The 143,854-nt window shown below is 51.5% G+C and overlaps 1 protein-coding gene across 2 annotated transcripts; it reads right to left on the bottom strand.

Annotated features, from left to right (window-relative positions):
• Nucleotides 1-27,636: 27,636 nt before the first annotated feature.
• On the bottom strand, nt 27,637-115,337 carry Adgrd1 (adhesion G protein-coupled receptor D1). Of its 2 annotated transcripts, XM_048343158.1 has the most exons (26): nt 115,102-115,337; nt 114,966-115,002; nt 108,979-109,062; nt 106,934-107,029; nt 105,126-105,248; nt 98,835-99,014; nt 95,276-95,530; nt 91,839-91,900; nt 90,652-90,807; nt 90,040-90,099; nt 87,690-87,807; nt 86,703-86,813; nt 85,090-85,165; nt 83,502-83,643; nt 61,479-61,552; nt 55,933-56,056; nt 52,030-52,133; nt 51,019-51,130; nt 50,491-50,644; nt 43,878-43,944; nt 42,623-42,689; nt 35,956-36,047; nt 31,610-31,736; nt 30,198-30,239; nt 29,857-29,949; nt 27,637-29,070 (listed from the first exon to the last, which is right to left on the bottom strand). In XM_048343158.1, exons 1-26 carry the CDS (start codon nt 115,165-115,167, stop codon nt 28,969-28,971), a joined length of 2,724 nt encoding a protein of 907 aa, XP_048199115.1. In that variant the 5' UTR covers nt 115,168-115,337; the 3' UTR covers nt 27,637-28,968. The 2 variants fall into 2 exon arrangements, with proteins under 2 accessions (XP_048199115.1, XP_048199114.1); XM_048343157.1 differs by lacking the exon at nt 106,934-107,029.
• Nucleotides 115,338-143,854: the final 28,517 nt, after the last annotated feature.

The following is a 143,854-nucleotide window of genomic DNA, read 5'->3' as shown; positions in this document are numbered from 1 at the left end:
CAGGCAGTTTGGCTTTTGCCGAGCTGTACTTGCTTTACGATTTTCATCTCCTTCCACGGAGAGCCTGCTGTTGTCTGCTTTTCTCACTTTTGCATCCGTGACATCCAATTACTTCTAGGAAAACAAGTCTCATGAATGTACAACTCCTGCTCATTTGAAATCGATTGTCTGCCTTTCCTCTTGGGTTGTCAGTGACCACCCATGTCTAGCTGCCATCCCTATTGAGTTTGCCTCCCTCTTTGGGTGATTTTCAGTGATGACCAGGGGGCCCTCTACACAGCCCTGGGCCTGCCCATGGAGCAGGACGGCTGCTCTCAATGCCCACCCTCTCCTGTGTCTGCAGAGCCTCCTGAACTTGGCTGGACACATACTCCACTAGAATACAGACACAGCCCCAGGCTCCTTTGTAGCAAGGCATAGCACATGACCACATTCTGGCAGTAGAAGGGAGGTGGCAGAGCACTGTCAGGTCCTGTCCTTGAGTCTGCATGCCCTTCCTCTCCCTCTCCTGGGGGTGAGTGGACACCTGCACCATGCTAGGCCAGGAGGAGGATGGAGGATCTGCTTGTGCTGGTGGAGCAATGATGGAAAAAAAGCCCTGGATCTGGACATGCTGGGGTTATCACATGCCCAGCCAACTCAGGCCTATAGAGTGGACAACAAGGAGATTTCTGTTCTGTGTAAGGCCCTTACAGCGGGGGATGGGGGGTGAGTGTCCCTGCTGAACTCATCTCCTAATGGTGCCCCTGCTCATATTCATGTGACCACAGATTCACTGTCTCAGGTTCCCCCTGCCCAGGTTTCTATGCCTCACATTGTCAGCCAGCTTCCTGTCATGGACAAAGCACCTGGGAACATCCAGGGGAAGGTTGAGTCTCAGCTCAGAGCCCCTGTCCATGGTCCCTTGGCCCTATGGCTACTTGGGCCTGTGACACATGGTGAGTCATGGCGGGAGCACATGTAATTGGAAGCGGCTTGCCTCATGATGACCATGAAGCAGAAGGAGGAAAGGCCAGGACTCCAACATTCCGTTCAAGTGAGTTACTCTTAGCAGCTGAATTTCCTTTCCTGGGTTTCCATCTTCAGCTGTGCCAAGCTGAGAGTCCACCCATCAGCACATGGCCTCTCCTGCATGTGGGAGTCTCCAGCCTTCCAGGCCTCCGGCCCCTGGGCGTCTTGGAGCTCGGCTCTGGAGGGGGCACAGCTGCTCCTTCCTAGAACTTCCTCTCCACGGCTGCCTCTGCTGTGCTGTCACTGCTCAGGGAGCACTGGGGGAGAGAGTCCCACCCAGACTCCTGCCCAGGGTTTATGGAGTTTACAGAGTTCAGAGTGGGTGGACTGGCCACAGCCGCATCTCTGTCCCAATGATGCGAATACCATGGAACTGCAAGCCTAATTTGCACACGAGAGGATTTCTCCTGAACCTGTCTTTCTTCCCCAGGCAAAAATTATGCTGTTAATCGGATTTTTTTTTATCCATTTCAGATGTCTTTTTACAAAATATTTTTAAATCATCCCCACTGAGAACTTTCCATCGGCTAAGATGAAACAAGACAAGTGGAGCCCCTCCACCGTCATCCGCAGGGGTCCTGCGTGAATGCACAGTGAATAATCAATCAGCCGCAGTCAGTGTTGAAGGCATGGTGACTAACCCCAGTGAGTGCTGAAATGTGGAGGTAAAGACTTGGAAACAGGAGGGAAGAGCCCCAGGATACCAGGCTGGGTGGTAATGCCCCTGCCTGCATTGGCTTCTCTGGCCTTTCTGGTCATCAGTGGCACCAGGGCTCCTTCACGCACACTGTCACATTCACTCACAAGCGCAGCACAGAGTGGGGTGTAATGCTGGCATGGACACATTTTTCTTTTCTCAGGACACTCTGGTCCATGATGGTCTTCGATGCCCCTGGTCATATGACTTTGCAAAGATGCCTCTCAGGGGTCTGTTCCTGACCTGGTTTGACAGCTCGGGCCTCAGAGCAGATTGTAAAAGAAAGTGCCCCTCCTGTAATAGAAATCAGACAAAGGCTTCTAAGAGGGCACACGGCCAAGCTAAAGTGAGCCCCAAGTGTCTCCTTTCTACTTGCTAGAGTTCAAGTCCAGATTTTATGTTCTCAAATACTGTGTGAAAGTTGGATGTCCTAGGCCAAACTGCTAACATTTCTCTGACCTTCAAAAACCTGATGAGTCAAAATTATAGAAAAGGAGGATTTTGTGTTCACTTGATCAGATACTTTTCCTAACAAATATGAAATCTAGGGGGTGGTTAATTGTAGCAATCAACTAACTAAATCATCACAGTCCCCAGGAAAATAAATATTTATGGAGGCTGTACAAATAAATCCAGTTTAAAATCCCAGCGGGAATGAATGATTGGCTGCTAATGGTCGTGGGCCCAAACTAATGGTTGTGGGCCCAACTATTAATAGTGTCACCTCTGCTCCAGTCCCAGAAAACAAATCAGGTCTGCGTAGGACTAACGAACACAAACCAGCAAAGCCTGGGTGCTGGTGGTGTTTCTCATGGATGCTCTCGAGGGCATGGACCTCAGGCGCAGCTGCTGGGGAGCCCGATCCTGAGTGAGGAGGAAGGCAGTGCACCCAGGTTTCTCAGGACGATGAGGGTGGCCTCTGCCTTCTGTCCCTGGGCACTGCTGGTCTAGAGAGGAGCATGGGAGGTGCCAGGCCCAGGTGTGTCCCCATGCCAGTCACTTCCAGTGGTGAGGACAGCTTGTCTATACTATCCTGCCTGACACCTCGCGCCCACCCCAGGCCCCATCTGAAGGCCAGGGGCTCAGAGACCTCTACCAGTGGGGAGGTGTGGAGCCCTGGGGTAGAAAGATGAAGGAAAATGCCATTTATCTTCACTCTTCTGTTCCTGGGCTTCTTTGGCTGAGACAAGACGGCCGAGCCAGCCTCAGTTCCCTCCTGCAAGGCCCAGCAGTGGGGACTTGGTGTGAAAAAATCCTTTCCTTCCTCCCATAACAGAATTACTTTTTAATGTTGTGCTTTGAAGCATGGCCTCTGCTTGAAATATCAGTCTAATTAGTTCGCTGCAGTAACGTATTCTGAGCCATAATCTTGATACCGCTATTCTGAATTTCTCTTCTATTCCAATGTAAATAAGCCCACGCCTTTCATAATTCATCAGGGAACACTGTTTGGGGCAGGGGAGTGAGGGGCTGGTGGCCATGTCTGCCAGGCCTGAGTCAGGGTTCCTGGGGCTCTGTGAAGAGCAGGGAATTCAGGAAGCATCACCTTTGGAGGCCAGGACAGCAGGGAGAGCTTTGCCAGTATCTGAGACTTCATGAGATCAGCTTGGACAGGCCGCTGTCTGAACAGGACTGTGGTTCAGGGAAGGTTCAGGGTGGACATAGGTCAGGGAAGGATGGGGATGGTGAGGTTCCTAAGAGCTGAGCAGAATTTCTGGCCATCCGCAGAGCTGAGGAGAGAGGGGAGATAGGTGGGGCTGGGAGCTTTCTCCACCGGGAGTCAGGAGGGACTCTGAAGAGTGGAAGAGGGGAGAGGAGCTGGAGACTCTGGGTTGACTGGTCACTCAGCTGTGGCCCTAGCTGCTGTGGGCCCCTGGTCTGCAGGCGTCCGTGTCCCTGGGAGGCGATGGGGCTCTTCAAGGCCTCAAAGAGCTCTCTGCACAGGAGGTCCCGCTATGCTCAGCGAGTCTTGAAGACAACAGTATTTCTCCCTGGGGTCAGCCAGGCGGGGGTGGGGGGGCAGGGTGCTGTATCCTTTGAGGTATGTAGCTGGGACTCCAGTGCAGTCCTTTTCCATGACTTCTCACCTCTGTCCATTGGCAGGGAGCTGATCCCAGCAGTCATGCCCAGGTCTGGTTGGTTGGGGCCTTGCTGTATAGGAGGCAGTAATGCTGTAGACGGGTGCTTCTCACTCCAACCGAAGTGCTCCTGAGGCCACCTTCATGCTACTCCAGGCCTGTGTCCCTGATGCCCTCAAATCCTGGCTCTGCCTGCACTGATGGCTCTAGGATCATGAGGCAGAGGAGCCCAGACTAGGTCTCCTGGACTGGGCTTGCAGGCCCCAGGCTGGATAGAAAGAGCTCTGAGGAGATAAGTACTATCTACCCCCCTCCCCGCCCCCCAGTGTCCTACCAGTCCTGGAGCAGGGCCAGAGGCCCACCTGGCCCCTAGCCCTGGGCTCAGGCCTCCTTCTGTCCTGCAGGGGAGATGGCATGTGTGATTCCTTGGCAAGGACAGAACCCCTCCTGTTCCATCTGCAAATCCTCTGCGCCTGCACCTGCCACCTTATTACACTGAACTGAACCTGAGTGAGTTTCTCTGGAATTAACTGAATTATGTTTCCCACAGGAGCCAGATATTGGGGCAGGATGGGGAATAAGTCGGGTTCTATGAAAGTAATCATGCCTGGCACACCTGATTTATGAAGTCTGAAATGAGAGCCTCTGCGGCCAGCCCTGGAGGCTGGGGGGTGGCGTGGTGACAGCAACACAATCTGTCTTTATCCCCAGATAACAGGAGAGCCTCTCCCAGGAGGAAGCCTGCTCCCAGAGCAGAGCTGAGGAGAGCATCCTGGCTGGGCCCCAGGCAAGGGGGGCTCTCTGCCTGACCCCTGCTTGGGGACAGCAATTTGAAGACAGCTTTGCAATCTTCTGTTCACCTGCAGCTTCTCCCCAGGCTGCCTCTCAGCCACATCGCTGCCCAATCCCCCTGCTCTAGTGGTAACAGCAGCTTTGTCATGGCTGCTCCCACCATGGCTCAGGGGAGGGGGGTGGGCAGAGTGCAGAGTGGCACAGGGCAGAAGGGCCTGCAGTTGCTTCTCAGCCCAAGAGCCTCAGGGGAGGAAGGCACAGGCAAGCCTGCCAATCACATCTGAGCTCAGGGATTAGTGAGATGCAAAGGAGGCTGGAAAAGGGAGACCGACCTTGTGCCCCAGAAGAATGATGGACACAGGGGCCACCTGGCCTCCACCACAGCTGCTCAAGCCCCATCAAGTGTCCCTGGACAGAGAACACCTGGCCTGCCAGTCTCCTGCTGGGTTCCATGGAAGCAGGTCTGTCCCTAGGTCTGTACCCTGCAAATGGCATTCAGCTGGCCCTCTCACCCCTACCTCAGTTTCTGCAGGACGAGCTCTTCCAGGTCCAGCCACTGGCTCTTGTCCAGTGCTGTCTGGACCAAGACACAGGAGCTCTGGACCTGAAATGTCTTCAGGACAGGACAGGAAAGGCCTGTGTGGGAGGATGGGAAATGGGAATGGCCAGGTGTGCCCAAGAGCAATAACTTGAAGGAAGAAAGGCCCATCTGGCCTCCATGACAGAGGATTTGGTTCATGTTGGCTGTAGGCAGGAGGGTGGGCACAGTGGGGGACATGGGGCACAGAGGAGGTTGCTCCTTCACAGCAGCCAGGAAGCAGGGAGACAGGAAGGAACCAGGGACAAGACATTCCCTTCAAAGACACCCAGTGACCTGAGGCCTCCACCAGCCCCCCCACCCCTTATAGCTCCACCACCTCCCAAATGCCACAGAACTCTGAACCCAGTAACAGACCAATCCACTGAGCAGGCCAGAGCCCCCTGATCCAGGCATTCCACATGGCGATGCACAGACAGAGCCCCAGCCTTTACCACTTGAGGCTCGCAGGAGCCTGGAATCAGAACGTTAATGTCAGTCACACCCCACGTGGGCTCCCATAGAAGCCAGGAAGGCAGGTGTCCCCAAAGAGAGGGACAGGTAGGTGTCCCCAGAGAGAGGGACAGGGCAGGTTTCCCTGAAGAGAGGGGTGGGACAGGTGTCCCTGAAGAGAGGAATGGGGGAGGGATGGGACAGGTGTCCCCAGAGAGAGGGATGGGGCAGGTGGCCCTGAAGAGAGGGACGGGGCAGGAGTCTCTAGAGAGAGGGACAGGGAAGATGTCCCTGAACCAAGGAGCAGGGGAGGCTGACAGAGAGGTGATGACAACGACAAAGCAATACTTTTAGACAGTCCTGGTCACTGTTGTCATCCTCAGCCACCCCTGGTGTTTCTAGACAGTTGGTATATTATGACAAATCCCTGGATAGAAGTGAGGATCTGAACAGGCTTAACTTTCTGCTTCACACTTTTCTTCCTGTCCACGAAGCCATGAGTGCTCGGTCCCTCCCCAAAGCCTGCCAGCCTCGTCCTGAAGTGGGGAGGGAGGGGGGTACAGGTGGCCACGTTCAGTCCATGAGACTCAGGACACTCTCTGGTGACGAGGCCCCCCTCTAGCTGAGGGCACTCACACAGGGTCACGTGTCACGTGGGACAAGGGTGACTATGGGACCAGGGGAGGGGTGCTGCTCTAGAGAGGCTGTATCTGGATGTGCTGTAATTCAGACATGCACAAGTGCTAAACCAGAGCCCAGTGTTTCTGGCTGGGGAACATCCTGGAAGGCTGTGCACTCATGTTCCTGAATGTGGAGGAAAATAGAACTTGACCAGCAGTCAAAGACATTTGTTCTCTCTCTGTGCTGCCTCAGGCAGCTCTGCTCTCCAGCTATTTCATCCAGGGACACTCATCATGCCCCGGCCCAGCAGACTGAGAGCATCGATCCACACCAGACTCATTTCCACCCAGAGCCTGAGGGGAACTGGCACCGACCTCAGCCAGCTGCTGGTTCCTCCTGAGTGCCCATGGTGGAGGGAACCAGCCAGACTCCACAGGCTTTATGAGAAAGGGTGCCCCCAGGGCCAGGTATGAAGGTAACAGGTCGAGGTGCCCTCTGGTCTGCAATCCTGGGGTGGTGGCTCCCCAAGGACACAGATATACAGGTAAGATTAAATAGATTAAAAGATTGACTAGACAGACATAGATTAAGTCCTGGCCCAGGCAGACATTGCTGTTTCTGTGAATGGCAGCAGTCAGGGAGGATTCCCTGAGCTGTGCTCCCTCACACACAGGCGCAGACCTTGCTGGTCAGCAGAATGAAGGCCGATGCCGGCCTCCAGGCTTCTGTCTACTCATCTTCTCATGCCTTCTCATCTTCTCATGCTGCCTACCATGACAGATGTGCCAAAAGATACCGAGTCCTCAGACACTCTTTCTTCTCTTCTTTCTCTGAGTGAGGGAGTTTTCATGGCCCATACCAGCATCCATGTGAAGCGGGGGGCAGTATGTGTTGTGTGAACACTTCCCACCGCACTTAGTATCGCCCCTGCTCGTCCAGCTAAGCCAGGCCCGCTTCACTCCTGGTAGAGTTGACACCCATGTTTTACAAGAGGCTCTCACTTTCCAGGCACAATCCTTGTGAGGCCCTTGGGCCCAGGCCAATTGGGCATGCCCTTCTCAACCACCCTGGGCACCGTGACTGGTTCAGGATGGACGCACAGCCCAATCAGACCCTGCTAAGGCTGGTCTTTGTGCTCATAATAATGGTGGCAGAGTGCTCTGTGTGCATTATCCTATGTGTTAGGAAAACCGTACAGTTTTACATAAAAATAAGCCTTTCAGGAGCTGTCAAAATATTACTAGTGAGAAAATGACCAGACTTTCATTCTCCTATTCTACAGCTATTTCATTTTAAGTTCACAATGCCTAACACACTGTCTTTGTGACTATCTCAAAAATGCATGAATGTTTTTGATTTTTATAGATAAGTAAGTTAAGCAAAACTCAAATAAATGTGACTTTACTTTCTCCACATGACATGTAAAAGAACAGATGTTCACGTAAGTAGTAAGGGAGGAAGGGGTGGTTGTGATGATGGCAGGTCATGGAGAGGGTGATAAAGATGGTCATAGAGATGGAGAGTGACTGAGAAGATGATAATGATAGTTAACGGTGATGGTGGTGGTGAAATGGGTGTGTTTTTGGTGGTGATGGCTGTGATTTTGATAACAGTGGTGATCATAGCAGCAATAGGGCGGGCTGATGGTGCAAATGGTAATGATTATGAAGTAGAGAAGAAAATAATAATTGTTAACATGCCCTCTACCTCAGGTCCTCGGTCATTTGATCTGGCTAGGCCTGCCTGCAGCTGGCCTTCAGTCCTGGCCATTCCTCCCACTCCCCTCCCCAGAGTCATGTTTTACCCCTAGCCCCCCAGCCGTACCAGGGAATGCTGCTTGATTGTAACTGTTACAATCAGGAAACCCTGCCCAGCTGTGTGCCATCTTTAGCTCAGCTGCACATGAGTGCAGAGGACTTCCCTTACTTCCCGCCCCAGCCCCTGACTATAACTTTAGCCCTTGAACAAAGGACAGGTGCCATTTCTCCCTTTCCCATGGCGAGGGTGGTGGCTTGTCATCCTTGGCTGGCAATAAATGTTTTCTCTTGTACGTAGGTGTGTTCGTGTGGTTTCCTGGGATGGGGCTTACAGTAATGAGGATAATTGGGCCCATCATTCACTGGCTTGTGCTGTGTACAAGGGAATGAGCCTCTCATGACTCCATTTCTTCATGGAGCATAAGGCCTTAGGGAGAGGCTGAGTGAGCAGATCCCATGACTAAGCTCACAATTGTGGTCAGCTCAGCGCGAGCATTGCTCATACCGTTTCTCTCGTGTAGACAGGGAAGGCCCAGGGCCTAGAAGACTCCAGTCAGGATGCCCAGGGAGGCTCCTGCACCTGGTTCCGCTTCTCTAGCTGTCCCTGCGGCCCTGTGAGGCCCTGACTGCCTCATACTGTTCTGACTCCCTGTGCTCATCTCGCCTCAGTAGCAACAGTGAAGGGCCTCTCTATGAGGAAAGACAAAGTGTCTCCAGCAGGGAGATCAAATCAGGACAGAGTCCTTTGTTATCAGGTGTCAACCCTGTCGTGGAGGAAGACAGCTGTCTCTGCTTCAATCTTGTTTCCTTCAAAGTCAATGTCCCTCAGTCACTGTGTGTCACACGCTCAGACTCAGAGCTGTGAACTCCCAGTGTGAAGAAGTGGCAGAGGCATGGTGCAGCCAGGACAGCTTCACAGTTGTGAGGTGAGGCGAGGACCCTTCTCCACCCCAGCCCTGTCCATGTCATGTGCAATTAAAGCAACAGCCACTCTGACAGCAAGGTAGCCCCCTATGGAGAGGACCAGCTCCCTTGGAGAAGCAGCAGAGTGGCTGGCCAATAGGAGAAGGGCCTCCCAGACTATCCAGAACAGTGGACAGGATTGAAGTGGCCAGGAGAGGGCACCGTGCAGGGGTGGACCTGAGCTTGGCTGGAAGACAGACATGTCTGGAGCAGGCCTGCAGAGGGGCCATGACATTCAAATAGCAGAGGTGAGGAGCAGAGCCTACAAGGGCTTGAGACCACAGACTGTGGGACCAGCCTGTAGAGTCACAGCCCTGCACAGCCCGAGGGAGTCTCTTGATCTCTCTGTGCCCCAGTTTTTCTTCATCATTAATGTGGTGGTGCCAATGGCACCTACCGCTCTTATAGACTTAGGATGACAATAGAGAAGTGGCAGATAAAAAGAACTTAAAGCAGGTACAGGAACATTGCAAGCACCATGTTCAGAGACAGCAGTGCTGGAGGGATGATCATAATGGCTTTGGAAACAGTGATATGAAGGGGATGCTGATGATATGGGGGATGTTGAGGAATGTGATAGCAATGGTGTGGCAACGCCGAGGGTTTAGGTAATGCAGATGGTAGTGACAATCCTGAAGGTGACAACACTGATGGTGATAGTGTTGGTGAGGACAGTGATGGTCATGTTGCTAACGCCACAATGGTGAGGGTGATGGTGATAAGAACACAGTGATAAAGGTGCTGACAAGCTATGGCCATGACAAGAATCGAGGTGAAGATGGTGACCCTGGTTATAACGCTGCTGCCACTGACATTGAAGATAGATGGAAAGGAAGATGATGGCCAGCATGGCGGCAATGATGATGATGTGATGATGATGATGTCCAGGGTGGTGGTGGTGATGAGGGTGATGATAGTGGCTGACCAGAGTGTTAGAGGGAAGCGACTGGACTTCTTTCTCCATCTCCTGCTCCATCCCCACCTCACTGGCATGCATACTCTTTCATTTCTCTGAGACATCAAAGATGGGCAGGTGCTTATGTGACTGCACCCTGTCTATCACTTCTGGACACTGAGGTATTGAGGTGCTGTATGGCATGTGTTTAGTTTGAACACTGGCTAGGGTTTAACCCATCCTCAGTGGCTGAGCCAATTCCACCTCTGTAGATCAGGGGTGGCCACTACACCTGGGCTGTGGGAGCGTCATGTGACTCTTGTGTCAATGCAGCGCAGACATTGGCCTGGGCACACAGAGGCAGTACCCATCTGGCCACCCTTCCCTCTGCCTCCTCTATCATGGATGCATTGGTAGGGATGCATCGGTAGGTAGCCAGGGCCTTGCATGGGGCACGAAGCCCCTGCACAGCCTTTCTTGGCCCTATACTGGGGGTCCTGGAATGCTAATACCTTCATTCCAGGATCATGGGAGAGTGTCACCCTCTGGGGACAAGGACATGTCCCCAGTCACAGGAAGAGCTTGCTCTGCCACAGGCAGGGAGAAGGACTATTTATAGACAGTACATGCTGGTTTATACCGTCAATAAAATGCTTCAATTATGCAGAGCTGAATAATAAACAGGCTCTCGACCTCATTGGGTTGGAACATTTCCAGTGATCTGCTGAAGATGTGAATTAAAGTTATATAACAAACATCACACTACAGAAGAGGCATTGTTCCTCTACATAAAAGGATGCTATTTTCTTTATGTTATGTCCACTTATAATTTATGTTTAATTGCACAGCAACACAGGGATACAGGCCATCATGGGGTAGACTAGTGGTATCTCTTTGTGAAGATGTCTTCTCTCAGAGCAGAGTGTGACTACAGGCTTTGCCACCGTCCTGTCCAAGTGCAAATCCTGTGACCACTGTCTCTGGTGGTGTTGTGGCAAGTCCTGGCTGGTTCACCTCCGTCTCAGTCCTGGGCTGCACCACAGACCCAAGGCGCCCGCTGGAGCGCATGGAGACCCTCCTGTTGGCTGCTGCCATGGGCCCCTTGCAAGCTCCAGTGCCAGCTCACTGGCTTTGATGCTGGGCCTTGGTTTTGCCAGCTCAGTTTTCCCACACTGGGAACTGGATCAAGGGGCATAAGGTCTCTGAGTAACTTCCTCCAGCAGCGCAGGACACCTAGCATTCTGCTCATACCTAATGTATGTGGGATCTTCCTTGTACACAGGCTCGCCCCAGGCACACACCCCGCTCATCAGGCCAGTGACTCAGCCACAGACACACACTGCATTCCTGTGGGTAACTGCAGGCCAGAGATGACCCTGGGACCCAGGGCCACCAGGAGACAAGGACACTCAATTTTGGCTCTGCAGTTTGGACCAATGGGAAGTCAGACATATCCCCTTCCAGGCCAGCTCCTGAGCACTGAATGGCAGGAATTGTGGTTGTAGCTGTCTGGGCACCAGAGAGGGAGGTGTGTCTGCAGATGTGGCTGTTACAGAGAAAGGAGGGGGAAAGTCTGGGGCTTCCCCACTGACCTAATACAGACCCCTCATGGAAGAGTCGGAGCAGGAAAGGCTCTGGGATCCAGAGCTGTCAGTCCTCGGTCAGCACACTCCCTTCTGTGGGCCTGTGGGGAGGACCAGCGTCATGCCAAGAAGCACACAGGAGGATCTGCTCCATGGTGCACAGGGAGCACGTGGGAGGACCTGCTCCATGGTGCACAGGGAGCACGGGGGAGGATCTGCTCCATGGTGCACAGGGAGCTCACAGGAGGATCTGCTCACCTCACAGTGCACAGGAGCAGAAGGGCAGGAACCGCACAAGACAAGACCCCCCAGGACCCCGCACATGACCCACTTCCTCCAGCCATGCTCCATCTCCTAGTGCTGCCACACCACCTGCAGAACCATCCACACATGAGCCAGAGGTGACACTTCATACTCAAACCACAACAGGATGCACATTGAAGATGTTCGCCTCAGCAAACTCTTGTGTCGACACCAATCCTTGTCAGGATTTCTGTCACTTACAGCTGGGAGTGAATTCCCACTGCACTCCAGCTCTGTGCCCATGGGGAGGGAGAAGGGCCACAAGGGAAGAGGCTGTGTGCATGTGGCTTCAGTGGCTCTTGGACTCAGCCAGGCCTGAAGCTGATGTAACTGGGGACTCTTAAACTTGAGTCACCCAGTTTTCCTTCTTTCTCATGCCTCTTTGAGCTGGGGTTTCTGTCACCTGCAGATGGAACAGCCTGACAGCCATGCTGGGTCACAGTGGTTAACTAACTCCTAGTTAGTGATGGCAAGCTTGTTAGCTCCTGGTGAACAGAAGGATGAGCACAGTGAACTCAAACAACCTGGGTTTTGCTTGTGCTGAGCTTCTGATGGGGACAGACCTGGGCTTTGGGGTATCTGCTGGGTCACATTTGTGGTTGGTGAACAGACCAGGGCTCTGGGGGATCTTCTGGGTCCCTTCCATCTGTGGTGGGGACCTGTGATGTCTAGGGCCACACAGGGCATGGACTTCCCTGGTTCTGCAGATCGAGGCAGAAGAGCAGAGGCAACAGGGCGGGTGTGGCGGCAGGGACTCTGGTGCCTGACTAACACTGCGTGGGGAGCAGAGAACAGGGGTCAGCATGCGGGGGGGTGGGGGTCCAGCACCAGGCTCCTCCCTGCCCTCCCCACACCAGCAGAGCACCAGGCAGACACCGGAGGTATCAGATCCCCGCTATGCAGCCCATCATGGGCTCAGCCTGGGGCAGGGAAAAGAGGCCAAAGTCTTCCTCCCTGCCCAGCCACAGGGCCGCATGGGGTCCTGGGATGTCTGGTAGCTCCAGGCTGGGTGTGCTGCTGGAGAAGCTGTTCTGCCTTCCTCCTAAAACAAGGAGCGGCAGACCCGCCTCCACACCAATAATGGGATTTTAGCAAATTACAACTCCAAGCCAATTACTGTACTATTATCCTCTCACAAACAGGGTGTTCTTCCCTTGAAATGGATTAATGGAACTGACTTAGGCTGGGCATGAAGCTGTTCCAGGTGGATCAAAGACACCAGTGTCCCTGCTGCCTGTCCCAGTCCCCCTGCTGGGCACAAATGCAGACATCACATGGTCCCAAGCCAGGGTGACAGTGCAAGGCCTGCCCTCTTTGTCCCATTGCCAGGGACAGATTCCCCAGGGGTTCTTGCTGGTCCCGCCGCCCTCTTATAGCCATCAGCAGTTGATGCATGTTGATCTGCAGCTGAGCCCTGGGTGCCCACAGCTCTCAGTCCTGTGGGGCAGAAACTTGAGCCCATATACAACAGGGTTCCAGAAAGCCACTCAGCTGGACTCCAAGCTCTTCTTGTTGGCCCTGGGAACTGGGCATCATCATCCTTCACCACTCCCCAGACACCCAGAGGGGTCCTACCCAGCACCATTTTCCCCCAAGCCCCTTCCTCATCAGAGATTCTGAGCAGCTTCTGACCGATGGAGCTCATGTCACATGGCCAAGCCTGCGTCCCATGACAGTGCACAGGGCACACAAGAGGCCTGTCTGAAAGCCACGGTGGGAAACCGAGGTCAGCTTTCTCCCTGGACCAGCGAGATGCATGGTGAGGGGGTCTGTGTAGAGCAGGCATCTGCAAGAGCTGTCGTAGGCTGAACGTGGCAGACATGGCCACAGGACCATTATGTGCCAGTCATTCCTTCCTGCCCCAGCCACAGCTGCCTCTGTCCTTTCACACCGCCACTGCGGCCTGTTCAGAACAGTTTCTTCTGCATCTCCACCAGGCCTCATGCCAATACTGCCTCCTGGGGGTGGGGGGAGCTGTCTCTGACTGCCTTGTGCGGCCCCTCCCTTGCCTGTTGTGGCAGAGCAGACCCCAAATTCGAAGCCCTGACAGAAACTACAGAAGCCCCACCAGCAAGATCCTCCAGGTCTTCTGGCTCAGCCTTCCAAACACGGGGCCCAGGCCCCCAGCCCCCAGCCCCCGATGGTCCTAAACATCTTCCATATAGACACTGGGTTCCCCGGAGGCTTACCTGGGTCACAGGCGGTGTCACCGCCTTAGGTGCGGGTCCTTCAGCAGACCTGGCAGAGCCACAGTGGATGCCGGGGAAGAGCCCAACCCCAGGGACCTCCTAGGTCCTGCTCCACCAGCCCCTGGCACGCCAAGGGCCTCTTGCGTCCTCTAGCCCCCGGCACGCCATCCTGCACCCTGTCATGTCATCCTTCACCAGCCATTGGCTAGGACTGGGAAGTGCAGGGCGGGGAGGGGGGCATTCTCACTGACTTGTAAAGGAACTGGATTAAAAACCTTAAACCCGGGGCTGGGGATATAGCCTAGCGGCAAGAGTGCCTGCCTCGGATACACGAGGCCCTAGGTTCGATTCCCCAGCACCACATATACAGAAAACGGCCAGAAGCGGCGCTGTGGCTCAAGTGGCAGAGTGCTAGCCTTGAGCGGGAAGAAGCCAGGGACAGTGCTCAGGCCCTGAGTGCAAGTCCCAGGACTGGCAAAAAACAAAAACAAAAACAAAACAAAAAAAAACCTTAAACCCTGTGCCATATTGCTCTTAATTTTTCTGCCCACTCTTTACTGTGCCTTAGAACAGTATGTTGTGTCCCAGGTGTTGAAACCCAGCCTGGGGCTGGAACTGACTTTTGTCAGACCCCTGAATCCACACTCGCTGGACATGTGGCCACCTCTCAGCCTCACTAAAATCCTCACTAAAATGCACACAGGAGAACCACCTCAATGAGTGACTATAAAATAAGGAATCCATCGAAGTCCTTATCACATGCCTACACACAGTAGGCATGCAGGAAACATTGCTGCTATTTTCTTACACAGAATAATAGGTGCTCAGTGAGAACCCCTGGCTATTTTCCTACACACAGTAGGCACTCAGCAAGTGCTCATGAATGACCTCCCAGATGCAGAACTTTGCATTGAAGCATGCAGAGTGGAAGTGGAAATCCACAGAGTATGTCTTCAGCCTGGGTGGCGGGGCGGGGAGGGGCACGGGCAATGGAGCCCTGGGTTTAAAGGCTTTTTATATTGAATTCTTGCCCATCTCTCATAAACATGGCCCTGGACTCCAATCGTTATTTATGCTGATGTGAATTTTTGTTTCTAAACTCCCATTTCTTACTGGTTTGGTCCTAATGTTTAAACCCCCATTTTATTAGAATCATAGGAGCTGGAGCTCCTATTTATTATTTTTCACCCTGGAATTGATATTCTGGTTTTGTCAGTCCTGCTTTCACGCGCTGCCTGCGGGTTATTAACTCCCCGTCAGAGCGTCCCTAGCCTCTTCATGTCTCATTTCTCCAGCTCACCTTCAGAAGGGGAGAGGCTCTGAGCGGGTAGTTGACTCATTTGGGGTTATTTTTAATTCCTACCTGACAGAAAACTAAAATTGCTCATACTTAAACCTTCCTGTTTTCCCTTGGGCTTCTTTGTCAGGCACTTTCATTCCCTTTCCTCTATTTTCTTTTTAAAGGCAAAACTCATAGAAAGTAAGTGATTTTGAAGTTACTTCAGTGGCATTTTGTGTGTTCACATGTGTTTTAGCAACTTCCCTAGTGCTCAGTGTTGGACTCCCCCACAGTGGTCGTGTTCATTCCGAATCGTCTTCTTTGCTCATGGTTTCCCCATTCCTCGCTGGTTTGCTCCTGGTGGCTGTGGGTTCCACCCCGCCCCCCACCGGGCTTGGTGTGGAGCTTGTTCTTTGTAGCTTTGCAGACTTGATTAGTGCCTGTGAGTTTTTTTGTTTTTTTTTTTTTTTTGGCCAGTCCTGGGCCTTGGACTCAGGGCCTGAGCACTGTCCCTGGCTTCTTCCCGCTCAAGGCTAGCACTCTGCCACTTGAGCCACAGCGCCGCTTCTGGCCGTTTTCTGTATATGTGGTGCTGGGGAATCGAACCTAGGGCCTCGTGTATCCGAGGCAGGCACTCTTGCCGCTAGGCTATATCCCCAGCCCCTGTGAGTTTTAACTATACAACACCATGTTGGGTAAGACTTGGGCTGCGTCTGCTTCTTTTTTCCTCAGCGATTTTTTTTTTTTTTTTTTTTTTTTTACCAGAACTTCCAGGCATGGAAATACAGTGAAGAAAGTGAGTGGATCTGTTTTGTTCCCTGCTCAGGGGGAAGCAAGCATTTGCTCAGTGTGGTGTTCATAATGCCTGCATTGTGCAGGGCCAGTCCCTTCTCTCCCAATGTCTGGAATGTTTTGATCCTGTTAGATTGTGCCCCATACATTCCCTGCATCTGTGGAGACAATTACTCTGTTTCCAGCCTTGTTCCACAAATGCGGCGCCTCATCCACAGACTGGACGGCGAGGTTCCTGGTGTTCTTGGCACAGCCCACACCCCGTCACTGTGCACAGTCTCTGCACTATGCTTATTTCCTCCTGGGCTTTTGCATGTGTGTTCACAAGGGATATTGGCAGTTTCCTTTTCCTCTAGTGGATTGCATCGAGATTTGGTATCTCAGTCAGTAGTGATGTACTCAAAATACATTTGGAAGTGCCCCAGCTTTTCTGGGAACATTGGAGAAGATGTGGTGTTAATTCCTTAACTCTTCAGGATAGCCTCCCCCATGTAAGAGGAATGAGTGTGCTCTGGGGGCGTGGGCAGCCTATATGAGGAACATGTGTGCTCTGTGGGCATGGGCAGGATGTAAGAGGAACGCGTGTGCTCTGCAGGTGTGGGCAGTGATGTCTCGCTGACCACCAGGTCTCTGTGGCTTACTGTGCTGTCCAGGTCTTTGACTCCCTTCTTTGTCATATCTCTCCAGACTCCCTTTCTGGTGAGGCCTGGCCTCAGTGCACTCAACAGAGATCTGAGGCCACAATGAACATCCACATGGATGTGGACACTGGTCAGCATTATCACAGAATTCAACATGGGCTCCACAGAGGACGCCAGATCCTGTCACAGGCCACAAACGATGCTCCAGGACTTGTGCCTGAGCCAGCATGCTGGCCATGGTGGGAAGAAATTCTCCAACCACTCCATAAAGAGTGGTGTGTGGCTCCAACATGCCAGCCAGAGGAGAAAGGACCCCCACCCCCACAGAGCCAGTGTGAAAGGCTCAGTCCATAAAGAGCAGTTTTCCTAACAAAACCAATCTTTAGATGTGTCATTTTCACAGCCAGGACACAAAAGGCACAAATGTGATGATCTTAATGGAGATGAACACACTGGCAGCTCTCATCTCCCCAGTGGGGGAGGTCTACCGCTGGTCCTCTGCCACATGTGCTGGGCAGAGGGCAGCGCTGCCTCCAAGGGGTGGGCATGAGCTCGCAGGGCTGAGGTCTCTGCTGAGGGTCCTGGGCTGCCCACCTGCCCCACCTGCCCAGACACTGAGGACCCTGTGCCAAGCTCCACGGGCAGCTCACCACCTCTGCCTCCTTTCCATCCCAGATCAGACAACACCATCGCCTTTCCTCACAGTCCCGTGGGTCGGAAGTGGGACCCAGACATCACCTGGCTGAAGTCACCTGGCTGGTGTCAGCAGGCTGTGCTTCCGTCTGGAGGGGCAAGGGGAGGGCTCGCTTCCTGCTCACTGGACATGTTGAGGTTCAGGACTGGGGTCCCACTTCCCTACTGACTCTCAGCTGGGGCCTTTCTGACTTCCAGGGACCGCATGCACACCTTGCCCGTGCCTGCTCCTCTGTCCTCTCAAAGGCCCACTCTCTCCTAGTGGAGGGCTCATCTCTGGGCCAGCTGGGACTGGCTGTCATACTTGAAGGACTCATGTGATGGCACTGGGCTGCCTGAGCCCCAGCTCTCTCCCTCTCTAAGTTCACAGCACTGACCACAATGCCCCCACCTCAGGTAAGGTGACAGGGTCACAGGTTCCAGGAATAGGACTCTGTGGTGGACACCTGTAGGGTATTATTTTATTGACCACACTGTCAGACTTGAGGTTTTCTCCATTCCATTTCCCCAGGAGACACGGTCCTGTGGCTGGTTCAGCTGCTGGTCAGTCCCCTCATCCGACCTGAGAGCAGGCCTTGCCAAGGCCCAGAGTGGACTCTGCCTCCAAAGGTTCAGTCCTTCAACATGAGTCAGTCCACACTGGGGCTGGGGGTATTGGGATGACAGAGCAGGGGCTGAGCTGCTGCCCTTGAGAGCAGTCCTCTGCCTGATTTGGGGTAACACGGTCCACGTGGAATGGGGTGAGGTTATAGAGCCCAAGGTCCAAGAGAATTGAAATCTGAATTCCCAGGCCCAGCCTGTGCACTGGCTGTTTCTAAGCATTTGAACAATGTGGGGTTTACTCTACCTGAGTGAACAGTGAGGAGCCTCCCGCGTGGGAACTTACACACAGGCTGTGTCCTGGGAAATCTCACTAACCAGCCCAGCCCAGTGCCTCCGGCACCAGCCTCCAGATCAAACCTAATCCCGCTCCCCAGTTGCCCTGTGTGAGGTAGCGGCTCACTCGGGGCTCCCCTCAGCCTTCTGCTGCTCAAGGTCCTTGGGCAGGGGGTTGAAGGTCACAGCTGGTCTTGCACAGCAGCAGAACCAATGTCCTAAGTGGGGAGACTAACTTCAGGATGAGTTCCCTGGTCAAAATGACTGCAGGGGTGGGGGCATCAGGGGCTGCGATATGAGGAGCTGGGGAGGGAAAAGCACCCACGGGAAGGCCAGGACCTGGCTGGGCCCGGAGCCTGAGCACTGTGCAGGCTTATCCTTTGCTTTTGCTGCCTGACTGGAGATAGAGATGCTCTCCGAGCCCCAGAGCAGCCACAGAGCCGTGAAGTCTGGGCTCTTGCTCCGCTGGGTGAGGGCTCCTCCTACTGCAGTGTGCCGTGATAAACCCACTTGCATCTGGGGGGATTTCCACACAGAAAACCTATCGTTTTCTGCAGATGTTCCAAGGCTTTGAATGTCATTAGGCTGTGTTTCTGGTTCCCAGATGAAGCGGAAAATCTGAGGACTGCAGTTTCCCAGCAACGCGGAGGCACACTGTCTGCAGTTCTCTGATACTCCGGAGTCTGTGGATGATATGTCAGCTTCCAGGATCACATACTAAGTATTTAGGAAACAAATCCAATTTCTCCCTGAGCCCGAAGGCCTTTCAAATGACAGTACATCCATCCCATGCTTCGTGGGCACCGACAGCCCATCCTCAGGCACGAGCACCTGGGAATTACCTTTGCCTTGTTGCCCAGGTGGGTCCAGGAGGCTGTGGGCATGGGCAAAGGGGCTGGGCAGGAAGTTGGAGGGAGTGTGGAGGGAGGCTAGCAAGGGTCCATAGGCCAGACTCTGGCTGGGACAGTGTCGGTGGTCTGGAAGCACATGAAGCCTGTCTAATCAGAATGTTCATGGTCACTACTTTCCACTGGCAGTGTCCCCGCTTCACTTACTGGCTCAGAGTGGGTCACATGCCCTCAGCCTGTCCAATCAGAATGTGGTGGTCAGTGTTTTCCACTGGCAGTGTCCCCGCTTCAATTACTGGCTCAGAGAGGGTAATTTGCCCTCAGCCTATCCAGTCAGAAGGAAGGTCAGGACCTGCCCCAGGGCTGACAAGAAAGCATTCATTGTATGACAGGAAGAGAGGACAGCTAACCTTAGCATAACTAACCATAGCAGGAAGCCTCGAATTGGAGCCCAATAATGAAGACATACCAGCTGCCAAGTGAAGATCTGAGAACAAAAGCCAAATACTTGGTTTTAATGACATCAATGGAGTTCTGAAGCAGGATCTGCACTGCAGTTTTCGGGTGCAGGAACCAGGTCCTCCCTGTGTGGTTTTCTTGAGCAGATTTGAGGCCGGCTTCCGCCCCTGCCCCTGTGAGTTCTGCTGAGGTCAGAGTCAGATCAGAACCAGTGTAGACTGTGCCACTCCTGGCTCTCCATCTTGAGCCTCAGCCCTTCGGGCCTCAGTTTCTCCACCTGTAAGAGACCTCAGGGAAGTGTGTGTGCATCAGAGAAATGTTCACTTCCTGCTCCCCACACCTTGTTCTTCACCTCTCTTCTCTCCCAAAGAGGAACCATACATGTCACTCCGTTAAGCATGCATAGGTGATATGGCCAACACACAGCCATGAGTATAAGATTACATGGGGGGAGATGCTGCGTTACACATGTGTGGACACACACAGATGACACTGGATTACTCACGTGAACACACACAAGCAGCACTTGGGGAGATGCTGTGTTATACGTGTGGACACACATAGGTGACACGCTGAATTACACACGTGGACATACAAAGGCGACACTCAGGGAGACACTGCATTACCCATGAGGACACACACAATACATGCTGCATTACACATGTGGACACACATGTGACGCACTGCTTTATACATATGGACACACAGGTGGCACACAGGGGAGATACTGCATCACATATGTGGACACATGTGACACGTTGCATCACACATGTGGACACATATGTGGCACATGGGAAGATGCTGCATTACACACGTGGACACACAGGTGGCACACGGGGGAGATGCTGTGATACACGCGTGGACACACAGGCGGCACACTGCCCACAAGTCCTGTCATAGACTGTTCACAGGGGAACCTACCCACAGGATGCCACCCTGCCTGGGTTCTGGACACGGGCAGCATGTGCATCTTTGCACAGCTCACCGTGACCCCAGACACAGCCCTGGGCTGGGGGCGCACCTTCCAGGTTGGCTCCGTAGCTGTCAGAGGACACATGACATTAAAATTATTTTTCCTTTATTGTCAAAGTGAAGTACAGAGGGGTTATAGTTTCATATGTAGGGCAATGAGTACATTTCCTGTTCAGCTTGTTACCTCCTCCCTCATTTATCCCCCGCCTTTCCCTTCCCCCTTCCCCCTCTCCCCGCAATGAGTTGTACAGTTGGTTTACACCAAATGGAATTGTAAGTATTGCTTTTGAATCATTTGTCTTATTATCCTTTGTCTCTCAATTTTGGTATTCCCTTTCCCTTCCGTAGTTCTAATACATGTATATATATTATGCAGGATTCTAAGATCAGATACAATGATAGCGGGGGTAAAACCACAGGAAGGGAATAAAAGAGAACAAAAAAAGGGTACAGTTTCACATGGCAGACACATGACATTTTGTAAGACAACCCCAAGGCGATTTTCCCCCACATCACTGGTGCAGTGAACTTTGCAGTGAAGCCTGTTCTTAGATTTAAAAGGAAAAGAAAAGGCTTACACAGGTGTTTCTCATTGATGGGCTCCATAAATCTTTCCAGTCCTATCCTGCTGCCAAGACCTGCCTCAGTGCCCCTCCCTCGATCAAGATGCAACTTCACTGAAGTTTGTAACTCTGAGTGGAGGCACAGAAATAGCAGGCCCCAGGTTGTGGAGCCCGGGAGCCCCTTAGTGTGGCTGTCCAGGTCCTAGAGCCCAGGAGTCACCAGTGTGGCTGGGCTAGGTTGGGGACACTTGCACTTCCTGCATCTCTGATGTCATGAGACAGTGGAGCGGCGCTGCCCCTGGGCCTCCATCTGGGAGCAGTTTTGGGTCTCATCTGTGAGGTGACTGGCATGTCTTCTCAGCATCAGCTGGGTGTTCACCTGGGGGCGCCAGTGCCAGGGAGGTGGCTGTCCCTGGGAAGGGTGGCAGGTCCCGGGGTGCAGCACCCATCAGGGAGGGGAGGCTGCTGGTCCTGATGGCACCTCCCCTCCTCTCCACTGTATGGTGTGCACAGGCCAGCTCGGAGCAGGGCCAGAGGACTGGCGAGGTCAGGTAGGGTGTGTTTCTCCATGTCTGTATCTGCTCTGGGCTTGCTGTGGTGCAGGCAAACACGGAGTCTTTGGTTTTGTAGGGTTGTAGTCCTGGCCAGACTCCTCACCTCCACTCACCTCTTTGCGAGTCTGTGAGATGAGCAGAGAGAGGATGGGGTCTTCCCAGCAAACTCTTCCTTCCAGAGTCCGAGGGTGCAGCCTGGGCTCAGCAACAAGGACTTGCTCATCCCTGGCAGAGATGGTGGCCTGTGGCTGTGGCACGGCCCGGGTCTCGGGCACGGCCTGGGTCTTGGGCACAGCCTGGGTCTCGGGCACCTGGGAGGTGAGGCCCCCTGCATGCATGGGAAGGGTCCCATGACAGAACTGGCACCCTACTCCAGGGTAGTGGAGTACTCCGGGCTCCTGACACCCCCATTGCTGTTCACTGGGGGGTGGGGTGGGATGGACTCTCCCCATTACTGCCCACTGGGGGTGGGCTAAAGAACTAGACCACCCCCCTGCTGCCCACTGGGGGGTGGAATGGAGAGCTGGATGGTCTCATTGCAGCAGTTTCCCTCCTGGCGTGTAGTCAATCTGTGGAGCCCTCTAGGAGCACAGAAAATGGAGAAGTGGTCTGGGGCCATCCACATGCACCCAAGCCAATAAGAAGAGCAATGTAGCTGGGCTGTGGGCAGACAAGCCCTGCCATGGCCACTGGCAGCGTGCCCCTGCCTGTCCTCCTGGGTGACTGGCTGTGCATGGCCCAATACAGCCAGGGGTCTTTGATGCAGACCCAAGCAGGCTGGACCACAGTGCCTGGTTCCTGCAAGCATCTGTCTACAGCAGCACTTCATGCACTCGCGGTTGGTGGCTATACCCCTCACGGACCACAGGGCGGAAGTTCTCTGCTCCCAGTGCTATGGTCTCAATTAAGAACTCAGGTGTCCCTGAGACTAGACACTGTGCCAGCCCCATGGCAGCTGGGCAGCTGTGTGGGGATGAGGGCCCCTCAGGGTGTACTCGAAGTAGGAGAATGGCTACTGTCAGTAAAAATAAAGCTATGCTCTATTGACATACCAAGATGCTAAGAAAATAAGTCCAACCTTCAGGGCCCTTTCATGCATCACCCCATTTCCCCTCCTTCCCCCAGGGCAACACCATTCTACTCTGCTTTTGTGAGTTCATTCATTTATATTTGAATGAGCATCTGTTTCCATCTCCCTTGTCTAATTCACTCAGCACAATATTGTCCAAGTTCATCCAGGCTGTCACAAATGACAAGATGCCTTTCCTTTTTAGGGCTGGGGGTGTAATAATAATATTCCATTGTGCATCCTCTTAGTCCCTTGGGTGCTGGCAGACCTTGAGATTCTTTTGTGTCTCAGCTGCAGTGAGCAGGTGGGGGAGATGCCTCTCTCCTTTGGACATATACTAGTGGGAGGGGGGGCATGAGACTACACAGTATTTCTAGCCCTTACGTCTACATTCCATCATCCTGGGGAGGAAGACCACCCTCCTCACCAACTCTGCCCTCTGGACCTTCTCCAGCCTCACACAGAGCCATGGCAGCTGTGGCCTGGGCCCTAGCAGGAGCACTGGGAGAGGCCGGCCTGGGGTTGGGGTGGAGGTGGGGCTGTGGGCCCTGGGTGCCACCCCCTCCCTTGTGGAAGGAGCCTGGCTGGGGTCCAGGCTCCCACAGTCATACCACTCAGAATCAATCTGTGGAAACCCAGGAGATCTGCACACACCGCCCCCAGAAGAGCAGAGAGGAGCTGTGGGCCGCAGACGGACACACGCAGCTTGTTAACCTAATAGAAGCAGAGGAGGCTCCAGAGCGGCCAATTATGGGAGCAGCAGAGAAGCAAGTGGGGATGGGGGCAGTCACGGGCTTGATCCCTCGACAGTCTCCATTAGGCCCATCCCTCCTTCCTAATTAGATCTCCTCTACGTGCACTGTCCCAGGAAGAGAAATCACACACTGGAGTGGGGGTGGGGTGGGGTGTGCATCCTCAGAGTCTGCAGCCAGGGGCCAGGGCAGGAGCAGGGGCACATGGCACACAGTGCAGGAGGTGGGTAGACCCTCCCAGACACACAGGCCTCCAGCGGCCTCTGCTGTGAGCCACGGCAGACTCTGCCACCTTCTTCCAGTCAGGCTGTGGGGCACCAAGGACACTCATGCCTGCTGGATGTGGGCTCTGCTCCACACGGCCATGTGGGGACTGTGTTAGGAACCTCAGTATGAAGAGGACAGTCCAGACACCACCCCAGGCAAGAAGGCTGTAATTTCATCACATGACTCAGAGCAACCCAGAACTTCACACTCAACCATATTTACATCTGGAGTTTTCCATATCCTTTTGGAATATGGTTGGTCATAGGTCACAGTGCACGAGGTACAGGTATGATAAGAAAGTTGCTCTTAAACATGAGCAAACGTGACATGAAAATCTTTTCTCTAGATAGGAGATAGAACAAGGTTGTCATGGCCTAGCCTGCGGGGTTGTAATGTGGCACTCATAAAGAAAGAGCTATTGGATCAAATCACTCTGAAACAAATTCCTGTTAAAAACAGAAATCCAGGCGTTAAACAGCAAAGAGAAAAAGAGAGAGAGAGAGAGAGAGAGAGAGAGAGAGAGAGAGAGATCAAAGACAGAAAGTATGGCTAGAAAGAGGAACACCACCTTGCCCCAGAGGCGGGATGGGCCGGCTGCTCTGTGGCTGGGCTTGGGGGCTAGTGTTGGGGGCTGTCCTTTCCCCCAGCCCTGGGACAATGGGAAGGAGCCCCTCCCACCTCAACAGGAAGAGAAAGCCTCCGCCCCTTGGGAGGTGAACACTTGCGTGCCACCATGATGGGGTTGTCCCGCCCACAAAGGAAGTTTTGTGATGTCACTTGATGGACATGGTCCTTAGCCTATGACTGGCCCTTTGGCCAGCCCCCTTTCTTTCCCGCCATTACTTCTATATAAGTGCCCTTCCATATTAAAGTCTTTGAGACGCTTCCCACCACCGCAGCGTGTCCCTGATACCTTCCTTTTCGCCTCCGCCCTTGGTAACATGTGAGGGGACTGGGGGGAGGGGAGGCTTCAGCAACCTTTCCTCAACTTAGCGCTTGCCCATGTGAGCACGCCTTTGGCCTTCCGCTGGCGGAGGGCCAGGCTGAGTGCTCTTTCATAGAGTTTGTGGTTACCATTCTCCCCGTGGGGGGAGAAAGGGGTTGTTCAGACCCCAACAGGCCAGCAGACCCTAGAGCTGGCGGGTGAGGTGGCAGGTCCTTGGGAAGGGAGCCTCCAGCCACAGCCGGACCCCGCACGCTTCTCACTGCTGCAACAAACCACCTGGGCAAATCCACATAAAACAAGGTTTGTTCTGGCTCTGTTTCAGAGGTTTACCTGCCTGGCTGGTTGTACCATGCTTTTAGGCCATGGTGAGGCAGAAGACCATGGTTAGAAGTGGGCGTGGAGTCAGAGACAGCCACACCTGCAGGAACCCCCTTCCTCTCAGCAGACTCTGCCTCTGAACAGCCAGTGTGAACTGGGGTGCACTCAGGGCCTTGTGACCCAGACACTCCCTGTGGAGGAGCCGTGGTCTCTCTCTAGAAAGACACTCCTATCTAAACCATTATGCTGGCTTAAGGCCAACCACGGCGAGTTAAAACAAGCCAAATGTCATTAGCAGAAAGCAGGGATTCAATAAGCCCACCTCCTCCCTGCCATCCCCTCCCAAACATGGTAGGGAATAGTTTTCAGGCTTAGAAGGCTACAGAAAAATGTCAGTGTCCCAATGTGGCTCTAACATCTGAGGACTTGGATGGACAGGCATAAGGAGTGTCAGGCTGGGCCAACAACCAGGTCAAAGCAGAGCTTGGAGCAACCTATCCATCACCCATTCGCCCTCTGTTCATGCCCTCCCCATCCCCACCCCCACCCACGAAGGAAGGCAAGAGGCAGAGGAGGGCACAGGGCCATGGCCCCTCCCCACGCCAACCCAGGAGCACACCACAAGGCAGTGGAAACGGCCCCCAGCCTTCACAGCTCTTAGCTACCTTATAAAAAAATACAGGAAAAAGACACCTGTGAACAGCTTAGGAGTAATCAGAGAAATGCAAACGATGGTCACTTCACACACAGTAAACGGGCAATGAAAGTCCTAGTCACCTTATTGGATGGTAAGATTTTGAGGACTGAGTCTCACTGGGAGTGGGAACCATTTCATCAAATGATTTGGCAAATGTCTCAAGACTGATGGACTTACTCTTCTAGAAGCAAAAACTCAATTTTTATATTCCAACTTGGAAAATAATCTATGTAAGAAAAAATGCCACAAATACAATAACACTGTACATCAAATCTATATTTCAATCTACCTATTCTTTGTTACAGGTAGATATAAGCAATATTGAAATACTTATTGTTAGCATTCTCCCCATCTTGGGTCTTCAGCCCCTCCCACTACATTTCCTAGGGCATCTGTAGCCCCCCAGTTCCACCCAGACCCGAACTCCTCCCTACCCTAGAGTTCCTGCCAAGATAGCTGGGCACCCCCACTCTGTGGCCAGACCTACCTTCACATGCAGAGTACCTCTCTCTCCAGCCCCCGAGGTACACACTTCTACCTGGATAGGGGCAGATGCCATGATACTCCCTCTCCCATGGGAGACATAGTCCCATTAATAAACCTCCTTATAAGCCTCCTTCTCCTGTACGTGACAGTCTCTGCCTGGTCCCCTGGGATGGCTGGGATGTATTCTTACTCTTACATAACATAAACACATCTTATACACAAAAACATATCCATGTGCAAATGAAATAAATGTGTATTATGTGTTACGTGGTCACAGGAATGACCTCCCTGTGGAAGTCATGTGATGAATGTGGGTGTGTGATGACTGCTGTGCACGGACCACAGTGACACAAGACCCAACATGGGAGTACACGGAGCCTAGACGCTGGGTGTGAGGAGGGGCAGGGTAGGTGCCTCGCTGAAGCAACTGTGTGGAGGGCAGGGACTCGTGACCACAGCCTAGTGGAACCAGGCCCAGCTGCCCCCTTCCTCCTCTCGTCTGCCTGCTCTTTTCTCTGCCCTGGCGGTTCAAGCCCAGCCCTTGGGATGCTGTCTCCCGTAGGGGTCACCAGGGCTGGTATGTACAGTGGGCACTGCGTGTCCTGGGGCAGCTGCGTGACCCCCAGGCAGGGTTCACCCCCATGAGCTTCGCTTCAAATTCTGTGTGACTCCCTGCTCACCTCTTACCAGCCACAGGTCAGGAACACCACACTGTACTTAAGAACGTAAGATTTTATTTCATAAAAGGCACAGCACATTTTCACTCCTCAGTGGCATTCATCATCTCTCCTTCACTATACACTACTTTAAACACACCATTCTTTCCAATTTCTTATTTGGAATCAAATTATGTATAGATAATAAATGGTTGCAGAAGCCCAAATCCACAGCCTATAAATAAAGTGCACACTTTCCCGCAGCAAAACAAGGGACCCAGACACATGCAACGCATTTTGGTTGTCAGCAATGCAAGCTGGAAACAAGGACATCCACCCAAAACACAGACCCGAATGTACGGTCTTCCCTCCCATGAGAGCACATCTGAGGTACAGCGTCTCAATTCTGGGTGCTGGGGTGACATGTGCAGGCTCTGTGCCGGTGATGCGGCCTGGGCAACTTGAGAAGCCAAGGCAATGTCCACACACACACAGTGAGTGGGCCATGGGACTGCAGGGAGGGCAGAGGTCACACTCAGGAAATGTCCACGTGCGCACACACACACACACACACACAAACACACACTGAGTGGGCCATGGGGCTGCAGGGAGGACAGAGGGCACACAGGCTGTGGCCAGCATATACACACTGAGTGGGTCACAGGGCTGCAGGGAGGACAGAGGTTGTGCTCACAGGCTGTGGCCACACACACATATGCACACACACACACACACACACTGAGTGGGCCACAGGGCTGCAGGGAGGGCAGAGGTTGTGCTCACAGGTTGTGGCCGCGCGCGCGCATGCACACACACACACACACACACACACACACACACACACACACACACACACACCAAGGAGGTCACAGGGCTGCAGGGAGGGCAGAGAGTGCATTCATAGGCTATGTTGGCCACATTTAGACCACATCTAGGCCCAAGAGAAAAGGTACTTCACAGCCACACTGCTCCTGTGATCTGTGTCCTATGGAGGTGCCTGAGGGGGTTGCACCCCCATGATTAGGAGTCCCGGGCATTGGTGGGCATCAGTGCAGAGTGCTTGCCCAGTAAAAGCCCAGCTGGGTTCCATCCCAGCATGGCAAATAAGAACCAGAAGTGCAGCAGGGTCGGGGACAGGAAGGGCTCAATGGCATCACACGGTCAGTTTATGACTTTCCAGTATCAGAGTGGGGTTTGACTGCCTAGGCATGCACGTCGCAGACATGCGGGCTCCTGTCAACACGAGGGCACTGACTGAGGCCTCCCATCCCACCCTGGTCCACACAGGGGTCCAACCCTAGGGTGAGTCCGAATCATCCTCTGCCCCCTGCCTTCTGTTGAAGGACGTTGTAGCCACCCTCCCTGCCCATCGCCACGTGGCAGGTGGGCAGGCTGCAGGAACGAGTGCCTCGGTGCCACATGGAGCAACGCTGTGCTACCTGGCACTCTCCGTGGGATACGGAGGGACCACACAACTAGGACATGAGGAGGCCCCGTTGGTGTCACCCTATGGAAGCTGTGGCTGCCCGGGGACTTGTTGTTGGGTGAAATCATCGTGCTGAGAATGTCCTCCAGTGACCTCTGGGGGCATGTGGGGACCTTTGGCCTCCCTTCAGGCCCCCTAGGGTGCTGAATCCCTCCATTGAGGCAGAGGCTGTGAGAACAGCTTCCTGGAGTTGTGTCCTGCACCCCCCTATGCGTGGCCTTTCTGCGTTCAGTGCTGTGTACAGGGTGGCAAAGGAGGCTCATGTCTGGCATCACAGGGGGCACTGTGTGTGCCAGTGTCCACAGTGGGCAGTGGCCCCTGGCGCAGGAGATAGAGGCCCACACCACTGCTGACCATGCTGTCCTGTGTGTCAGGCTGAGCAGGGCTTTCTGCCACAGAGCCATGGGTGGGGGCTGTGACCCCATACGCAGATAGCAGGGGGGGGGAAGGAGCTAGGTGGGAGGCTCAGAGTCTGTGTTGTTCCACATGGAGTTGGAGGGAAGGAGCTAGGCGGAAGGCACAGGGTCTGTGTTGTTCCACATGGGGGAGTGGGAGGGGCAGGAGCTAGGCGGGAGGCACAGGGTCTGTGTTGTTCTGCTTGGAAGAGTTGGAGAGGAAGGAGCTAGGCTGGAGGCACAGGGTGGGAGTTGTTCCACGTGGTGGAGTGGCACTTTGGCCTGGCTGACAGCACCTGTTCATATGGCAGACAGAGACAGGTCCACACGTTGGGCAGAATGGCCGCTCTTATCCCAAGGGCAAAGCTTGGTGGAGGCTGTGCCCGGCTGCATCCCATTGATCTGCAAAGCATAGGGAGTGAGGTTGAAGGCTACTCCCAAAAGAATAAGCCTAAACTCTACGTGAGCTCTGAGAGCTGTGTGCAGATCCTACCCAGTGAGACAAAGACTGGGAGGACTTTGTAAGGTTCTACAACCTCCCTGAGCACCAGAGGACACAGAACAGAGAATCTGAGTACCAGAGGACATGGACCAGAGCGTCTATGAGAGCCTGAGCACCAGAGAACAGAGTGTCCTTCAGTTCCCTCCTGGCTCAGTCTGAGTGTGGGTACATTCACTTGAACTTTCTCCATGAGCCCACCTGTGCCAGGTTTATGGGGGTGGGTCAGATGGGTGGACAAAGCCAGCTGAGTTTTTGCTCTCTTGGGTGTGCCTTCCAAGGGGGCAGGCAAAGGCTTTCAGAAAATGGATGACTGGTGGGAACACCTTTGCTTAGTGTCACTGGAGCAAGGACCTAGAAGGCACGTTGAGAGTGCAGGCTAGGTTCTGTCCCATCCTACAGGGGTATGGAGGACAGAAAGCTGTGGGCAGAGCTTAGGGAAGGAGGGGACAGCCTGGGGCCCTTGATGTAGAGGGCAGCCTGAAGCTCCTCGAAGCTCAGGGAAGGAAAGGACAGGCTGAGCCCTGGACGTAGGCACCTCCTGCAGCACCGTGCGGATCAGGGAGGCTGCGGGACTGATGTTCTGACTGATGTTCAGCCCTGAGGTCCACAAGGGGAAGGTTCATGCATTCAGGGCAGACACAACCAAGTGGAAAGAGAGCAGAGATGATGGGGCACATGGTACTTACAACATCTGAGCTGAAGGGCTTTATGTTGCCATTGCGAGCAGAGCTGCTTGTGAGGGACCAGACCTTGGTTTTGTGCTGGAAGGCAGCTCTCACCTTTGGAAGCAGAAGGAGAAAGCTGTTGGAAGGAACTTCAGAGGCTGCAGAGGTCACTACCAGGGTTCAGTGTAAACGACTCTGGGAACTTGCTCTGATGTAATCCCAGGACAGGACAGAGAAACAGGAAATTCCAAGCTGGTGGTTCCCAAGCCCATCAGAGCAACATTCCTAGGGAGACAGCGTCCACTCTCTGTCTTTCAGAAATGAGAATGATGCTTCAGTGTCAGGGGGTAGGGCAGACGTACCTCTGAATTCAGAAGGCAGTGGAAGAGGAAGATGAAGAGGCCCTGGAAGGGAAGAAATGGTGTTAGAGCCACTTGTGTTCAGGCTCACGCTCTTCCAGGGAGTGGCAATGCACGGCTTGCTGGGGAAGGGCAGCTTGCTGCAGTGGGGGTGTTATGGATACCATGCTGAATCCAGCCAGGCTTCAGGACCCTGCTGTGGGTCTGGGGGCACTCAAGGTCCCGCTGGGGGTTCATAGGCGCTCAGGGCCCCACTGGGGGCTCACAGGTGCTCAGGGCCCCACTGGGGATTCACAGGCACTCAGGACCCTGCTGGGGGTTCACAGGCACTCAAGGCCCCATTGTGGGTTCACAGGAGCTTAGGGCCCCACTGGGAGAGGGTCCAGAGGCACTCAGGGCCCCTCTGGGGGTCCATAGGGGCTCAGGGCCTCACTGGTGGGTCACAGACACTCAGGGCCCCACTGGGGTTCAGAGGCACTGTCCTACTTAGGCATGGACAAGGGACAGGTACATGAGCCCAGAGAGGCTGATGGCTCGGTGATGGAGGGCAGACACTCAGGACATCAGAGTTCTGCCTGATGGAGTGGCAGCATCCAGCAATGTCCAATCTACAGGCTGGGGTTATATATAGTAACAACCTAACAGACACAAGGGCCAGGGTGTCCTAATAACTACCGACTGCTAACCAGGCACTGGCTAACCCTTCAGTGAGAAAGCTCACTTAGTACTGAAAGCAGCCCTGCTAGGTACGTCCTGCCAGGGGCCCATGTCATGGAGAAGGAAAATGGAAAGGACAAATGGGGGGCAGGGAGTGGGCCTAGAGTATGTCAGGGCTTAGAGGGCTGGCCTGTCACACTCCACAGCAGACAACCCAAGGAAACGGCACAGTCGCTAACTGCAAACAGAGAGCCAGACACCACTGCCTATGTAGAGACTGCAAGGAGAGCGGAGGGAAGGAGCTGTGCCTTGGGTGTGGCTGGTGGTCTGTGGATAGTGATGGGAATTTACATCACCCTTCGTCTGTGGGCCTGTGGATGTAAGGGCTTAGCTGGTGACACCTCAATTCTCTGTTTTCCAGGCTGGTACCTATCTGCCTCTCTACCCAGGAGAAAACCTGGGTTGGCTATGGCACCTCCTACAAAGGTGGTGGCTGGAAGTTGCTGTGCTCCCCAGAGACACAAGGCAGCTGTAGTGAACAGGTCATCATCCCACAGGGGCTGCTTTCCCAGGGCCCCTAGGAGCACTCCTGCTGGGCAGGTCAGTCTGCAGATCTTGGGGACACACTGCACTGCAGGCTCAGGAGGGGGCAGAGGGAACCAAGGATGGCTTCCCTCCTGCCCCTGGCGTAGGTGCACTTACACTCTCCTAAGAGCTGAGAGCGGTGGCCTGGACTGGTAGTTTCAGCAGGCTCTTACCTGCAGGGAGTTGAGGATGGCAAACATGTACTGGAAAACCAGAGCCCGGTCATTGACAGCAAGGACCCCAAACACCCACGAGGTCCCCAGGATGGGCAGCAGCACAACCACAGCTTTTGCTGTCAACCTGGAAGAGATGGCGAGGGTCACTCGGACAAGTGGGCAAGCAGGGTAGGCAGTGAGAACTGGCCAGAAATCTGGAAATACACACAGGCTCAGAGGATTACCCAGGACACTACAAGAGGTCTGTCCAGTCCCGGCCATGTTGAAACTGTTTGCAAAAGTAGGAGGGGAGAGATTTGGTGGGTACAGAGGCTGTGAAGATCCTTTCAGTACCCATTGCCTAGAACCAAGAGAAAGGCCCCTGGGCTCCCTGGCATAATCTAAGAGAACTCATATCTGCAATGAGACACTGTGGCTGGTCCTATTTCTCCAGGCTTCCCTGGGCTGCAGCCACAACAGGTTCTGAGCACACCAGCACTTCTGAGACAGTAGCAGCAAGCTCTCAGAGGGCAGGGACTGGCAGATCATCTTCATGGCTCTTGGACAGGGCTCAGAGGACACCAGATGAATGCTGAGTGAACCTCTCTACTGGCTGGCTGCCCCACCCTTCCCGCACAATGTCTGCTAGCATGTGTTTCTACCTCCTAGCACTCATGGCCTCTTGACATTGGTGGGGTAAGATATACAGGCAGATGCATGCTCACATCCACCCTCCAATGATGGTCATGATGACCAGAAACACAAAGTATTCAGATATTCCTACCCCAGATCAGTGTCAGTGCCCTTGACCCCAGAGCACCTTCCCAGGCTGCTCTGTTCTATGAATAGAATACCTCCCCTGCCAGGCATCTCCCTTCTTGTGCTCCAGAAAACTAGTAGTCCTGATCTTTTGTCATTGGCTGCAGTCTCACCAGAACAGCCAATCAGGTTGCTACATTGCGGGGTATGGGGAGGCCATGTGACTCAGGTCAGCCAATCAGCAAGCTTCTGAACTAATGGCCCTGGAGCTCCTACTGTGGTGTCTACAAGGTGACAATGCCTTCCTTTTGGTCTCTCCAGCTACCCAGTCTGTGGCTATTTTGCCCCGGGGGTGGGGGGGGGTCCTTCTATTTTAGAAGCTCCATGGCTCTGAGCTACTGGCAATCCCACAGGACAAGGTTTATATTGTAGCCAGAGAGCCAGCAAGGCAGCACCCTCTCCATGAAGTGACTTGGGTCTGGAAGACTACAGAGGCAAAGGCCCAGGCTATCTGTGATGTGTGAGGCACCCTCCCCATTCACAGGCCAGCTCTACATACTGCTCCATGACAGCTGGCCCTGGGGGCCACTCCCACCCAGTTCACTTGCCCATAAGACCAGTGAAGAGCCAGTCCCAGGCACCAGGGAGAAGGGAAGGATCCCAGAGCACTGGGAGACATGTCCAGCTCCTCTGGTGTACCCACAGCATGCAAGTTCCAGAAGTCCAGACGTCTTGGTCCCCACTGTCTGCAGAGTGCAGAACAGAACTCTTGGGACAGCTCTTGGTGAATAGCAGTGAGCAATAAGCAATGCCCAGGCTGTCTGGCTCAGGGCCTTCCTGATATGCCATGAAACTGTGGTGACTAATGTCCAATCTACCCTGACTTCTGAAATAGCTGGGCTTTCTATGATGGAGTTCTTATGCATTTGAGCTTTGGAGAAAAGCCTAAAGAACAATGGGGCCCTGCTGCCCAGCTCAACAACTGCACAGACCTCAGTTTACACCCCCCCCATTGGCACAGGGAGTTTCCCTCTCTAGACTGCAAGGGTGGTAAAGCCTGGACTTGTTCATCTCTGCTGCCTTACAGTGCAGCGGCCCCTGGGAAATGACCACTGAGCAACGAGGAGCAAATGTATGGCTGTGCAGAAGACACAGCACGCAGTATCTCCCTGGGAAAGGTGAGACATAGCCAGTGCCCTTGTCACAAACCCCAAGTCCTGGCACTGACAGCTTCTGGTGCCCATGTCCGCGGCCTCAGAGAAACTGTGGCCCCATTCTCCAAGCCAGTCTGATGGAAATACACCACCTGTCACTGGGAAACAACAATTCCATGCACTATCTAGATCCTAGGAAACCATGTCTGGGTGGAAAGGCCATGGAGAAGTTCCTGGATGTGCTACTTCCACAGCAATGGTTTGGGTTTCTTTTGAAAATGGGATGTAATGGAAGGCCCTGGGGAAGATAGCTAGCTGGAGCTCACAGAGGACTCTTGTTAGCACAGCCAAGGCCAATAGCATCAGCCTGACGAGTGTAGGGGGAGGGCTTGGCCTGGAAGGTTGTGGGCAGCTGGGATGTAGGTTCACTTTCCTCCCAGCACCCTGTGCCTCCCCAGTCTCACATGATGGTTCGGCCCCCAGCCCCTGGCACAGGTACCCCTCCCATGGGGCTCTCAGTCCCCACCTCCAGGGGCCCAAGCCTCATTTCTACACACATAATGCTCCCTCTTCTCTCTCAGGCATGTGGAATGTGGATCAATAAATTGACCTTTTTTAAGTGAAAGCCAGCCTGTTCAGACCCTGAGGAGGCATCTGGGTCCAAGGAGCAGGTCCAGATGATATCAATGATGGAGGATTACAGCAGCCAAGGAGCATCCGTGGGTGCCACAGCTGTTCCCTTCCTGCTGGGCTACTCCACTCCCCCGGCCCTGGGATGTAGGTGGCACACTGAGACCCACTGGTGATACCAGGGGATGTAAGGAAGGGAGTGAAGTCAGTGGGACTAGGCGGGGCTGCACACCAGAGTCAGTGTCTACCTGGATGGCTTCCAAGAGGGCCACCGACACAACGGCACTGCAGCAGTACAAGGGAGCTGTGGAGGTGCAAGGATGTTGTGGTGGGGGCAAGGGCACCATGGCAGTGCCTAGCTCTGCAGAGATAGGGCCTGCTGTCCCAGGGAATACCCCATGGCAGCCCTTCACAGAGCATTTTCCATGGAGGCAGGCAAGGGTGGGAAGGAGGTTTCTTCTTGGGCAGGCTTTGGGGAGGAGCAGGGCAGTGGAGGAATGGGGTGGCAGGTATGTTCTGGGGACTCCTGCAAGTGCTGAACTTGGATAGCATGATAATATCTGCTGCAGACAGACCTTAAGACTGACACTCACTGGCCTTGAATACCCAGGGATCTCAGGGGTTGAGGGTAGAGCTAGGCTGGGCCAGGGACAGAGCCTTCATGCCCAGGCCAAGGTGAGCACCAGGCAGGCTCAGGGCAGAGGGGCTCAGTCTCTCACAGGTGAAGAAAAGAAATGACTCTGGCCCCTCAGTACTTCTCCCCAGGGCTCAGCCTTGGAAGTTCCTGGGTTGAAAACCCAAAGGGCCTCAGCTACTTGTCAGGTTAATTTACAGTGCTTGGATTCCTTACAGAATAATTATCTCATCGATTTGCTGTTGGGTTGTTTATCTCTTTTACTTTCAGATCAGAAAAGATATACTGTAGCTGAAGTCACTTACAGTGTCAGCAGCCCAGTATCTATGCCTTCTGTAGAACAACTTCCACACAGTCCGTGAGGAGTTGTCTTTCCCTGCCAGCCCAGTGTCTATGTCCTCTCTAGAAAACTTCCACACTGCCCATGAGGAGCTGCCTGGCCCTGCCAGCCCTGTGCCTAGGGTGTCCCAGGTTGAGGGAGGACCCTGAAGCTTAGGCTCGGGGTGAAGCCCACAGAGGCTTCACAGCGTTCAAGGAAGGTGCCATCACTTCTGGAGGGCAGGGCTTTCCTGTGCACTGAGTGCCAGGCACAGCTGTCTGGCCACTAGAAGTGCGAGGCACGTCTGTGTGGCTGATGCGGAAGACGAAAGTGGTAAAGGGGAGCACCAGCCTAGAGCCTCAGAGCCAAGTCTAGGCTGGGGAACCAGTTGAGGTGAGGTTTTCTGTAAGCAGCCATCAGCAGGCTCTAATACTACACGCCAAGATGGCGGGGGGTGGCATGCTGTCTGTAGGGTTCTCGCCCTGGAGACAGCTCCTCCTCCAGGCTAGCCTGCTCTTTACAGGCGCTGTGTTCTGTGGAGTTCCCTTCATGTGGCTGCGCCATGATCAGGGTGTTAGTTCCCTTCTGTGGTAAGAACCAAGGTGTGGAGTGCTGGATCTCGGCAAGGTGTGACTATGCTCTGAGTTTCCCTTTCCCTTCTGCTCCCTTCCACAAGGCCATCCCTGGACACCCGCAGAGCCCCTGCTTCACACTGTCAGGGCTTGTCCTGGGTCCCTGGATGAATGAGCAACCACACAAGGCTGAGAAGCCAGGGCTACCTGAGACTTCACAAGGACACTGGGAAGTTGGTTGGGATTGGCCGCAGGAGGCGAGCTGCCCCTCCCGCAGGCAGCTCACATGGACTTACTTGAAGGCACTGGGGTCCCCATGTATCTTGTAGTTGTCAGTGCTGATCTGGGAAATAACTCTGGTGACTGCGATGAGGATGCCCACGTTCACCTGCAGGGGAGGAGCAGCAGAAAAATGAGGTCATGGACATGATCTAGAGGAGCCAGACCCAGGTCCAACGCCCTGCGGGGGCCCACAGCCTCAGTAAGGGCAGAGGCCTCACAAGAAGCTACGGGCTCATGCAGCTGTGCAGGCAGAGGGGCCTGCAAAGACTCCATCCACCCCTGTACCAGCTTCGCTGCCTTAGCTAGAGCTTGGGGTATGTCCCCACCCCCCTCCCCCCGCCCCCTCCCCCCTCCCCCCGCCCAAACACAGTCCTCTGACTCAGGGCCCAGTAATTTTCCACTCTCAACCCTCCTCCTGGCTCCCACAAATCAGCAGGAGCCTTTTGTTGAGGCCTTTCCTAGCAAGACAATTCCCAGGCTGTGCTGAGGCCCTGGCCCTTACTGGCAGTTTCTGGGGAAACGGGACACATGTGAGCCAGCACCTGGTCCTGTCCATCCTCCTGCTTATCCTATGGCAGGAAGTGGAACCATGCTTCTTTGTCACTTCCCCTGCGTGCCTTGTCTTTCCAGGCCAGCTCAGTTCTGCTTAGCTCCCCACAGAGGATAGCCCTGTGAGGGTAACACCAAAGCAGCGTAAGGGCAGGGGGGTACGAGACAGGAATGTGGGAGCAGCCAACGCAGCACTGCAGGGAGATGGGAGGTCCACGCTGACGGTCACAGTGACAGGAAAGCCACATTCATCTGATAGGAGAGGGGGGAGAGGCCACAGCTACCCCACCTCCAGCTCGGGGCAAAGGTGAGGGAAGTGAGGCGTAGTTACTGCTTCGAGGACCACACATCCGTCTACACCCCCAGTGGCCCCTGAAGCCCAGCACAGCTCACATTCTTCAATCAACCTGCTGCTGCTGGCCACAGGACACAGAGGCCTGTGTTACACAGGGCGGGCGGACAGGGAACAGCCCTGGGTCAAATGTCACAGGCCCCGCTGTTCTGAGATTCAGTGGTTTTTCTTGGGAGGAAAAAAGCTTCAGCTTGTATGCCATCGGTTCATTTCCATAAGTGAATAAAAATAGTAATTACAGCTGTCCCTCTGTGGCTTTTCTTGCAGGGGTGGGGGTGGGGCCACATGGGTCCTTACTCTGTGAGTTCTGCCTCGTCACTCCAGAAATCTGTATCCTGGACACCTCCCTGCATATTGACAAGACAAAACAACCTGCTTGTTCACTCACTAAGGGCTGGGGTTGCTGAGCAGACCATGGCACCGTGGGCACCGTCTATGTGATGCAGATGAGATGGCTCTTCGTACACGGTGAACAGGCGCAGATATCACTGCACCCATGAGAGGCCTGGCTTTGACACAGTCTGTGAGGTGTCTGTGGAAACCCCCGGGGACAGAAGAGCCAGACTGGTGGCCCCCCCAGGGAGGGAGTGTGGGAAGCAAGGTGCATTGCCAAATCTTAATTGAAAACTTATAAAGTACAAGGGAGACAGCTTGCCACTCTTGTCCTGTACCTCAGCAGTGTGCTGGGGGGGAGTGGCAGGAAGCCTGGGACTGACTGAGGGTTGGGCGGCCATGAGCTCAAGGTCTCATCATTACATCTGGGCGCCGCAAAGCCAGCTCTGCAGAGGTCACCCCGATGTGAGGAGAACACAGAGCACTCTTCTCAGCCCTCTGAGATGGGGTTGCCAAGAGGTTCCCACAGGAGCCGTGGCATTTCACACACACATTCATTCGAGGCATCAGGACCTCCTCATCTCCCACACTATCTGCGAGCCACACACAGCGCCTAACAAAAGTGCACGGCTGGTGCCAAGCTGGGCTTTCTTCCTCCTCCTCCCAGGTCTGTCTGGTTTTATGTGGAGGCTGACCCGGTCCTATTCGTGGTGCATGGGGGCAGAAGCTGTGGCTCTGGATCACCCTCCAACTCTGCGCAGGTGCCACATTTGGGGGCCAGCAGTGGCTAAGAGGGGCCGTGGGGGATTTCATGGCGACACAGCCAGAGCAGGCCCTGTGTTCCACTCTGGGAACTGCCTGGCACCCAGTGTTCTAGTGGGACTGTATAAGGGCCAGGGTGGGGGTGCTGGGGCTATTTCATGGGTTAGCATCCCCTACCACAACAGCAACACATTCGGATGGCTGATGTCAAAGAAACAATTCACAGGCTGCATATCAGATGGAATGAGACACATGCTCATAGGCAGCCAAACTGTGGAGCAGCACCAGGTGGTGGTGATCAGGGCAAGGCCACGGTGACCCCTGGGGGAGGGAGAGGAATGGCGGACAGGGTCTCGGGTTGGGCCAGGGGCTTTCTCCATCTGGCTCAGGGTCTTCCAGGAGCTTATCGACCAGAATCCCACCAGGAAAAGGACATGTGTGCATACACATGTGTGTGCGTGCACACACAGAGTCCATGACATGTGTGCCTGTGTCAGCATCTCTATTTAAGTCTCTGCATGAAGGAATCTGTGTCTACAATACTACAGTTGTGTCCGGGTGGCTGTTTGCACTCACAGACCTGCATGTCCAGCTGCATCTGTCTTTGTGTCTCTGGCTCTGTGGGTGCCTATACTCCTGCAACTGTCACTGTGTCTGCATCTAGGTGTCTGACTATCTCTGTGTTGTTATCTGTACCTGTAGCTAAGGTCTGCATCTAATTGCAATATTCATCCCTCTCTGTGTGTCCACCCATACTGGAGCTGTGTCTGTGTCTTTCTACATCTATGAATTTGTATATTCATGTCTGCACAACTAAACCTATCTATGAATCTGTATCTACCTATGTATGCATCTGTGCTCAGCTACATACCTGTGTTATCTGTGTCCATCTGTCCTTGTGTCTAGGCATTCCTATCTCAACACAGCCACCTTGGCTTCTCTAAGGAGAAAAGAAATTTTGAGTCATGGAGACCCCTTTCTTCCCTGGCCTGGAGGCACCACTGTTCTACCGGGAACATAGGCCAAAAGGCTTCTGGTCTCCATGAAGCTCCTGCCCTGGGGTGTGGGGAGAGAGAGGGCTGTGCAAGTAGAATTGGATGCTATAGACAGAACTGTGTCCCCCTCAAAATTCCACATTAAAGACCTCCCTCATAATCTCAGAATGTGACTGCACTTGGAGGGGGCTCTTTAGGGAGGTAATCATGTTAAAACGAGATCACTAGGTGGGCCTTAGCCAAACAGGACTAGCGGCCACACACAGAGGAAGACCATGTGAGCACACAGGGAGGTGTCTAGGTGCCTCCCCCACCCCATCCTGGCCACTGACAAGCCAAGGACAGAGGCCCTGGGAGAAAACAACCTGCCCTCACTTGGGACAGTGGACTTCTATCTTCCAAACAGTAAAGGAGTAATTTCCCTAAAATACTTTGTCATGGCAGCCTGGACAGACTCAGAATACTGGGAAATGCTAGTCCTGCTGGGTGGGACTGAGAAGTCAGTGTGTGTGTGTGTGTGTGTGTGTGTGTGTGTGCGCGCGCGCGCGCGCGAGTGCGTGCAGTCAGGTGACTATGGGACTGCTGCTGGAGGGTCTGGTTCTACCCTGTTCTCAGCAGGAGGCTCACAGTAGCCCATTGCTGTTCCCTATATCTTGCTTTTGCAGTACAGACCTCCTTGGGCACAGGAAAGCCAGGTCGCCAAACATGCAGTATTGGCTTCCACTTTCTAAAACTGTTTGAGTTTAAAGCTATGCGAGCAGCATGAGGTGTCTTAAGATGCTCATACTGTGAAGCCACCCTCCCGAAGCCCTCACCTCTCACTAGGGAGCCCCCCAAGGGAGTTCCAGCCCACATTTTCTCGTCCATTACTCACTCAGACGAGAATGTGTGCCCACAGAGAGCTTTTACACAAATGGGGTCAGGCCACGCTTGACATCCCGAGCCTGCTTTCAGCGTGGAGGGAAGGCAGAGATTCCCGGGTAAATGGGGACAGGGCTCCATCCTCTGAAGAGGGGGACAGGGCACCACCGATGAGCCAGCACAAGGCCTGGCAGACTGTAGGACCCTCCACAGCACCCTCAACTTTTTATGCCAAGGGCCAGGTAGTAAACATTGTCAGCTTTGTAGGCCACAGTCACTGCTGCAATGTTCATCCCATGGCTGGCTGACAGCAGCTGCAGCGGGCATGGCCCCCACCCCTCAGGCCTGGTGGTCATTGACTACATGCTCCAAGTGGCCCCTCCACTCCCGGGATCTGAGCAGGGTTCTACAGACTTCACACAGCATGGAATCCCCCAGAACATGGAGAGGTCATGTAGACCTGTGCTGCTACTGGCAATGGCACTCACTGTCTGGGATCCACAGTGCCGGTGGAGTTCCTGCAGCCATGGTCTGGACCCACAGTGCCAGCAGACGATCTGGTCACCAGCAGGTCCCAAGGTCCTCTCCCACACGACCAGCATGTCACCAAGGACATGACCCTTACTGGGACCCTCTGGTGCCCGTAGACCCCTCGAAGCTCCTGTCACCAGTAGGATCCTGTGTGGGGAGCCCAGCAAATACAGGGAGAAGACAGGGGTCACGGGAAGGCTGACACCACCCCAGCCTCCACAGCAGCAAGGACAATGGCAGCCACCACCACGGCCCTCACCCTCAGCGCTGTCCCTTCCTTCAGCCAGGAAGGCTGTGGTGCTCCTGTGGTACCAGGGGCATCTGAGCAGAATCTCAATGAAGGAGGAATAAAGAGCACCTCTCAGCATCTCTCCTGGAGTCACTGCTAATTACCCACAGGCCTGGGCTGGGGCCACCAATCAGGGACAATCACAGGAGCTGGGAACTGATGGGGAGAAAGCAGGCTAGGCAAGAGAAAAATGGGCTGAGTGTGGTATTTATGAAGTGCAGTTTGGAGGGAGGGAAAGGGAAGTGGGCCCTGCATGCCATCCTAGACACACCTCCCCAAATGTCATTTGCCTGAGGTGTGAGGTCAGATGTGCAGTCAGGGCCGGGAGGGCAGTCCCCAGCCACTATCAGGCAGGACCTGGGACAAAGAACAGGATGTGGAAGGCCTGTGTGTTTGGGAGGTACCCATTCAGCATCAATTAGTATTGGTCCCTATGACTGAGTACCTGGCCCTCATCAAAGGTCAAAGGGCAGAATAGGGCATCCAAGACCCCCAGTTGTGCCTCAATTTGGGAAACAAACTCTGTCTTGGTGCTGGTATTCAGGGCATCTTAAGAGTTTACTCTGAGAACTCACACAGCCACAATCAAGAAAACAGTGTGTGGTGGGGATGGGGTGGAGGGCGGAGAGAGCTCTTATTGCAGACCTCTCTGCTTCCTTGAATGTCAGAGCCCCTATGCAGTGGGCCCAACCCCAAAGCATATCATGCAAGGACATGGGTTGTATGGATAGCACAGGCAGAGCCCTGCCTGTCCCTTCTGACATCATGCCAAGCCAGCCTCCGTGCCGAGTGTCTTCCTAGGATGTGAATGAGAAGGAACAAAAGAGGAAGTAGATGCAGACACCAGGTCTGCAATCAGGGAATGCTGGCTATCCTGAGTGCTATAGTCAGAGCATTCCTCTTCTCTGGCCCAGTGAGGGGCCCAGAAAGGGTGACATCTAACCTGGCTCCTTAGGAAGGGTGAAGCTCAATCCTGGGAACATTGTTAGGAATGTTGGTACAGTGACAGCTAATGCAAAGGCAAGTTATCCATGGCTGTGGTCACTAGGATTCCATGGGAGCCATAGCTGCGGTCACTAGGATTCCGTGGGAGCCATGGCTGTGGTCACTAGGATTCCCATGTCTGTGGTCAGTAGGATTCCATGGGAGCCATGGCTGTGGTCACTAGGATTCCCATGGCTGTGGTCAGTAGGATTCCATGGGAGCCATGGCTGTGGTCACTAGGATTCCGTGGGAGCCATGGCTGTGGTCACTAAGATTCCCATGTCTGGGGTCACTAGGATTCCATGGGAGCCATGGCTGTGGTCACTAGGATTCCGTGGGAGCCATGGCTGTGGTCAGTAGGATTCCATGGAGCCATGGCTATGGTCAGTAGGATTCCATGGGAGCCATGGCTGTGGTCACTAGGATTCCGTGGGAGCCATGGCTGTGGTCACTAGGATTCCGTGGGAGCCATGGCTGTGGTCACTAGGATTCCGTGGGAGCCATGGCTGTGGTCAGTAGGATTCCATGGGAGCCATGGCCGTGGTCAGTAGGATTCCATGGGAGCTACCTACTCTCCATCCTGGGGCCACTGCTCCTGGCAGCGATAGGCAACATTGGTGCCACATTGCCCCAGGAATGGAGGTGGGGTGGCATAGGAAAGACATTGCTGGGGAGTGTTTCAGTTCTTATTTTGCTTTCACTTGCAACCAGAGGAATCTTAAGGGTACCACTGCTCACTTCCACAGCCTGGGGAGATGGGGGACTGGAGTTCTTGTAGAAGGGGGAAGCACCCACAATTCTACGCTAGGCTCACACACACTGCAGGCCCTGGTGAGCACACCCTTCCCAGTGGGCAGGCACCAGAATCAGGCCCCTTGCAAGGCTGCAGGAAACCAAGCTCAGAGTCACCCACCCAAGAGGAGCTGTGAAGACAGAAGCTGAGTGACAATACGCTGCTGTGCCCTCAGGATGTCCCAGGAGCCCAGGACCACCTGCACAACCCACTTTTGCCCGTGGAGACCTACCACAATGACCAGCAAGGCAGGGCCCACGAAGGCCCAGATGGCTCCAGTCCCCAGCGACAGCCAGCAACTGTGGAAGGAAGAGAAGAGTTCTGTCAGTGGCCTTACCTGCCATGCTGTGGGCTTTGACCAGGGATCCTGGAGCAGTGGGCCCCAACTGAGAGAACCTTCATCGGGTCAGGCTGTAGCTCCACCACTATTCTCCATAGTCTCACAGACAGGATTTCCCAGAAATGCATGTCAGGTCAGAACCCTTTGGAAGGCTGGTCAACCCCAGAGTGTTTGGAAGGCTGGACAACTCCAGAGTCGGTTTTCCTTGAAGCATCATAAACATAGACTTGCCAGGACCAGAGCCAGCACTACTGCCCTTGATGAGGGCTCAGAGGACAGACTAGCTTCTGTGAGATGAGACCTTAGCTCTGGCCACCCTGGGCAGACATTGACCTATAGGAAAGGTGCAACCCATCTGGCACTTTCTCTAGCATCCTGAGACACAGGGTCCATGATGTGAGATTCTTCTTGGATTTGAAGTGTGTGGCTAGAATTCAAGCTAAACAGCTCCCTTAGATCCTATGTCCTTCTATATCCATGGCACCTTGTAGGATCCTGTGTACTTCCATGCCCAAGGTACCACATGGGATTCTGAGTCCTTCTATGCCCATGGCACTGCCGAGAACACAGGGCCCCTGGGATGTGTCACCTTTCAGACTCCTGAACACCAGTGCCTCCTTCTTCCAACTTCCAGCTACAGTGGCAAGATGGCAGCATGGGCCTTGAACAAGATTCCCTCTTCTGACCAAGCAAAAGCTCTTCAGACCTTCCCACCTGGGGAAAGTGTGTTCACTGCTGTGTTGACTCATATGTAATTTAGTTGGCACTTACTGCACTCCATGCACTTGCTAACTACCCAGGAGAGGCCTCCAGGATCTCAAACTTGGGCTCTCTGGGTGTGCAAACCTGTAAGTCTAGGAAGACCACATGTATGAAAAAGTTCCAGTCAGGAACTCTCACCAGCTCCCTGTGTTCTTGGGACACCAGGACACCTGTGTTGATAGTCCCAAGGGCACAGCTGAAATTGTTTCTTCCTCCCTTTAGCCCAGGTCTTTCTCACTGTCATGGCCCGGGGCTGCCCCCAGGGTGCCCACTCTACACCTAGATGCACATGTGCTGATAAGGGCTATAGGAAGGCCGGCCTCCTGCCACCCTTCCCTCCAAGGTCAGCAAGCACAGAGTGCACAGAGAGCACAGGCTCACTTACTTGTTGCTCCTCCCATAGCTGTCCATGGCCGATGACATGGAGACAATGCAGATGAGAAGAGGGGACCCTGCAGAGAGACAGAGGCCTGAACATTTAATTGGTTCATTTAAGACCTGATGTATATGTGAGAACTATGGATATGGGATAGGACACAAAACATCCTCTACTCTGGAAGAACTTAACAGAGATCTAAACAGAGACCACATCTATTCTCTCACTAGCCTACATTCTCGACAAGGATGTGCAGGAGTCTTTGTCCTGGTGGGCTTGACTGGGCCAAGGTTCTCAGCCAGGCTGAACAGGTCCCCTGGGGACTTGGGCCAATGGCTACAGCCATTCTGTTTGTGATAATGGGTATGTGCTGCAGAAGGCTGGTCAGAAGAGGCCAAGGTTTCTGGTAAACATCCTGAGAAACTGGCTGCTCCACTGCTGAAGAGAACGGTCCTGCAGGCCGCACTGCCCTGCACTGCCCACAGAGAGCCATCTGCCCTGTCATCCCTCCTGGCTTTGAGGCATGTGACCATGCCTGCCTAATTGGATCCTCAATCTCTTTAGCAGCAGTGATTGGCTCTAGGATGGGCATGTGACCTGACTGCACCAGTGAGACTGAGCCAAACATTTCTTTAAGAATGCCAAGAAAGAAGAGCTGTCCCACTGCCTGGCTCCTGGGAAGGTGAGGACGTAAGAGAGATGAGAGGTGTGGAGGGCATCTGTGCAGCCATCTTGGCACCATGGGAGTGGGGATGTGGGAGCTCAAGACACGGAGAGTGAGGAAATAAAGATGGCCACTCTAACCTGCACTGAGCATGCCTCAAGGTCAAGCCATACCTGACCTCCAACACTGGGCCTGTTATGTTGCATGAGTTGTTAAATTCCCTTTTCACCGAGGCCAGTTTGAGCTGGATTTCTGGTACTTCAAACTGAGTGTGACTAATTAAATGTGTTTAACGTTTTATAGAGCCATGTCACACTTCCGGGGAGGCGAAGGCAGAAGGGAGGAGGTTTAACAAGGTAGAAACACATCTAGACCAGCAATTCCCAGAGCTCTCAGTCTTGCTTCAGAGAAAGAATTCTGGGGTCAAACTGCTTTTAGAAACTCCGGCCTGACCCAGAGTGAACTAGTCTTTAATCTCACTTTGAAGCTCAGAGGATTTAGATGTGAATGCAGCTATGAATCTACAAAGGGAAAATATACCGCATGCTCCCCAAGCTGGGCCATCCCTGGCGTTTGTTCTAGAAATGCACTGTCCACTTCCACCCCCACAGCTGAACTCAGAGGCAGATCCCTCGTGAATCTGATCTGCTCCTGCAGACATCTGCTCCTGGCTGCGCGTGAAGCGCAGCACCCTGCATGGGGCGCTCCTCTGGCAGTCCCCCACCCCAGCTCTGCACCCCTCGGGGCTGAAGGAGAGATGGCAAGGCCCAGTTCTCTCCCCAATCCATGCCCGCCCAAAGTGTGTAAGAAAAGCACTTCTAAGAGAAGAGGCACTGCTGGTTTGGGCGATGGCAGGCGGGGTGGAAGGGCTCAGGAACGTGGCTCTTGGCATCTGTGTTGGTGGTCTGGGTCCAGAGAACACAGAGGGCATGTTGTCCCTGCCTGCTTCTCCATGCTGTGACTCCCCAGTGTACCCCGAGAGGGCGGCTACATGTCCCCCTTCTGGGATCAAACCAGGGCCAGGGCTGGCTGAGGGAGGAAGCTTCGTGGTTGAGGGGCTCTGACTGTAGCGTGGTCAGCCTCCAGCTCCTTAATTAATGGCTGAGATTGGGAGTGCTCTGGTGCCTGCAGACTGTCTTTACTTAGGCCCACAGCCAGCCTAGCCCGGTCGGGATGAAGGATGCCTTTTACAGGCTCTTGACGAAATTAATTAAGGGAAAGCTGACGGGATGATGGATGGAGGCTGCGGGCAGGCAGAGCTGCCTGTGCTCTATTTGCGGAGAGCTGTGTCAGGCCGCAGCCTCGAGCCCTGCGGGCACCGCGTGTGTCAGAATTGGTGCCACACGGTGCCAGCTGTGCTGTGAAGGTCAGGGGGCCTGGTTGCTTTTCAAAAGAGCACTGAAATTTTATGTAAAGGCCCTCAATTTTTAAACACTGGCAAATAATTACTTTTTTCCAACATTGTGCAGATCAAATCAAACATCTCTCCAGGAGTAGATCATCACTACCACCATCACCATCATCATAGTCTCTCTCTCTCTCTCTCTCTCTCTCTCTCTCTCTCTCTCTCTCTCTCTCTCTCTCTCTCTCGCTCGCTCGCTCTCTCTCGTATACATGCTGAAACACACAGACACATTCTCACATACTCCTGAACTCACACCCATGGAGAGACTCACAGACAAGCCACAGCTCCTCTCTTGCTAATGACAGCCCCATAAAGCCCTGGACTGTGAAATAGTACTGGAGACACACTGGCAAATCAGGTGGTTGGTATTGTCATCTTCTAAATTGTTCCTACATGCGGTCAGAGGTCACAGGAAGGAGCCAGAGGACTGAAGGGGCTGGTCACATCCAAACTGGGCACAAGGACAGCAGTGGACCACCCAGGCTGGTGTCCAATATGTGCAAATGTACATACATGGAGGCCCAGAAGGAGTAGAGGACAGGCACAGGACCCTGGGATGGAGGGAGCTCCCCAATGCCTCCAGAAGAATCTGGGGATGGGCACAGGACCCTGGGAAAGCAGGAGCTCCCCAATGCTCCCAGCAGGAACAGGGGACGGGCACAGGACCCTGGAATGGCCACAGCAATTGGAGGTGGCTCCCGTGTCCCCTGCTTCAGTCCCCTAGGGCATCCAGGAAGGATGCATAATGTACCTCCACTTCATCATCAAATAAATTATATTTGCCAACTCAAAGTACAAAATAAACATGTTTAATCTTCTGCCTGCATAATGAGGACTGTGGAAATTGCATCTATGTGGAGAAAACCAGAGGCAAGTAGCAGGTCTATAATGCCCAGTTAATGTTTTATAGCAATTACAAGAAGGTCAGTGCTGATGTGCAGCACAGAACTCTGGGAGGAAGCAGGGCTACCTGTGCTGCTGGAACTCCCAGGATGGGCAAGATTAATGCAATCAGTGAACCATGTCCACAAGTGGCTACCTGGAGACCGGGTGCCGTGCAGACCCATGGCTGCGGACCATGCTCCAACTGTGCCAGTGGTTTACACAGCTTTCCTAAAGTTGTGGGAAGTTTACTCAAGAAAACCTTGGTAAGAACGGGAGGACTGGCTACATCTGAGCCAACACCTGCTTCCCTGCCCAGCTCCCCACAAGGGAGGACCCACTCCATGTGGGCTCCTCTGTTGAAGCTCTGGCCCAGAGCTCAGGCTTCTGCTGACCCTTGGTTCACAGAAGCTGCATCCAGGTGACAGCAGCTGACAGGCCAGGTTCCCTTCCTTCAACACTTACTCAGTGTGTGGCCTGTGCAGGGAAGGGCAGCCCACCTCAACAGCTTACAGGGCCCAGATAAACTCTGCAGACCCATGGTGACTGCCCACAGGTACCTCTGTCCTTTGCAGGGAGTGTCAGCTTAAAGTGGCACCCGTTGGGGCAGCAATGGACTCGTTCTGAGGAAAACAGACTTTACCAAGTAGACCAAGTCAGGAAACAGCAAACTAGTAAGCCAGGGGCCATGGAAGAGAAAGTCAGGGCAATTCCAATCACCACAATATCTCATCTAAACAACAAGTTTACAAACAATGTGAGATGCATGAAGAAAGAAGAAAGTGTGGCCTGAACAAAGAGGAAGGCAGGCAGCAGAGGCTGCCTTTGGGGATGGGAGACTTCAAAGAGCCATCACCAGTGCGTGGGGAAGGATGAGCCCGTCTTACAGCACAGAACGGAGGGAGGCATCATGACAGAGCCTTGTCAGCGAGAAAATATCAATCAGGAGGGGAAAAGGTTGTTAAAAGAAACTGCAAGAACCAAGTTGAAAAGTGTAATAACTAAGGAAATAACTCGCTAATGACTATGGCAGCTGGCTTGGAGATGGGCTGCCCTAGGTGAGGGGAGACGAAGACTGGAGAGGAAACTGCAGAGCCCTCAGGAGAGTGAGTGCCACACAAACGTCTCAGAGGCCCAAGGGACGGGACCCCACAAGGACACAAGAGAATGAAATGCTTAAAGATATAGACAGAATCCTGGAAAATCAAGAGACAAATGCAAGTCTTCATGCACAAGAATCCTGATGGGATTAAAAATTGGCATCATGAAAATTCTGGAGCTTGAGTCAGTGAGTGCAAAATACCAAAAGGAGAAAGAATCTTATGTTTAGAAAAACTGCCTTTTAAAAATGAAGGCGAAGTAGAGATGTTTCCCAGCTGCAACTGAGGGATCTGCAGCTAGAAGGCCTGCCCTACAAGAAGTACTAAAAGACCTTCTCTAGGCTGGAAGCACAGGGCCCTAATGGATGTGTGTAATTCTAATACACACATGAACACATACACATGCACAGACACACATGAACAGACAGACAGACAGCACACAGAAATATACTCACACCAATAAAGGAATTATGGCATTATAATAATAGCATAAAACATATTCTTCTTTTCTCTTGATTGAGTTAAACAGTAATAGTGAAAGTGGGATTATATAGTTGTATTAGGCCTGTAACAGAAAGGAAAAAGTCTTCAATAACAGTGCAGAGGAAGCTGAGTAGCAAAGTGTTATCAGAGCGTGGTGATAAAGCCAGATGGTAACTAGAATTCACAGGGCAGAACGAAGGCAGCGGAAATTGTAAACAGGAAGATAATATGACAGATCCAGTAATTCGTGCTCAGACTCCTTTCTTACCTCAGCTCCCTTAGAGGCGTAAGATTCAGTAAAGTAATAGTTATACAACAGACTAGAGTTATACCATGTACAGATGCAGTATGTCATAACAATAATTGTGAAAGAAATGAAATAATAAAGTTATATCAGACCAATGTTTCTAAATCTTGTTGTAATTTAGTGCAAGTCTAAAACAGGTTTTAATAAGCTAAGCTGTATGGAGTAAGCACTGAAGCAATCACTGAGTGGTGGAGGTTCATGAAGGGAATTAGTGTTATAGCAGCTGTCACCTAACTCACATGGCGGCCAAAGAACAGCACAGACCGCCCGCCCGCCCCTCTGCAGATGCCCATCTCTACATACACCCAAGAATTGATGTGCAAAGGTTCAACAATCAAACCAAAAGGCAGAAACAAGCACTGAGATCCAACTGTATCCCACCCACAGCAGATATAGTTCAGCTACAAACATAGTTATTTGGATGTTGAAAGCACAGAAAAGAGTCTGGAGGCATGGCTCAAGTGGTAAAGTACTTGTCTAGCAAGCAAGAGGCCCTGAGTTCAATCCCCAGTCTGCCAAGGTAAGATACAGAATGAAGACAGCAACCATAGGAAAAAAGACTTCAAGATGAAGAACAGTGCTGGAGCTAGATACCTCACAAATACAAAAGGATCCATTTATTAGAAAGACGAACATAAACGTATGTGTAGCCCCCAAACAAGGCCCCCAGAGACATGGAACAAAACTTAACAGCAGAGGGAACACAGTAAGTGGAGACACTGATTCTTGCTTTCAATCATGGCTAGAGAAAGCAGACAAAAAAAATCAGCAAAGAAACACGATTTAAGTCACTATGAACCAACTCCATCCAACATGCACAGAACACGTGACCTTCTCAAGGGCAGACAGAACATTTTCCAAGATCCATCATTTACTGAGCTGTAAAACAAACCCTGATACATTTCAAAGGACTGGAATCATACAATTCATTCTACAACAGAATGGAACTGGAAATCAGTAGAAGGAAAAATGTGAAAAACTCACAAGCATGGAACTTAACACACTCACAAATGATCAACCAATGGGTCAAAAGAGTCAGAAAACAGGGCTGGGAATATGGCCTACTGGCAAGAGTGCTTGCCTCGTATACATGAAGCCCTGGGCTCGATTCCCCAGCACCACATATATAGAAAAGGCCAGAAGTGGTGCTGTGGCTGAAGTGGCAGAGTGCTAGCCTTGCGCAAAAAGAAGCCAGGGACAGTGCTCAGGCCCTGAGTCCAAGGCCCAGGACTGGCAAAAAAAAAAAAAAAAAAAAAAAAAAAGAGTCATAAAACATGTTAGAAAACACATAGAATGAACACAAATAAGGATTTCCCCCCACCCCCAGACCAAAACATATGGATGCAACTAAAGCAGAGGAGAATACATACCTATATATGCCTGTTCTAAAACTTCATGACCTATGCTTCTACCTCAACACACAGGAAAAGAAGAAAGCAGAAGAAAAGCTAAAGGAAGCAAAGGGGAGGAAATAATGAAGGTTAAAGCTGAAATTAATAAAGACATCATTGAAAAGTATAAAGTTGGTAAAACTAAAAGCTGCTTCTCTGATAAATGGCCCAATTGTCCCACCAGGTCAGAGGTTTCGTAAGTGTTCTGGAATGGTGTGATGTCTGGTTCTCCTTCCCATCTGGGCACCAGGAGAACAACAGGAAGATGAAAGCACTTCTGACCTTCCCCCATCCTGCCTACCTCTCCCAGCCCTGTGCCTCCCACCTACCTCAGCCTATCCTGTAGAGTAGAGGTGCCCGCTGTCCTCCCAGCCCCGCCCCTTCACCTACCCCAGCCTATCCCGTAGTAGTAGAGGTGCTTGCTGTCCTCTGACCCGAAGACCTTGATGACCATGCTGTAGAGATGCAGCCCCTCCACCAGCATCCACGCGAAGGTGCTCAGGAAGAAGTAGTGTAGAAGCATGGCAAGAGCCCTGCAGGGCACCTGGGATTAAGCAGAGAGAGATGGGGGTCGGGGTGGGGTGTCAGATCCTTCTGTGCATGCAGGCTGGGCCTCTGTCCCTGTCTCCCTGACTCCTTTCTTCTTGGAGGCTCCGGGCTCCAATTTCTCAGTCCATGTCGCTTACGGAGCCTATGACTGGGGGCCACAGTCTCCATCCTGTGCCCCTCCCAGCACATGCAAACTACCTTCCCCATTCACTCTGCAGAACCACTTCCTGCCTGCTCAGAGGTGGGTCTGAATTCTGAGCTGCAGAGGCCAGCAGAAGGTGTGGCCAGGGACTTTGGAGGATCAGGGAGGGGAGAGAAGCCAGCAGGAGGCAGAGGAAGATGGCAGGACAGGGCGGGGCCCCTCCTCACCGTGTCAGGCTGCACTTGGAAGCTGATGAGCAGCAGGACCTGGGCTGCCAGGACGGAGAAGGACAGGTTGGCATGGATGTGGTAGCGCTGGTTCCTGATTGTGCTGACGGAGCTGAGGAAAGGGAGGCAGAGCCTGAGTGAGGCTCAGGCCAGGCCAGGCTCAGCCTCCATGGCTGGGCCCCAGCTAGGCTCCCTGTCCACAGTCCCCACATGGTCCCCACCCACTCTTTCAAGAGCAATCAGAGTGGTCTTTTCAAAACCCAACCTAAGGCCATTACTCTCCCCGAGTGGCTCCCTATTGCCTTGGGCAGGCTCCAGCTCCTATCACAGCCCCAGTGGCCCTGAATTCTGAGCCTTGCCTGATGCTCAAATGGCTCTTTCTGTTCTTTCTGCTCACTGTACTCTCTTCTTCTCACTTGCTCCAGCCCCGGAACCTTTGCATCCGCCATTCTGCAGCCCTTTCCCCAGCAGAGCTCTGCATGTGGCTCCAATGCTAGCCTTAGAGAGAGCTTCTGCCTGCCTACTCTGAGTAGCTCGCCCCTTAGTGTGCATGATGTGACTGCCATGTGCAAACATTTGCCCGTGCTCTGCTTTCTTTGGTTGTTGTCTGGTCCCCTGCCCCATGCATTCTATTTGCCTCGGCACCATCATTTCTCGAATTCTGGTGCCATGGCTGAGGGGGCAGGATGGTCAGGGATGGCTTTGTCTACCCTTGCTTGAACTGTATCTCACAAGAACTCACATCACATGGCTAGAGGCCTTTCCAGACCTTTTCCAGCCTGGGAGAATCTCGGTCTCTTGTGTGTTTCCAGGTTACCTGGCTGCCCCCATGACCCCTCCTGGTACCTGAGCTCATGGAAGGCACCCAGGAACAGCCCCCGCATCCACAGCACACTAGGTGCAGACACTGGACAGGGCCAGGACGCTCCCTAGGGAGGTGTGTACATTTACAGGAAGCTGCCAGCAGCCCACCCCCACCCCCCAGCACAGGGACGTGGCGAGGTGACTCACGATAGTAAGGCGAAGGTGACCAGCGTGGCGGCCAGGCAGAGCACGGACAGGGAGCAGCCGATGTAACTGATGGACGACAGCGCCACCTGGTGTCCGTGTGTGAGCTGCAGGTTCAGAGAGGGACAGGATGGCCTGAGGCTGGCTAGTCTTGGGGTTTGCCTCCCACCCCCACGTCTACTTCCACCAAGGGCAGAGGGCTGATCCTATGGCTGTGACCTTGGCTTGGCGTTTCACGTGCTCTAAGCTGCCCAAATTTCTCTGGCACCCATCTGCCTCCTTGTGCCTGGGGCTGCCTAGCAGTCCCACAGTGTCCCAGGACTGCTGCTGGTGACCATGCTGGCCCTCGGGTTATGATGATCACTAGTCCCAGCGTCTGCCTCTGGCCAGTCTCAGAACTAAGACATGACATGAGTGCCCTGACATAGGCACCAGCCCCCAGCGTGGGAAGCAGCAGCCACTGCAGTGCCTGTGCTGCCTCAGGCTGGGGGCCCCACCAACCCCAGCTGGAGCAGCTCTAACAGCTTTGAGAGTTTCAGTTACATGCTGCGCCACCAAGCACGCCTGCCTGGTAACGTATCCCTCCGTGCCCTCAGAGGGAGCTGAGGTGTGTGTGTATGGATGTGTGCCGTGTGCTGTAGCCAGACACCACCCTCAACGTGTCCATGGTGGTGCAGAGCCCAGGGGAACACAGCCCTTCTGGTGAGCCAATCAGGTCTGTATGCACCCAGATAGAACAATCTCTCCGATATGTGAACGTGTTTTTAGGAGAGTAATCTTCACCCTTTGTCCAGAGAACAAAGGGGCTGTGAGCTGGGAGACGGGAGTAGGGAGCACAAGTTGGGGTGGGCTGTGAGGGAGACGTGGGAGGAGGAGCTGTGAGGGGAAAAGGAAAGGGAGATCTATGTGCCCCTCCAGCCCCCATGGCCCCCCATCCAACAGGTGCAGACCTTCCTGCCAGCTGGCAGAGATCCCAGGACTCCACCGCCCTTGGTAGGGCCAGGACCACTGTTCAGTATCAGGTATGAAGCTCAGAGCTAGGTACTCAGAACCAGATACCAGGCTGGGGTGCTTGGGATTGAGGAGCTGAGTGCTTTGGCTAGTGGCTTAGAGCTACTAGGCAAGTGTGCTCAGGCTAAGTCCTTGGGCTGGGTGGAACCGACTATTCCCTGATCCCCACCACAGCCCACAAGAAGCAAAGCCCCACCTGCACTGCAGAGGGGAAGCCCTGCACATTGCTGTGGCAGGTGCCACCCCAGGCAGGACAGATTTCACATGCAGGCCCTCACTGGAGGTTATCTGGCTGGTACACACCAGACCTGTGTGACAGCCGGTCCTGCACTTTGTCAGCCCCCCTGAAGAAGCCAGTGCCACCTGCCTGTACCCTGCCCTGAGACTACCCAGGAGGCTCTCCCAGGGCTCTCAGCAGGCTCACCTGTAAGGCCACATGTAGACCACCCTCCTACTCCCCTCCTACCAGCCAACCACAGCCTGCTCAGTGAACACCAAGCCTGGGCTCTGCCACCAGGGGTCTAAGGTAGTGACAGAGCCCTAATTGGAGGGAGACTGTGACACAGTTTACATACTGTTGGCCCCAGAAGGGGTGGCATGTGTCCTGGCTGTGCCCATCCATGCTATCCTTCCCTACCCACAGACAGATTTAGAAAGTTTGCTTCAGGACATGGAAGGCTCTGAGTCAGAGACCACAAACCCAGATGCTTGTGGAGGTTCATGCAGGCCACAGACAGCAGCCACCCTGCTCTGCAAAGCCATGTCCCTTTAGGTGGACATGTCCTTGTCCCAGACAAGAACAAGGGGCAGGCTACTGCCTCCAGTGCAACTGAGATGGGGCCCTGGTGGTGGGGAGTGGCAGGTGCTGAGAACTGGGACCCGCGGCCCACAGATCACTTCAACCATTCCCAACGTGGCCAGACCTGCTTTGTTGAAAACCAGAAAGTCAAACTTTATGATAATACAACTGTGTTTGAAATTCTGGCCGCCCATTTTCCCAAATCGAAACTGTGGCTGTTTCAATTTCAAATGAAACTTGTCTCCAAGCCAAAGTCAGCCTTTAGACCACCGTTTTGGCTGTCCTTTTGCAGGCTCTCTCCTGTGAGGCCAGGCACCAGAAAGGGCTTCCTGAATGGCTCTGCCTGGAACCTGTTCTGGCTCTTGGAGCCTGTCTGGCCCAGGGCCTGTACTTTCTCCAGACCATGGCCAGTGGCCCCAGAACCTGCCAGAAAAGCCTGAGGACACACTGGGAAACAGCCTGGAGAAGCCATGCCCCGGGAAAAAGCCATGCCTGAGGGAAAAGCCATGCACCAGGGAGAAGCCATGCCTGGTGGAAGAAGCCATGCCCCGTGGAGAAGCCATGCTATGGGGAGAAACAGCCGCCCTGTAGCAGCCTCTGGACTGCCAGCACAAGGCCTGGGTGGTCACCACAGCCTTCCTGAGTGCCTCACTTCACACAGGGTGCGTCTCCTGGGACCCTCCAGACACCAGTGAATGTGGGGTGGGGACACAAGACACGAAAGCTGAAGCTTGCTAGTGTGAGCCCAATGGCACCCAAATGTTACCCCTACACCCAGCCTCCTGGTCCTCACTTCCTCCAAATCCCAATGGTCTCCGCTCCGCTTTATCACCTTCCTGCAATTTCTTTTCCAAGTTGGCCTTGTGGTTATATTACTTTCCACCAGCGTGTGGGAGAGAAGACACCTGCCTCTACACCCTGGCAAGGCCGGCCCACGGCAGCTCAGGCTGGTGTTCAGGAGGCCCGACCACTATGTTCCTGCAGCCTGTCCTCAGACAGACAGGGCACAGACTCCAGCTCCCACTGCCTGAGCCCAGGCACTCCTGTGGTCTCCTGGGCCACTGCCCTGAGGGCTGCTCTGGAGCACAGCAGTTCTAGCCACAGCCCACCTATGTGGGGTTAACCTGAGTGAACCCCATTCTTTGCACAGAAAGCAAACAGGAAAGGAAATAGGCCTCTAGAAATCAGCTCCAAGGAGAAAATGGGCATAGAGAAAGCCAGGAAAGAACTTGAGACAGAAGCAATGTGACGGCAGGAGTGCGAAAGGCAGACCCAGACCCCAAGCTCTGCAGGACAAGCTCAGGGCACTGTGAAAAAAGTAGGCCCAGTGCAAGGCACAAGGTCATTTACATGCCTTTTTAATTCCATAAATGTGCCTCAGATTTGCCATCACTTATGGGATCTGACTTAATTTCTTTAACATTCATGAGAAGGTTCAATTTTAGCAGGGATAATTTTAGACCATTTTCAAATCAACCTTTTCTGGAAATGAGTGGATCTGATCTTCTCCCACAAAGACACCCACAGACTGTCTAAACCAGTGTCACCAGTGGGTGGTGACAGATTTATCATCACAAGGGCTTGGGAGTCCTGGTTCTTGTGATTGCATAGTGAATCCCTTTCCTTTCTAACTACAGGTGCACAATGCTCCCCACACTCCTGGTGCTCCTTCTGCTCTGCTCCCACTGTTCTTGGTGCTCCCACACTGCTCCACAAGCTCCTAATGCTCCCACCACTCTGCAGACCCTCCTGGTTCTCACACCCCTCCACAGACCCTTCCGGTTCTTTATGCTGCCCCTGAATGTCTCCCCAAGAGTGGGCAGCTCAGGTACTTCACTGAACCCCCTTCCAGGCAAGAGGCCTCTATGTTTTCCTCACTCCCCCAGCTCCCCTCACCATGGGCTTTCCATGGGCATCAGGTGGTGATCTGGGCCAACTTGTCCTTCTAACTTGGTAACAGTGAGCCCATCCATTTCCCAGGACATAAAAAGAGCACCACACCCTGGCCTGCCAATCTAGGGCCTGCTCGGCAGATGACCAGGCCATGGGAGCACTGGTGTCCTCCACTGACCAGGGCTTCTGGGCCTGGCACTTACCTCCAGAGGGACGACCTGCATCAGGATGGCGAAATTGGTGAGGTGTGTACAGTGGCAGACAGAGTAGCTGAGGTTTCCTTCTGTGAGTGCACAACCCTGGCTCGACCAGATGCCTTCCCCGGAGCTAAGGAGACAGCAGGCATGGTCAGTGGGGCAGTGCCAAACTGGCCAGGGCCAGAGAGAGCAGCATCCCTAGCCCCACCAGGCCACAAACTCATGGGCACTTATCTCGCCACCTAGGGAGGTGCAGCCCAGACCTCCACCATGGTGTTCTCAGAGCCTGCCTGGCAGAGTGGGCTCTGCCGGTATTGGCAATGCCAGAGTGGACAAGGGCTTCTGCTGTGACAGAGGGGATCAAGCCACCTTGTACTGCCACTCTGGAAAACACCCCGACCAGGCCCAGAATGAGACAAAGTATGGCCCAGAGTCCAGCCCAGGAGGTGCTGAATTATACATGCATGCACACATGTGCACATGTGCGTGCATACACACACTCACACAGAGCTGAGGAAATTTAGCAAATCATAAGCAATTTGAGAAACCACCACAGTAGCAAACGTCCATCAAAGGAGCAGAAATGTGGCAAAACAGATAAATAAGATGCAGTCCACAGAAACACAATAAAAACAGGTAAGATACAGTATACAAAAATATACCAAATGGAAGTAAAATTCCCTAAGTGAGGCAGGGGAAAACTACTGCATCTCTAACCAATGTGCATAGCAACAGATTAAAAAAAACCCACAAGTCTGTGCATATCAATGGTGCCTGGACACAGAACAACCCCATGGTGTGTCCTCTGAGTGTCCTTTGGATGCTGTGTAAACTGTATAGGAAGGGCTAGGTGAGCGCACCCCCCCCCCATTGCAGTCCCTCAGGGTGGGAAACAGGAGGATGAGCTGTAAAGGATGCAGGGATGCTTCCTTTATGATGGCCTTGTTTGTCATTGGCAGGTGGCTTGTAGAGTTGCTTAAGGCAGGCGCTTAGACAAGAAAGTGACCTCCACAAACATGCAGATGGCAGGTGGCTAATGAATGCAAGAAGATGGAGGATTTTGAAGTCATGGTCTGCGCTTCTCTATATTTTCAAATTCCCCAAAGGTGTCTGAAGTGGTTCTTCCCAGAGCTGCAGCTTTAAGCAATCAGCAAAGACAAACCTTTGCTTCAAGCAAAGGCAGGAAGGAGCCCTTAGGGAAAGAAATCGATAGAGGTGAGAAGCAGGACTGGTTTGTCTTTGCTTGGTCCTCAGTTGTAACTGTGACACCACCACAGACACGGTCACATGTGGCCATCCACTGCGACAATGGCTGTCCCCAACCTCCCAGCTGATGCCCCAGGCTGAGGAACACACATGAGCAGCACCCCAACATCCCAGCACTTAGCCACTCCCATGTAAAACCCTCCCTAGGGGGATCAGAGGGAGGTGGAAAGGTCAATCTGAGGGGAGTCGGGTGGCACTGAACCTGAGGATGAGAGACAGCAGTTCTTGTGATTGATGAGCTACTTAGGGGAGGCAGGAAGCATCCATAGAGCAAGGCCAGAGTCACTGAATGGCAGAGCCACTCCCCATCAATAGCTTCAGAGTAAGACAGACTGAAAAGGGTGGTGTACCCTGTCTCACCCTACCCCGCCCCTAGGCCTAATTTCCCAGGATACAGAGAGGGGCTGCCATATGAACTGTGATGTCCTACAGCAACTATGTCTGTCTGCTGCACACAGATATGCAACTGTGATTAGAGGTGACCTGAGAATCAGCAAGCACTGAACAAGTAGACATGTCAGGAGGTGGATATAGACATCCTGCTCAGGCAGAGGAAAGATACACTGGATACTCTGAGCAGCACAGAGGAAGGACACACTGGACACTGTGAACATCAGAGAGGAAGGATGCACTGGACACCATGAGCAGCATACTCCAGGCTGAGCCATGAGGTATGACACTGCACAGGTGAGCTGAGGTGCTGATCCCAGAGTAGTGTCACATTGTTGGGTGAAGATTCATTCCCCAAAGAGTTGTGGAAATAAGACAGCTCTCTCGACTGATGGAGCAATCATGCCTATGACCTCTGAAGTCTGCAGCTAGACAACAAGTGGTCACTCAGCTGCATAAAGAAAATATGCAAATACAAAGACCTAGACCTAGCTATTAATAGGGGCAGAACATAAAACTAAGGTGGGGTGGAATGAAAAAAGAAATGTTAAACTAAATAATACCAAGTATTCCCTATGAACATAAACATAGATGATATGTCAATTATTAAGCTAGTTCTCTCTCTCTCTCTCTCTCTCTCTCTCTCTCTCTCTCTCTCTCTCAGTAGTCATTGCTGGGGGAGGGTAGCAGATCAGGATAAGAACAAAGCACATAGGGAATGTATGTTTTTTAAAAATAGTTCAAGGGCTGGAAATGTGGCTTAGTGGTAGAGTGCTTGCCTAGCATGCATGAAGCCCTGGGTTCAATTCCTCAGCACCACATTACACAGAAAAAGCTAGAAGTGGCACTGTGGCTCAAAAGGTAGAGTGCTAGCCTGGAGCAAAAAGAAGCCCTGGGATAGTGTCCAGGCTCTGAGTTCAAGCCCCAGGACTGGCAATAAAATAAAATAAAATAAAATAAAATAAAATAAAATAAAATAAAATAAATAAAAATAGTTCAGCTGGGTACTGGTGGCTCACGCTTATAACCCCAGCTACTCAGGAGGCTCAGATCTCAGGATTATGGTTTGAAGTCCACCTGGGAAGAAAAAGTCTGTGGGACTCTTATCTCCAATTAACCACCCTCAAAAGCTGGAAGCAGAATGTGGCCCAAGTGGTACAGTGCTAGCCTTGAGCAAAAATGCTCAGGAATAACCCAGACCCTGAGTTCAAGTCCCAGGACTGGCACACCACCAACAACAATAATGCTTCATGATGGGCATGGTGCCTGTCTGATATCAAGAGGATAGTTTGAAGCTAGGGCAGGCAGTAAAATCCACAAGATTCTGTCTCTAAAAGGCAGGGTGGAGGAGTGGCTCAAGCGGTAGAGCACCAATTGAGCAAGCAAGCTGAGCAAGGGCAAGGCCCTGAGTGTAAACCCTATACTAGCAAGATAAAATAAAAATAATACTTTAAACCTACTGTAGTGATTCATACTTGTAATCTTGGCTACTTGGGAAGCTCAGGCTCGGAGGATGATGGTTGGAAGCCAGGCCAGGTAAAAATAAATTCTCAAGCCTCCATTTCTAGCAATAAAAAGCATAATGACATGCTTGTACACAGGAAGTAGAAACAGGAGGACTGTAGTTCAGGTCATCTGGTGAGGGGAGGGGGGAAGGAAAGCTACTAGAAAAATAACACAAAAATCAAAAGGGTTAGAGGCATGCCTGAAGTGATAGGCCACCTGCCTAGCCAGCAACAGGCCCTGATTTCAAACCCCAGTCTCATAAAGCTTCACTGTTTAAAAGAATAATATATTGAGATATTAGTTATATGATTTCTTAGTGAACAAATCTAGAAAAATAAAGTGGCCCAGAAGTCTAAGCCTTTCAAAATAAAGGAGACTAATTTTCTTAAAAAAAACAACAACAAACAACAAACAAACCTGAATTTATTTTCAGCAGACTCCTACTACAGTAGAAAGACCAAAGGAATGTAACACCAGGGGCAGGGAGGGGGCACTTTCGGGGGTGGGGGGGCAATGAGGGGGGAGTGGGTCTGCACAAGATGCTGAACAAGGCAGCCCAAGAGGAAGGCATTGGGGCCACAAGTGTATGTCTTTGTCCTAGTCCTAGTCACCCTTCTACGACATGCCCAGTGTGGAGGACATAGGCAGCAGCCATGTCACCTAACAGAGGACATGTCACCTAACCTCCGTGGCACTAGAAGGACACAACTGAGGAGTACAGCCAAGGCTGGGGCAGCAGGAGCTGTGGAAATGCCCCGGAACACTTTTGAATACATGTGAAATGACACTGTATTAACTGAAGGCAAACAATGGTGAACAAAACAAATCTACTACAAATGTAGGGCAACTGCTACAAAAACTTTAAAAGGAGGCATGTATTAGAAGTCACTAGTGAAGTAAAATAGTATCTAAAATAAACTCCCCAAATCAAATGGAGCTAAAGTAAGTAAACAGAACACAAGAAGCAAAGAAAAGATGGGAAAGTCAGAAAACACCTAGCAAATGAGTCCATTTTAATAATCATATTAAGTGCAAGCTATTTAAATACATCAATTAAAAACAAATTGTCAAGACTGGGTAAAATGCCTGCCTGGCAAGAACAAAAGGCCTTGAGCTCAAACTCCAGTAGTGCAAAAAGAAAACAAAAAAAGAAATTGATTTAAAAAACAACAACCAAATAAGAAAAATCAAGAGCTAGTCATATGCAGTCTAAAAAAAAACAACCAAAAAACCACACTTCAAATATAAATGCATAAATCAGATCAGACAAAAATGTGGGTGAAGATATCCACTCACAGGAAGTAAAGATAGGAACACAAATCTAAACCCAAGCAGCTGCCTCTAAATGAAACCAACACAACACCGGGATCAAGGAGGGCATTACATGAAGGTAAGAGGCTGGCCTTCCAAGATCTGAAAACCAAGCACATGTGCTACTAGAAACAGAACTCCAGAAGCCAACACAGAGAACTGGTAAACCTGGAGGGAGGAAGAGGGCCTTGGGCCCCGCCACTCCAGAACGGGAGCCCCCAACACCCCACCGTTTTCTCACTGGGGATCAGCACCTCTTCCTTAGGGGTGGCCCTCCTGCATTCTCACTGGGATCAGCACCTCTGCAGCAGGGGAGCCCCACCCCACCACATTTTCACTGGGGATCAGCACCTCTTCATTAGGGGAGCACCCCACTGTGTTCTCACTGGGGATCAGCACCTCTGCAGAAGGGGAGCCCATGCACCCCAATGCATTCTCACTGGAGATCAACAATGACCACCAATACTGGGCACCTTTCCCCACTGCCACTGTCCATTTGCTTCTGTTCACAAACATCACCTTTAGATCTTTTGCCATTTTTTCCCCAAGTAATTTGTGGTTGTTTTTATTTTTTTTTACAATAGAATTTGTTCCAATTCCTGGATATTGTTCTGGATATCAACTCTAAATGTAAGACCCTAAATTCTGATTTATTACCCAGTAGAGGGATGATCCCCAAACCTGTTCCCAGTCCCACCCTCAGGACCCTCGAATGAGGGACAACTGGGCATCAGGAACCTGTCCACCCAAACAGCATGCTGCATCTTCACCCCCCTATCTGCTCCCCAGGGCTCCTTGCATGAGTTGGTCTCAATGTTGCCCTGGGCTTCCTGAGACTTGTGCTGACACATCTGCACAACAACTGGCTACAAAACATGGCAGGATCTTGCTCCATGCCATGACTGCTCTAGCACCTGTGACTGTGCAACCCTGCTGAATCCTCAACGGGTGACCTGCATCCTACCCTGGACCATGTGACTGGCCAGGGCTGGACACCTATGCCATCTTTCATCACACCTCCACCTCCACTCTCTCCGGCTGCCCTCCCTGCCCCTTAGGGGCTCCAGCACTAGCAATACCTGAAGTCCAGGAAGGCACAGTACAGGAAGAGGCGGCTGCTCTCATTGGCGGCATCAGTGTACTGCTTGTGAGTCTGAAATAAGAAAATGGAGATGCTTCATGAGGTGACCCTAGAGTGGGACACAGCCTCCTCACAGCCGGAGACGCAGGCTGGTGGGAGCAGCCACGCAGCAAGGCCACACACTTTCCACTTTCTAGACTTCTGTCCTGGCCATTAGCACAACCACGTGCTTTCCACCTTGACTCCTGTCATGGTCATCAGCTCCATGTCACATCCCTGTCCTCTGCCCATACCAGCCATAGGCCAGCACTGCCTACCCCAAGGCCTTTGCATCAAATGCTCTTCATTCAAGTCAGCCACAGTGCTCCCTCCCTGTTGTCAGAACTCTAGCCTTTGAGAGATCTTCTGAGACAATTTACAGTAATACCATGGAGTTTATCCCCCCTGACCCCATTCCAACCCCCTCCCCATCCTGTCCCCCTTGACCCCATTCCACCCCCACAACTCCATTCCATCCCCCAATCCCCATTCCAACCTCCGCCCTGTTCCACCCCGTAGCCCCATTCCAACCCCCTCCCCATCCTGTCCCCCTTGACCCCATTCCATCCCCCTCAACCCCATTCCATCCCTGACCCCACACCACCCCCTTGACTCCACTCCATCCCCGTCCCCATTCCATCCTGCCTGACCCCATTCTATCCCCTTGTCCCCATTCCATCCCCCTGACCCCATCCTATCCTCCCTGTCACCATTACACACACACACACACACACACACACACACACACACACACACATTCCTCTCATCTATTTTTCATAGTACTGATGACCACATGGCAAGTTGAACATTTACTTATTTGCTGTTGCCCTCTGTGAGCACACACAGTGCAGACAGAGCCTTTGTGTCCTTAGGCCTGTGTCCCAGTGCCTGAGGGTCTGCATGCAGCAGTGCCTGTCAGGCACGGGTGTAGGAATGAGGAAGTGACAGATGAACCGTCTTGTTTTTGAGCCCTCATCATCTCCCGGACCTCCCTGTTGGCTCAGCTGCTGTCTGCAGCAGTGCCTTTCACTTGACAGGAACTTGACAGGATACTGGCTCCTCCAGGGACTGTGCCAGGAGCCAAGAAGGCCTCCTCCTGTGTGGACACAAGAGTCACTCCCAGGTGGTTTGGCTCTTGGGACACACAGCTAGCTCAGCTGAGTCTGGTACCACTCCCCTAGCTGCATGGCTCCCACTCCATTGTCTGACCATGAATGTTCTGGTTGTGAGCTTTTGCTGCTCACTTCTATGCTCCCTTCATTGCTGTCCAGTGACACTGGGGAACCACACCCATGTGGACAGGACACCAGGCACCCCATGCTGGCCTGCACCATTCTAACCTGGTGGAGGCCACAAGTGCTCACAGTAGGCTCAGCCCCAGGAGGACCCAGGGATGCTCATCCCTGTCCTGCACAACTGGGCTCCGCCCCCAGAGTGGCATCATAGTTGCATTTCCCTGGTCCGCCTCTGAGCTCCTGGCCCTCCGAGACCAGGGATAAATCATCTTCAAAGGCAACCAGACCTTGCCAGCAGGCAATGAGCAGAGCATGTGTGGTCTGGAGAGAGAGCAGACATTCTTCACTCGGGGCCAAGATCACAGCTCAGAAGAGGAACTCCCTGCTTGGGTTCGGCCCTCAGAGATTTCCTCTGGGGCTCAGCTCTGGGGCTTGGAAGAATGAGTCTCCTCCATCAGTGTCTGGAGAAAGGCCTTCAGTGAGTCTCCAAAAAAGGCCTCAAGATTCTCAGGCAGATGGGAAAAGTGTTTTGGTTTTTTTTTTTTTTAAAAAAAAAAACAAATGGGAGTGCATCTGTGCCAGAGGAAGGGAGGTGAGTCATCTCGTGTGGCCCACACTGAATTCCCAAGAGAAACATGGGAGTTGCCAACATTCTATGCACCTCCCTAGGGGGAGGGGGCTCTCCTGGTAAAGTCTTCATCACAGCTGGGGGAGCAACAGGTGTCCAGGCTCCCTCTGAGCTCCATGCCCAGGGACCGTGTTGCTCTGAAACACAGGCATTGGCTCCAGCACAGGCTCTGTCCTAAACAACCTCCAGCTACCAAGGAGTGTGAGCTCCGAAAAGTCACTGCAAGGCCCAGGCCCCTCAGCCACTGGGAACAAGATGAGATTTCTGCCAGCCATTCCCTGATCACTGCTCACAGCAAGGCACACATGAAGGGGGAGAAGATGCAGTGTCTGAGAATTGCCTGAATATTCCTTGTGTAGAAATCAGCTGGCTTATAGTTTTGCCTGTGAAGAAGTTAGAGGGAAGTGTGTTCACCACTGTGCCAAGTGGAAGCCAAATGGCACCATGGTCCTTAACTCTGGCCCCAGTAAAGCCATGTAAGGGGCAAAATGCCTGAGCAGTGGGCCAGGCTCAGATGGACCTCACTGGAGGGTTTGGAGCAGCTCTGGCTGCTTAGCCTACCGCCTCCAGCAACATCAACCTTTAGGAAAAGCAAGCAGTAGTGGGAAGGGACAAGGGAGCCCTGACCCAGCCTCTGTCTCTTAATATTTCCAACATTTCTAAATCTTGGGGAGTCATAAGACAACCATCCTGGTAGAGCACCACAGACCCAAGACAGGACAGTCAAGTCCAAGGTCCAGGATGGGCAGAGAAGGTGGCAGCTGGGCAGGCACCGGTCAAGGAGTCTGAGAAGAGATCCATGAGCTGAGTGGCCCTGAGGGTAGGAGGCTGGGGTTGGACCCCAGGACCAGAATATTTCTGCTTTACCTCTCCTCACCTGTATCAGCTACACATGGACTGTCCACTGTACTTTTCTCCCAATTCTGCTTATTGAGAGGGGCAGGCAGGCCCTGGAGAGCTAAGGGTATCACAGACAACACACACACACACACACACACACACACACACACACACACACACACACACACACGACACCCCACTTAGTCCAGGATGCTTCTGGGACCACAGGCTCCTTCAAGTGTGTAATCACCCAAGAGACCATTCCAGGGCCCCAGAATGTGGTACCCATATCCTCCCACCAACTGCCAGCCTCCAGGGCCAGTGAGCCAGTAGAGGACCTTCTTCCCCCTCATGGGAGAAGGTTAGATTGCAGCGTGCACACACAGCCTGGGCAAAGGAGGTGCATGACACAGCTGGCAGAGGTGAGTTGGGATACTCACTGCTGGTCCCGAAATGCAGTGATTGCACAGTGTGGGGATTGGGGCTCCTGTCTGTTCACTGTAATCCAGGGCTCTCCAGTCTGAGGGCAGATTTGCCCCCCCAAAAAACTAAATCCTACGCTCTGTCCTCTCTATGGTCCCTATCTGTGCCTGCAGACTCCTCGTTCTCACAGGAGTCCATGAACAGCGTGGAAGCCTGCAGCCAGATGACAGAAATGGGGGAAATTGCCCTGGGGTTCCGGCACTAGAACGGCTCCCCTCCAAATGGAACAGAGTGTTTGCGATCTCCCCTTCTGCCCAGTACCACCCAGCTAGAAAGCACTCAAGAGATGGGCAGGGCAGGGGCCCCCTGCATGGCCTCCACCCTACCATGCCTGCAGATCATAAGCACCATGCCCTACCAGCACCAATAGTCTCTGTGTGTGCTGAACCCTGGGCTCCATGGTGACATGGTCCAGAATCACTCCAGAGCAGAAGAAAGCTGTGGGACTGGCTTCTTTGCGAGGTGCCACTTCCGTCCTTCAGAACAGCCCTGAGGCAGATGCCACAGGTCTCCTCTGGTCCTTGCCATGTGGGAATGAGAACACTCCAGTCTCTGGGGGGAAGGAATGCTGCTGGACTGTCTTCTGGCCCATGGATATTGGAAAGTAAGGAATTCTGGTGACAGTTTTGTAACAGCCTCTGCTCACCCACACTAGCCATCCTAACAAGGAGTGTCTGAAATGACGTCCTCTCGTTAGTCTATTCAGATTATTTTCACTGTATTATGAAAATTAGGGCTTGTTTTGGGTCTCATTTCTTTTTGGGTAAATACAAAGATATGATAAATCCTTGGAGAACCTATTTTCTGTCTCATTTCTGCATCCTCACTGTGATTCGTTGGGTTGCCTTATCTATTAGAGAAGGCAGTTTCCACTGAAGTGAATGAGAGTTGGACTCTGAGCCCTGGGTAGAGGCTGCAGCATTGGTGCCGAGCTCCTTGATGGCGATAGTGAACCTTTTCTCACCCTTGCTCTGTACTGCGTGATTTACTTAAATGAATCACTTAGTCCCTGTGGCACGTTTATCGGTGAGGCCCTGCTCTGTTTCAGAGAAGATCACTTTTCAGTCATGGAGGGATGGGATGGGAAGTGCCCACAGAGCCTAAGAACCCAGTTGTCGGGCTGGGAATATGGCCTAGTGGCAAGAGAGCTTCCCTCATATACATGAAGCCCTGGGTTCAATTCCCCAGTACCACATACATGGAAAATGGCCAGAAGTGGCGCTGTGGCTCAAGTGGCAGAGTGCTAGCCTTGAGCAAAAGGAAGCCAGGGGCAGTGCTCAGGCCCTGAGTCCAAGGCCCAGGACTGGCAAAAAAAAAAAAAAAAAAAAAAAAAGAACCCAGCTGTCACCAGACACTGACTGGTCCCTGTCTTGTGCTATGGGTGCATGGACCTCCACTCTGAACAGTCCCTCCCCAGTGGTGGGGTCAGAGATGAGCTGCTCACCAGAGGGCCCACATGCGATCCGAAGCTTCCTAACCTGACAAACAAGGGGTCCAGGCACAACTGAAAACCTTTGCCACAGGCATCAGGAAAATCTCAACTTGAGAAGAATATCAGGAGATGTCAACACTGAATGACATGGCAGAGGAGTTACTTGACAAGGTTTTTCAAAGCATCCATCGTAATGCTTTTACAAGCAACAACACACATACTTGAAACATGAAAATTACAAAGTCTTGGCAAAGAAACACGACATAAAAGAGAACCAAGTGGAAATTTCAGAAAAAATAATAACTGAAATTTAAAACTTCAATGAATGGGATCAATAGCAAGACAGAGTGATCAAAGGACAGGAAATAGTAATTTGAAGAAAAAAATCAACACCTGACACAACTCTAACATGAGAAAGAAAATACATGAAAACCAAGCAGAAACAGAATCTCGGAGGCTTCTGGCACCAAAGCAGATCTCACCTCTGCGCCACTGGAGTCCCAGAAGGCTGGAGAACACTCCAGAAATAATGGTTGAAATTTCTTAAATTTTCCCAAACATGTGAACATACAGATTCAAGAAGCAGAGCAAACCCCAACCAATGCCCCATGCTTCATAATCAAGACTGCTGAATACTAAAGACAAGGAAAAATCATGGGGCGGGTGGTGGGGAATGGAAAAAAAAAATCATGAGCACTACTGCAGGGCCATGGCCTCCAATGCCATCTGGCCCCTTCCAGCCACACGGCCCAGCTCACCCATCAATGTTTCTTCTCAGTGTCGCAGAAGAACCCAGTGATGTTGGTCAGGCCAGCTTCACAGAAGCTTGAAGCCATCAGCAGGAGTTGGTGAGTGGAGAGAGGTGAGGTGTTCAGACCTGTACACGACAGGGGTGCCTGCCCATAAAGAAGAAAATGTGGAAACATATTAAGTGCTTCCTTCACTCCCAGATCTGTGGGAGCCTTTCTGAATTGTCCTCTTACTCCAACCATACAGATAGCACCAACTTAAGTGGAAATCATCCCTCTTCCTTTTCTGTATCTCTAACCCCAGCTCTGTCATGGCAGCATGAGAATCCCAAGCTCAATGGAAAATACCAAACTGGCTGCAGGAACAGCACCGCCGTGTCCTCGGGGGCCATGGCTTCCTTCTGCTTCATCAAAGCTTTGCATTCAACAGACAAAGGCCTAATATCTGTCATCTACAGAGAACTCAAGAAACTAACCTCTTCCAAACCCAGTAAACCAATTATTAAATGTGCAAAGGAGCTAAAGAGAGACTTCACAGGAGGAGAAATAAAAATGGCAAAGAAACATATGAGGAAATGCTCAATATCCCTGTCAGTAAAGGAAATGCAAATAAAAACAACCCTGAGATACCACCTCACTCCAGATTAGAATGGCCTATACTCTGAACTCAGGCAACAAAGAATGCTGGAGGGGATGCAGAGAAAGAAGAACCCTTCTCTACTGTTGGTGGGAGTGTAAACTAGTACAATCATTCTGAAGAACAGTATAGAGGTTCCTCAAAAAACTCAGCATAGACATACCCTATGACCCAGCCATACCATTCCTAAGCATCTATCTAGAACAACAGGATCCAGGATACCACAAAGACATCTGCACATCCATATTTATCACAGCACAATTCATAATAGCCTAAATATGGAAACAGCACAGATGCCCCACTACAGATGAATGGATCCAAAAAATATGGTACCTGTACACAATGGAATACTACATAGTGATTAGAAATTATAAAATAATGGCATTCGCAGGGAAATGGTCAGATCTTGAACAAATAATGTTGAGCAAGACAAGCCTAGAACACAGAGGACAAAGGTGTATGGTCTCCCTGATATATGGTTGTTTGGGGAAGGGGGAGAACAGTAGAGATCATGTCTATAAAACAACAAACTTCTTTTCAAATAGTATTTCTACATGTTTTGGTCAGTGACTTTACAGTATATCTCTAAAACCAAACAATTACTAAATAAACATAAAAATGTCTAGGATAGACCTATCTGAGGATCACAGGAGCTCAACAGCTATGTACATATGATTGTATAAGATGAGGCTAAGCAAAATGAATTCCAAGAGATAGAAACAGGAGGATTTTATCATTGTCATTAGGTTTAATGTACTAGGTGAATTTCCTGTGGCGTACCCCATGTGGTTACTGTATATGATTTTGGTACACTGGATATTGCATATATGCTTATCTAAACTAGGGAAGGGAAAGAAAAATGAGGGAGGTTGTAACAAATAAGACAAGAAATGTACTCACTACTTTATTATGTAACTGTACCCGCTCTGTACATCACCTTGTCAATAAAATTTAATTAAAAATTTTTTTTAAAAGAAGGGAAAAAAAGCTTTGCATTCAATCATTTCTTACGTGGTGTGGGCTAGATCCATGGGGGACAGGGGTGGGAGGGGCTGTGGGGTGGTGCTCCCACCCCACATGCATGCACTCCTATGTGGTCCGGGCCAGATCCATGGGGTGCCATGGTGCTCCTATCCATCTGCAGCCCTGTGTTCTGTCAGATCCACCCCACCTACAGCCCTGGCCCTGTCAGATCCACCCCACCCACATCAGGACTGTCAGCTTTTGCAGTGAGGGCTCTCTTGGGATTGTTTTTCCTCCTAGATACTCCTAAATTGCTTGGGAAATGATGATGCTACTAATTATTTTCCCTAGATACATACCTATCCCAAGATGCCCCACAAACTCATTCTGATGCTACTGTTGCTGTGATAGAAGAAGAGAAGTGGAGGCCCCATCGGTGGCTCTGATGCTGATCTGCTTAGTCTTTCACGAGAGTCCATCATCATCCTCCTGCCCCTGAATTCTGATGAGACTGGGATCCCACGAGGCTGGATCTGGGCCTCATGAAGATAGATGGTCTTTATTACGGTAAGAGGAACAGACTGGTTCCTAAATCCATCATCTGAGTTGTTCTTGTTTCCAATGCCATGAATTTTGTCCTTGAGCCAGAAAACCTTCCTGGGTTATAAATTGCAGTATAATCTAATACATGTCTGAAAAGGGCTAAATTCAGAACAGGTAGCTACCATATCTAGCTATCGATGACCCTTGGGCAAGAGGAATCTTTCTATCATGCCATCTACATACACAACCCTAAGTACCATTTCTCAGGCTGGAGGATTTGTAGATAATCGGGGGATTCCAATTACAGGTATGCCCCCCAGGAGAGGGGTGGGCGGGTTGGCACCAAAATCTCCTGGGAAGTGCAAGACTTCTGTTTCTACAGAAATGGTGGCATGGATTTAAAAGGTTGAGAAATTCTGTTTTGAAGCCTGATTCTGCAGCTGTGTCCCCAAACCTGATAGACCTCACTGAAATGAGGCTCTGTCCACGATAGAGAAGCCTCTTTACTTAGAAAATCAAGTGGGACTTGATGGCTCCCAATTTGCACTCTGGAACCTTCTGAGGAGGGCTGTGTCTGGTGCAGCTCTTAACTGGGGTCTACTTGCCACCTATTTCTGTTCTTATGGCTTGTTTCACATTCTTCCATCTGCTACTCTATTTTATATTCTCATAATGAAAACAGCTTCATCCCAATCTCACTAGGCCCCAAACACATGCATTCAAACCTTAGGTCAATAAAGAAGACATTCAGCTTGCCCTGCAGGCCCTCCCACAAGAAGGGATGACTTCCTGGAGGGCAAGTAATGAGGCTCATGCGTGTGTAAAATGAACACCTATGGAAGACGCTACTTAACTCATTAGTTAACAAGAAAATGGGGAAGCGATTACTGCCCCTTAGAGGAAAAGTTAAGAATTGTGCACAGATGAAGCCATCGTGAATACGGAGGTAAATCTGCCTAATAGATACGAAATTGGAAGATTTGTCAAGGTCCACAGGTGGGAGTCCACCCTATAAAACCCACATTTCAGTAGAGAGAACTGCCTGGACCCTGGCCAGCACCATGTGAGGTGCGGAGCTGAGGCAGCGCAGAGCCCCGAGGAAGATGAGAGCCCAGCTGGAAACACTTGGCACTTCTGGTCTATTTCAGTCTTCCACACTTGTTCCCTCCACAAGTTATTTTTTAAACTAATTTATTCAAACATGGGTTTAAATATTAAATGAAATTTTCGTGCCTCAGAAGTGGGATAGCAACATAGGTAAAAAGGTCAGACGAGGCTCCTGTCCACAACAGGGAAACCAGTTAACTGGCCTACCAGAACTAACTGCCATGTAGGATAGTTTGTAAATTGGTGGCTTCATGAGCTGCGAGATTGGTGGTGGACAAGGGACACTTGAGGGGCGGAAAGCAGATTTCGACGGAGAGAATTTCCAGATGGTGCTGGTGGGTGGCAAAGTCCCCAGTGCCTGGAACTGGATGCAGTTCTAGGAGGAGCAACCCAGGGAAGGAGGGCCCGAAGTGCAGCAGAGGCCCACTGAGGGCTCAGCAGGGTAATAGTCAGAATGCATATGGGGAGACAGCCTGGCAGGGAGCGGATGGAGACCACACTGGAGTGTGCACTCAGCAGGACAGCCTGAGGAACACTGAAGGAACCCTGGCTGGAGCAGAAAGCCCCAGAGAAGGCAGAGATACAGGGACTTCTCCAAAGATCTCGCCTTGCCAGATGGACAAAATGACTTAGCTGCACAGGTAGTAGTTGAATGAAAGAACAGCAATTCTACTTACAGACTAGAAAATTTGCATTGACCTGCAGCAACAAAACAGAGATGACTGGTCACCCTGGCACAAAGGAGAAGAGGTTTAGAGTAGGTATTAATGGGGGATTAGGAAATGGGGAGCATGTGTGCTAGTGATCCTCACTGGAGTGATGCTTGGTGGGTGTGCATGTTATGTACTTTAAGTAGAGACAGTACCCCAATAAATCTGGTTTGGGCTGTGTGTTTGCTTGCTTGTGCAGACTAGCGCTGTGCCAGGGAAGATTCACAGGAGCCAGAAGGAGACGGTGGACAGGGATGAGTGGAACTGTACAAAGAATCAGGGAATGCAAATCAAGTCTTCAATGAGCTGCTAGACCACAATGTCTGTGACGCTAGTCAACAGCTGCTGGTGTTACGCAGAGCGATAGTGGAAATGGGGAAAATTTAAGATTTCCTGCTCTGATCCTCCACTGTGCAAAGTTAAGCAAAATAAGTAACAGGAGCAGGAAGATAGCCAGGCCCATGTTGGTGGGGTCACTGCCATGCTACTCCTACATTGTAGATCCTGCTGTGGTTGACTTCTTTGAAATGTGTCCCTGGTGATAGGTGATGTTCTATTTATTCACTTTAACAGTTGCTACGGAGTCTAAAATTCAAGAAAACAGCCCTATTTACGGGGTTATTGTGGGGTGACAGCCAATTGCTTCTGAGATGATCACCTGTCATTCCCAGACGAAGAAAACCACTTTTCATCTTTCCAAAGCACCAGGCTAGTTCTGTGCAAAGCTTTTACTTAAAAGATATGCATTTCCATTGCTTGGCTGAGCACTTCAGCAGAATTAAGCAGCCCTAAACAAAGACAGACCTCCAAGAAAAAAAATGAAACACATATCCCATGCAGTGGCCTAGATGGAGTGTTGGTGTAGGAGAGAGGAGGGTGTGCAAGACTGAGGGCAGCCCCGGGCTCTGTCAGTAATCACCTCCCGCCTAGCCACAGTGCAGGGATCCCACAGAAGCAGCCAGAGGACAGGAAATGACAGACAGCACTGCCAGGGACTAGCACAGACACGAGAGGACTTGGGAGCTCTGGTGCCAGTGTGAGGTAGTGCCCTGGGCACCCTGCATTGAGGAGGACTGAGACCTCTACACAGTGACAGCATCACTGGGGCCACTGAACCGCAGAGAGGACATGCCGTGCTAACCACAGGACAAGATACCTCAGGACCCGGCTCCTTCCTCTGGACCCACAGCTTCATGGCCACCCTGGACCAAAGGCCTGATGTGTCCACAAAGCCTGGCCCTAAGGCCAGCGCCCCACCATTTTACAAAGCTCATGTTAATCATCTAAGCTACCCAGGAAAGGACAGTGCCTTGGACATTGCTGTTTAGCTGTGGGATCTACTCATACTCTTGTCTGTGAACCTCTATGTAAATTCATGCCAATGGAGTGGGGGCACAGAGTGCCTGCCCGGCAGTGAGGTCTGAGCTGATCAGAGTCCTGTTACTGATTGTCCTCACAAAAGGGAGCCTGGGGCCACCGGCAGGAGGAAACATCCAGCCCCTGACCTCGGAGGGATCATTTCACTCCCCTTGGGCTCAGAAGCAGCCTAAGCTGCCCACCCTGTCCAGCCAAGTGTGCTACCACTGAAGGACTCTCTTGGGGGGGGGGGTGTATAGATGGAGGATTCAGGAAGGACTCTCTTGGGGCAGTGTGAGAACAGGAATGAGATGGCAAACCAAGCACTTGAGGAGACCCAAGGCCTGGAAGCATCCTCTGGAGCAAGCCTGGCTCCTCCCTGTGAGCCACACTATTTCAGGCAGTCATGAACCCTTGGCCTCTGCACTCATTGTACTTGCTAACTCTGTGGCCACCAGGCTACCTGAACCTAGAGCCAAGACAATGGCCCAGGTGATGGTGACTCCATCTGACAGGAAAACCTGCCACGAATGGCCACTGGCCAGCAGCAAGTGAAGTGTTGACTCAGCTGGGTTCACGGAAGTCCATGCTTCCAGCATGAACTTAGATCCTTGGAGACTTCCCAGCTCCATAGACACAGGACCCATAGAGGCAGCAGAGGCAACTTCCTGGACCACCCAATGAGCCTCTTAAGCCCTGAGCAGTTGTCCTACTTGTCCAGATCTCCAGCTGCCTCTTCCTCTCATTTCCTCCAGCCAGGAGGTGGCCCCAAGGGTACGAGGCATGTAGAACTGAGGCAGAAAGTCTATCCACACAAGGGCAAACCAAGCATGGGGTCATGAAGGCATAAGGACCACATGGGCGGGACAAGAATGGAGCTGAGAAATGAATTAGGGCAGCACCAGGTGCTGCTTCCTCAGAAGAGCTGGCATCACCACTGGGGGCTGCCTCAAGGGCTCTGCTTGGCCCCAATGTAGACCTGGGTCCAGATAGCACTTGATAAAGGGGAAATCCAAGATCAGAGACAAGGGGCTGGGGCCACTGCCGGACAATGTGGAGTGTATGAAGTGCGTCCACTTTAATATACCATGTGCCACGTATTCGTACTTATTCATCTCCTCATACCCTTCCCACCCCTCTCCTTTCTTCATGTCCAACACCTCCTTCTCTACATGTCCCCCACCTCGCACTTCCAACACCCACTTCTCTACATGTCTCTCCCCACCTTGCACTTCCAACACCCCTTCTCTACATGTCCCCCACCCATTTAGATCCTCCTGGAGGTTATGATTCAAGCCCAGGTTGTGGGCAAGCACTCCTGCACATCTGGATCACATCATGACTGCAGCATGGGGGGTGCCGGAAGACACAGGAGGACAAGAGGGGGTGTCCCCATCCAGCTGCAGAATGGTCTGGAAGGAAATACACTCCCTGGGGAGGAAGAACACACAGAAAGGACCTGGGTCTCAACGCATGACCCTGTCCACTGCAGACTTGGCCTCCCTCCTCAGTGCCCAGTTCTGGAAACAGAACGCACAAGTCCCACATGCCTGGTGGGGAAGACAGACCTGGGTAAGACAGACCTGGGTCCTCACCTGCTCAAGCACAGCAGGGCCTCTGATGGCCACAGAAGGATCATGTCCCTGAGTATGCAGATCCCCAAGGCCCATCTGGTGGGAGGCCAGCAGACTCACTGTGCAGAAGCCCCAAATGTTTCAACTGCAGTCCCTACTCTGCCTCTTTGGATACCACCCCGCCCAACCCCTTGTGGTAGATACCAGCATATTGGGTAGTGGGTTCCATTTTTGTGCAGCTATTCAAAGAAAGCAACCTCATCTTCCAAGGGAACTGGAGGTCCCTAGCTGCCATCAGGCCTGCCCCCCCATAGCCCTGTTTGTTCTCTGTGTCTGAAACACAAGCGTATCCAGAGGGGTGTTGACTCCTTGAGAACAGAGCTTGTATACCCAGCATGTGAGAGCTCAGGGGCCCTGGGGCAAAAGTCTGCACGCACGCGCGCGCGCACACACACACATGAGATCCCATGCTCACACTTGCACTCTCTGGAGCCTGTGTGGAGAGGTGCGCACACTGCACGTGGTAGTGGGGTGGGGAGGAGGAGTTGCCAGGCATCAAGCCCACAGTGGGGAAGGTGGCACACAGTGGGTGCAACCTATGGCAAGTTCTGGTGCTTTTCCTGCTGCCCAAAGCCTGACTTCTGCTCTCACTTCTTCAGTTCCTGGTCATTATACCCACGGGCTCTAGTTGACCCTATTCATCATCTGCCAGGAGGCCCTGGAAGCCCTCCCCATGCCCCAGAGAGCTGTGGGAAGAGGCAGGACATCCTGATGAGGATGTTCTGCATAGAGTACGAGTGAGCACTACAGGCCTCCAGCTGCTCCCAGACACCAGGATGCACAGTGCCTCTCTCCTTGCCTGCCTATCCTGGTTGGCCCTACCTCTGGCTGCCTCAACCTCTCCCTGGCTGTGGGTTGGTGCACAGGAGACCTGCAAACTCCATCTGAGAACAGCAATGGCCACCTTCCTGCCCTTGGAGACCAGGCAAGTGGTGCTGCAACGTGAACATCACCACTCCCCTCAACTTCTGTGTTCCCAGACCAGATAGCAAAATCACACAGACTACAAACACCACCAGTGGGACCCAGCGGTCAGTCTGCATCCCAAGTCCTGGTGTGGAGGCTGCTCCTGAGGCCCTCAGAAGACACAGCACCATACAAGTGTGCACACTGGGGAAACGGCTCCAGCGCTGTGGGTGCCACTCCTTCTCCTCACCGGCTCCCACCGTGGGGAGCAAGGCACTCAGAGAAGAGCTTCGGAGCACAGCTGCCACTGCCCCTCCTTGGGGACTCACCTGGGGAAGTGGGTCTGGCCCAGCACCACGATTCTGGCCATGTCACCTGAGTCTGGCTACCGCTGCACTTTGTGTCTGTGTTCATTTCAGGCACCGTTTCTCAAGTTTGTCTCAAGAATTTCTTAGAAGCCACAGGGGACCCCCTTCCTAGGGCCAGTCCATGGGCCCTGGCCTCGGCTCGGCTCTCCCTACACACACTTCTGCTTTTTTGAGACAGTGTGTCAGAATATAGCCATGGATCTGGAATTTTTTATCCTCCTGCCTCTACTTCTAGAGCACTGGGATTATAAATATAAGGGCTTGAGCCCTATTTATAATGAATTATAATTTATTATATGTTAATACTATAGTGATTCCTAATCATGTACGTATGTTCCATACATGTGTGCCCAAATGTGTGCATGTGTTTGTACATACAGCCAACAAATATTTAAGCAGGTAAACAAGGAAAATAGTAGTTCCTCAACAGTGGCGTAATATTGCTGTTTTGGTTCTGATGTGAATAAACCTCCAAGTGATCACCTTTCCTTTCAGACACATGGCAAGTAATTGCCTGGGAAAATACAGATTGCACCCCACTGACATCCCTACCATGCGGGATGCTGTGTGTGTGTGTGCAGTCGGCATTACTGGGTCTATATCTAGGGAGGTGTGTGGGTTTCCACCTATTATGTTGGTCTCAATTGCAATGTTACAACATAGTTTCTTCAAGAAATAACAAAATCACACTGCTTAAGTGCTAGTTCCTATAGTGTTTCTATTTCCTTGTCTTAAAACAAGCAGTTGAACACCCTGTCTGAGGCCAGCTATTAACACTGTGCCATTGGCTCTGTGCAGAAGAGCCAAGTCTCAGCTGGGCGAATTTTCATGTCTAGAGGCAGGAAGTGCAGTGTCTGGAGAGGCAAACTGCAGCTGAGTTCACTCTACAGAGCACGGGCAGCAGCTGCAGCTGCGTTTTTCTCAGAGCTACAGGCAGAACTCCCAGCCCCCAGGACACCACCTCATTATAAATCCTACCATGTGCACATGCTGCATGACATGGAGAAATGCCCAGAGCTGGTGTCTGGGAAAAAGACAAACGTGCACCAATGGACACACAGTTTGTGCCTCCAAGGCACAGACATGACACAGTGGGGCACACCTGGTCCACGACGGCCCCAGGAGAGACAGCAGAACTAAGCCACAGGAGGCCCTGGAAGCAGGGGAGAAAACATGCTCCCCAAGTGAGCTATGAACCCACTGCTGTGTGGAACAGACCAATGACACCCCCCCCCCCCGCATGTGAGGAGCCTAGAAGTGCTGCATACTGATCAGGAGGGGTGAAACTGTGTGCTCATCAGGAGGGGTGAAGCTGATAGCAGAGCTCACCTTGAGACTCAGCATTACAGAACTCACAGGGGTGGCCAGGAAAGTCCAACAAAGCCCAGTAGCAGAGGAGATCCTCTGCCCCAGGAGAAGGCTCAGGCTGAGGGCAGCTGAGGACCAGTGCTGAGGCAATGGTAGAGGTTGGTGTCTGCTAACACCCCCAGTTTGGGGGCAAGAACAGATGAACACAGGAGAGTGGATCTGAGGGCTGGGGTGCAGGAATGGGTTATAGGTGTGATTCAATACTTAACATCCCCACAGTGTTCAGTAATCTTACAGCCAGAATCCCTAGGACATACAGCAGCAGAACCTGGCATGGCAAAGGCCACAGTGCAGAGCTATGGCTCCCTGGACTCTCTGCCTGTGCCTATCGGTGGCCTGTCCCCAACACTGGCTGCCACTGGACGTGGCTAGGAAGACATACAGCCCCACTGTGAGCACCACTCTTGGCAGCTGCAGCCCTGTAGCCAAAAGCTTGGGATCAAGGCAGGCCACCATGGTTCCCAGGGGCCAGCTCCTCAGTGAGGGGCCTCCTCACTGGAGGGAGCCTAGCAGTGTGCTGGAGGTGCTCACCATCCTGTGGGAGGCCAGACGGCTGTGGCAAGCTGGGGGGAGCTCTCTGCAGAACATGCTCAGCTTTCAGCTGTACACAATAGGTATATATGTTCTGCAAACCACATGTGCTCAAGTGGCAGACTCCCAGCCTCTCCTTGGTTTCACGGTGACACTGCAGGTGCTAAATACTCACCTGTATGCACGCAGATGGAAAACACCATGCAGCCCCCATTGCTGCCCCACCAAATGGGCTGCTTCTGCTCCTTGGACTGTGGCTTAGCATGCCTCAGCAGTTCCAGTGCTCAGTGGAGGAGAGAGGGGCCGAGGACACGGGGTCTCTACAAGCTAGATTCTCTTCTGGACTTGAGCTCAACAAGACTGACTGCACATGTGGCCTCCAGACTGCTGTTTCCAGTTGGAATTGGAACAGACCTTGTTCAGCAGCCGCAAGAAGCCAGCGCACCCTTGCTCCAGAGGAAACAGTTGATGTTCTGACAGCATCAAGTGTCTTAACTTACACAAGGCAAAAGTAGTCAAAATAAAGACAAGCCTGGTGGCGGTGGCAGCAAAGTGTTGATATCTATGATCTGCAGGGAGCTCTTAGAAGTCAGCAAAGAAACAAACACTCCATCCCCAAACTGAAAAATAGGGTATGCACAGTAAAAGAAATGCAGATGGCCAATCCTCTCAGGGATCAGTGTCCAGTCTACCAACAATCAAAGGAATGCAAATAGAAACTAGTGGGTGCGGCTTTTTATCTATCAGAGTTTGCACAGACAAAAACAGGACTAATGAGCTCCATTGGTGACAACATTGATTGTTACTGCATCAAACTTTTAAAATCTGTATTATTATTTTCTTTTTTGGTGCTGGGAATCAAACCCAGGATGTTGTACTTACTAGGCAAGCACTTTGCCACTGAGCTATACCCCAGCCCTGCATTAAACCCTCAAGCGTGAATTTCAACCCAAACAGCCCCAAACAGCCAGGGTAACTGGAATGTTGGAGCCGCAGAGCTGAGGCCCTCAGGTGACTCTGCTGAGCTCTTGTGTACACAGGCAGGATGTGGAGGACAGCCACTTGATTTATGGCTCAGGGAAGACTACTGTGTAAGAGCAGGGCTTATCTTGCTAACAAGTTGAGCCAGGTAAATTGGATATCCATGGGTGGGAAATAAATCTTGACCCTAGTTCATAGCACACACAGATACAATTAGACAAGCATCGTAGATCTAAATGGAAAAGAGAGCAATAAATGTTTTGGGTAACAGAAGACACTTCATGACCTTCAGGTAGATAAGGTGCCTTGTCCAGGACAGAGGAAGCATGAAACTCAGGAGAAGAGCTTGATGGAGACCGGTTACATTAAAGCTTAAAACTGCCATTCATCAACAGTACCGTAAGAGTGAACAGGCAAGACCTGATCAAGGAAGAAATCTGCCATACATACATCCGATGAAAGACCCACATCCAAGACCTGCAAGAACTCCCCAAATCAGTAAGAAAAATAACAGCAGAAAAATGGGATAGGACAATTTAAAAGAAAAATTATCAGAGGGCTGGGCATGGTGGTGCACATCTGTAATCCCAGCCATGCAAGAGGCAGAGATGGGATGATCGCCATCCAGGCTGGCTGGGGGAGTAATTAAGACCCTCTCCAAAAAAACATCAAACTAAAGCAAAAGTGGTTGGAGATGTGGGCCAAGAGACAGGGTATGTGCCTAGGAAGCACAAGGCCCAGAGATCAAACAACAACAAAGGTGGCGTAAATCATGATGTTGAATAAACACATAAAAAGGGACATCAGCCCCGAAGGGAAAAAGCAAATAAAAACCAGATGTGGGGACACCAGCCACTCTGGTGGCTGACTGGGAAAAAATGTGGGCTCCTAAAATGGCGAGTGTCACTCGGCACCAGCTCTAACCTTCTCAGCCTAGGAGTCTGCAACTCTACTCCCTCCCTCCAGAGGGAAGCACAAACCCTAGACCTCCAAAGCAAACACAAAACCTCCAAAACAAATTTCAAAATGAAAAAAATATGTGGCCTTTGACTCAGGGTAGTATGGGGCCATATTAATCAGGCCATTTAATTAGGATGAAAAGAAAATCGTGTGGGAACAGAGGTTCGTTATGGTGTTTGCGTTGCCAACCACCTGACACAGCCCATGATTGGACAGGTAAGGGGATTAAAACGCAGCCGAGGAAATGACCTCAGAGTTCAAGCTACTGCTCTAGAAATGTGCACTGCTAACCCAGGGCAGGAGCTGTGAAGGGTGTGTTAGTACACAGCCCCGAGGGCTGCCCCACAAACACTCTTGAGAAGGCAACTGAAGCATCAATGCCTGTCTGTCATCTCCAGAAGGCTGATGCTCAGCTGTGTGCACGTCTGTGCACGTATGTGAGCATGCACGCGTGTGTATGTTTGCACTGCCACGTCTGGGCACCACAGTCTGCAGGGCTAGGTCAGCCTACTCCCAAAGAATGCCAAAGAACAACCCCAGCAAGAGAAAGGAACTCTAGTCCCAGCAAGACCTTTTCCCTCATTTGCCACAGATGCTGAAGAAATAACATCTGCTAGAATCCGGATCCAAGAGACATGAAGAGAACAGCCCACGCTCACACTCCCCTCAGTCTGGTTCTGTGCATGACTTAGGAAGCATAAAAACAGGACTGTATTTATTAGCTTCAAATTGGAAATGACTGGACTGAATGGGAGTGGAGTGGGATGCTTAGACAGTGACAACATTCAGCAGTGACAGTGACCAGCCACTCCTTCACGATGACACAGGCCTGTGATTCCACGGGGTTTGGCTGTGCCTGGACCTGTTTGATTGTGACAGCTGGGGAGGGGTGCTCCTGGCACCCACTGGGTGGGGGGGGAGACTATTTCTCAGCAACCTATGGCTCTCTGTGCCCCCACAGCAAGGGCCTAACTGCCCTTGGTCTCCCCAGCTTAGTGTTGAGAATAAGTCAAACTGAGAGAGCAGTACCACCGAAAGACAGGCAAACTACTGCATTGCACCCTGTGCCTGGGGGGGGGGGGGGACCCACAACATGCCCTGCCCTGTGGAGGCACAAATGTAGTGCATGCCAGCCTTGCTGCAAAGCTTCTCGGGTCTGGACTTCTGTCCACTCTGGTGTCCTGGGAGGCTAAGGGATGTGTGCTAGCCTCCCAAGACCATGCAGCACTTGAGGGAGACTCCATTCTGCCCTGAGGGATGAGGGAGGGAGACTCCATCCTGCTTGGGAGGGATTGGACAACAGAGCAGCCAGGGCTTGGGGTGCATGGGGAGACGACTTCCCGCTGCCTGGGTGGCCATGGAGCCACATGTCCCGGGCCACTATGGGCCTGCTGTGGCACGGGCTGGGGAATGCAACATACCCCCTCACATGGGAATCACCAGATGCCCACTTGGGAACCTCCAGCATAGGCCTATGCCCCAGCCCTCAGGAACCTGGAGAGCCCCATCTGCTCTGTGCTGGGAGAAGGAGGTGCTTCAACCTTGGCTGTGACCCTGGCCTATAGGTCATGCCAGAATAAACTGCCATGACCCCTGCTCTGTGTTGCCTTCCTAGTGATGGGCGGGGAAGCCTTCCAAGCACCCCTCTGTGTGTTCCCCTCAACAAGGGTCATGGGAAATGCTCCCATCCAACAGATTAATGCAGCCTAGGGCATGCCTCCAAACACCCCCAGAAACAAAGCGACTTCAAAGAAAACCCACCACAGGGAAGCCACTTGGCCAAGACACACTTTACCCTTCCTTCTGCTATGGTGAAAATTCCTCGCCGCTGTGTGTGTGTGTGTGTGTGTGTGTGTGTGTGTGTGTGTGTGTGTGTGTGTGTGTGTAAGAAAATTGCATGTGGTGAACAAAGGAGTGGCTGACAGATAAAGTGAGGGATGGCCACTGTAGACTTAGGGATTGTTCCAGCCGCTGCAGAGGAGATTTCTAAGACTCACAGACAAATGCAATCCTTAACTGATAGATGTAGCCAAGTAATACAAACCCAGTGGTTTCAGTAACAGAAACTTATTGTCTTGAGTGGTACATGACCTCTGGGAGGGTGCAGGGAAAGTCCTGCTGTAGCCTGACTCTTTGCTTTTTTTACATGGTTGCTGGTAGTCTCCCGTGTTCCTGGACTAGTTGAGACACAGCCAGCCCCGGCCTGCATGTGACATGGCCATTTTCTCCTTGTGTGCTTCTGAGTGCAATTCCCTGTTTTTGTATAACCTGGAGTCCAATTCACCTCGTTCAGTATGACATCGTCTTAACTGATTACACCTGCAGTGTAATTCTAGTTCTAAACAAGGTCACATTGTGAGGCTCAGGGGGTTAGGATTTCAACAAGTATTCCCGGAGAGCTGTGCGAGGAGCCCGGCTTCCCAGGACCTTTTGCCCTAATTGACCTTTAAAAGTCCCTTCTGGGCACAGCACAGACACACGAATTGCGGGGAGCCGGGGGCACCTGGGGCGCTTGACGGCAGCACCCTGGCTGCCCCAGCCCCTCCTTGCTGCTTCTTTTAGACAAGCTCCTTTACAAGACACACTTCAACTACCCCCACCCCCTTCTGCTATGGTAAAAATTCCTCACTGCTTCTTTTAGACAAGATTCCTTATTCAACACTTTCTTTGTCAAAAATAACTACAGTAACCAGCCATTAAACTGGGCTGTGTTTTGTCCACCCTTTCTCTCTGGTTTCCAAATTGGCACCTTCTGTGAGCCTTCTATCAAGAGCCGCGAGGCAGAGGCTGCACTTGGGCTGCACTGGGAGGCAGGAGGCACCGCAGCTCCCTGGGGCTCACTGCCTCTTCTGGTTGTGACCAGCTCAAGACGAGGAGCCAAGTGCCTGGCTGGGGGATACCCTGCAGCCCCCACCTCTCCAGCATCTGTGTGGTGGATGGATAGTGCAACAGTGCCTTTGAGAGAGAAGCGCTATTTCCAGAGCTCAGCAGCACTCCATCCTGCCTGCAGCTCCAGGCCCCACCAGAAACCATCCCGTCCCATCTCCCATGTGCCCAATCTTCCTGCTGTCTCTGCCCAGACGTCCTGAAGGGCCACAGCCACCCATGAACCTGTTTCTCAGCCCTGCTGTGTGGGGGGGGCGGGGGAAGCCACATATTTGGGCAACGACATCCAGGCTTTTCTGCTCCCAGACCACTGCTCAGATCAGAGTCTAAGACAGTCTATGTTCATCCATGCTGGACAACTTGAAATGGCTCATCTTCAGAGATGAGTCTCACATGCACATATATACAGCCCACACACACACACACCAGGTCTTCCTGTGCTCTATTCTGCTCTCTGTCGTGGCACTATGACATGACCAAGGGTCAGAATAAGAGGAGCAGTAAGGATGGGGCCTTCTTGTAGATACATGGAGAGTCTGCAGCACTGGAGTAGAACCCACTGAAGATGAATGGGTGTTCACAACAAGTCATCCTTCCAAATGCAGGAGACAGCTTCAATACAGGAAACAGCCTAAATGCCAGCAGGTAGAAGTGGATTGGCAAACCCCTCATTTACCAAGAGAAAATGTCAATTTCATAGATCAGTATAGACTGCCTGTGTGGTGCTGGGGAGACAGGCTGGAGGTGGGGGGGAGGCTGCAAAGGTTCCTTTACTGCCTGCCCTTCTCAGGAGAAAGAGGGAGAAAAGAAGTGACACAGGAACCAATAACGGGGGCATGGAGATACAAGGTTAAGAAAGGGGAGGAACCTTGGTTTTCCACTTTGCAAATCTCACACTTCTCACCAGCCTGATGGAAATGACGGGTGTGAGAGTGCACATGTGCAGGTGTGACCTCCCAGGTGTGGGCAGCCAAAACCAGCCTCTGAGCCGGGCAGTCTGTCCTCTCCCTTCAGGATCCCATTAGTGACTGATGCTCACCCACAGGCAGCTTCACCTGGGTCCCACAGGGGTGCTGGCCATTGGAGGGCGCTGTGGCCATGCGTGGCGCTGACTGGGACTGCCCTGTGGACAGCTCACTCTGACTCCCTGGGCAGTGGCCTCTCCACTGCTGAGCTGCCCAGGAGCCCGTGTGCGAGCATGAGACCACGGCACGTCAGATGCCCTGCGTAACTGCTGCAATCGCCAGTAGCAGGGCAAATTAAATGAGTTGAGACCACAGTGATGAAGGACTGGAGCATGCAGACGCTCCTAAGGGACAAGGACTGTTTCTCTCACTGGAGCCCCGTTCTCCGGCCTGCTTCCCGCTGTCACACAGGATAAGTAAGAACCAGACAGTCAAAGATCCACACAGGACACCTGTCATAGCCGAGTCTGACCACTGTGGCTGTGCTGCCTCAGCCTCTCAGGCCTCAGAGACCCTGTCATACCAGGACAAGCCATGCCACAACTCCAAACTGCCATGCTGCTGCATCTCAAGGCCCAAGGAAGGGAACACTTCCCATTTACCCAACCCAAACCCATACACACACGTACAGACAAGGATGCCTCTGTGCGCCCTGACCCACAGCCGAAGCGGAAATCACCACTCACCACTCACCACTCACCAGTGTGTGCCTGAGATGGACGGTGACCAGGGGAGAACGGGACAAATTCTGGGAGAGAGTAGGTGGCGGGGACACTTCCAGGGAAATCAGGTGGCTGGCTGCAGAGAGCGGACAGTCTCTGTAAAAAGCTGCTTCTGCAATCCTGTCAAAGAAATGGAAACTGGTTCCAGCTGAAACTCCCTGGGAACCAGCGCTTTTTGAGGCCTGGGTCCTCAGGAGGAGCTCGGCTTTCCATCTTCCAACCCTGTTGCTCTTCGTGGTGGATTTGACTTGGTCACCTGAATTCTACACGTCAGCACCACACCAGAACTAGAAGGTGAGAGGGTGCCTGGGAAGCTCAGATTCGCCACCTCAGGCCCTGGATCTTAGCACTGAGACCTCACTGCTCTGTGACTCTGGACGGCTCACTCACCCTGCTGAATTTTACTTCCCCAGCTACAAAGTGGTAAAAACAGGGGTGGTGACACCTGCTCTTTAGCCTCCCAGTGTCCATTCATCCTTTCCTGATGGAGGTGCCTCCGATTCCTTCCGGGAGGCAACCCTCCCTCACTCCATCTTTGAGCTTGGAGCTGATTCTGTCTGCCTTGAAAGCGAGCCCTTCCTTGAGGTATGAACCCAGCAATACATCACAAGACATTCCTCAAGCTGCCATGCTGCCCAGAGATGAGCACAGGACCCAGCAACACCCAAGAAGATACAAGACCCAGGGCAGAGACACCCCCACACACAAATACAAGGTTTGGGGTGGACTCTAGGACAGAGGCACACATCTCTCCGAAGGACAAGGGCCCCTAGCTTGGAATCTCCTGAGAGGGGAGGGACCAGCTGAAGAGGAAGCTCATCCCAGGGAAGGAACCCAAGATGGAGCCTCACCACAGCTGGATGCTGGATCAAGCTGCTCCTGGGCTTATGTGAGCCAGTAAGCTCTTCTTTTGCTTAACGTAGTCATTTAAACTAGGTTTTCTGTTACAACACAATCTCCAGAAGCCTGCCTAATGTGTGTGGGGCTTGTCTTGCAGAATTAGAGGACAATTCTACTGCCCTGGAAGGTCTTCAGGGCCAGAACCACGGAGCAGGCAGCAAGGTGCCTGAATGAGGGCTCTGAGGAGAGCCGTGCTCAGGGGCTGGGAGGACAGTACTGACTGGCACCTAGGGGGAGAATAAAGGATCCTGCCTGACTCTCTGCACCCGGCCCTGCTAGGTAATAATGACTGAGGCTCTGTCACAGGCATGAACTGCAGGCAGCTATCCCAGCATGGAGAATGGTCACCCAGCCACCTTCCCAGTCTGCAGATGTGAATCTGAGGCTCAGTCAGCTGCCCAAGGTCACACAGTCAGTCGTGGGGTTGCAGGGTCTCGGCCCTGTGCTCCAGAGCCCTGTACCACTTGCCTTGCTCCAGGTTCTGTCAGGTCCCAGTGTAGGGTCCTGAGTCTCCTCAAGGAGGCCACAGCCCATACTCACTCCAAGTGTGAGGTGGTGGACCCCGGTGCCGGAGTTCTCTAACCAAACTGTTGTGCCTGTGCATGGCAGCGTGGGGGCATTACCATGGTCAGCCACCCAGGAAGCCCAGTGCCACCCGAGACTCACCATGTGCTGGCTGGCGGGATGCTGTGCAGACGGTGGTGCACAGAGTGGTACAGGAGGCCCACGATGGTGGTCCAGGCTGCCGGCAAAGCAGAGGTCGCTTCAGGTCCAAGCAGGGGAGCAGCAGAGCCCCCTGCCAGCCGTGCTCAGCACAGCTGAGCCCAGGGCCCCAGGCAGCTCCTCGGCAAGGAAAATGATGGACATTGGGAGCCGCAACTACAGGAGCATGGGTGCCATGGTCGTTCCACGGAGTGCCCAACTGTGCTGCCTCAACCCACACAGACGCGGGCTTTGGGGAGAGCCGGAACTGTCTGAGATGCCAGAGCCTTGAGGGCAGACAGGCACTCCACGGGTTCTGCTGGGAAGTGCTGCGTGCACTCCGTGTGTGGCGAGGAATGCTGCCACCTGCACAGGTTATGGCCTCCCTGATACTGGAGGTGGCAGGCAGAGGCTCTCAGGTCCTGGCAGCCACCTGATGCACACATCCTCCATACTTGGTCCCTCCCCAACCCTGCATTCCAGCTTTAAAAAGGGTAGCACCTGTCCCCGTTTTCTCACTCCACAGGCATATGGCGAACTGTCAGCCAAGCTGCTAAGCATGGTGATACTTCAGACGTAAATCCTGCACGACACCCACGATGCACCAGGCACTGCTACACACATGTTGCTTTTGATCCTATAAACCTTATCAGGAGGGGGACACTCTATTTCCTGGGTACAAAAGGCTCAGTACTTTGCCCAAGGCCACACAGCCAGCAGTGGCTGACCCAGGTTCTAGCCGGAGTCAAAGCTTATTGTAAGTAAGGCTGCTCCCAAGCACGAAAAGTTTCTGCATTGGTAAACATGGGCTGGGTCAGTTTGGCAAATCTGGGCGTCTGACACATCCTGCACCCAGGCATGGAGGACACAGCCCTCAGCGGGGCTGGTGGGGCCTCTCCCTGGGGCAGAGCATGCCTGTGTCCTCACCAGGGGAGCTGGAGGCCAGTAGGGTATCCTCCTGGACACAGGCAGTGAGGGGAAGAGGGAACTGGGCACTCAGGGAGGGGCAGAATGGCCTGGCTGGCCTGGGCACTACCCCTAGGGCAGGGACTGGGTGTCCAGGGTGTTCAGGATGAGGAACCTGTCTCCATTGTTCATGGACCAAGTGGGTGAGGCTTGTGGAGGCAGATCCACCTCCCCAGCGGGGCCCTGGGCCCTGACAGGCTCCTGAGTAGAGTCGCTCATCCCAGGACTTGACTTAGGCCAGCATGGTATTCGCACCTGGATCCTGAACTAACCCTTCACCTAACCACGGCAACTCTGACTGGGGACAGGAAACTGTAGTCTGTTTACTTTTGCCCAGTAGGCACTAAGCAGACCTGGGGACACTCCAGACCCACTTGGATGCAGATTCCCAGTGTTCCACCCCAAATCCCAGTCCAGTCCATGGATGGCATGGAGCTAGCTTCATGAGGGCATCTCAGAGCTTCCAGAGGCACCCACCCCAGCAGGCACTCTGGGAATGGCTGTCCAGCACTCTGGTAGGGCATCATGGGTCTTTAGCTCACCAGTTGCACCCCAGGACCCTTCAGAAAGTCTGTGCACAGCCCCAGGGTTCCGGGCATCCACTCACTCACCTGAGCTGCGAAGGGCCTCACGGGGAATCTCAATGTAGCTCTGCCCATGGGCAGGGAAGCGGTAGTGAGGGGCTCTCAGGGTCTGTGGCAGGACCCTGACCACAGAGAAGTCTAAGGGAGGAACATTAGGGGGACCAGGTCAGCAAGCTCACAGGCTGCAGGAAGCAGGCTAAAAACCACATTGGAATTTGCTTTAACCAAGTAAATTCCCTGTGGAGTACAATCACCTTGAGAAAAAGTGTCGGTGATAAGTACATGCATGTATGTTCACAGGTGTGCACATGCACACATATGCACAGGCATGTACACGTGAGAACCGCACACGAAGAAAGGCTCTGGCTGAAAGAACGTCCTCCCTCCTGCCCTCTGCAGTTCTCAAGGCTCAGCCAAGATGGCAGAGATGAGATGGTCGTGGTGTACATGTAGCCTCACAGGGATGGAGCCACATGCTAGGTGGGAGAGCAAGGTGTAAACATCAGGGCCTCAGCTTTTGGCAGCAGGCAGATCCGCCGTGGCATGGAGGTGGGCCTCCCAGCCGGCAGACTTCCAGAGCTGCCCCTGTGGTGAGCTCCAGGGCCACGTCAGCTCTGTGTGCACCACAGAACTGTAGTGCTCATAGGCAGACTTGGAATACCGGCTGTGCCATCTGCTTGTGTGGCACTGACATGTGCAAAGCAGAGCCACTGACACCGGAATCCGATTTTTCTGTCCACCAGCATCTTTAGTTGTGGCGTCTCTGTTCTATTCTGAACCTTGGCAGCCAGAATGAGACAATCCATCTCCATGAAGCTCACATGTACATATGAACAATACCTCTATCCCAATACGCACGAGCATTCACCTCCAAATAAGACAGTGACCAAGGCAATGCGATTCAGGAAAATGATGAAGTCCACCTCAACTCCTGACTCAAGCAGCAGGAACCACCACAGGCCACACCCTGCCTCCTCCCTGCACAGTCCCCTACCCTCCAGCTGTGACAGCTACCTGCCATGGAGGAGGAGCCTGCAAAGAAGACTTGAGGCTGGGTAGAGTGCAGGTTGGAAGACACATGGCCCATGACGGTGTCAATGGTGTTGATCAGGCCTAGCACCAAAGCATTATCCTGCAAACAACAGACATGAAGGGGCCACGAGGGTCCCCTTGGTTAGCAGAGAGCATCAAATCACATGTCCCATAGCAGCCACAGAAAGTGAAGTCCCCAGCATCCTGCTCTGCAGACTGGGAAGTGGAGGCAGTCCCAGCAGCATCTGAAGACTGGGAGGTGGCCAGGGCCCGAGGAGCTTAGAGCATGGACACAGGTCACACTGACCTCAGAACTGCTCCATCGCTGCCCAGACAGAAAGACATCTGCTCCTTGCCTGCTCTGAGCCCTCTAAGGTACCTCAACAAGTCTTGTCCATTTCATGAGCAGGGCCAATGGCCCTGGGCCTCCCCAGCCTTAGGACACTGGAAATTTTCTGTCAAAGGGTGGCTTGTTCAGAAGTACTAAATACTAGAAGTAGTGTAGACTGCATCCTCTCTGGCCTCCTTGACCCTCTGTCTAAGGCTCTTTCCACCCCTCTGCATCCCAAAGCAGAAAGGACCCCTGACAACGCCCTTGGAGGGCCAGATCTCCCAATTTACATGGCTCCGCCATGTAAGTCTATGTCTATGTCCACCTCAGGCTGGCCCTCTTGGGTCCTTAGGGACAGAACAAGGAAAAGGATCTGTTTTGGGACTCTCCATGCCTGGCCCTTTTCTGCCTTCCCTGCCTTTGGCCTTGCAGCTGACATATTTGTCTCTGAGCCCTCCACATTCCCTCATAACCCATTCTTTGGGAGAATTCAATGATCTGGAAATAGAATGCACAGGCAAATTTTAGGCATTGTCTTAAGGTGAGCAGCCTGATTTCAATCAACCAAGCAGTTCTGCACACAAGGGTCTGTGTCTCCAGCATGCATTCAGTTGGGAGCAGCCGATACTTACTTCTCGCAAATGCACATTAGAGCCTACTGAAGCCCAGAGTTCCATGATTATTCATATTTTGCATAAGATTTGCATTCAAAAAAGTTCATTTAAATGGATGCAGAAACTCATCTGTCTGAGTCCCCCACCTGCTGGCCCCTTGTGATTCCCTAGCTGTAGCCTGGGCGCAACATCCTTTTGAAATTAAAACCTTGAGGGCTTGTGATTTTTTTAAAGAGAGAATCTGTATCTTGGTAATACTGTACTGACTTATATTCTAAATGCTTTCTTCTCCCTTTGCCAATGTTCAACAATCTCATTTCACTTGAAGTTGTTCAAATAAAAAGCTCATAAAATGCAAACACTCAGCCTTATTAATAAGGAGAGAGTGAGATACTGCCTCTTGAGCTGGAATTCAGTCTTGAACACATGTAATGATGAGGGCTCAGGGGGAGGAGTGCTGTAATGTGTACTTCCGGTCCGGACCCTGCAGGGCCTTGGCCTGCGAGTCCTGGCAGCAACCTGAAGCCATGTGTTGCCCTGGCAACAGCACAAGGACAGAGCCAGGGCCTGAGTCACTGCATGGAGCAGAATATCCTCTGACCCACAGCATTCTCAGAGCCAGCCCACTGCAATGTGGGGCTCTGTCATTACTGCAGCAGTTAACCCGTCCTGACTAACACACAGCATGCAGAAGAGTATTCTGCCTATAGGAAACAGGCCCAGTCAGACATACAAGGTGTGCGTAGAATATAGATGCATATGTGAGAACTGAAAACTAAACTATAAGGGGTATGTATATGCAAAATCAACCTGGTCTTTTAACATGTCAGGTGATTTTCATGTTATGTATTTTTTATGATTGTCACTTTCCAACTTCTCCATAGTTATTTATTGATTTATGTTTTAAACAAGTAAAATCAATATGTCTTTTAGAAATAAAAGAAAATCACTCCACCTGCTCCCTGTTATTTTAGTTCCAGAGAACAAGAGCTTCTTGTTTTTACACTTTAATCATAATGCCATGGCGTGCTCTATTTTCACTTCACTCAGAGATCTGTAAATATCCAACATGTTTCTTAGCACTATTCAAGAATGATGCCATGGTTTAAAAGTGCAATATATAAAAGGATGAAGATGAACTCCTTAGAAGAAAGGAGTTGCTTTCCTCCTCACACAGGACTGGGACACATGAATGACTGGTCCTTATGAGGGCCCCATGCTAGGCAGAAGTCAGTTGACACCCTGGCAAAATGAGTTCTTATGTCCCAGAAGGCAGCGACACATGGTTTCCCTGCTAGATCTGGGTTGGGCTGTCATGCTACTTCTAGGAAGACAGAATGGTTCCCTGGCACACACATCTTAAGATCATAATGTTCTTTTCTCTTACCTCTGATACGTGGGTCCAACTGGGCAGTAGAAGAACTTCGCCCACAGTTTTGAGGAAGGTCTACAGGTGGGAAAAGTGATCCTGATTAGTGCACATCCTTAGGCCTCCACTCTGATCCCCGAGGCCCCATATCATCCAACATGCCTCTAGTGGTCGGAGGCCAGGTTTCACATACAGTGGGAAGTATCAGTGGCTCACATTTGCACATTAAAGTATCAGGGTGTATCTTATAGATGCCATCCTGTCTGGTCACTATAAAACCAATGACCAGTGTGTGGATGTCACAGTGAACCCAGCCCACTGTGAGTAAGCAGCTGTGACACATTAACCCATCCATTTCTGAAACTAGTGAGCTCAGCACCCACAAATCAGTGCTTAACACATCGGTGTCCAGTTGGGTCTTTAGCCCACTTCCTCTCTCCTTTCCTGACAACCAGAAGGCCCACCTCTGAGAGGGCAGGGAGCCCGCACAGGGGGAGTGGATGAGTAGTATGCACTGAATGTGCACAAGGCAGCAGCTGTCATTTTTAGGTCAAGGCCCTGGTCCAGTTTTCAACACCAGGCTGTGGTCTAGCTATGCCCAGGCTCTGGGCTGACATCAAAGAGCTTTACCTCTGTGAGGTTGAGTGCCGTTTCTTCAGAGAGGGACTTGTTGGGTAAGCTGCATGACACATTTTGAAGATAACGCAGTACAATTCCAGGTCTTTCAAAGTTTTTCCTCTCCTCTGTCAGGTTAGTTATGATGGGATGGTAGGCATCTGTGGACACCTTAAGGAAATTGGCCACGTGACCACCTGCTGAGAACTAGAGCCAGATATTCTGTACAAGTGCAGTGTCCTACTCTGAGGGCTAAGGCTGGAGATCCCAAGATATTAATGGCGTGGCACCTTTAGGAACAGCCATGCATCCCCACAATTACCTTATGAACTAAGGTGATTCAGTCAATGAACTGAGCTCAGACCAGCTTACACAGACCTGAGAGGACTGGGGAGAGGCTCAGGGGATGGGGGAGGACTAGAGAGAAGTCTCAGGAGATGTGGGAGGATTTTATGCAGACACTGGAGCATACATTCTCCACTGAAGACTTCAGGCAAGGAGAGTTCTTCAACTACACATGCAAGTGTGAGAGGGCAATACATTTTATGTGAATCTCTCCCCTAATTCTCCAAGGAAAGATGGGATGGGGTAGCTGAGCAGTGGCTCTGAGGCTCAGGAAGCAGCCTAGGTGGCCGGTGACTAGAGACAGTAACGAAGTGTATTCTTTCTTCAGTCATCCTTGGCACCTAGAATCAGCCCTGAAGCTGGCTTCCCTCCAGCCATTTGTTATTTCTTCTCAGGCATTACACTGCCTGTCAGAGAGAGCCCATGTTACTTAATGGATTTAGTCTCCTGGCACTCAGGCTAAGCAAAGTCCTCAGGAGGGGATGCTGCGATCTGGATGTGTGTGTTCTCCTGAAGGCTGTGGGGAGGTGACTGGATCTTGAGGCTGCCAGCCTCACCCTGAATGCACTCCTAGCAGAACGATCCTTGGCAGATCACTGGGGGTGTGCTGTGAAGGGCATATCTTGTCTATGTCTATCTTTCTCAGCTGCCAGGAAATGGGCAGCTTTCCTCCACTCCACTCTGATGCTTCAGCCCTTCAGACTCAGGCTCACAGCCAAGGAATTGGCCCACCCTGGACTGAGCCTATGAGACCATGAGCCTAAATAAATGCTTCCCCCCTGGCTGTGTTCCCTGGTATCTGGCCACAGGGGTAGAAAGCTGTGGACACATGAGGACAAGGGAAATCCCCAGCTCACCATGGCATTGGCTGTGGGGGTCATGAAGAAGCTCAGTGGTGTCGAAGACAAAGCATGTTTTCCTGGAACAAACAAACAGTGCTTCAGCAAGTGGAGCAACACGGCTGCCTTTCCTCCCCCTCAGGAAGTTCTGTCCTTATTTAGAATTTGCCAGCTCAAGACATTAATACAGCTCAAAGTGTCTGAAGTAGGAATGTTTCTTGAAAGATAAAATGTTAATATATTGGCTTAATAGGTAGATTATGTAGATTCTTCCAGCTTAAATTGTTTTCCCACTAATGTTCTAAACTGTTTTGAACAGCCTTCATGCAAGTTATCATATAAAAATGATTATTTTATGCAAGGTATCAATCACCAACTTTAAATAAGGATGGGAAAATGGGCTTCAACTGCACAGACTTGCTGGAGCTAAAGTGAAGAGCTTTGCTGTCTCTCAGGGCTGGAACCTTGCCTCTGAGAGAGATGAACGAAGGCTGAACCCCAAAGAGCAGGCAGAGGAGCCCACCCCTTCTGCCCCAGGAGCCTGTGTAGTTGATCTTGCATTTCTACAAAGGTGTCCCGGGACTCAGATGAGGCCACAACGCTGGTCGGTCTCTTCTACTGACTTCCTAGATAGTCCTCTCCATTTTTGGAACCACTCAAGGTTGCTTTAGGCAATCTGAAGACATTATCTCTCTTCCCTTGCTGGCTCGAGTGACCGGGCTTTGGGGCTTGGGCATGGCAGGGTGATGGGAAATGCAGTCCTGTCACTACTGGAAGAACTAGTCAGAGTGACAAAGAGCAACCTCAGCAAACTTACACCGGCTCATGTGAGGCCACTAAATCCAGGGAAATTAAAGTCACCCCTGTCAGTGGTGACCACATGGAACCTGAGAAGTGACACTGGACCATGTCCTCAGCCTGGCTTAGCCCCTACATTGCCCCACTACATAGGCAGCTGGCAGATGCAGTGTGTTCCTGGAATACAGACACTCGCCTTTACATTGAATAACTGAGCAGAGCCCTCAGCTTCCTCCACTTCTCTGCAGAGGAGCTGCTCCTCAGCCCAGAGGCAGGGGCAGGGTGACAGATGGTCAGCACTCTGTCTTTCTATGTAAAGGCCACGCCTATCCATCTGGACAGATCCATCAGGAAATGTACCTGGTCCAGCCAAGGGGCTTAGAAGGAGGTGTCCCGTCGGACAGGACACTCACAGTAATGCTTTCTCTGGGCACCTGCAGTCCCCACACAGCTGTTGAAGAACAGGTCCCACAGGCTGGAGTTCAGCTCCAATGCCAGCCTGTGCATACTGCCTCAGCCCCACCATGGTGAGCTAGCTGAGCCATGGCAAGTCAGGCCCCACACAGGTCCTTCCAGGGGCCACCTGGATCCTTCTTCCCATCCAGCTTTCTTCATAATATACATCTCCAAACCCAGTCATGTGAAAGGGGAGCTGACGGCTGTGGGCACGAGTACAGGAATTATCTCAGGAGCTCTAAGTGTGCATAGAGCCATGTCCCAAGTTCCCCAAGGAATCTAACATTGCCTTCCCTGCATGTGGAGGGTCCAAGAAGGCTGGGCCTAAAAGGCCAGTAAGAAGGACCAGAAACAACAGCAACTCCTCCCAATATCAGTAAGGCAGGCATCTATCTGCCAGAAGGCAAATCTGCTTGTGACACAAACAACTCATTGGAAGTGACAACTCTGAGTCCCAGGCAACAAGTAGAAGGCTGATACCATTTTCCTTCTCCTGGACACTCTGGTCCTATCACTTCTGTGAAAGTAATTGAGTTCCATTTTCCTCAGTGAAAGCTACAAGACAGAAATGCCCAAAGCTGCCCAGGACACTAGCGCTCTGCCTGAGTGGCTCCTGCTCCCTCTTCCTAGGCCCGCACCTCCGATCGTCCTTCGGGGATCTCCCCTCTCCTGCAATGTTTGGACCAGGCTGACCCTAAGGCCATGTCCAAGGGTGAACTAGGACTCAGGAGTAGCTAATCAGAACCATCTCGTCCAACCACAGGAATTAACTGAACAAGCCAACCAGACTCAGGTTCCACCCAGTTGTGGGAAGTGATAGGGAAGGGAGGCTCTATGTTTTCTGCTGAGGTTGCTGAGGGGAGAGGATGTGACCCACGAGGGAATACAGCCATCCTGGCAGCCACAAGACCATTTCACATGGAAAGAAGGCAGGGTCAAGACAGACTCACAGTAGCAGAGATTGGGGCATGAGCTGAACCAGTTCATTGTGTGAGATAGGAAAACAATGAAACAAAACAACAAATGGCCTTCTCGGCTGAAGATGTTCTGAATTGGGTTTTCTCCCACACAATCAACAGTGGCCTAATGAGGCCAGACCTTGACGAAGGGTAAGCCAGGCTCTGGGATCCTGGCTCTCACCACCTGGGCCCTGGCTTTCCTTGGGTGCTAGGGCAGCAGCCCATAAAATCTGTGAGGTGCCTACATGGTAACTCTCATTTCTTGACAGACTCGTCTGTGTATAAGCAGAGATGTGGTGGGCACAATGATCACGGAGTTGTACATACTAATCTTAAAACTATCAAAAGCTCTTTAACAACATGCCATGTTCCTTGTGTGGTGCTAATGGCCTGACACCTTGTCAAGCTTTGTCTTCACAACACCCCCAGGAGAGGGAGCAACAGTACTTTTATGCATTTTAAAGAGGAGAAAGCTATGAGTGGAGAGATAAAGGCATGCAAAGCCCCACATTACACAAGTCCATTTGTATGTCGTCTATAGGATGGGCAGACCACAGAGCAGACAGATCTGTGGCTGCCAGAGGCTGGAAGGAGGGAAATGGTAGAGGATGTCCAAAGGGGCACGGGGTTTCCTTTGGGAGGGTCCAAAGTTCTGAAACTGGCTGAGGGTAGTGGCCACACGCGCGATGGATTTAATTGACTAAATGACACTTTGCTCACTTTTAAATGGTTAAGTTGATGGGCTATACATTTTACCACAAACTTTAAAAAGTCCCATGTTTACCACAGTGAAGGTTTGGACCTCGATCCACCTGTTCACAGCCCCTAATCTGTACCAACCTTGAAGGGGCATCTTTGGGGCTCACAGGGCCCATCAGGGAAAATGGCCCAGGAGAGGTCTGAGGACCAAATGCACTAATGCGCCCTGTGCTTACTACCCAAAGCCTTCTGAAACCATCCATCTCACACACACACACACCTCGAAGTCCTGTAGGGCTCAGGAGAGTATTAATTCCAGTGTGTCTCTGGTGAATTGTTGACTCATTTATCTTAGGGAACAGGTGTTCTGGAGAATGACTGTATTTATCAGGCTCATTAGGATACAGCTCACACCTGCAGCACTGATGGCTGTGACAGGAGGCTGGGAAGGAGGGGTGCTGAGGGGAGGGGCCCCCAGAACCAGCCCTCAGCCCAGCCACTCACTGACCGATAGCCCAGCCCACAGACTGCCCACTCACTGACCAATGGCTGCTGTGAAGTACATCTCAATCTCTTCTGGAGTCAGGGCCCGTTCCCAGATGATGAACTCGTCAAAAGCTCTGTTCTCATAGCGTTTGCTGTGGTCCTGCTCAGACCCAATCACCAGGTTGACGTGGGGCTCACCATAGGTGTGAGACACCTTCCCACTCGGGTCAGAGGTGCTTAGGGTGCCATTGACATAGACTTTCAGGCCCTCCTTGGATTTCCATGTGAACAGGACGTGAGTCCAGTAGGGACCTGGAAAAGAGTGAGACAGCTCTTGTGAAAGTCATCAGAAGGAGCGTTCAAGTGTGCCTCTGGTTCTGAGGACATCCCCCTCTCACAGGGACCTCACAGAGACCCAAATTTTATCAGTTCTGGGAACCCTTTTGTTTCCATCCCTGAATTTTCACATGGAAGTCACAAATTTAAATGCTGACAAGTGAAGGTGATAAAATGCCTATTTTTTAAGGCAAGACAGGAAGCTTCAGCCACTCAGACCAAAAGCTCAGTTGAACAAAAAAGAGAGTATTGCCAGGAACAATGCAAGGGCTTTCTCACAACTTCCTACTGCTAGTCCTGCCTAATGCAGGGTAGCAAAAAAGAGGAAGAAAGTGTACACAGCTTGAGAACAATATAATAAATTACTTTTGTTTGCAGATGATATATGACTATGTAGAAAACCTGAACAAATTGACAACAAAAAAAATGGTTACATGGCCTATACACAAGGCCTCACACACAGGAGTGAACCCTAGGGTGAGCTACAGGCATTGTGTGGCTATGATGCGTTAGTACAGGCCAGCACCACCTGGGGATGCTGACTGTGGGCAGAGACACATGGGGTCTCTCTGTTCTTCACACTCTGTTTGGCTGTGGATCGGAAGGTCTGTTGAGAACTGCAGTAGCACACCATCCAGCTGTGCTGGCCAAGCCAGACAGAAGCCAGACAGCTGCAGCAGTGAGAAGCTCTGAGCAGGTGCCTCCTCCTTGAGGACCAAGTCTGGATGCTGACTGGCAACCTGAGGCTAGTTGCCCCATCTGAGAGGCAGACCTGCACCCACCATTCACACCAGAGTTCACGTCCATGCACTGCCTGTCTCTTTATTTCCAAGCGAAACTGGAAAACCTCCATGTTAAAATGAAATCATAACTAATGGTTGACACTCATCCAAAATACTTTTGATATTGCTTAGGCAATCACAGACCAGGACCATAAAACCATCGGAGGTCCTCACTGGGTCCATGACCTGTGGCATAGGGCCCAGCTATGGCGCAGAATGTATTATAAGAACCATCCAGGCAAGCGCAGTAGGCTAGGCCAGCCTCATCATCAGGAAGCCCCTCCTCCTCCAACCTGAGAACTATGCTCATGTATGAGAGGGTCTGGCACCACTCCGAGGACAGCATGCTGCTGCCCAAAGGGCCCCCTTTGTTTATGAGCTCTGCGTAAGATGTTCGGATAGGCTTGCTGCTAGAGAAACAGGGCAGCCTTTCTAAAACACACACAGCACCTCGCCACCCAGCCATTGAGGGTGACCAGCAATTACATCAGGGTTTCTCGCTCAGAGTTGTGCAACATTCTAAAATAATTTTGAGTCTCTGGAGGATACTTGGATCCTAAACAGACCCACAGTATTATTACTCTGGATTCTGAAAGTGAGAATAACAAATCCCTTCAATGTACAAATGAAGAACATATTTCCCTACAGAGATGTTTACAAAGTCTCTCCATTTCCCTGGATGAAAAAGAGTGGAGTTTATCTTAACACGTGTTAAAAGTTCAAGGAATCTGCCAGGTGCCTCACATGGTTGGTCCCCAGGTGTACAGGGATGAGGCTCTTACACACAAAACTCCGACAGCAGGCAGGGGGTGGTACAGGCCATAGCTGAGGTTCCCAGAGCACTAAGTATGGCAGGAAGGGAAGAGCACAGGTGGCCTTGGGGATCCAAGAGGGCAAATTTGGAGTCTGTGTTGGCAGCAGAAGTACAGGCATGGCCTGAGCACATCCAACACCTCACTACCCTCAACTGCAAATGAGTGGGCCCAGTTCAGGGAGATCAGTGTCTGGGCCCACACACTGCAAGGCACAGAGGTGGGATCGGAGCCTGGGCTGTTTAACAAGTGAGCTCACAACCTCCCTCAAATGAGTCAGAAATACATTTCCCCAAATACTCCAAAGATAGCCCTTTCCTACTGAGGCCTCTACCTTCCACTTCCTCCTGCCCCTCCACCTCTGCCCTGCCCTGTCTGGTCCTCTCCTGGCCTGCCACCTGGAATCCCCAAAGGCCAAATCTCTGCCTTTTCAAAGTCCGCTGGTGGCCCTCCCTGGCCTCTCTTTGTTTCCACCTACACCTCAGCCTCAGGCCCAGTAGAAGACCTGCAGGTCACAGAGACGAAGCCATTAATGAGGACCTGTCAGACTCAGCACCTCAGCGTCTCTGTATCAGAGCCTCTTCCCAGTGCCCCCTGTTGCAACCTCCCTGGTCCTCAGTGCCCCTCCCCCACCACCACCTAGACCACCAGTGCTCAGTGCCCCTCCCCCACCACCACCTAGACCACTGGTCCTCAGTGCCCCTCCTCTACCCCGCAACCTGAGCCTTCTCCTCCACTGCCTTCTCACTCTTCCCTTCCCCAGTGTGCTGTAACCCAAGCTGAGGAATGAAGGGCACAAAAAGAAACAAGAGAGGGCAAAAGGAGGAGGAACTTAACACCACTGCAATAGGTACGGCTTTTAGATGCTTTTTCTGAAAAGCGCTAACTTCTTACTGGGCTCACAAACTAAGTGCAAATAGTATAAAAGCTTAGCATCTCTGTTCCGACTTTGTAACTGTGTCCTTTGTTCTGAGTCTGCCTCCCTTGCAATTACTTAGAATCCAGGAAGTTCCAGGGCTCACGGATAAACATCTTCACAACAAAAAATACCTGCAAGGAAGGAAGGGCAGAGCCTTCCCTAGCAGAGCACCAGCCAGGCAGCAACCACTCATACTGTAACAAGGCCCTTGTAACATGACTCTGCAACAAGGCCCCATGGCCAATACCAAGGAGCAGCCAAAGCCACTTGACCACCTGAGCCCAGGGGCCTAGGACTACTTAATTTGGTACCATGCATACCTCTCTTGCAGACCCAGTTCTTCTATTAAGGCCTAAAGTGCTTGTCTGTACAGAGAAGATGGGCTGAAAGGCATATGCTGCCCCTTCCTGCCCTGCCCATGCTGTATAATGAGCCTCCTATCTCTGCTCTTTACTTGGCATATGAGGGTGGGGCCTGATGCTAGGAACTCCTGGAGTTTGGGCCCAAGGCTAACCTCTGGTTCTCCTATTGCCCCGCATGCAGCTTCCATTCCGTTCCCACCTCCATTCCACAATGCAGGAACTCATGCTCACATATCAGCTTGCAGTGAGCTCACAGTCAGGATTGCTTGGCCCAGCTCTGAAGCTCTGAACCCCTTGTTCAGAGGGCTTCCTGCCCATCTTGCTTGTGTGCCCCCTGTGTCCCACTGTCGCCATGTCCCACTGTCAGGGCAGGAGCAGAAGCTCTGGGCTGGAGACGCCACTCACCTGGTGGGCTGAAGGTAGCCTCCCATGTCATGGAGTTGTCACGTGTGTACAGCTCCACGGAGCCTTTGCCACCACTGGAGCAGACTTTGAAGCCATCAGAGATGACCTGTCCCCCATAGGCAGAGGGGATGGGTCTGGACTGCTCTCCTTGTGTCTTCCAGAAAAAGGAAAACGTGACCCCTGAGGAAAGGAAGGGGCAGGTAAGCTGGTGGAAGCAGAAGGATGGCCAAGCCACTCAGAAGCACAAGTGCACGCAGGGATGTTGGCTCGTGTCTGCAAAGGGCTCTCTCAAGGTCTGACATAGAGAAAAAAAATTGTGGCCAGTCCAGTGACTGACCGAGGTCAGATCCCAAGCAGTCCAAGACCAGGCTTGCAAATGTAAATCTTAGCTGCAGCCTCCTTCCTCCTACTTGTCCAGACCCACCAAAACCTCTCCCGTGAAAACATTTTACAAAGAACCATCTTGTGTATATGGGTTTATAAACATCATTTTAAGAAAACTGTTACTGCCTCATGAACTTCCTTCCCTGTCCATAAATAGGCCTCTACATTGTCATTTTTATGTCCTCACAGTTACATCCTAACAGGGTTCACAGCTTTTTAAAACAACCCCTTACTGCTAAGTTGTAAGGTTTTCTTCAGTTTTTTAAAAGAAATTTTCAAATGGAACTTGAAGCTAATTTTTTTGCACATCTCAATTTACATGTCTTAAACTAAATTCCCAGGAGGAAAGTTCTTTTCACAGGAGAAACACACTTTTAAAGTCTGTGATGCCCTTGGCTCTCACCTCCCGCAGATACCCACACAAGGCTCACAGAGGCTGGCAGCAATCATATTTTTGCAGATACCATCTGCAGGTTCTTCCTAAGTTTGACCCCCAGGCCCATGCTGGGTGAGGTAGTACGCCATATGGACTGAGAAGTCCCTGCAACAAACACCAGTGCAATGAGCTGCATCCTGTGGGCCTCTCCCTCCGCCCCCAGATATGGAGGGGCACAAAGCCAGCCTCCCACAAATCTGGGGCCTAGCCCCTCACTCAGGGTCACAGAGTTCCTGCTTCCCACCTCCAGTAAACCATACCCACCTCCCCTTCCCTGCATGTAAGAAAACAGTGTGTATTGTGTATGTGTACACTTGTGTGTATGAATGTATGTACTACTTGTGTATAGTGGTGTGCTTATACACTTGTGTTTGTGTATATTGTGTCTATGTGTATTACATGTCTGCATACACTTGTATTACATGCATGTATATACTTGTGCGCACTGTATGTGTGTATACACACTGTGTACATGTATACTGTATGCATGTACACACTTGTGAATGTGCTATATATACACTTGTGTATGTGTATTGTGTATGCACACTCATGTATATTGTACGGGTGTATACACATGTGTTACATGTATGCATGCACCTGTGTATCACATGCATGTGTACATGCTTGTATAATGTGCATATTACATGCACGTCTCACTTGTGTGTATTGCATGCATGTGTATGTGTACATTTCTGTAGGTGTCTATTACATGCACGTGTATGCATAGGTTGTGCATTATGCAGCAGCCTGGCCCCAGTTGAGGGGATGTCAGTGACCACATATGACTCCTGGCCAAGAACAGACAGAGCTGGTCAGGATGGAGCAGGGGCGGAGTGGGAAGAGGGAGAGAGGTGAGAGGGAATTGCCCTGGAGCCTAGTTAGAGAAGGTCACTGAATCTGGAGAAGCCATCTGTCACTGGTATATAAACTGGTGTCTCATTGCCAGCCATTATCACTGCAGTGCCTCTGAGCTAACATATTTGTTCCAAGATTTTCCAATGTCCTGTGGCACCTAAGTGGCTTTGCATCTCTGTGTGGTCAAAGCCCTAGCGTAATTAATATAAACACAGAAGCCCAGGCACAACTTTTATAACCCTGACTTGGAACTTCTTGTTCTATTGTCTTTGTATGAGGCACGCACTCTTGCCACTAGGCCATATTCCCAGCCCTTCTATTGTCTTTGTAAAAGGAACCTCACACAGAAATGCAGCGAGGGAGGAATACGGTGACATTGTCCAAAAAGAAATGCACACATTACCTGACTTAACGTAACTGTAAGTCCTCTGTACATCACCTTTACTAACAATTTTAAGAAGAAGAAGAAGAAAAACAGGAACCTCAAGATTGTGAATTTTTGGGCTGGGGATATAGCCTAGTGGCAAGAGTGCCTGCCTCGGATACACGAGGCCCTAGGTTCGATTCCCCAGCACCACATATACAGAAAACGGCCAGAAGTGGCGCTGTGGCTCAAGTGGCAGAGTGCTAGCCTTGAGCGGGAAGAAGCCAGGGACAGTGCTCAGGCCCTGAGTCCAAGGCCCAGGACTGGCCAAAAAAAAAAAAAAAAAGATTGTGAATTTTTCCACCACCACAAAGAAATGGTGGTGGCCTGGGTGACAGATACATCAAGTGAGATTGTCTGGGCCGTCCACAGCACATACAAACACTGGACCCATGATTAGGCACAGTCACTCTGCGTCAACTACAAAGGAAAGCTGATTTTCAAAGTAGGACTAGGAGCGTGGCACAAGGGGCATAGAGGCAAAAGAGGGCAGGAGGCCCTGAGTTCAAACCTTAGTACCACAACCAAAACAACAAAAGGGACACACCATGAATATTCAAGTACTGGGAGGTCCTGGACTCTGGGAGGCTCCAGTGTACTATCCTGGTCCACGGGGCACCATGCCAGTTGCTGAGGAAAACTGAACCCTTGGGAGTGCCACGTAACAGGTACCATCAGAAGAGATGGCAGGGGCAACGCCCTCCTGTAATTGTGGTAGTGTCACACATCCTTTGAACAGGAGGAGAGGCTGGAGGGCAGCGTGCAGGCTGCACTCATCCACTCGCAACAGTGGGAAGAGGGGACGCAGTGCCAGACCTCTCCCTCGTCCTCTGTGTCACGGCGGTCAGAGTGAACCCAGACTACCCGTCTGCCTCTCCATGCTCAGAAACAACTGATTTCATAGGAAGGCGCACATGGTGAGTTGTGAAATTTTTGTTATGAAATGTAATCCCAGTAGGATTCACGGAAGTCAGTTTTTTCCCCAAAAATGTTGCTGCATTTAAATTTTCCTTTTCCTCAACTCAGAATGGCCCTGTTCTGGCCGTACAACTCTCCCCAGGAAAAAAATACAAAATTCAATAGTGTTAGGTAAAGATTAGGTAATAAAAATAAAACTTAAAAACTCAGTGTGGTGTTGGATTGTGGGCATAATAGGCAGGTTGTGGCCCCGTAGCCTGCTTCTTAGCTCACTCTGCCTGCAAAGCTCTGGGCCCCCTGAGGATGGGCTTGAGTTTAAACGCCCATCTGTGTCATCAATCTGAAGAGACTCAGTGTGCTCACAAAAGACAAGTGTTGTCACAATCAGAGACTGACATCAATACAGAGAGAGGGCAGTTAAAGGAAAGAAATAAGCTCAATACTAATTCATCGATTCCATATATTGTTCTTGCTATAAGCAGTGAACCCAAACCCATCCAAAAAGTAAAATAAGGAGAGCTCATCAACCTCAGAAGACAGAAAAACTTCCCACAGGTCCCTGGAAATGAGTGGGAAATAGAAGTTCACAAATATTACTGTGTTGTGCAGGATCACAGAGCTTTCCCACATGACATCAAGAGATGGATGGATAATCTAAGCAGAAAGTCCACCTGAAACCCACTCACTGATATCCACTTATACCAGTTTTGAGGCCCAAGATGAAAGGGCACAGAGAGAGTTCAGAGAGTGTAGATGTCTAAACATTTGGACAAAGAAAGAATGGAAGACACAAGATGGTTTCCCACCGTGGAAGTGAATTCGGCACAGTGCTCATAAATCCCACCATGTTGGGTGAGCTGGGTAAAAGGTGCCCTGCTGGCTCGGCCCATGGCCCATATGGGTGCCGTGGGGGCAGGCTGTTTATCTGGCTGTGTAAGCTTCCTTCCTTTCTTCACAATTGTCATTCGAGGAGAGTCTGCCTTTACTCGTCTCTCACTAGTGCAGGCCACAGTGCCTTTTACACACAAAACAAAACAAGTGAGCAGACGTGGGTGGCTCAGGCCTATACTCCCAGCTCCTTGGGAGGCTAAGATCTGAGGATGGCAGTTCGAAGCCACACCTGATAGGAAAGTCCACGAGGCTCTGGTCCCCGATGAACCACCAACAGCCAGAAGTGGAACCGTGGCTCTGGTGGTAGAGCACAAGCCTCAGCTCAGGGTCAACGCCAAGGCCCCGAATTCAAGCCCCAGACTGGTCTCCTTCCCTGACTCTCCGGGCCCTCCCATCTCAGACGTCCCTGCAAACGTTCCTACAGTTCCAACCGCTTTTAAAAATTAGCAACCTAATGCTTGCTACAGGCAAAGCTGCGTTGAGGGGACTACACCAGAGGTGCCCCAGGCTGGCAGAGGCCCAGGTGAGGGGACTGCGCCAGAGGTGCCCCAGGCTAGAGGAGGCCCGGCAGCAGAGGAAGTCCCAGGGGGCCCACAGGAAGGAAGGAAGGTGGAGGGGAGGCCAACACAGGCCGCTCGCTCTTGACTGAGTGGAGTGAGACGTTGCAGGGGGAAGATGGCTGCAGCAGCTTGCCTTCCTTCCCAGATACTATGGAAGCTGAGATAGGAGGATCATGAGGCTAACTTGGGGAAAAACATCAGACCCTCTCTCAGAAAGGGCTGGGGGAAGCATGACTCAAGTGGTAGAGGACCTGCCTAGCAAGCCCAAGGCCCTCAGTTTAAACCCCAGGGCTGCTCCCCCTCCCCAAAGTAAGTTGTTGACTCTAAGCTCCTCAAGATAAAATTTAGAATGTCAGAAATAACTGTGAAAGTCCAAGGATCCCGCAATGGAAGCAGGCCTTTTCTTGAGAAAAGTGGGAGTACTTAAAGATTTCATTTTTTAAAAAAAAATTTGTGGCAGCTAATTTGAGATTTTTAACTCCAAGGCTACCACGCCAAATACAGTCATAGGCCAGAACCACTCCCAAGCTCCCAACCTTGGGGTACAGGGGAACTTGTCTGGAAGCTTTGAGCTCCAAGGTGTTTCCTTCAGGCCCTGCCGTCATCTGGGAAAACACCAGGCATGGGACTCGCAGGAACTGGGGGAGATGAACTGTCTCTGAGCCACAGAGACATCCCCTTCCCCAGAGAAGCTGCTTTCCAGAGGCCAGAGAAAGCCATGAGAAAATGCCCCACTTCCCAGAGCTCGGTCTCCCCTGTCCCCCCACTTCCCGGAGCTCGGGCTCCCCTGTCCCCCACTTCCCGGAGCTCGGGCTCTCCTGTTGCCAGGCTGCTGCCCCTGAGCCCAGGGTTTTTTGGAGTTGGAGAAATAAGCCTAGTGTGTTCCCAGGGTTCTTTGAACTAGGGGTGAGCTCAAGCTCTGTTTGCCTCATGCCCAACCCAGGTGTTGACTTCAAAGCTGTTCCACACAGTTGGCCTGGCCTGGCAAAGTCTGAAACATAGCCTCCCCAATTGTCTGTTCTCGTTGGAACGGAGTCTTGTCTCTTCTAGAACCATGCACAATTAACCTGTTACCTGGGGCAGTCGGATACTAAGGAGTCTCAGAGCCTTAAGCAGCACTGCATGAAACTTTCCTGCCAACAAACATTTTCATTTTATCTAAAAGGTAAAACTCAAAAGCTCCAGCTGGTGGTGATGGCAGAGGCGACAAAGTCCCAGAAAGTTTCAAACTCAGCCCAGATGTGCCGGTGGCCTCTCAGGAGGAGTAAGGAGAAGAATGGGTCTCTGTTTTCCTGTTCCCACCTGTGTGCCTTGGTCGTGGTATGATTCTAACGACCGGCCTCAGCTGATGGTGGGGACAGATACAGCTGCCCTGCCAGCTGCCCTCGGTGGCCGAGCGCAGCCAGTGCGAGGGTTAACAGGCACACCCTGCAGACCGGTCATCAACATGCCAGAGCCAGAAATAACGTGCAGCAGCCACCACACCATCAATTTGCGTCCCACAAATGCCACAGTCCCATCCCATTCTGGGCGGGTGGCAGCGAGGTGGCTCCTCGAAGGAGGGTCCCCTCCTCCCTGACATGATGAAATACCTCCATCCCACAGCTCAGTACCACGATGATTTATAACTTTCATCTCCAGGATGGCACTCTGGTCAGAGTTCAAGCTGCCTGCGTTGCCTCCCCTCCCTCCCTCCAACTCATATTTGACATTTTCATGCTGTAATTGATGGGAGCTTCGTGTTCACATCTGCCACTGGCCAGAGAAGCGGCCATTACCCGACAATGAAATGCATGGAAGTAGGAGAAGCAGCCGTCGCTTACCCTCCGGGCCACACTGAGCTGGGTTGCTGATGCAGGACGTCTTGTACTTGCCGTAGTACAGGAGTGTTACCCCCTTCTCCTCCTTGAGGTAAATGCCTTTGTTGACCTTCCCTTCCACAATATCTGAGCAAGGGAAGAGACAGCATCATGAGTTAGCAGCCCTACAAGACTGAAAGCCTAAAGACACAAGTCAGATTCACAGCTTCCTTGTCCCCATAATTACACATTCATACTATCACACACCATCTAGAATATTAATGGCATTTGTTAATATTTAACTATTAGTCATTATAAATAATTTATAAGTTTAAATGTTAGGTGGTAAATTATTATAATGTCCTATTGATGTCTCATTAATGTGTCATATGCATTACAGTGGAATGATACAGTAACTGTCCTTTTTGCCAATGGTTGAGCCCACCAGGGTAATACAAATGGCAGTGTCCCACTGCTCTAACCATACCACATGCTGCCAGGATCCTTCCCAGCCCACCCTCATTTCGAATTTCCCTTAGTAGATTGAACACAGAGCATGATGAGCCCCCTGTACTTCTAGCTCTGCTTGGGGTGTTCTAATCCCACCTAGCTGTAGGAGCCCATGGTTCAGACCCAGGAGGATACCACAGTTACATTGGGACAGTCCCATGAGAGCCTGCCAATCACAAGAGCCCACAGCTACAAGTCCTTTCAGAAGTCCTGTTCATCCAGACATCTTGTTTTGTCCTGTCTCCAACTAAAATGTGTCTGATGGTGAGACTGAGGTACCAGGTCAAGGCCTATGAAACCTAATGGTGGCAGCATCTGTTGTTCGCTGTGGTCAGCTTGCTCATCTCCCTCTGCTACTTAGCAGAGACTGGGGAGAGGAAGGTATGGACCTGGTGACTATGGGTATGATGTCCACTCAGGAGCTGCTAGGCCTCCTGACCCGACACCATCCACCTAGGTCAGCTTTATAACTAGATTACCGGCAGGGACCTCTGTTCATCCTCACTGTGTTGAAACTACTATTTTTACTTATTCTATTGCTTGCCAGGGAGACCTATATCTTGTACAACACTAAATGGATAACTAGCAGTTTCATAACTGAGTTAGGCTGTTCACACCCCTAAGTGAGACCATTTGCTTGGCGAAATTAATTGTGGAAGCCAAACCCCTCACAGTTGAAGGAGCAACTGGGTGGTGTGCTAGAAAATGGATCTACTCAATCAGAACCGGCTTCCTACGCCCACCAAATAAATGCCACAATCACCGTCCCTTCCATTTCAGCTGCATGGAGAACACATGACCCTGTAGGCTCTGGTGTTGTTAAAGAAGACAGTAATTTAATCATGACTCTTTTGGGGGTGTGTCTCATAAGACAGCATCTAATGAGTTTTAAAACCCAGCTGCAAAGGAAATGCTGATTTTAATGTTTGGAAAAGATCAAATTTTGGATGAGGCATTTTCAATTCATTTTGATTTTTCTTGAAAAGGGCTTCTTCTCCCCTCTTACTGTGTTTAGAAAAGATCTCATCTTGGGTCAGTTTTGCTCGGGAAATATGCTTTGGTTTCAGAATCTGCTGGGAGTGTGGACAAGTACCCGCTCCTCTGAGCCCGGCCATCCACAGCTCCTCCCTTCATTGAGCCCCAGTAGTTCTTCTTAGCACCTTGGCTCTGTCTGCTTCTACTATGCTACCCATTCATCTGGCATCCTACAGGACATCCTGGCATCTGGCATCTGGCATCCTACAGGACTGGACTGGATGAGCCCTCAAATTCACTGGAGACCCCAATGTGACAGAACATAGAACCAGACATAAGGTGCTCACCTACTGTTGCAGAGAAATTGGAGTAGGCAGAGTCATTGGTAGAAACAAAGGTAGAATTGTGGGAAGGGAGCACAGTGAGGTTGTGGGTTCGCAACGCTGGGTGAGACAACAAAAAAGAAAGCACAACACATGAGTGAGACAATGGTAAACATGAGAAAACAAACGGAACCAGCATATCTCTCAACGTGGCCTGCCTTGGAGGGGACTCCTTTCATCCTTGACCTCCCCTCTTCTTCAGGCCCCCCTCTGCCTCATGCCAGCCAGCTGCAGCACACTGTTAATTCCAATGGTGGGTACCATGGCTATCAGTCCTGGCCACAAGCTCACAGGTGAAGGTTCCAAAGTGGCTCCACTCCCGCACAGATGGTAGTTGAGAGATATGGTACTGAACTTGGCCATTTGTGAAATGGCTACAAAACAGGATTGGTGATTATGACTTGGTGAGAACTGACAAGACACCAACATGGCATGAAAACAACTGTGTGAGATGGTGACACGTGACGAGACAGGGGCTCAGCCACAGAGAGCAGACAGAAGCACATCTATGGCATGGTTCCCAGCCAGCCATCGTCCCCAGCAGCAGATGCCATTTCCTTCTTCCCCTTGAAGACTTCTCACTGAACTAAAACATGCCAGGGCTGCTCTGTGGCAGAGGGTGGCGGCAGGAGAGGAGACTGCTCAACCCTCCACTTCCAGGGTTTCCAGACAAACACTGATCTGTATAGAGTCTGACAAGAGTCAGTACATTCAGTGGGCAGTGGGGAGCCCTTCAGCCATTGTATTTGTGTGATTTGGTGACTTAATGAGAAGCCGGGTTCATGGGTAAAAGTGTTCAAAGCATCAAGAGTTCCTGACTTAATCCATCACAGTTGGCTCAGGTGGGGGTGGGGAGAAGTGCATGGGTAAATAGTTATTCAGGCTCTTTGAAATAACCCCTAACATTTTAGTTGCTGGATCCTGAGCAGTGAGCTATTTATTTTGACAATGCATTTCTACTTGGCAGGGCTATTGCCTCCAAGAGCCTGAAAACAAAGACCCAAGGGGGGGAAAAATGAGTTTTGACAAGGGCAAGTGGTCTCTTTACTCCAAACCAGCCACATCAGAAAACTTGCAGTGTGGTTTTAACCCCTACTGTAGCACGAATTCAGAGAAAATGTCTGCCTTTACGGCTGTGCTCAGGGGCGGCCATCCACGTGTGGCAAGGGGAGGCCAGCAAACCACACTGAAGACAGCACCCTGCCCCCTTCCCAGAATGCCCTCCACCACTGGCACCATGACACTGGCTCTGATGTTTCCCCACTCCAAGAGTGTAAGGAAACATTCTAGAGGGTTCTGTGGATTCCCAGCAGCACACTGAATCACAGCCACAGGACGGTAACAGCCTGCTGGGGCGGGGGAGGTAGAAAGGGCGAAGGACCCTGTGAGGGTTATTTAATGCATTACACACAGAGTGTCGGCATGGCGCAAGTGGTAGAGTGCTTGCCTAGCAAGCATGAGGTCCTGAGTTCAAACCCCAGTACTGCCATATATGTGTATATATGTATGTACACACACACACACACACACACACACACACACACACACACACACACACACACACACTTCACAGGAACCAGAACAGAAATGAATGGAACACAAGCTGGACTCTGTACTATGATACTCTGGTTGGACACATCAGCTACTTAATAGTATCCAGAACAATAGATAAATCATCCAAAACTTCTTAAAAGAAGGATTCTTGCGGGGCTGGGAATGTGTCTTAGTGGTAGAGTGCTTGCCTAGCATACAAGAAGCCCTGGGTTTGATTGCTCAGCACCACATAAACAGAAAAAGCCGTAAGTGGCACTGTGGCTCAGTGGCAGAGTGTTGGCCTTGAGCAAAAAGAAGCCAGGGACAGTGCTCAGGCCCTGATTCCAAGCCCCAGGACTTGCAAACAAAAGAAAAAGAATTTTTGGGCAGAGGCATGGATCAAATGGCTCTCCCGACCCCCTGGCATCCAGATGTCCCCAGCCCCTGGCTGTGGCATTCCTAGTGCCCAGGTCTACCTTCAGTGGTATCCTGAAGTTCATGGATCCCGTCCACATCTTCCAATGGCCAGTAATGGGAAGCAGAGGCCAAGACAGCAAAACCTGCAGGGGAAAAGAGGGAGCTGTTAGATTACCGCTGTGGAGGAAGGAGCCGAGGACAGACTGAGAGCTGGACCTTCAATGAATTTGGGGAGATTAAATGAACCCCACAGTGAGACAATGTCTGCCATCATTGGACAAGGAAAGGAAACAGTTCTGGGAGGGGGACACGGGAGTGCTGTGCCAGGCATTGTTGGAGGTATTTGGAAACACTTTCATTTGTGGTAACAATGACTGACAGGTTAATTGTGTTCTTTGCCTATTTGTAAAGATCAGCAATAAAGTCCTTGTTCAGATTTCTTGGGAGACAGTACATGATGGGCTATTTCCTAGATTCAGCCCTGGTGCCCCTACTATACATGTCAGGTCCTCAGAATCACATGCATTGCAGAACCACAGACACCAAGAACAGAGGCCAGGCCCTCATATCCCCCATGGATCACAGACCCACGGACACCAAGAACAGAGACCAGGCCCTCATATTCCCCGTGGATCACAGACCCATGGACACCAAGAACAGAGGCCAGGCCCTCATATCCCCCGTGGATCACAGACCCACGGACACCAAGAACAGAGGCCAGATCCTCATATCATCTGTGGACCACAGACCCATGGACACCAAGAACAGAGCCCAGATCATCATATCCCCTGTGGATCACAGACCCACGAACACCAAGAACAAAGGCCAGGTCCTCAGATCCCCCGTGGACAGACCCACAGACACCAAGAAAAGCGGGCACAGACCCACAAACACCAAGGACAGAGGCCACAGACCCATAGACACCAAGAACAAAGGCCAGGTCCCCAGACCCACAGACACTAAGAACAGAGGCCAGGTCCTCAGATCTCCCTCAGATCACAGACCCATGAACACCAAGCCCCTCCCACCATCTCCGGTGACTGAGGCCACAGCCAATTCTGGAAGGAATAGCTGAGAAGCAAAGGTGTGGTATCACCCCCAAAGGATCCAGAACCCCAAGAGTTGGCCAGGGAAGAGGGGCTCAGGAGGGGGCTGCTGGGCCGGCTGCCACCACTGCCCTTCAGACAGTGCCTAGCCCCGCATGATGTGTGGAAGAGTGAAGTTTCAGCAGGCAGGGACCCTGGGCTGAAGGCCAGGCCCAGTCTGAGGAGGACAGCTTTGCAGGTTAGTGAGCCAGTGGCAGGCAGCTGACAGGCAGGTGCTGGCGATGAAGGACTAGGCCCTCTGCATGCCGAGTTATGCCATGTTCCAGGGCTGGAGGCCTATGGCAGGGTGAGCCACAGGCACCCAGCTACAGAATACTGTTCATGCCATGTCAGTGCCAGTGCAGGTCAATTGCCTAGAATCACCAGGTCTCTGCTTTTGGAGAAGTTAGAGATCCAGATGTTCTAAGTGTAAAAATTTTCCCCTAATTTAGTGCTGCCAATTGTAAAATTAAAATCAGATGGTGCTTAAATGATAGGCCTGGCTTAGTCCACAGGCCCAGTATAGCCTAAAGGCCTCAGAGAAACCAGAAAGGGCCCTGCTCTGTGACAGCAGCAGGACGTGGCCATCTTCCCATCATCAAGGACAAGAGCTGATCTACTCAACCACACAACTCTTGCAGATTCACCCAAGACAAGGTGTCTTCTGAGATACTGGGGCACATCTGGTAGCCACATTGCCATTAGGGGATGAGTCAGAGAGAGGAGAGGAAAGTAGTTAGGTCAGGAGAAAGAGGAGAAGAAAGAGGAGAGGGGAGAGCAGGAAAGGGTAAGAGAAGACAGAGAAAAGGGGAAGACAGAGGTGGGGAAGATTTTCAGCCTTTGCCATCACAAGTACAAATCAGCTATCTGGAATTAATTTGTATTCATATCTAAAGCTCTATCAATTTAGGTTGGCTGGGGGAAGATGGAGGAAGACAAGAATTTATGCTGAGAACAGTTGATAATTTTCCTAATTATTGCTCTGCCCCTTGCCTTCAGTCATCTGCATCCTCCCTCTTTCCATGACTCCACCCCATTTCTGCCTCAATCAGAGATTCCTACAGGTAACCTGCCTTCAGTCCCCACAGACCTGACTGGACAGTCCTCACGGGCAAGGCCCATCCCTGCCTGCTGGGCTCCATCTGTCTCTGCCTTCAACACTGAAGCTCATTTCCCCGCAAGACTTCTGCAGTTCCAACTGCCTGGAAAATTGTTCCTTGGGTTTTGTGTAGCTGCCTCATTCTAATTCAGGTCTTGGTTCCCCCACCCTGCCTCCCCTCAGGCCTTCCAGGCCCTGTCACCATCCTCTGCTCTCTGCCACCTGTATCAGCTCTCTCCCAGCAGTTCCTTCCACTGGACGTTCTGCGCCTGGGTCTCATGTCTGGCTCCTGAATCAGACTTCTGCTATGTAAAGGATTCTGCCTCGTCTCTGTATTCTGTGTGTGTGTGCACACGCGTATGTGTGCACACGCGTGTGTGTATGTATAACTCAGATGTTCGTATTTTGAAATCTCCCAAGGTCCTAATGTTAGTCATTAAAAACATACTCTAGCTGAGCACTGGTGCTCACACCTGTAATCCTGACTACTCGGGAGGCTGAGATCTGAGGATCATTGTTCAAAGCCAGCCTGGCCAAACAAATCTGTGAGATTCTCTGTCTTCCATTAACCACCAACTAGCCAGAGATGGAGCTGTGTTTCAAGTGGTAGAGCGGCAGCCTCGAGCACAACCGAAATGAAACATTTTGAGTGAGAGTGTGAGGCTCCAGGACAAGCACAAAAATTAATAAATAAAACGTAGCTCCATAGGCGGAATGGAGGATGAAATGCAGCACTGAGTGAAATGAGACTAATTAATCATAAACACAGGGTACACAAAGAGTGCAATTATATCTGTAGCCCTTGTCCTCCAGAAAAATCACTGCCTGGAGAATCCCTGTGTGTCTAACAGGAGAAAGTTTTTCAAAAGGCCAGCATGGGCGTCGTTTTCCACTCTAGGAAGATGAGCATCTATGTTCCCGTGGGCCCAGGTGGGCCATTACAGAACACCCATCACGGGGTCACTGTAGGCAATTAGTAACACTGTGATTACCTGCTGTGGGCTCTCCAGCCACTAACGAGGGCGAGCGGTCCCACGGGCTGCCCAGGCATCCTGGATCCAACTGGGGTCAGAGCCCCATGTCCCCCTGGATAGGAAAGGTCTGTGTGGTAACATGGGCTGCTATTTTTCTCAAGTTCCCTGTTCCTCATTACAACCATTATCTATAAAAGGACATGTTTATAAACTTTTGAGAATGCCCTGCAATCTCCTAGCCAGCACCATTTATGGGTTGGAATTAACCGACAGGCACAGCTTCCTAGGTTGGCATGGGGAACTGGAACCAGGAATCGGGCACCTGTACCAGGGCAGATGTCCCTGCCCTGCTGGTCTCAGTGCTCGCTCTTCAATCTCCTAGCGCTCGTGGCTTCCTTGTGAAATGAGAACGGGGTGCCCTTGCCCCTTTCAACCACAACACTAAACCTGCTAGACCACGACCTACAGAGCGCAGAGGCTCCTGCTAATTGGTGTGATTTGGAATCACGAAGCTAAACACCTTCCTGCCTACCAGCAGAGCAAAGGGTCCAGCTGATACCTAAGCCCGTATAGACAGACATACCCCAGGGATGTGACTCAGGTTTCCGAGAGAGACACCACCTAGCCCAGGTCCTCTCTGCCACTCAGATCGAAGGCAGTAGCTACTGAACATCATCTATGCAGAGGGCACATGGCTGGGTGCCAGGACGAACCAACATGAACAGTGTACCTGTTGGGCCTTTTAACCCAAACTGAAGTTTGGTGTGGTTGCCTTGCCCTAACTCTGCCCCAGTTCCTGAACAGCTGCACACCCACTCACTTGGTCCTATACCACCCACCTGCCTGGCCCAACACCACCATCCTTTCTCAGTTACCTCCTTGGGTGCCATGCCCCTAACTGCCACCCTGGTGCTAGCATCCTGGTCCATCCTTCCATCACTGAAGTGCAGGCCCATGCCTCACAGTACAACCCTGCAGAGGTGCCCGGCATACTGCTGGCCAGTGCTTCTAAGTGACCTTTGCCAGCCCTGTGCCCACCCCTTCCTGGCTTCTCCCTGTCTAACCAGGGCTCTGCTGCACGTGCCATGCCTGTGTCTACCGCCAGGGCTCTGGAGAGGTGGTGGGCAGCCAGGAGGCCCCACGGTGGGTGGGTGAATGCATGGATGTGTGATATGGGTGTGGGTATGGACACTGTGTCCCAAGGGCATGGTCTGGAAGGCCTTTGAAGTGTGTTGGAGGTGATTTTGGAGACCCCCTGATAGCTCTGGCCATGGACCCCTGTTCTGAGGGCGGCCCTCCCTTCTCCCCGTGGCCTGTCGGGGCAGCTCAGCCTCCATAGCATGATGACAAGTATGTTAGCCTGTCCCCAGGGCCCACGCCGCCCTTTGTCCTTCAGCTTGGGGTGGAGGCTGGGAGAGCAGGTGGACCCATGGCTTCCACACTTTTGTGCAGAGGATGTAAGGAGGGAGGGAGGGCCTTGAAGACGGGGGTGAGAGAATCGGCCACCTCTCTACTCGGAAGTGGCTGGGAGGCCTGAAGTACGCCTAGGTAACGTGCCTCTGTGGTTGGGAGAAGGGTCCTGGCGCCCAGGCCATGGCCGCAGGCTGGACCTCAAGCATCATCGTCAGGCTCCCCGGAAGCAGGCGGCCGCTCACAGATGCCAGGTCCCCCTGGAGTCAGAAGCCAGGCTCCCCATCCCGCCATGCTTCCCAGCAGAGGCCAGAGTGAGAGGCAGGTGAGAGCACAGGGCCCAGGGCAGCCATCCCGGCCCCCGGGCCACTGACCCACACCCTCACACACACACCCTCACACACGCACGCCTGCACTCACACACTCGCCCCTACCCTCACACACGCACCCTTACACACTCACCCCACCCTCACACATACCCTCACACACTCACCCTTACCCTCACACATGCACACCTGCACTCATACACTCACCCCCACCCTCACACACTCACCACTGCACTCACAACCACACACTCATATCTACTCGCACACTCACCACTGCACTCAAACCCTCCCTCACACACTCATACACACACATGCACTCACCCTCACACGCCCGTACCCGCACCCTCACACTCACCTCACACACTCACCCCTGCACTCACACCCACCCTACACACTCACCTTCTGCCCCAGCCTGTCCACGCATGTACCCACACTATGGCAAGGCCCTGTCCTCTGACAAAGGCCAAAGGCAACTGGGTACTCCCAGCTCACACCTGTAATCCTAACACTCAGGAAGCCGACACCTGAGGATCACGGTTCAAAGCCAGCGTGGGCAGGAAAGTCCATGACACTCATACCTCCAGTTAACCACCCAAAAGCCAGAAGTAGAGGCTGCAGCTTAAGTGGTGGAACACTAGCCTTGAGCAAAAAAGCTGAAGGACAGCGCCCAGGCACCGAGTTCAAGTCCAATACTTTCATATACTCACACACGCACACACACACACAAACACACATAGGCCAAAAATAAGTGCGGGCTAGGTGAGGTTTCCCCATGGCGAAGCCGGGTACCAGCAGAGGACTAGCTCCTGCTGGATGGCTGCCCACGTGGCTTGTGGCCCCTGAGAGAGCATGCGTGGGCCTCAGCCCTAGTGAGCTCAGGTGAGAGAGGCAGGAAGCACCTTTCCTTAATCACAAGGCTTCATATGTCCCAGGCAGGAGGCGGCCCCCACCGAGAATGGCTTCTGCATCACAGTGTGAAGACATCGGCCAGACACCCCAGCTGGCAACATCAACAGAGGGCAAAACACGCCTTTGGGGGACAGAGGAGTAAAAGGGTGACTCCCGGACAGTTAGGGTGCTGATCAGCTCTTCCTAGGGTGCCAGCTAGGCAAGGAGAGGCCACAGCCAGCCCACCAAGGAGACATCGCTTACCTGGGTGGTCCTGTGCTCTGCGTGGGACCGCACACACCTGCAAGGGAAGGTCACACTGTGAGATGACACCTGAGGTCACACTGTGGGACACCAGGAAAGCCTCTGCAGACAGCCACTCGGCCACTCGGGACCTTACCTGGAAACCGCAGGCACAGAGCAGCAGCCAGGAGCGCCAGAGACCGAGGGACAGCAGCGTCTTCATGGTTCCCAGAGGTCAGAAAAGGTGGGGTGGGGACCCCGCGTGGGGTTCCTGAGTGGGGAGCCCGGCGTCTCTACTTTCCGCTTGTTTGAGACAGGAACATCTCACAGGCCCCAGGATGTGAAAGTCAGCTCAGTGAAGTTTGTGAAACAGAGGCGTTCTCTCTCTCTCTCTCTCTCTCTCTCTCTCTCTCTCTCTCTCTCTCTCTCTCTCTCTCTCTCTCTCTCTCTCTCTCTCTCTCTCTCTCTCTCTCTCTCTTTCTCACCACTTAACAGGCAGTGGAATGCAGGGAGCAAAGGCCCACTCCAGACTGAGAAAGCATCCAAAAGGCTGCACGGCCGCCCGCCTACCCGCCTGTCCCCAAGAGGGACCCGCCTTTAGGGCTGGTTTTCGTCAGTCCAGGTTTGGCAGCCCTTCCTGCCTCTGCCTTGAACGGGAGGGGAACGAGGAGGCTCTGAGCACTGTCCCATGCTCCTGGGCCATCCAGTACTGCAGGCTGCCCCTCTGCCAGTGCCTCAGGCTTTGGGTGGAGAGGGAGTGATGTCAGCTCCACTCAAACTTCATTCTCTTCTTTCTCTATTTATATCCTGTCCCTGCTGTGTTCCTGGGTCCTAACTCCAGCCTGTTAGAACAACCAAAGCAATTCCCCGGGATCAGACAGATGTGTGACACTGTCAGGGAGTGTGAGGGCGTGAGGGTGTGTGTGAGTGCAGGTGTGTGACTGGGTGTGATTGGGTTGTGGGGTGAGCATGGAGGTACACATTACAGATACCTCCTTCGGGGTGCTGGTAGTTCACACTGTAAATCCTAGCTAGCCAAAGGGGCTGAGATCTGAGGATCAAGGTTCAAAGCCAGTCCAGGTAGATAAATCCAAGAGACTCTTCTCTCCAGTTAACAAGCCAAAGAACAGAAGTGCCCAAGTAGTAGAGCACCCGTCTTGAGCAAAAAGCCAAGCCAGAGTGCAAGATCAGCCAGGTACTGGGTGGCTCGTGCCTATAATCCTAGCTACTCAGGAACTGAGGATCTGAGATTGAGCTGAGCTGAGATCTAGGGTTGTGGATTGAAGCCAGCCCAGGCAGAAAAGACCTCATGAGACTCTTATCTCCAAGTAACCACTCAAAAACGGCAAGTGGCACTGTAACTCAAGTGGTAGAGCTCTAGCCTTGAGCAAAAGGAGCTCAGGGACAGCACCCAGGCCCTGTGTTCAAGTCCCGTGACCAACAACAACAGATATCTTTCCAATAGCACCTCAGACTTACCATAATTAACAAATACTAAGTTCGGATCAAACCACAAGCTCTGCTGAGACTCGGGTTTTGCTAGAGCAGAGGAATCAGGTGACATGTGGCAGAAAGGAGCACAGTGTGCGGGGATAGTCACGCTTGCTCTCTATCCCTCAAGCAAATCGAGGGTGACAGACAGGGGCCCTGAGAAATCCCAGCACCCCACCTCGCCACCACCACTCCTAGGTCAGAGTTCTCCTGTGATAACCAAGTCAGACCCCAGCCAGCTGTGCCTCAGTTTACACAGGACAAGGGGTGATCCAACCTACTCCACTGCACACACATACATGCACATGCACACATACACACACACACACACACACACACACACACACACACACACGATGGCCATGATTGTCATCACCACCAGCTCTATCCAGGGATGCAACCACCTAGCACACCCCTCCCCCATACCTCCCCACTCCCACCAGCTGCCCTCTTGGGCAGATCTCACGGGTGAAATTCTTCACCTGCAGAAAGGAGACGGTGTCCACTCTTGACTGTGGTGGTGAGAAAGACTGACATGCAAGGCTCTTTGCGAAGTGCCCGGAAAAAGCACCACACTCAGTAAACGCTAGCATGAGCCTTACTGTCATAGAAAATAACACTCCGTAAACAGTGGATAAAATTATCGTCTCCACTGCCCCGACTTTAAATGGGAATTACGAATCTGAGTCCCATCCACTTCCTAAAGAGGGTAAGAACGTCTGCCGGGGGAAGGGAAAGGGACGTCAAAACCCAAGGTGATTATTTAATGTGTGTCTTTGGCTGACAGCTTCTCTGATTAAATCTGTCCAACCCTGAGCCTCCCTGCCCGGCTGGAGGCTTTGGATGCGCACGCCCCTTCTGCAGCGCCAGGAACCCTGGGACTCCCAATCCCAACAGCTATGATGGGGCCCTCTAGTCTTGTGCCTAGGTGTGATTGACAGGGGAAAGTAATTTACTACCTTCCCTTTGCATCTTGTCGATTTTCCACACACATTCTCAGCGCCCAGCAGCCTCCATGGGTGCAAAGAGAATGGAGGGGCTGGAGGTCAATTGCTCTTAGCTGTCTCCAAACTTAAGCAGACTAAAACAAATGGCTGAACACAGAGACCTTTCCCACTCCCAGGACAGGAAAAACAAACAAACACTGAGGTGGTTATGTTTTGGGGGGAGGGGGTAGCATTAAGGGAGGCTTAATACAGAGTTCATATATCATCCAGGCTGGCCTCAAACTTGTGTTCATCCTGCGTCAGGCGCCTGAGTGCTGGGGGTATAGACAAGTGCAACTACATTTGGCTCTGGGGGAGGGGGAGAGAGAATGAAAGGCATTTCTTATCATCACAAAATTATCCTCAGAAGATGGAAGGTGCTCTGCCCAGGGTTGTGGCCCCTGACTCCCTCCCACAGCTGGTCATGAGTCCTCAGTCCTCCCCTTGCTCAACTTCTCTTGGGCTGCCAAGTCCTCAGAGCGCCATCCCCAGCTGAGAACAGATGCCACGCGGATGATGCCGAGGAGAGCAGCCATGGCACGCTCCAAACAGAAGCACAGCGCAGAGCAGACAAACGGAGGCCCAGGCTCAAGGTCCAGCCTGCGTTTGGCCCTGCCCGTTTCCACAGCAACGTCTACAGTGTCTGCACAACCGTGTCTTCCTCTGTGCAGAAGTAGAACAGGCAAGTGACCAAGAACAAACTGAAATCTTTGCACTGAGAGGGCAATTACTGGAATTTTAAAATGGCGCCACCCTTGGTAGGACCTATTGACAGACGCTAGGCAGCCTGCGCAGCAGAGAATCAAGAGATCAGGCTGTGGAGGATGCAATCCGTGGTCCCAGAGAGGAGAGAGTATGGTGCTGAGAGTGTTGGTGAAGAAATAATGACTGCAATCTACACAGACAGACAGATGATAGACAGAGACACAGACATTCTATTGCTTTGTATTTCTTTTTTGTTTAATTACCCTGACTCCTATGGTAACAGAAGCAAGAGATTAGCAAGGGGTTTCATAGAAATGAAGGCATCACAGGCCATCTGGATGTAATTAACATTTATGGAACGCCCCACCCAACAACAGCAGAACCACAGGAAACCTCCACCAAGATAAACCATATCTTAGGCTATAAAATAAAATCTAATCAATATAAAAGACATGGAACCATATAAACCTTGCCCACCAGACATTATGAAACAGTACCATAAATCAGCAACAGAAGAATGACAAGCAAGCATCCAGTTGTTTCAGAAAAACTACTCTCCCACCTAATCCACAAGCCATTGTTAGGAAACAATAGATAATATATTAAGCTGAATAAAAAATACCAAATTTTGTGAGGTAAGGCTAACACAGTGTTCAGGGGAAAATTCATAGCACTGAACACCTCAATTAGAGGAGAAACATCTTGAATCAATCATTTAAGGTTCTGTGATAAGAGGCTAGAAAAAAACGAGGAAAATAAATCCAAAGCAAGCAGAAGCTGCTTTGATTTCTGGACAGAGAAATGCCTGCCAAAACTGAGGCATTCTGCAACTTCCCTGCCTATGAATCTTTAGTGACACTGAGCTACTCACAGGGGGAGGAGGTCACTCGCTGGTCCCTTCCTGGTACTCTTACACAACTTTCCAGCTTTGCCATCGTTTCCTTCATTTCCTTCGTGTTTCCCAACCAAACTGAGTGTTCCAGCTACCTGCCTGTCATGGTCCTGTCCCTCGTGTGCCCTGCGCTGGCAGGGCTCCGCCCTGGCACCCAGCTTTCCAACCTCGGAGAGCATGCCTCTAGCCTTCACACGGAGCTGTGCCATGGGTCTCGGGTGTTCTGTTTTACTAGAGATTTGGTGGTCTGGTAAGTAGGCTCTGTTGGTTCCATGGCTGGGATTCTGCTTCCCAGCACCAGAGGGTGTGGGAGGAGCCAGCAGGGAGCACCAAGTTCTTCACCATGGGGAAAATCTGCCGCCTCTGCAGGCACGGCAGTCCCCTTTCCTGAGCCCCACAACCTGCGCCCGCGTTTCCCCGTCACTTCACCCACTAAGCCAGTGGCCTGGCTTCCTTCTGTCCCTCAACCGGAATAGTTCAATTAGGACAGAAACAACCTTTTTGTTTGTTTTCTTTGTACCTGTGCTCAGAGTCCATCGCTGCGCTGGGAGAGTGTCAAGCCGGAAGATAAGCGTGACACTACTGTCAGCCTGCGGGAAGAACACGAAACCGCAGAGCAACGAAAGGTGTGCACGTGGTGTTCTGGCTGCAGCTCCTATGCCGCCTTCAGGGTACGGAGAATGACCCGGCCACGCTGAGGAGTGGACATCAAGCTCCGCACTGACACCCTCAGAAAAGCCTTTCCAAAAGGTGGTGGTATCGTGGCATCCTGATGCGCACACAGAGCCCCTCTCCAAAATCATTCCTGCCCGTGCGCGCAGGCCATTGTTGTCCTTTCCAGAAGAAAATGACCTTGAGGCCACGGGACAGCCAGCTGGCTGCCCAGAACCCTGTGTGCCACAGGAGTTCTGGGGAAATCTGAGTTTTAATTTGTTCTGGAGGATGAGAAGTGGCCGGGAGCCATGGCCCTCTGAGAGCAGTCACACAGCATCACCCTGGGTTCCCTCTCAGGCTGAGCTTTTTTTTTTCCCCCCTCCAGAACCTTTGAGTTGCTCTTGGGTGTTTGTACTCGTGAGAAGCCCCTCTGCCAGGCAGAGGAGCGGATAGTACGAAGACTTGATAGAAGAGGATTAGATCATGGCTACCTTCGTGGTCAGAAGCAACACAGGCTGCCTCTCCACCATCCCCTCACCTCTGTCCTCGGTGGCCGAGCCTAGAACAGGTTCTGAGCTCCCCAGGTTGTAAGTCCTGGAACACTCCTGGGAGTGAGATGGGTGCTTGCCACACTTTCTTTAGAGACAGAAGCCTAGAGAGGTGGCCATGGTCCCCAAAGCCAGTCTCGCAGTAGAGTGGTAAGAATCCAAACCCAGAGCACCTGATCCCAAGTTCCTGCCGAAACAAATTACCCATCGGGAGAGCGTGCCATTCCCCTGACTGTCCCTGTGTGCACAAAGCACGGTGACTACCACACACAACACCCCGAGACCACACAACAGTGACCACTGCACGCAACCTGTAACTCCAGTCCCACCCCACCCCACCCCCGGTGTGCACGGCTCACTTCCACAGCCACCATCCACAAAGTCCCTTCATGTTCTTATAGTCATTTCATGTGCAACAATCCGAAGACTTGGGAAACCTTCCCGGGCTGATAGCATCCTCCTGTCTAAGGAATCTTTCTTCATTTAACCTGTGAAAGAAAGAACCCTTCCTGATGAAGTCCTCTCTGCTTGAGCCTTTGCCATAGTCCTTTCTACAGTTGGAGACAGGCTTGATTGGTAGAGACCTTGCCTGGCAAGGCCCTGAATTCAAATCCCAACCAGTAGTTTTTCCTCCTTGGTGACCATCATAAGGCATGGAAGTTGGCAGTTTTAAACCCAGAAGTACCTTCCTCCTTAAGAGAGGACTGGAAGATAAGCAGCAGTGGCTCACACCTATAATCCCAGCTACTCAGGAGGCTGAGATCTGAGGATGGAGGTTCAAAGCCAACCAGGGAAGGAAAATGTGTGACTCTTATTTCCAATTAACCACCAAAAAGCCAAAAGTGGATCTTTGGCTCAAGTGGTAGGCAGAGGGCTAACCTTGAGCAAAAGAGCTCAAGGGCAGAGCACAGACCCTCCCTGAGTTCAAGCTCCAGGAGACACACACACACACACACACACACACACACACACACACACACACGACCAGAAGCCCACATTCGCCCTTAACAAGACTTCTAGGTGCTCTAGGCCCTTTGGAGGGAGGAGAGAAAATCAGTACAAGAGGCCATGTTGTGAGTGTTCCAGGGACCTGAGGTTCAGGCTCACAGAGCAGAGGTGGTGTGAAGTCCCAGCACAGTTTTGAGCATTTGGCAGGAACTCAAAAGACCGTGAACATAGACTGGACAGGCGAAACACCTCCATATGTCACTTTGCTGGTACATTTGCATTAGAATGGTGTAAAATCTGTAGCCAAGTAGATTATGCTGTAGCTACGCAGAAAATAATCCATTGCCCAGTGGTTTTGGCCACTTTAGCTAAGCCAAACATGGAGATGTGCACAAGTACACATTGTAACCCCTGGTGCAGCCAGCCACTGCGCAAAGTGTGCCTGGTGTGTGCATGGCGTGTGCACTGTGTGCACATTGTCCATGCTGTGTATCTTGTGTATACATTGTGTGCACACAGTGTGCATGGTGGTTCATGGCATGGGCATTGTGTGCCCATGGTGTGTGTGCCGTGTATACACATGTTAAATGCATGGCATGTGCATTGTACATGCATGGTGTGTGTGCCATATATACACGTGGTAGATTCATGGCGTGTATGCTTGTGTGCATTGTTGATCTCGTCTGATCTTTCTCAAGTTGGGATGAAGAGTGAGACCAGGCAGAGAGAGCATCCAACCTGAGACAGAAGAGGATGCTGGAGCCAGGAAGAAATGGAACGGAGGTGATGATGGGGACTCGAGCCTGGCCACCCATCAGGAGTCCCCACTTGACAGATGCAAAGAGAACGGGTTGCTCCTTGGAAGGAAAGGCTGCTGGTAGCCATGAGCAACTCAGCCATGAGCACTTCAGCCCTGAGTATGAGGGCAGTGAGCATGGGGAAAGAGGGCACAACTCAATCACCAGGAATGTGTGTCAGGCGAGCATGGCAGCATGGCTTCCGCCTGTGCCCTTGCAGGGAGGGAGCGGGGCAGCTCTAGGCCCCTTTACCACAGGGCCGCACTCTCAGGAGCTGCCACCTCAGGCCCCGCCTCCTGGCACAAATACCTTGGAGGTGAACATTTCAAGCATTTGCCCTGGGGGTAAACACACAGACCAACCCCGGGAAAGATCCTCGAAGGTGTTCAAACCCCAAAAGCGGAGAGACGGGGCTATTAGGCATGGAGGCCCAGCATTAGAGGCCCTGCATTCCCAGGGACCAGCAGGGAGGCGGGCCTGGCAACCATCCTGCCACATTCTTGTTCAGTGTCACAAAACGGTACCCCTTGAACCTTGAAACCTTTGTTTCCAACCCAGAAAGTAGAACTTCCGACTTAGAGAAGGATGATTCTTGTGTGTAGCTTTCTTGGTAATTTTATATTCCCTGGTGGTGTTAAATGTTGGTTAGATTTATAATAGAAAGCAATTATCAGACACATTCAGTCTTCAGCTAATACGGGTCCCTTTAAAATGCAATGCTTTCTGAAGGAACAGATAAAAGCCAGGCTTAAGCGATCACATTTTGGGAGGCAATTTCTTTTATATTTTTTAAAAAGTGATTACAGACAAATTTGCTTTGCCAAAAAAGCCAACGCCTAGTACACTTGTACTTTATTTTCTTGGCATCCTTCAGTTCCTTAATTTTTTTGCAATTAGGGAAATATTTGATAATAAGTCCTCTCACTAGAATCAGATTCTTCCCTCCTCCTCCTCCTCCTCCTCCTCCTCCTCCTCCTCCTCCTCCTCCTCCTCCTCCTCCTCCTTCCTCCTCCTCCTCCTCCTCCTCTTTCTCCTCCTCCCTCCCTCCCTCTCTCCCTCCTTCCTTTCTTCCTCCTCGCTCTCCTCCTCCCTGCTCCCTCTCCTCTTCCTTCTTGTACTCCTTCCTCTCCTCCTCCTCCCTTTCTCCCTCTCCTCCTCCCCATCCTCCTTACTCTCCTCCTTCTCTTCCCTTCCTCCTTCTCCTCCTCCCTCTTCCCTCCTTCTCTCCTCTTCCTCCCTTGCTCCCTGTTTCTCTCCCTTCTCATTTTCCTCCTCTTTCTCCTCCTTTCCTCTCTCTCTCCTCCTCCCTCCTCCCTTGGTTCTCCCCAGTGTCTTCCCCACTGGTGGGGTGCAGGGTCATGCAAGGACAGTGTCATAAAGCCCTGACCCAGGAAGGCTGCTCAGTACACTCCTTTGCCTCCCTTCTCCCCACTCTGAGGCGATATTTGCTCCTGAGACAACAGGACCTTTATGTTGGCCTGGAGTAGATGTCATGACTTCCTGCCTGTTCTGGAGGTGGTACGCACATGCATGCACATGTGCGCACACATACACACACCTTTGTGTGCCCTGGAGCTCAGTGTCTCCTGCTTCTCTGGCTCCCAGTGGCCCTCCATGGTGCTGCCTGAGCCCAGCTCTGAGATGCAGGCGGAGGTGGGAGCATCACCGCCGTGCAGCCGCAGGGCATTTGCCACACACCTGGCGCCATCTCTCCTGGTTGAAGGCTGAGGACAGGGAGACTCAATGGACCCCATCTGAGGAGGGCCTGGATCCCTGAGCCACCCTGTGGCAGCACAGCCAGAGACCAGGAGCCACTGCCAGCCCCAGAGGCCACACCTCCACACCACTGTGTGTGGACATGGCAGAGGCCCTGTTTACCCCAGTCTCCAGAGAAGGGGAGCTTTGTGTCCACACCATGGCCCCTGCATGACTTGGGCTCCATGGCTTCTGCTCTCTTGCAGGGACTCTGAATCCCAGTGAGCACAGTGCCGTCTCCTGTGACATGATGGCCTCCACTGCGCGGCTCCAGCCACCCAGCCTGACCTCGTGCTCTCCAAGCCCAACCCCCCAACCCCCACGCCTCCGCGAACCAACAGCCTGAAAAATCCCCCCTTTGCCTAAGAATTGGCCCAGTACTTGAGAGCAGCCCCTGAGTCATGCACTTGATATCAGCGGGGAGGAATGCTTACACACGCGCGTCCCGGCCAGAGCTGACACCAGGGCCCGGCCACGCCCCTGGCGCAGATCCCTGGACCTGTCCTGCAAATTTACAGCCAGCCCCGGTCATCCTTTGGCCACAGGACGCTGGCAGGGAGGACCCCAAGGCTGGACTCCAAGAGCAATCTCACATTCTGAGCATAAGTGATAAAGCCGAACTCCCCAGGAGTGTGCAGGGCTCTGCCCGCCCAGCGCACAGGCTCCACTTGGGAGACTGAGTCAGATGAGACTGCAAGAATGCTCAGGGACGGATTGACCAGAGCTTTCTGCCCTCCGGGGATGCCACCCACACCAGAGTCCATGGTGCAGCCCGGACCTTCCCGGGGGTGGTCCTCCCCATCCACGCCGACAGGCCCTGGCTCCAAGGGGCAGCTGATTCTGCATTTACAAGGCTGTCATGCAGCCGCCCATCTCTCCTGGGCTCATGGGCCCCCAGCCCTCCTCAGGGGGACTCTCTCCAGGCCGGCTTTGCAAAGCTGCTTCCATCCAGCCAAAAGACAAAGGCAGCACGGGCTTTGTGTGGGAGGCAGCAACATGCTGGGGTGGGCCCCGCCACACAATGGGGCCACCCCTCCACAGGGCCCGAGGAGGCCCACCACACAATGTGCCCACGGCTCCACAGGCCTGGGGAATGGGCCCACCACACAACAGGGCCACTGTGCCACAGGGCCTGAGTGGAGCCTGCCACACAACACCCCCACGTGGGAGGCAGCCACAGGCTAGGGTGGAGCTGCCACACCAGGTGGCCCACTGCTCCACAAGACCAGGACATCAGACCATGGAACAGATGCCAGACTCATGCCAGGGAAAAAGAGGAGCGCACACAGAGCCTCCCACAGAGTGCCATGGCCGAGAGGGCAATAGTGCCCATTGGAGCTGTGACAGGTGGGGTTGCCTGGCCTGCCTGCATTTCCAGCAGCACTTGGCGACTAGAATCCACAATGGCCCAGAGGAGCGTGTCCCTAACTGGCCACTCCACTTCCAGCTCAATATTCTCTGGTGCCAAGACCCCCTTAGCATGGCGGTGGACACACTGAACATCCAGACCCTCACTGGAGACTGGGGTCACTTGGAGTCTTGGCCCCCCCACCCTCCCTCACGAACGAGAAAACCAGAGGAAAGCAGCTCCACCTGCTCCCGACACACAGCTCCCTTAACAACTCCCGGGCTGCCCACCTGAGAGCACTGCCCCTTCTCTTTGCCATCTTTGACTTTCTCTGAGGACAGAAGGGGTGGGGAAACCACAGGGCTGGGGTGGCCACGAACATCAGCAGCAGGACAAGGCACCATGCACAGAGTGACCCCCCCCCAACCGTCCTCCAACTCGCCGGCACTGCCTCATCCAGTGCGGGATTTAATCACCGGTGCCATCTGGCGGGTCTTCTGCGCCTCTGCCCCTAGGGCCTTGCGGTGGGGCGCGGGAAAATCAAGGCGGGTGCCCTGTACGCTCCAGGAAGGGGACGTTGACTCCAGATGGAGTCTGGGCATTCATTGTCCTGGGAATGACAAAGGGAGAGGGCCAGGGGGCACACAAGTGAGCGAGGGCCTGCTGCCAAGGTCTAGAGTGTGTCTGCCGGCCCCCCATTCCACAACTCTATGGTGGCCCTCCAGCCCCAGGCTCTGCTGCCCCCTGGTGGCGACCATGCAGACCACCATGTCCTTGGTCCAGGTGGATGGAATCTACCCAGTAAATGCTTTGTTTTGGTGGTGTTGGGCCACAGCACTGGGTGGGCCTGCCAAATCCTGCCTGCACTCTGCGGGGGTTGGTCTGTCCAATGAAGCTGCACTTCCTGTAGAGAGAAGGGCGGTCCTGAGCACGGTGCCCTCACCTCGTGTCCAATGGGACAGGTGGCCTGGCATCCAAGGGTCGCCGGCACCTCACAGCCCAGATCACCTTCCAGCATTCCCACCTGTGTTGCAGGGTTCCTGCCTTAAGTCTGCAGCACTTTACACACACGCCCAGAAAGCAGCCTTGCACACATCGCCCTCTCTCCAGAGTGCCCCGCCCTTCACCTGGGAGTGAATGGAGGGCCTCAGCCTGCTCTCTGCTTCCCCACTCCCTCCGGGTGCTGGCCCCCAAACCCCGTCAAGCTCAGTGCCTAACCACTGATGGCCAAGCTCGCCAATCTGTGCGTCCATTGCCACACAAATCCCCCGCCCACTCCACCTTGCCCCCACCCATTCTCAGCCGCAGCACAGGTGTGGCACTCGGTGGGCACACAGTTTCCTGCGTGTGTGGTGAGCCGGTCCTGGGGGAAGCCCCTGCACTATCCTCTCTAGGTGTGACCATGCTGCACCTTTGGTGGCACAGGGACTTGAGAACCCCAGCACCACTCCTGGATCACACAGACCCACAGGCTGAGTCACGCATCACATCCGCCCGCAGTGTGACAAGATCTCACTAGCTCGTGTGCATCAAGCTCTGGGAGGCAGGTGTGCCACACCTGGGGAGAGCGTGAATAAACAATTCAAACATTCACAGCTTCCCCCTGCACTAAACGCCTGCCCCTCCCTCCACCCAAGCGCCAAGACCTAATAAACAGCCTCAAAAAAAACCCTAGAGGTCCTCAAACATCTGCAGATCTGTGACGCCTCAAAGCCGCCACGGAGCCTAGAATAATCCAGCCTGCGTGAGCCACCACCTAGCATGAACTGAGCTGCTAGCAGCGCACATCTGGTGGCCCCACTTTCAGACCTGCCCCCAGCTTTCTCATACCTCTGGGTTTTGCATTTTCAACAATTGATCCTCCACAGACTCTATCCATTTAGGCTGGAGACACAAAATCATTCCAGGATGCGGCAGCTTCGTGCACATAATAATGCATCTCCCCACCAGCCTAGATGGTAGCTGGGCTGGAGCCCTGGGGCATGGAAGCACAGCTCCGGCCCCAGCCCGTCCTCGACCGTCATCACTTCCTGCCCTTCCCCATTGCCATTTCCTCTTGTAGGGCAGTGCATGTGTGGCTCACTGGTACCCTGGCCTGTGCCCTCTTCCCTACATCCTGCTCTGCAGCCCAGAAGGTCTTGGCCAGCAGGAAATAGACAAGAGAAGGTGTAGAGAGAGGAAAGAACCCATCCTGATAACGCCTTCCTTCCTGGTCACCTTCAGCTCAGCCCGGTAGCATCCATAAGGAGGCAGCAACCTGGGACAGGCCGTGCAGGGATCAAAGCCACCACCTGCAGAATGAAGTCCCAGGAGGCAAGCAGGCACAGGAGAATGTGGAACACGGGCACTCCCACGTGGCTGGACAGGGAAGCGCAGGCCGCAAGTGTGGAGTGTGTACACCTCAGGAGGCTGAACGGAAAATCACAGGCTGCAAGCATGGAGCTTGGGTGCCCCCGCGTGGCTAAATGTAGAACTGCACTAGGTGCACGGGCGTGTGGTCCAACAGGGAACTGTGTCGGGGAGGGGAAGAGAAGGTAGTGGAACAGGTGGGGGGGGGGGGGGAGGAGGTCGGGGGAGGGGAGGGGAGGGGAGGGGAGGGGAGGGGAGGGGAGGGAAGAGGACAGGAAGACTACATACAATAAAGAATCCTCATTTGGCTCTCAGCCTGTCCTGTTCAGACGTCCAGCACCTGGTGAGGAGGGGACAGAGCCGAGGAGGACGGAGAAGAGGGTGGGAGGCACCATCACCCGATTGCCATCAGAACCAGGACCACGCCACTCACCATCAGAACGGAGAAGATCGTTGGGCGTGGACCCCTGTTACTGCTCGCCAGAGGGATTGAGGGAGGTGGATTTAACTCCTGGACTCGATGCCCTGTGGCTTCGGGAAAAGAAGACATGTGTGCCATTCGGAGGTGGTTTTGCACTCCAGAGGCATGTTAAAATTAAAAAAATTAGCCACTTAAACACTATACACTCAAAAATAAATAAATAAGTTTGCCAGCAACAAATGTTCTGCTTTTGTGGAGATTGATTACATAAAACCAGGGCAATTGTCCTAGAACCATACAAGAAACACAAGTGTGTGTGTGTGTGTGTGTGTGTGTGTGTGTGTGTATATGCGCATGCGCGCACGTGCACCAGTGCTGAGGCTTGAACTCATGGCCTTGACCTCTCCCTTGGCTTTCTTGCTGAAGTCTGGCACTCCACCATTTGAGCCACAGCTTCACTTCAGGCTTTTTTGCTGGGCTGGCTTTGAACCATGATCTTCAGATCTCAGCCTCCTGAAGAGACATGATTGCAGACATGAGCCACTGGTGCCCTGCTCCACTGACTACACAAGGAAGGAATCACAAGTATCAACCAAGAAAACACTTTATCCGTACCCAACTCTGCACAAGGAGTGGTGTAAATTAAAGAACTGCCATCTTCACCAGGCAAGAAGTGAGCTATGTGCTGCTGGCATCAGGGGAGGGCGGGGGGGGGGGAGGGTGAGCCAGGGCAAAGCTGGGCCTGGAACTCCAAGCCCAGCACATCTATCACTGACAGAAAACTCCTTTGGAGACAGATTTTGGGAGATTTTGGAACTTGTTTTCATTTACAGTCTATTTTCTAGTTTCATGACACAACACAGAGCAAAGGCAGCACAGAACAAGGGGAAAGGTGCACGCCACCTGGAGAGAAACCCAGTGCAGAAACCACGTGGACAAGGCCAGCAGCAGGCGTGGGGGAGGGCCAGGGCTGCAGTGGGGGCAAATGCCACCATGCACTGATGAAAAAGAAAAATGAAATAGGAGTCAGTACATAACACAGTCTCATCTGGAAAAATGCAGTGGAAAACAGAACAAATTCAAATTTAATGAGTTCTTGTGTGTTCACAGTATTTAAGGAAAAGAAAACAGCGCTTAAAAGAAATCAAGAAAAACGACTCTGTTCCTTTATAAAGCATTTCCCCCAGAGTCGGGGGTGGGGGGGTGGGGGGAGAGGAAGTTTAAAATAATTTCAAGGAATAAACAAGCCAGGCACTGGTAGTTCACGCCTGTAATCCCAGCTACTCAAGAGGCTGAGCTCTGAGGATCCAAGTTTGAAGCCAGCCCAGGCAGACAAATCTGAGAGATCCTTGTCTCTGATGAACCATCAAAAAGCTTGGAGGCACACATGGGGAAAGTGGTAGAGTGCCAAACTTAAGTGGACAAAGCAAAAGGCCAGTGCCCAGGCCTTGAATTCAAGCCCCAGTACTAGCACACACACACACACACACACACACACACACACACACACACACACACACACACACACAGAGTGAAGAGAAGGCTCTGTGTACTCCTGAAGACTGTGGGCAAGTAGAGGAAATGTCTCACTCTTGGGCAGGGACACAGGGCACAGACTGGCCCGGCCAACCAGCAGGATTCACTTCCTCTCAGCCTGGAGACTGAGGCCCAGGTCCAGGTCCAGCAGGTCCCGGCAGTCAGGATGCTCCGCACCTCTCGCTGCATTGCAAGCACCTGCCCATTGCCATGTCCTCCTGTGTCCTCTCCCCATTCATACATCCTGTGCTTCCATGTGCCAAGGGCCGGTCTCACTAGGACCACACCCATGGAGCAGGCCCACCCTCAAGGCCCAGGGGCATCTGGTAAGGGGGGGAGGGGTGTCTCCATCACTTCTGTTTGCAGACAGCAACCTGCTGAGATACTGGGGACACCAGAGCCGCCCTGTATCCAGGACTCAGTGCCACAAAGACACGCTGTTCTCCTCTGCTCATTGGTAAATCTGATACGTCACCAATGAAGATACCACAGGTGAGGTTCCCCACGCCATGATTGGCTGGGTGGAACTGGGAAAGCATTTTGTTTCAGAGGCCATGAGGAAAAATGAATGAGAAAGAATATCCAGGAGCAAACATAGGCAGAGGGGGGGGTGTGTGACAGACACACTCAGGCACACTCGGGCAGCGTCAGGAGCCCTATAAAGCTGTAATCAGCTATGCCTGGGGGCACTGATGAGGGCAAATCTTCAGAAAGCGCAGGACCATCCTAGGGACCAGAGTGGGGACTGCAGGACCAGCCTGCATCCAGGAGCCGACAGAGGCTGTCTCGGAAGATGAAGCAGCTCTACAGTGACCACGCTGGAATATGTGCAGAACGGAGGAAAAGCAAAAGAAAATCGGAGCCTTGCATTCCATACACTGAGGGTAGTTCCAAACACAGAATTTTAAATATGTGTGGGTGGCTCAAGTGGTAGAGCATCTACAGATATATAGATAGATATGTATATATAGATATAGATATCTCAAAGGGTGATAGACAAATTCTGTTATCACCTTGGAAAGGGTCTATTCCTCAACTGAAAGCCAGAAACAACCTTTTCTTCCCACTTCCAGTCCTGGGGCTTGAACTCAGGGCCCGGGAGCTGTCCTTGAGCTTCTTTTCCTCTTCTACTTGAGCCACAGTGCTACTCCTGGCTTTTTCTGAGGAGTAGTTTATTGGGGATATGTCTCGCAGACTTTCCTGCCCTGGGCTGGCTCTAAACTGCGATCCTCAGATCTCAGCGTCCTGAGTAGCTAGGATTATAGGCGTGAGGCACCAGTGGCCAGTCAGAAATCACTTTTAAAAATGGATAAATCCAACTATATTTTAACATGAGAGACCCAAAGTGAATGACACAGTGGGCAAAAAATCTCTCCATAATGAAGAGTCCCTAGAAAGGAACAGAAGCTGCTCTGTTAAGGAATGGGAGTGCGGTTCACAAAGCAAGCTCCCCACATGGGAAGGGTTGTGGGAAATGCAAATGAAGATGGTGCCCAGGTCCCGTTTTCACTTCAGTGGCAAGGTTCCAGACGTTTATGGCAGCTGTGGTGGAGGGAGGCTCTGCAGCAACCGGCGGCTAGCAGGCAATGAAGTCACCACTCTCCCGGGGAGCCGGGCGCCCGGCGGTTCCACCTCTGGGGGCGTGTGCTCGTATCAGCGTGCACACGTGGAAGGCAGCAAAAGACCAAGGACCGTTCACAGCTACGCTCATCATAGCGAGATATTGTGAACAACAGTGCAAGTGATCACAAGAGAGTGCACAGGCCAGTTGGGGCACACATCATGAAATGCTCTCCAAGACACCTTGGGGCATGGAGACAGCCAAGGGCACAGGGTGGAAATGGCTAACTTTTGTACTAGATGGCAGGAAGTAAGAGCCATGGGCGGACAGGAGAGCCAGGAGTGGAGGCGAGAGGAGGGGAGAGACAGCTCAGCAGCCCCCTCCCGCCCTGCACCACCTGCCCAGGTCCCAGGAGGGTCTAAACCTCCCGGATTCAATTCATTGCAAGTATTAAACCCTCATTAAAGGTGCACACAGTGTGGCGTGGGAGGAAGCTGAGGAAGATGTCCCCTCCCTGTTCCTCCCCTTCTCTCACCCCCTTCCCCGTTGCCCCTGGTTACCGGGTGGGAGAGAGGACAGCCAGCCTTCCCTATCGCATGAGCCACAGCTTGTATTCCACCAACTAGCCCCACGGCACCGAGATTTTGATGGCTTTTACACTTGTACACGGGGACTGATTTGTTTTTCTTTTTCTTTTCTAATTGCCCTCTGTTCTTGTCTAAGCCTAAAGGGTAATTTTCATTTTCAAAAAAAAATTCCCAATGAAATAAAATGTTATTTGTTCCTCAAAAAGCAGGCCCAAATAAAATGGGCTTTACATGTGGACAGAAAGCACATGGCCCCTCTTCACAGGAAATGTGAGCCCAGACTTAGTGCCGTCTTCTCTAAGGGGAGGATTATTTTCTTCATGGACACACCTTGATGTCTGTGGGACAGGGGACTTGATTCGGATCTCAGGAGTGTCTTCTGTATTCTTTTATACTTTTAATGTTGAACTCAGGGCCTCATGCTTGCCTTACCACTGACCCATTCCTCCAGCACAGTTTTTGGCCGAGTCTTACTTCCTGCCAGGTGTAGTCTGGGAGTAATCGCCTGTTTCTAGCTTCCTGTTGTGGTGGGTGGCAGGTGGGTGCCCCCATACCCAGTTCTCAGTGAGAACAGGTTCTTGTGAATTTTTCTGCCCAGACTGGCCTTGAGCTGTGATCTTCCTAACCTCAGCCTCCCAAGTAGCTGGATTACAGGTGTGAACCACTGACATCCAGCTCCTGTTTTACTCACACAGCTGGGAAAGGTGGGATGGTAGAGCCTTTCTTCATGGCTGGGACCAGTTTAAGGCCAGTACCCACAACCGTGAGGGTGCAGCACTGATCCTCTGGCTGGTTTGTTGCGAGATTTTCTAATTGTGGACCCAGATGGTGCTGGATACAGTAAACCATCTCTTGACTTTTCTGTGTTTCACAAGATTAAAGTGGGACAGCTTGGGAGGGGTCCCTTGCCTCATGGTCACTGAGCTGCTCCACTGAGATGCACAAAATTCTGTTTAACATGGGGATCCAGAGCACACGCCATTGCTCTTTCAATACTTCTACTGTTGGAGACAGACGATGGAAAGATGGCAGTCTGAAACCTGAATAAATGTAAAATTCTTTTATCTTCTCTAGTAAATAAAATAATAAGTGGGTGTTTAGCAAATGGATGTGATTCTCTTTGTTGGTGTAACTGAAGGGGTATCATAAAATGCCGGGGACTGCCACAAAGGTGGGAGGAAAACAGTGGGACTCAGCAACCCCCTTTGTCTGGCTGGTCACCCCTACCATTTGGTAGCCATAGCAACAAGGATGCTCAATGATATTGAGGAGGGAGATGGATGCCCACCAGTGGGTGGAGGAGAGCTCAGGAATGTCATGTGGCTAAAGTACCCCATGTGTCAGTACTGGAGCCTGCCCAGAGAGACGCAGGCCAGTGACTAACAGTGGCATAGCAAACCAAGATGTTCACTGCTTTGAGCTAGCAGCTGGCAAGCCAGCAAGCTGGCAAGCTGGCAAGCCGGCAATAGGTGACATCAAAGTCTCTCAACTTTGGAAAATAATAGTATATATGAGCCCCAGAACCAGCTTAAATAATGGTATACATGTATCTATTCATTTTGTTGTTGAAGTTTTTGTTGACTTTTTGTTGGCTTTTGGACTCAGGGCCTGGGTATTTTGTCCCTGAGCATTTTCACTCAAAGCTAGCACTCCACCACTTTGAGTCACAGTGCCACTTCTGATTTTCTGGTGGTTCATTGGAGATAAGAGTCTCATCGACTTTCCTGTCTGTGCTGGCTTTGAACTACAATCCTCAGATCTCAGCTTTCTGAGTAGCTAGGATTACAGGCATGAGTCACTGGCACACAGCTTCTATTCATTTTGTTTGGGGTTAAATGAGATGCTGGTAAGGTATTTGACAGTTTGTCTGGTACACACGGGCCATAAGCACTAGTTTTATTACATATATCATCGATTATTAGCATCCACACTAATAATATAATGGCTATATCAATAACCTGTATCTTCCATGAGGAAATTGAGTTAAACTTTAACTCAAATCATCATAATTGAGATCTCTTAGGAGACAACAGGGCTCTCACCTCATTGTGAAAGCCGAGGGGATGACTATTCTAACCTAACCTGTTCAAGCTGCTCCGTGCCCTGGCTCCCTCCAAACTTCTTTGCATTTACTTGAGTTTAGTGGGATAAAACACAAAGGAAACCCTGAAATGTCTGGGTACAGCAAGAACCAGGCCCAGCTGACAGGCCTTGGCAGTATGATAAGAATCAAAGATTTGTTTTGTTTTGCATCATTTTTGTGGTGCTGGGAATTGGACCCAGAGTATCTGTCTCACACACACTAGGAAAGGACTCTACAACCGAGCTGCACACTCACAGGCATCAGCTTCTAACTCACCCCAGTGTTCTCCACCGAGGCTGCCACAGGAGGCAAAAGTCACTGGTGGCTCACACCTGTAACCCTAACTGCCTAGGAGACTGAGATCTGAGGATCTGTTTGGAGCCAGCCCTGGCAGGTAAGTCTGAGACATATCTCCAATTAACTGCCAAAAAAGCCAGAAGTGGCACTGTGCCTCAAGTGGTAGAGTGTTAGCCTTGAGGACAAAGAGGCTCAAGGACAGCACCCAGGTCCCTGAGTTCAAGCCCCAGGACTGGCACCAAAAAAAAAAAAAAAACCAAAAAAAAGCAGAAAACACAAAGAACTTACTCCTTACCCCACACCCTTGTATCCCACTCCATACTGGTATCTGCTCGTCTCAGGTCTCATTCAGCCTGGCCTGATAGGTAGAAGTACAAATAAGAAATAGTTCAAAGACACATAGAAGATCATGCAAGAGCAGCAGTGTTGGCTAAACTGGACGGAAAATGACACGGGGAAAAGTAGCCAGAACACACTCAAAGTTATCAAGAGGCAGCCTCACAGAGCTGGCCCAGCTAAAGTCCAAAAAGGAAGGAAAGGTCTGACACTGGCCAGAGTGCTCCAGACCCAGGCAAGCACTCCAGGAAGCCGCGGAGGTCCTCAACTACTTCTCCTCCAATCTCTCCCCATGATTACACGATGAAAACCAAGTGTGACCTGAAGAATACACTGTAATCCTACCACCCAAGTCCTGTTCTTCTCAAATTAATGTGATTCACTCCCAGTTTGCTCCAAGAATTTGCATGTGATTTCAATTATAAGCTCAATGGCATTCAATATGAAACATGTCATCTCTTCACCCTAGCATTCTAGCCCTTGTTTAAGTAGACACATTTCAAATGACTACTCTTCACACTGATTACTCACAGATAAGAAGGCCCTCCACAACACAGATTGAGGGGCTTTATGAAACCAGAACACTGTTAAGCATTGAATGTTACCGAACATCAGCTAATTTCCTTTGAAAAGAGTCACTAGCCAGCCAAATCTTCATGTTGCTCACCACATCAGGGTGACACTGTCAGTGAAAGCTCTCATGGTCACCCTCCCAAAAAGCCACATGCAGATGGGGACACGAAACAGACCCCTGCCCCAGCCAGTTCCACAGCTAACTAAATGTGCCCCCCCCACTTAAGAAAAGAAAAGGCTGAGTATGCCGAGTCAGCACTGAACTCATCACTAACTGGTATGAATCATCAGAAGAAAAATCCTGGAGTCACAGACTTAGCAATAGAATGATTTCTGTGTTACATTAAAATGTATGAACTGCATGGAATCCCTCTACACAATTGCATTTATGCATACTCAGTCCCACACACTCGCATTTGTGCACTCACATACATGCTCAGGCATCCTCATGTTCCACACACCTCAAGTGTGAGCGCTGTTAGAAAGAGCCTTTACCTGTTTCATTCAAATGGAATGAAAATCTGAAACTGAAGGGTGCTAGTGGCTCATGCCTGTAATCCTGGCTACTCAGAAGGCTGAGATCTGAGGATCACAGTTCAAAAAGCCAGGCCAGGCAGCAAAGTCTATGAGATTCTTATCTCCAATTAACCAGTCAAAAGCAAGAATTTTAAGCTGTGGATCAAGTGGTAGAGTGCCAGCCTTGAGAAAACAAGCTAAGGGACAATGTCCAGGTCCTGAGTTCAAGCCCCAGTACTGGCATAGAAAATTTAAAAAGGAGGGAAGGAAGGAGAGAGGGAGAGAAGGAGGGAAGGAAGGAGGGAGAGAGGAGAGAGGGAGGAAAGAAAGAAGAAAGGGAGGGAGGGAGGGAGAGAGGGAAGGAGAGAGGGAAGGAGGAAAGGAAGAAAGGAAGGAAGGAAGGAAGGAAGGAAGGAAGGAAGGAAGGAAGGAAGGAAGGAAGGAAGGAAGGAAGGAAGGGCCAATGGGCAATTTCTAACAAGCACCCATAAATCCCAGTGACTAGAAACTAAGGTCTGGCCAGGTATGTGCAACACAATCTCATACCTGAATCCAGTTCCTGAGGCCAGCTCCAGTGTCAGGCTCTAGAGCTTATTCCAGATACTTCAGACCATACTGCCAACTTCTTACCTTAGGAGCGAGTACAAGTGTTCAAAGATGCACATTTTTAAAAATCATGGTCCAGCATAGAAAAAGCATTTGACAAGATCCAACACCCATTTATGATGAAAGCTCTGGAGAAACTAGGAATCCATGGAACATTCCTGAATATAATAAAGGCTATGTATGACAAACCCACAGCTAGAATGATACTTAATGGCAAAAAGTTAAATCCATTTCCTTTAAAATTAGGAGCAAGACAAGGATGTCCACTCTCTCCACTCCTCTTCAACATAGTATTAGAATTCCTAGCCAGAGCAATAAGGCAAGAGGCAAATATAAAGGGGATCCAAATAGGGAAAGATGAAGTAAAACTCTCTCTTTACAGATGACATGATACTGTATTTGAAGAACCCCATAGACTCTACTCCCAAGGTACTTAAGCTGATCCAAAACTTTGGCAAAGTAACAGGATATAAAATTAATCCTCAAAAATCAATGGCTTTTCTGTATGCCAACAATGAGAAGAGCAAGACTGAAATCAGGAAAGCAACTCCTTTTACAATAGCCTCAAATAAAACAAAATACCCAGGAATAACCTTAACCAAAGAAGTGAAAGACCTCTATGATGAAAAATTTTTAAACCTGAATAAGGAAATTAAAGCAGAACTAAGGAAGTGGAAAAACCTTCCATTCTCCTGGATTGGGAGGATTAACATTGTGAAAATGGAAATACTGTCAAAGGCTATCTACAAATTCAATGCAATACCCATCAATATCCCAACACCATTCTTTAATGACATAGATGAAACAATCAAAAAAATCATATGGAACAATGAAAGACCCTGAATAGCAAAAACAATCCTTAGCAGGAAGAACAGTGCTGGAGTAATATCAATACCAAACTTCAAACTCTATAAAACAAAACAAAACAAAACAAAACAAAAAACAGCTTGCTATTGATAGAATAACAGGCCTGAGCACCGACCAATGGAATAGAACTGAAGAAGACCCAGAAATGAACCCGCAGACCTATGGCCTTTATCTTTGATAAAGGAGCAAAAAAAAAAAAAAATAGGATGGAAGAAAGACATCCTCTTCAACAAACGGTACTGGCAGAATTGGCTAAACAGATGTAGAAAACTAAAGTTAGATCCTTATATATCACCCTGCACCAGAATTGATTCCAAATGGATCAAAGACCTCGAGGTAAAACAGATACCCAGAAAACATTGCATGAAGAAATAGGAGAAACTCTAGGGCTCCTTGGCACAGGTCAAAACTTTTTTAATAAAGACCCCTGAACACAACAAATCAAAGAAAGGTTGGACAAATGGGATTGCATGAAACTGCAGAGCTTCTGCATGGCAAAGGACATTTCTTTTTTTTTTTTTCTTTTTCAAATTTGTATTATCAAACTGATGTACAGAGAGGTTACAGTTTCATACGTTAGGCATTGGATACATTTCTTGTACTGTTACCTTGTCCCTCACACCCCCCTCCCACCTCCCCCTTTCCCTTCCCCCAACCCCCCCGGAGGTGTTCAGTTCTCTTACAACAAACGGTTGGCAAAGGACATTTCTTACAAGATAAATAGAAAGCCCACAGATTGGGAGAAGATCTTCACTGGCCACACAACAGACAAGGGCCTCATATTTAAAATATACATAGAACTAAAAAAAATTAAGTTCCACCAAAACAAATCCTCAAAGAAACACCTGCCCCATTAATAAGTGGGCTAAAGACTTAAAGAGAGATTTCTCTGAAGAGCAAATAAGAATGGCCAAGAGGCACATGAAGAAATGCTCAACATCTCTGGCTATAAAAGAAATGCAAATCCCAACATTGAGATTCAACCTCAACCCAGTAAAAATGGCCATTATCAAGAAAACTAATAACAACGGATGCTGGCAGGGATGTGGCCAAAAGGGAACACTACTACACTGTTGGTGGGAGTGTAAACTTGTTCAACTGCTCTGGAAAGCTGTATGGAGGTTCCTCAAAAAGCTAAACATAGAGCTCCCTTATGACCCAGCAACCCTACTTTTGGGCATTTACCCAAAGGAGCACAACCAAGACCACACTAAAGCTACCAGCACAACTATGTTTATTGCAGAACTATTTCCCATAGCTAAGATATGGAACCAACCCAGATGCCCCTCAGTAGATGAATGGATCAAGAAATTGTGGTATATGCACACAATGGAATTCTATGGTTCTTTCAGAAAAAATGACATTGCCCCATTTGTAAGGAAATGAAAAGACTTGGAAAAAAAATCATATTAAGTGAAGTGAGCCAGACCCAAGGAAACGTAGACTCTATGGTTTCCCTCATTGGTAATAATTAGTATGTCTAGGATAGTCCTAGCAGATAGTCACAATAGTTCAATAGTTATGTACATATGATTACTTAAGATGATGCTGAGTGAAATGATCTTCAAAATATGGAAACAAGCGGTTTATCATTGATGTTGTCATTTTTAACGTATTATGTGAAATTGTTTCTCTTTTCTTCTGTTTATCTTCCCCATGATTTAGCCCCTGTTGTCACTGTATTTGATTCTGGTACCCTGGGTATTTATGTTTGTCTGAATTAGGGAAGGGAAAGGGAACATTAAAATGGTGAGACAAGGGGTAAAAGGCAAATCAATGCAACAGCAGTACTCACAAGACAATATGTTGAAAACTGTACAACTCGGAGGAGGGGGAGGAGCTGTAATTGGGGAGGAGGGAAGGTGGGAGAAAAATGAGGGAGGAGGAAACAAGTTTGACAAGAAATGTACTCACTACCTTACGTATGTAACTGTAATTCTTCTGCACGTCACCTTGACAATAAAAATAAAGATTAAAAAAATCATGATCTGGTAGGCATGGTAGTATATACCTGTAATCCCAGCACTCAGGAGGATACAAGTGGACACATGTTCGAGGCCAGTCTCGGTCACCTATCAAAACCCTGTCTCGAAACAACAAAAAGTTATCATGGTCCAAGCTCTGGCCATAATGATAAAAATCAACAGGACCCAACAGGGCGTGACAAAATGTACACTCAACAATACTAAATACACTGTCACCCTTTGAGCACACCCATACCCACACTGCCTTATGACAGACACGCTCAGCCAGCAGGAGGGATGGCACCTGCACAGAGACCTCCCTCATCCAAGACCAGAAACAAGTCCCCTGCCACCTGGAGGCTGGGCAGGGGGGAGGGAGCCTGGGGCACTGTATAAAAGTCCCTCAACTTACGAAAACAAATGCAAAAGTCTTACCTTACTGCGGTGTGGCCAGCTATGATATTTAAAGAAAAACCCCAAACCAGGTACCAGAGGCTCATGGTGGTCAGCCAGCCTACTCAGGAGACCGAAAGTGGAAGGATCAGGTTCTGGGCCAGCGTGGGCAGAAACATTGGGACTCTCAGCATCAAAAATAGCCCACAAAAATAGAGCTGGAAGTGTGCTCAAATGGTAGAGCAAGAGTCTGAATTCAAACCCTAATACTGCAAAAGTAAGTACCTTTTTAAAATTCAAAGAATAAAGGCAAAGCTCAGGAGATGATCTCCAGGCAAAGCCCCTCTGTGCGAGCAGGGGTGAGTGCACATATTCCACATCACATACGTGTGCTTACATTGTTATGTGTGTACTTTATTATTTCTACCTTTGCAAAGAAACTGAGCCAGGTACACACTGGTAATTCCAGCACTCAGGAGACCCAGGCGAGAGGATCCCAAGTTCAAGGTCAGCCTGAGCTACATAGCAAGACCCTGTCTTCAAAAGCCACTAAAAAAGAGAACAGTGCCAGAACTTTCCCAGACCTGTACAGTGTTCTGCAGGAGAAGGAGGATGCCATGAAAGGCAAAGGTGAAAAAATAAACATCACCAGTTGTCTGCCTCACGATTTGGATGTATAGGGGTTTCCTGCATTTACAAAAGGAGGGGGGCTGGGAATATGGCCTAGTGGTGGAGTGCTTGCCTTATATACATGAAGTTTGATTCCTCAGTACCACATATATAGAAAAAGCCAGAAGTAGCACTCTGGCTCAAGAGGTGGAGTGCTAGCCTTGAGGAAAAAGAAGCCAGGGACAGTGCTCAGGCCCTGAGTTCAAGCCCCAAGACTGGCAAAAAAAGGGGGGGGGGGATAAGAGAGAAAGAACCCTGTTTTTATGTGTATGTCTCTGCTGGAGCTTGAACTCAGGGCCATGAGCTCTTCCTTGGCTTTTTCTACTCAAGATACTCTACAACTCGAGCACAGCTCCACTTCTAGCTTTTTGCTAGTTAATTGGAGAAGTCTCACAGATGTATCTACCCAGTCTGGCTGTGAACTGTGATCCTCAGATCTCAGCCTCCTAAGTAGCCAGGATTACCGAAGTGAGCCACCAGTGCCCAGCAAAAGCAACTTAAAAAAAAAAAAAAAAGAATCTAATTACATAGAGTTGATGGTGTAATTAGAATAACTGCAACACAGAATTATCTCAAGTGGTTTTAAACACTTATTTTGACTGTGGACCAACAAAACACATGCAGAAATCCAAAAGTACCTTCACTGTCACTGGCCAGAGAGGGAATGCTAGTATTTGGTATTTGCAAACTAGGATGTGTTGTAGGATAGAGAAATTAAGTAGGGCTGGGAATGTAGCTTAGTGGTAGAGTTTGCCTAGCATGCATGAAGCCCTGGGTTCAATTCCTCAGTACCACACAAACAAAAAGCCAGAAGTGGCACAGTGGCTCAAGTGGTAGAGTGCTAGGCTTGAGCAGAGAAAGCTAAGCAAAAGCAGGAATCTTGAGTTCAAGTCCCAGCACTTGCATAAAAAAAATGATATTGACAATGAAAACAAATATTTCAGGAAAAGGATATAACATCAAAGACATTAAGGAAAAGCCAAGTGTTAATTTGTAATTGGAAAAATAGCATGAAAGGAGGCTTTATTATTTCCTACTGGTTAATGCATTTGGGTTTTTTTTTTTTTTTTCAAATTTTTATCAAACTGATGTACCGAGAGGTTACAGTTTCATACGTTAAGCATTGGATACATTTCTTGTACTGTTTGTTACCTTGCCCCTCATACTCCCCTTGCATTTGGTTTTCTATAAACCAAGTGGACTAGCAGTGGTGGCAAGTCAGCAGCAGCCGCTTTGCCCCAGAGGAAGCATTTCTCATCCCCAGCAGAACTTCTCACACAAGGTCTGGAAGCAGACAAGCCCAAGACTTTGGTCATGCATAAAAGTTGTATTAAAGAGAAAATAGTTCAGCCTGACAGGTCCCCACTGGACACAGCAAGTGCAATTTGGTCACCAACAAAGAAGATGATACAACTTCACTGTATTGAAGCACAGCCTCTGTTAACTAGCACCATTAGCACCATGTTCATGATGATGCTTATCTTAATGACTTTACCCCTATGTTTGCTGACAGGCATGGGGGGTTGTGTCTCCACCTTTTGGTTGTTGGGACAAAGGCCTTCTTCATGTGCAAGTGTTTGAATGCCTGTTTCTAATTCTCTTGGACATAGGCCTGGAGGCTGGGTCTTACCATGATCCCTAAGTTTGCTTGTGTGTGTGCGCGCGCGTGTGCGCGCGCGCTGTGTGTGTGTGTGTGTGTGTGTGTGCTTCCATTCCTGGGGCTTGGACTCAGGGCCTGAGCACTGACCCTGGCTTTTTTTTGCTCAAGGCTAGCACTCTATCACCTAAGCCACAGAACCACTTCTGGCTTTTTCTATATATGTGGTGGTGAGGAATCAAACCCAGGGCTTCATGTATACGAGGTAAGCACTCTACTACTAGGGCATATTCCCAGTCTGATCCCTAAGTTTTTAAGTGTGTAGAACCTGCCATATAAATGAGCAGGGACTCCCTGGCCCCGGCCCATTTCCTTCTCCCTGCCCTGGTCTGTGTTGGTGGGGCTCACTCAGCAGCACAGGGGTAGAAGTCACTTAAGAAGGCAGGCACTCTCATACCTTGACTTGCCCTGTGGCTGGTGGCTAGTTAATACAATGAAAGAAGGAATACCCCTTTACTGGCCCAATGGCTGGTCCCAGAAGCTTATTAGCTCCTGAAGGAGACTTGCTCTGCTTTTGGACTCTGGTTAGGTGCTTTGTGCAACCATTGTCCCCTTAGATTTTGCCCTGAGAAATCTACTTCCAGCCAAATCTATCAATATTGCCTGAGTTCCAAATTAAAGCCTAATCAAATGTGAGCACTGGAAGAAAGGAACACCTGTTTGTATGCCTCAGACCACAGGAAGATGCAGGAATTTATAAATAACCAAGGGAACACTTACCTAACAGCACCCACTATGTTCTGCTCAGCATGCCTGGTACTTCTCACTTCATCCCATGCTGGGCACAGAAGCTGACAGGAAACTAGTGTGGCAATACATATACACAGAGAGGTACACACATGTACAAATGCACACACCACATACACACATGTATGCACCATAGGTATACACATAGGCACATATGCATGCACACACAGGTATGCACTTATGCACACATACACACACAGGAGCGCACGCATGCAGATTTAAAATAATTTGTTTTCCATTGATTTCATCAGAAGTTAAAAGTCTTAAGCTTGAGCTGTTCTTGGAAGCAGTCTAAAATAACTTGAGTTGAACCACTCTGAAATCTCCCTGGAGGGCACACCCAGCCCCCACTGGCTGTGGTACCAAGCCTGTAAACCTGCTGAGATCCCAAAAGCCAAAGGTCCTTCCCTCCCTCCCTTCCTCCCCAGCCCTTTTCCTGAACTCCTGTCCCTAGGACTGCAGCCTGCCCCCTCCCCAGACTCCCCAAGCAGACATCTCTGGATTGAAGAGATGCTTCTAGTGACTGCCACGTTCCCACCTGAGTTCACCTCAGATGTCACCAAGCTCCCAGCGCAAGGCTGCCCAACTCCATACCCAGCATAGCTCCAAGCAGATCAGATGAACTGTCCATGTTGCACTAGGATGTCAGTTTTTTCCTGAAGGTAGGGACTATGCTTGTTAAGACCCATGACTCCTGTGGCTAAATCTGAAGTATCACACACCGTATCTACCAAGAGCATGGGTGTCCCTTGTCCTGGAGTTCTGACTAGCAAGCTCCCTATCCACACTCAACTCTTTCCCTTCTGAGAGCAAGCTGGGACAAATGAACAGTGTGAACGGAAAGCCCCAGCACATCATGTCACCATGACTCAGTAACAACTTGGTTGGCACTGTCATGTTCTGAGCCTCCACCCTACCATCTCTAACCTCTCAGTTCTCTTCCTGAGGTCCCCAGTGCTTACCAAGTAAGCAGACATCAGCCAGGTGGCAATTTGCCATTGATGAGGAGGAAGTTCTGATAGGTCTGGAGGGACACTAGACCATCTGACCTGACATCCCCCAAGCCCCAAAGGGCAGGAGCAGTGCAGTGTAAGGGCAGGAATCTATGCTATGTGCTCCTGGAAGCTCAGTCTCCTCACAACTCAATCCTGGTCTTAAGGGTCATTTCTGCCAAAGAAGCTCCAACTGCTACTGCAGGTGTAAGTGACCTTAACAGTCCTCTTTGTGCACCCATACTTTGTGGAAAGCTCTACTCTTCCCTAGATGTCTATTTTAAAGTTTCTCCACCTGTACAAACCAGATTCTCTTATTAAAAAGTAGGAAGAACCTTTCCCACTTGCCTAGCTGGGTAGAATCTGTACTCCCCAACCCAGGTCGGCAGGTCTAACTCCCATAAGCCCAACTATCTATGCTCATGATTCCTAAATGATTAGAGATAAATCAGAAAATCCAGGCAAAGTAGAAGCAATATATTTTACAACAATTACTTCTTCCAATGGAACTTTAAAAGTTCCCGCCCGCCCAATGATAAACAGGTAAGCAGCATCCCATTTTAACTGTTACAAGATGTACAAGAACATAAGGTACTTGCACTTACAGGTTACAAACAGCACATTTGCTTTAT

Source organism: Perognathus longimembris, chromosome 3 (genome assembly GCF_023159225.1).
Source record: "Perognathus longimembris pacificus isolate PPM17 chromosome 3, ASM2315922v1, whole genome shotgun sequence".
In the NCBI taxonomy this organism is placed as follows: Eukaryota; Metazoa; Chordata; class Mammalia; order Rodentia; family Heteromyidae; genus Perognathus; species Perognathus longimembris.
The sequence above is the reverse complement of the archived record's forward strand: the minus strand, read 5'-3'. Positions and strand labels throughout refer to the sequence as shown.

Coding starts and splice junctions, on each gene's coding strand:
- Adgrd1 (XM_048343158.1), bottom strand. CDS start 115,167: ATGAAGACGCTGCTGTCCCTCGGTCTCTGGCGCTCCTGGCTGCTGCTC. Junction 83,644..85,089: donor ATCCCGCCAGCCAGCACATG/GTGAGTCTCGGG, acceptor TTTCTTTGACAG/GATTGCAGAAGCAGCTTTTT. Junction 43,945..50,490: donor CTACTACGGGATAGGCTGGG/GTAGGTGAAGGG, acceptor GTCTCTCTGCAG/GGTCCCCTCTTCTCATCTGC.